Genomic DNA, 111,358 nt, shown 5'->3' on the forward strand with positions numbered 1-111,358 from the left:
GTGTGGGGCCTGCAGCACCCCTGCCCTGTCTGAAGGGGGCAGTGGGCCCTCAGTTCTAGCCGATCGTAGCCTCAATAACCAGGACCCTGGGTGACTAGAACTCTGATGCCAGAAACCTGTATTTTAAAGTGAAATTTTCTGATTTTCAAGTGATAGCTCATATTTATAAAACATTAGGTGGGCCAAATGAGATATGCTGTAGACCATGCATTCACCTAGTGGTTGCTAGTTTATAACTTTAGTTATGATGTTGTCAGGAGGCAGAACTTTGGGCAAATAAAAGAGAAAAAGAGGCAGGCTGAGAATGTCATTTTACAAACCCAGCGAGTTCAGGGGCTGGGCGCCTGTGCCTCTTCAGCCTCCTTCTCACACAGAAGCAGAACTGTCTGCAAAGTGAATGAGAAAGTCACAATGAACCTTTGGTGTGATCTGGATCTGCAGAGCCACTGAGGCTCTGGAGAAAGTGCCTTGATCATTGTCCAAAAGAGATTGCTAAAAGTAGTACAAGTCAATTCATTCCCAAAATTTCCTCCAGATGTTCCCCTGGAAAGTTAGGATCTAAATCAGTTGTTCTCATTCCTGGCAGCACCTGAAATTCACTGGGGAACTTTTGAAAGGTAATGTTTAGACTACACCCCAGATCAATTCAGCCATCATCTCTGGGGCTGGGCCCGAGTACCAGCATCTGTAAAAGCTCTCCAGACAAGTCTGTTGTGCAGCCAGGTTGTAAACCATGGCTCTAAGTAATACAAATGCTGGGTCAGGCTACCCAGATTTCTTTTCAGAATGTGCTATGCATGATGCCCCTCCCCCTCAACTGTGTCAGGATTTCAAGATGCTACTGTAGTTGGGAACTGGCCTGGATGTCTTTTTTCACCTTTTCTTTCTCTTTGAGACTTTAAACAAGCTCTATAACCTCCATAAGCCTCAATGACTAATTAAGTAGAGATAATGATATTTGCCCTTCACCTTACTAGCCTGTTATCAGGAGAAATGAGAAACTGCTCTGTAAACTGTCAACATTATACAAGAAGTGTTGCTGTTAAAAGTGTGCTCCCAGGTGCTGGGAGACAATCTGATCCACTGGAGAGAATTTCTGGAGTAACTTGCTTAGTGCCATGGGTCAGAAGTGAATCGCTACACAGAGCTGCACAGTGATGTAGCTGCAGCTTAGTTTCCTACTGGCAGGTGTGTTTTGCGGCATGGCAGGCTGGCATTGTCTGCCCCTTCGACTCCGATTTGTACCAGAGGAAGCACAGTAAATGAATAAAGAAACCTAGGGGATTTCAGGGAAAGGGGGCGGCCATCTGGAGGGTAAGGGAAGGAGATGTATGGCTGTGAACTGCCTGTGGTTGAGGTCTCTGCTGTTCTTCCTGCGGCCCAGAGAGTAATTAATCAGCAAGGGTGCTTTGTTGGGTCTAAGAGCTATGTGACAGCAAAAGAGGCAGAATAATAGAGAAACGCATGAGGTGATAACTGGTGTGATAAAGGGGACACAGGCCAGCTCTGAGCCAAGTGTGGTAACAGCATGTGGCTTGGGCTTTGGCCTCAGGAAGATGTCTGATTGGGACAGATAAGGCTGGCCTCCAAGAAGACAGTCAATGATATCAGGCAGTTTGTCATGACTCAGTGCTACTTATCCAAGGGCCAGGCTGCCGTGAGGTGGTGGGAAGGATGGACAGAACACCAGCTGGGCATCAGAACTGGGTTTGAGTCCCAGCTCCAAGTTCTGCCACAACCTGACACTGGGCAAGATGGCCCACTGGCTGTGTCTCAGCTTCCTCATCTGTAACGAAGAGGCTTGGTCTAGATCTATATGGACTCTGAGTACAGTCCGAGTTTGCCCTGTGGAGGTGCTGAGGCCTGGGAGTCTGGGGTGAGTAGTCAGGGAAGACTTTATGGGGAGAGTGGGTAAGCTGGGCCTTATGTGAGACAGATGCTTGGTCAGGTGGTGAGTGGAGAAGGCAGGGCAAGCAGGGAAGTATGAGCAGCGGCTCAAATGGAACGGACGTGGTGGAGGCTGGGGTCAGTGGGAAGTGGCCTTGCTGTGACCAAGGGTGAAGAAAGAGATAAGACAGAAGCGTGGAGTCAGATTACAGAAGGCCTCAGACACCAGGCAGAGATGTTTAAATTTGTTTCATCAGGAAGGAGGGGGCCCTTGAGGGATTTGGGGCAGGGTTATGATGTGATTATGTTGCTTTTTTAGTATGAAAAATGTAGCTGGACCTCAGAATGACTGGGATGGCGGGTAACCAGGAACCAGGAAGGGCCATGTAATATTTCTGGCAGAGGGTGATGAGGACTAGGGATTGGAAAGAGGCAGTAGGTCAGTCCTAGAGATATTTCTTAGGAAATACTGATAGACTTTGGGGCCTGGCTGCACTTGAGGGGTGGGGAGGAGTGAGTCACCTTGAGTAGTTTCTCAAAGGATAGGGAAGAGAAAGCATAGGAAGCCTCTCTGCCTGCAAACAGAACATGTCATTGGGAGGGCCAGTTTCATCCTGATTCAACTCAGAGTCTCAGTTGTAATGGGGGCCCCATGGTGGTGCTAGCAGGGGGCTGGGTTAAGGGGTGGATGTGCTCCAGAGTGCTGACTGGGCTCATTCCATCTTGAGTGCCAGGCGCCCTGCACTAACTACGTCTGAGAACACAGTGTCTACATAAGAACGTCCAAACCTGTAGAAAATTCTTTTTTAAAAAAATATTAAGTGAGAGGCAGGGAGGCAGTAGACTCCTGCATGCTCCCCCACTGGGATAGACCCGGCAGGCCCCTACTGTCAATGCTATGCCCATCTGTGGCCATTGCTCCATTGCTCAGCAATAGAGCTATTTTAGTGCCTGAGGCGAGGCCATGGAGCCATCCTCAGTGCCCAGGGTTAATTGTTGGAACCAGTCTAGCTTTGGCTGTGGGAGAGGAAGAAAGAAAGAGAGAGAGAGAGAGAGAGAGAGAGAGAGAGAGAGAGAGAAGGGGAAAGGGAGGGATGGAGAAGCAGATGGTTGCTTCTCCTGTGTGTCCTGCCTGGGAATTGAACCCAGGACATCCACACACCGGGCCGGCACTCTACCACTGAGCCAACTGGCCAGGTTGAAACGGGCCGGTACTCTACCACTGAGCCAACTGGCCAGGTTGAAAATTCTTATGTGTTTATTTTTTTTATGTTTATTTTTTTTGTATTTTTCTGAAGTTAGAAACGGGGAGGCAGTCAGACAGACTCCCGCATGCGTTTGACCGGGATCCACCTGGCACACCCACCAGGGGGCGATGCTCTGCCCATCTGGGGTGTTGCTCTGTTGTAACCAGAGCCATTCTAGCGCCTGAGGCAGAGGCCACAGAGCCAGCCTCAGCAGCTGGGCCAACTTTGCTCCAATGGAGCCTTGGCTGCAGGAGGGGAAGAGAGAGACAGAGAGGAAGGAGAGGGGAAGGGGTGGAGAAGCAGATGGGTGCTTCTCCTGTGTGCCCTGGCTGGGAATCGAATCCGGGACTCCTGCACACCAGGCTGATGCTCTACCACTGAGCCAACCGGCCAGGGCCTTATGTGTTTATTTGAGCCAAACGGACCTCATATGCTGGGAGCAAGATCTAAAATGCTCCCTGAGAAAGCAGTTTGGAGCTATTATGCATTTAAAATTAAGGAGGGGACTGGAGAAAGCAAGGTGGTGGTTGAGCAGTGGGTTACTTTCCATTGAGCCCCTTGTTTTCATCCATAAGAGCAATTAGCAAAGCACAGATCTCGAGCCTCAGGGAGCTTTCAGTTTTGTGAGTCTGGCAGAATCACATTTGCAGGACTCAGATGGCACCAAATTGTTCTCCTTCACCTAATTTTGCTTTCTGGACATGTAGGTAGTGTAAGTTTGATGGATGCCAGAGAACCACTCTGTTTCTGGCTTACAATGATACTAATAATGGGGTAAATCTAGGTTTTGTGGAGCTTAAAGCTTAAATAGTTTCAGGGAGCCTCTTTAAAAATAACTCAAAATTATAAAACTGCTAGGCCGTCTCAGGGCATAAAATGGGGGTGAGGAATGCAAGTGAGAAGCTCTTAAATTTAAACCTCATCAGTTCCCCAATCTTGTGATAACATCTACCATTTAATAAGTGTTTTTTTTATAAAGAGGTTATTTAATTTGTGGTATTCTACAAATATGAAGGGGGGTGAGCATTATTAGTATCTCTATCTTATGGATGAGCATGCAGGCTCAAAGAAGTGACACAGGATGTCACAGTCATAAAGCCAGGGGGCCCTGGACTGAGGGATCTGGCCTCAAGGGCCTCATCTGAGGTCCCTTTCAGTTTGTGATGGCAGCAGTCAGGCCCCTGAGGTTCCCGAGCAGGGCTGTCCTGGACCGAAGCCATCTCCCCTGATTGCCACATTACTTTCCTAGGCTTGGCCAGGGGTCCTCAGGATCCAAGACTCAGGTACAGGTAGGGGGTGTCATCTAGCCACCTCTAGCCATCTCAGGGCACTACCACAGGATGCAGCCTTGGTGCCAGGATCTTGGCCTATTTAGGCAGAGAGCTACATACAACTGGGAGGACTGCAAACCCAAGGGTGAGCACTGCTCTGAAAACAGACCCAAGGTCTAATCCTGGATCTACAACTTCCGGTTTGTATAGTCACATGAGATTCATGGCCTTCCTAAGCCTCACATTTCGAATCTGTTGAATTGAGCTCAGTATGTGTCATCTCCTAAGTCAGCAAAGCTCCTGGTGGTGTCCCTCACACAGAAACAATTCAAGAATCTGAAGAGTGCTATCAGTCCTAGTATTAGAACAAACCCTTGATTCCGAATCTCCCCTCCCTCACTTGAAGCTGACTGGATTTCCAGGGTTGCCTCCCAGCTTGGCTAAATTCCTCTGGGGAAGCTAGAAAGGTGGCAGCTAAACTGTTTCCCTGACTCCAGGGGTTCTGGGTGCCCAAGAGGAAGAGGAGGCCTGAAGGATGGGCAGAGGCCGGGACTTGCGGCCCATGTCCCGCCCAGCAGGCGTGTACCCCCGGGGTAGAACCGGTGACTCGGCGAGGGCGTGTGGGAGTCGCTCTAGGTTCAGCAGTACAAATCCACCAGCCAGAGATTAGGCCGGGCCGCCTGAAGCGCCGCAGCCGGGGCGGGCGGGATGGGACCGCGTGGCAGCCGGGGCGGGCGGGATGGGACCGCGTGACACACTGCGCGAGGAGACCCCAGGCAGGGCTCCGCGCTCGGCTCCTTGGGCCCGTGAGAGGCGGCGGGCGCCGGGACGGAGCGCGAGGACGGCGCAGCCTCCGGCTCTCGCTTCCGCGGCCACAGGCCCTGCTCACTTTCCACGGCTATGTTTGCCAGCCCAGCCCCCTCCCGGCGTCTCCCCGAACACGGAACTCGCGGAGGCGAGCCCTAATTTCGAGGAAGGGGACCGCCCCCTGGGCTGCGCCGTCTCGCAGCAGGCCCTTTTCGCCCGCTCATCCCGGCAGAGCCGGGCAGAGCCTTCCTCACGTCCCGCGCTTCGCGGCGCCCCACCCGGCCACAGTGCCGCCACGCGCGACGGTGCGTGCCCGAGAGAGCCCCCGCCCCTGCGCCGGCTCCCTACGTGGGGGACGTGCGAGGGAGATGCTGGGCCCGAGGGGATTTCTCAGCGTCGCCCGCCCCTTTTCCGGTGCGGGAGGGAGTGGCCGCTGCGCCCCCGGCCCGGCCCGGACGCCGCCGCCTGGCTCTGCAGAGGCGCGCAGCAGCCAATGGGCACCGAGGAGGTGGGACGGCTGGCGGCTGTCAACCTCTCGGGGACGGGAGCGCGGAGACTGGGAGCGCGCAGGCCACCGCCGCGCCCCGGGCCGTGGGGGCGGAGCCGCGGGAGTTGGAGGAGGAGCCGCCGAGCAGCAGCCCGAGTACCACTGCTCGCCTAGGCTGCGGAGGATCGACGCTGGCCCCACGCCTGCCGCCTCGCGCCCCCAACCGCCAGCATGATCGCCGCTCAGCTCCTGGCCTATTACTTCACCGAGCTGAAAGATGACCAAGTCAAAAAGGTGAGCCCCGCCCGCGCCGCCGCCCAGCGCTCGGGCCTCTGCGTTGCATTCTGGCATCCGCTTTCCGCCGCAGCCTCCATCCTCCCGCCCCCGGCCTTTCCCAGGCCAGCATTGGTTGGACGGTGGGGAAAGGCTTCACCCTTTGATTCTCTCAAGGATTGTCACCGTGTGTGTGCGTGTGTGGGCGCGCCCGTGTGTTCGTTGGGGGGGGGGGGGGAAGACCCCTGAGACTGGGCTGCTTGCTGCAGTGTCCTTGAAACGGATTGTGCATGTCCGACGGGGCCCCGGGCTGTGCGGGGAGGTGGCCTGTTTGGAAGGGTCTGAGAACTGTGGGCGGAGGAGTGATTACACATGCTGGGGAGGTGAGCGCGCAGCAGGCTAGGTGCTGGCTGGAGGCCAGGCACCCCATATTTGGGGTTCCCGGCGAAGGGCCTCGGGTGCCCCGGAGAAACTCACCCCGGCTTTCCCAGCTTTTGCGGGTGCTCCTTAATCTGAGAACTTAGTGACTTGCTAGGCTTCCCGGAACGCGGAGGGACTCGGAAGCCACCGGAAACTTTGCTCATAGGCCTCAGGACTGGAAAGGCATGTCTGAATGGAATTTTTTATTCCTCTACGTGACCGCTCTCTTAAAGTTATAATTTCCAGCCAGTTCAGGGAGCTCACATAAGAGACTAGTCTTTTGAGTTGGATGGAGGCTTTGACACATGCTGTGACTTGTGGGCACTTACTCGTGGATGCATCACCCAGGTGTTGTTGCTCTCTTTGACATCTAACATAAAATACTGTCTGCTGGCAGGTCTTAAAGATGTATCTCTTCCTTATACCAGCTTTGCCACCATGTTTTTAAGAAACAGCCTAGGCTGTAGGGAAAGGCCCATTTTATCAGGCTTAGCACAGCCTCGGGACCCACCCACACCCTGAATGGGTGACATTATTGTTGGGGAAAGCTGGGATGGACGAGCAAGTCAGCCTCACTTTAGATTTCAAACAAGGAAGTGCTACCCTACAGGTGAGAGGCAGGAGCAACAGGTCTGGATTATTTGTTCTACAAACCACAGATGTTCAATCTCTTCCTATCCTCCTAATAAAACCTCTTCCTCTAGCACAATAGGAAACAGGCCTGATGAGGGTGACCTCATCAAGGTCACACAGTGAGTTAGAGGCAGAGCCAGGGTGTGACCCAGGTCTCCTCCTCTCCACTGGAAACTTGACCAGCCTCCCCTTGGAAATCAGCTAAAGGGGAAATGCTGAGACAAAGGTCTTGGGGATGCTGCTTGGATCTTGGGCCCAGTGCTGAGTGGGGTAGTTAGGAGACAGGATTGGGAATCTGCCACAGCCCCTCATGGCTATAAGTGCCAATGACTCTGGAGAAGTCAAACCATGGCACTCATGCTTACCTTGTGGAGCACCCTGGGGCTTTCTTCTGGCCCCTGATCCCAGGGAGCTGTGCATGCCAATATGTGTATTTCATGAGTTTTCTTCAGTGGTGTTGTGTCAGTGATGTTCTTCCTTTTTCACAGTGGGAATTTAAGGCCTGGATGAGTTCACTGCTCTCTCCCTGCACATGGTATCCTATGTAGATCAAGACAGCAGACCCGGGGTGGGTTCTCAGGTGATATTGTAGGCCAGCAGCATCCACAGCCACCACCACCTGTGTAGTCCCCAGGGCTGAATTGGGTTGAGGTTTGGACTGCACTCAGTGGGACATACAGCGTCTAGTGTTGTCCCAGAACCCTCCATTCCCCACAGTGTCTTGACTTACATTCTATCCTGAGGTTCCCCCTCTGAGACTGGGATTGTGACATTCCCTCCCTGCTCTCCTCTGGCCTCAGAACTTTGCCGGAAGAGGATCTTGAGGCCAAAGCTCCACCAGATAATATTATTGGTCAAGGAGATTTTTTTTTGTTTTTTAAGAGAGTGAGAATAGGCAGGAAGGGAGAGAGAAGAGAAACATCATCTCATAGTTGTGGCACTTTAGTTATTCATTGATTGCTTCCTCATATGTGCCTTGACTAGGGGACTCCAGCTGAACCAGTGACCCCTTGCTCAATCTGGCAACCTTTGGCTCAAGCCAGCAATCCTGGGCTTCAAACCAGCGATCATGGGGTCATGTCTATGATCCCAAGCTCAAAGCCGACAACCTCGGGGTTTTGAACCTGGGTCCTCAGCGTCCCAGGTCGACGCTCTATCCACTATACCACTGCCTGGTCAGGCAGTCAAAGAGAGTCTTAAAAACAACATGACCTTCTTGCACTAATGACTTCTTATGCTGCTTCCTACAGCGGGAGTGTGGATTCCTGCCCGGGGATCAAACACTGACCTGCATTCTGGGGCCGTGTGGCACTGCCATCCATGGAGTGGTTCCCAGGAAGCTGCCTGAGCCTCCTAAGCACATAGCAGGCGCTTGTTCCGATGGCCCAGCTCACCCCACTCCCATTTGTGCACATGCTGGGGGACTGCATCTGCTTTCTTGGGACTCAGGACTTACTGGAGACCAACCCTTCCTACCCACCAGTGACTGTGGGAAAAGCTGGGTGGGGGTGCAAGACTCCACACCCTGTTCTTCCTGTGGGAGCTGGGCCCTACCTATGACCTGACAGGGACCTAGTGAGAACAGTCCCCCCAAAACCTGCCAGTGTAGGCAGCCATGATGATTCAGCCTTCAGCCTAGGCAGCCTCCGGGGCTCCAGAGGCAGCTCTGGCATTCCCTGCTAACCCTTATCCATCTTCTTTCCCTCTGGCCTAGGGCTGGGAGGAGGGAAGATGGGAATGATGCCAGGGAAGGTTTTATGGGATTGCTCAGGACACAAAAGCGATGATGAAAAGGTGATTTTGTCTGTCCCCATTGCCTGTAAGGCATGTTAGTAATTCCACTTCATAAATACATTCTGGGTTGAAACAGGCCAAGTGCCTGGCTTGTCGGCGTGGAGCTCCATTTTCCAGACTGTGTCTGCTTAATATTGATTAATGAAATCCTGTGAAATGGGGGTGCTGGCATTAGACTGAACTAAGCACACATAACTATTTCCCCTTCACTCTTCTAGTGCTTTTAGGAGGAAAAAGAGGCATATGTGTGCGTGTGAAAGATTGCATTCATCAGAATCCCAGACAGCTACTAATTCTGCCCCTAGAGCCTGTGCCATTTGACTTCCTAGTAACTTTTAACTTGCCTCTCATCTCACCAGCTTCTTCCACACAGTTTAGCCTGCAAGGAGGGTGGAGTATGCATAGTCCTCTGTTTGTGTAGGAAAGGAAGATGAGTCCAGCAAGGTCAGAAACTTGGCGTCTAAAGAAAGACTAGACTTTATTTTCTCCAGGGTTGTCAGAATGGTGAGTAAATGCCAATGGGTTTTCTCTGGGTGGGATGCCCCCGACCCTAAGTAACCCCATTTTCAGATGTGATTAGTCCCAAAGGCCAGAACCCAGGAGTCTTCAGAGTGCTTGGGAATATGCTTAGTAGTTAAAGGGCTAACCAGGGTCTGTTTCCTCAGACCCATGTGTCCCAGCTGCAAAAGCAAGCATTAAAAAATGCCCCTTATTGCTCACGGGTGAGAGAGGTGAGTGTTAGAAAATTATGAACGATGTCTCATGTACCTTTGGTGTGGCATTATACAGATATTCAGGAAGAGCCTCTCACTCCTCAGTGAATATTCATTTCATAATCCCTATCCTCTCTACCTTGGATGTTCCTAGTTCTCCCCCAAGAGAAGCCCCAGCACTTCATTTGGTTTGATAATTTGGGACTGTCGTGAAGGAATAAAGTGGGAAAGTGGGTCGGTACGAGGGACTTTCACATCTGGTCATGCTGTGCTGTCCTCCCACGCTCCTGCTGTTTGCTGGGGAAGGCATGGGCAGCTTTCTCCCAAAAGGACTGATTTGGCACTAGTACCGTCTCCATGTGTGACTGCAGTCAGGGATTCCTTCCTGATAGATTTATCCCCTGGAGTTAGCTCTGAGCATGCCTGAGGAGGCCCTGGGAGATGCTGGGGGAGAGGCAGCCCTATACTTCCGCGCCCAGGAAGTAGTTTTGGCTGGACTGCTGGCACCTGCTTATTGATTTGAAACGTTTACAATTGAATCAGATCATGAGAATTCAATTGTTTCTTCAGAAAGTGCTTACGTCCTTTATTATGTGCAGAGAGTACTGTGCTAGGCTGGGGGGACAGCTATGAACCTGGTAGAAATGGTCACTGTTCTCATGAAGTATCAATAGTTATTTGCTGTCTTATGATAAATACAAAGCATTCAATGCCAGAGAGGGACAGTGGTCAGATATTGGTTAGGAAGTTACTAGCTTGAATTGCTTAAAACTGGGCTCTAGATGTACAAAAGAAAATAAACTTTGTAAGGGAGAGTCAAATGGATATGTACTAAAATGTAGTTTTTCTTTCTCTCTTTTTAATGGTTTGAGACACTTCATGGGTGTCTTATCAGACACCAATTATGTGTGTGTGTGTGTGTGTGTGTGTGTGTGTGTGTATGTGAGGACCTGAAGCATTGCCCGTGTGCATCCCAGGGCGGCCCCCTCCCCTTCGTGGCGCCTGCCCTGGTCATCCTGCTATCTCCCTTGTGTGATGCAGACAGAAGGCAGAGATTGTAGTCCCCATTTAGAAACAGGGACTGAAGTTCCAGAGGAAATAAGTGACTTTCTCAAAGTCTTAAGAAAACCTGGAATAGGATCCAGAGGGCTATTCTTGCTCCCTCTGGTTTTTCCTCTGGAAAAACCCACCTTTGTTGTTTTTAATGATTTGTCTTAGAATATGTATTAATATGTATACACCTGAGTTAATTTTTTATCATGAAATAATTGAGGTGCGTAAAAATATTGAAGTTAACAAACACAATTAATTACATTACAGGCACAACTGAAGCCCCTTCTTCTTCTTTCTTCTTTTCTTTCTTCTCCTTCTCCATCTTTTTAAATTTTTTGTTTATTGATTTTAGTGAGAGAGGGAGAGAGAAACATTGATCTTTTCCTGTATGTGCCCTGACCAGGGATTGAACCCCCATTTGCATATTGGGATGATGCTCTAACCAACCTAGAGATCAGGCCAAGGCTGAAGGCCCTCTATGCCCATCTTCAGTCTCATTTCCTTTCTCTGTCCAGAGGTGACCTCTGTCCTGAATTTGGTGTTTATCATTTCCATGCATGATTTTATACTTTCATTATATATCATGTATCTATAAGCAGTGTATAGTGTTACTTTATATGATTTCTTCTGTAAAAGATGCTATATTGTATGTATCCTTCGGCATCTTGCTTTTGTTAGCTCAATAGTCTATATTTGGAATTTTTCCATGTTTTTTCATATAGCTCTATTCCATTGATTTAAGCTGCTCTATGCTCTTATGTTGTGTGAATATACCACAGTTAGTATATCTGTTCTTCTAATGGGCTTTTGGGTTTTTAATTTTTCAAGTTACAGTCTCATGCACATCTTCAGTACACATGCAAGTTTCTCTGGGTTTTGTATCCAGGGTTGGAATTACTAGGTGGAAGAGTGTGTGAATCTTCTCATTTTCAAGATTTTATCAACTTGCTGTTCACTGTGGTCACGCTCCCATTAATACTTTGTGCAGGCTCCTATTGTTCTACACCAACCCTTGGTACAGTAACACTTTTAAAGAAGTTTGATAATTTTTTAAAGACTCTGCTTCTTTTTAGTTATTTCCTTTCCCATCATAGCATTCAAGCTTAGCTTAAAATGAGCCATTTCTTATCAAGCAGAGCCCTCCTTGCAAAGTATTCCTGAATGAAGTTGACAGCACTCATTGTGAGCAGCGCCAGCCCATTGACTGCTGCTGCTGCGGAAATGTTTGCACTGTCCCGAGGAGGGAGGGGATACAGAAAGGCTTATGAGGACTCTCTGTGGCCCTGTGTGACCTGGCATGAATCTGTTAAACTTTTCTGGGAATTAAAACACACAGGTATGCTTTTGCCCACACACCCTCTCTCTTCCTGGGTGGATCCAACCCGGGCAGGGCTGGATGGCTTATCAGTCCCTTACGCGTGCTCAGGGCTGTTAGACAAAACTCAGGCCCACAGCCCAGCCTCTGCCATCCAGAGAGGAGAGGGTGGTTGTGCCCCTGCAGCAGGGGAGGCTGAAATGTAAAGTTGGCAAATCAGTCCTTTGTAAACAGAAGCCAAGGGGAGAGGTCCACTTCTACATGAGGCAGAAAATGTCAGATCACGTTCATCTGATTCCAGGCTGGATTCCAGGCCCGTAGTCCCTGGGACCTGGAAGGTACCTCAGGGGGAAGGGCTCACGGAATGCTGCCTAGGGGGTCTGTTTCTTTCCTCTCGTAGGCCTTATTTAATCACTAGTAGTAATAACACTCAACGAAACTAACATGTAATGCCTGTCACGTTTACTGCCAGGTTCATGCTAAAGGCATCACATCCCCACAACGCCCCTGTGAGGTGGGTGCTGTTACGACCTCCACTTTTGGATGAGGACTCAGTACACAGAAAAGCCAGCCAGCTTTCAGACCCAAGTTCGATAGCAGAGTCTCCGCTTTTATTTTTTAATTGAGATATAATTTGCGTGCCATAAGATTGACCATTTTTTTTTAAATGTACAATTCAGTGGCTTCTAGTACATTCACAAGAGTATGCAACCATCACCATCATCTAATTCCAGAACAATTTCATCACTCTCAAAATAAACCCCCACCCCTCTCTCCATCCAGCCCTCGACATCTACTAATCTACTTTTTTTTTTAAATGGATTTGCCTTGTCTGGACATTTCTTATAAATGCAATCATACAATACGTGGCTCCTTCCACTAAGTATAATGTTTTCAAGGTTCATCCTTGCTTCATATATCATTACATCATTCTCTTTTATTGCTGAATAATATTTGGCTCTATTAATATACCACATTTTCTTGTGCATTTGTCAGTTAATGGATATTTGTGTTGTTTCCACTTTGGAGCTGTTGTGAATAATGATGCTGTGAACATTTGTGTATACATTTTTTTGGTGTGGACCTGTGCTTTCTTTTTCTTTTTAGATTTATTCATTTTAGAGAGGGGAGAGAGATGGGGGGAGGAGCAGGAAGCATCAACTCCCCTATGTGCCTTGACCGGGCAAGCCTGGGGTTTCGAACCAGCAACCTCAGTGTTCCAGGTTGACATTTTATCCACTGCGCCACCACAGGTCAGGCTGGACCTGTGCTTTCACTTTTCTTGGGTATATGCATAGGAGTGGAATTCTGGGAGAGCCCTGCTTTTATCTACCTTGAGGAAGGCATTGTCTCCATTTAGAAGTGAGGAAACTGAGGCCCCCACGTGGTGAAGTGACTTGTCAATTTGACCACATAGCTTATAAATGATAGTGACAAGAACACTACCAGGTCCCCTGACTGAGAATCCTGTTCTCTCATTTTGCTGTTAGGGAAACAGCTCTAAGAAGAAGAGCTGGGGGGGGGGGCAGAGCTGGGTACAGGACCCTCCAGAGGCCTTGACTCCATGTCTTCTTCCTCCCCAGCCTCCCAACACTAGCACACTGGTTGTGGCTGCCAGTCCCCACCTGCCTAGCACTCCACCACTCAGCTGTGCGGTGTTGACCAGCTCCTTCTACTGGGGAAGGTGGCCCAATAAAGTAATTTACAGTGAAATGTTAGGGATTTTTTTCTAGTTTTCACATTTCTTCTTGTACCCTTTCCATTTGTCTACCTCTGCCATCCTTGTTTGCATTTAAACATTGCATTAAACATTGCCTTCCAGGGAGGGCAGTGCTTAACCTGCAAGTAGACCTCCTAATGCTCTCAGTGGTCCTCACTCCTAGCATCCTCTCCCAGCCTTTGCCTGGACATGCGGTAAGCAGCTGATTTTCTCGTTTGACACATGGGGTTTGCTTTCAGCCTTTATTCAGTCTGATTCATTTCTCTGATGTACCTTGGTGCCTTCTGAGACTCTTCCTGTGGGTGGGGTGAGTGGAATAGGAGAATCAGGCCACTCTTGTAATAATGACACCACCTCATCTTTGCAGAGTTCTGCTCTGTTTACAAAATATTTACTTTATTTAGTTGAGTCTTTGCAGCAAGCTTGGATGTAGGTATTTCTTCCTGCATCCTACATGTTGGGCAGGTGAGCTTCAGGAAGTGTAATTGACATGATCTTGATGGCCAGAAAGCAGTAGGGCTGGGATGGGGACACAGGTCACTCTGACCCTAGTGTGTAGCTCTCACCCTGCATGCAGAACCAGGGCTTCCGACTTCCAAAGCAGTGCATTGTAGTGGTCGCCCAGTAGAGTTCATTCATTACCCACTTCCATAATGATGACATGACTGGACAGAGAGCTGTATTGTCCAGAACAGTAGCCACTGGCCACATGTGGCTATTGAACACTTGAAATGCTGTGACTCTGATTTGAGGTGTGCTATTAAGTATAAAATAGCGCATTAATAATTTTTAAGTCGGGCGCATGTGGGAGTCTGTCTGTCTCTCCCCGTTTCCAGCTTCAGAAAAATACAAAAGAAAAAATAAATAAATAAAAAAAATAATAATTTTAAAAATATTGATTACATGTGGGAATAATATCTTGGATATGTTGGGTTAAATAAATGTTACTAAAATTAATTTCACTTGTTTTTTAAAAAGTGTGGTTACTAGAAAATTAAAAATTGCACATATGGCTTGATTTATATCCCCATTAGACAGTGCTCTGCTAGGCAGTGTATTTTATGGCTCAGAAATTTGGACAGAAGAACTCTGCATTTAAAGCGGTGAGTTCCTGGGTTCCTTGGGCCTCGGTTTGCCCCTCTGAACGACCAGGAGGCTGGAATCCATTACTTCTAAAGGATCCCTCTACCTTGGCAGTGTTGTTCGGTGGGCATCAAGCTCTTGCCTCAGCTCACCTACCTGTCAGATGGGATAAGTGAGTCCTGCCTCACTATCTGCCCACTTATCCAGCTAGAGAATGGATGCAGAAACACTTGCCGAGTGTACGGAACTGGGCATGTGCCGGCTGTTCCGATGGTGGCTCCCCCAGAACACACCTGTGGGAACTTTGAGAGGCAGAGCTGGGGAGTGCAGCTTCTGGAATAACAGAGGGTGGGTGGCGGGGCTCTGAGCGGGGGCAGTGATGCTGGGTACGCTTCTGCCTTGGCCACCATGGGTTTCTGGAAAGCCTGTGTTCTGAGGAATCCAGTATCATGGAGCTCCTGTGCCGTAGGTGTGGGCAAGGGGGCAGTTGTCATTATTGCTGCTTCCTAATGGAAGAACAGAGGTGAAAGTGACTTGCTTAAGGTAAGAGAAGGAGACAGTGTACTAGAGGAGGCCCGAGGTCTTTGGGGTTTTAGACAGTGTGCTCCCATCCTGTAGTATTTGCAACTCATGGCATTAGGGTCTGTTGTCTCATAGTGAAAGCAAAACTGTCTACACTTCCATCTCCCTCCCCTCTCATCTAGAGGTACCTGGGACGTTGGGAACAGTGAGTCTGGAGGCTGGCCTTGGGCCTGCACCGTCAATGCCCAGAATGAAGCCTGTTGTTCTTGCCCTGCCGCATTCCAGGGCTGTTCCGTTCCTCTTGAGGGACCGGTGCCTCCTTTATTTTTAGCTAGTTCAGTGTGACAGTTTAGGTGTTGTTCTGGGCAACAGCTTGATCTCTCTCACCAATCTGGAAACACCTATTAGTGGGTGCCAAGGTCACTAAGAGGACCTTGGGCATGACCTCAAAGCCCCCATGGTCCTCCTGGCCAGGGGAGTTTGGAGTCTTAAGCTGGAGCCGCCCTGGTTGCTGGGTGCTTGGGCCCTCCGCTTGGTTGTGCAGTCACAGGCTCCTCCTGTGAAGTGCAGTCAGTAGTGCCCACCGTGCCACGTGTGCGGATTGGATCAGGGCAGTCGCAGTGCCCAGCATGGGCCTGCTCAGGCTTACTGGTCCATCTGGGTTCCTGGGCCTCCGTTTCGGTGTCACGGGTGGGGATCCTCTTGGTTTGTTGGGAGTAAAAAGAAGTGTTATACAAGCAATCCCTGGTACTTAATGACGAAACAACTAACAGCTCAGAAGCATAAATGAAATGACAGAGAAGGCACCAAGAACTGTGTCTGGACTTGAAAAGGAGACTGGGGTGAGAGGCCCCCTCGCAGTGCTCTAACATGCTGGAGGGGCCCTTTCTGCTTCAGGGATGTTCACCCCCACATCTGTCACTTGGGAGCCTCTACTGTGGAGTTTGTTTTCCCAGACACACTTCCTGTGGTGACTGTCAGGTGTTTGGCGGGCTCTGGGAGGCCCAAGTAGCGGATTGAGAATCCGGGTAGGGCGCTGGGTCCCTGATAGGGCTCTGCCCTCTAGGCCTCGAGATGCAGATGTTGTGAGAGGAAGGGGTGGTTACAGACTGCCTGGAACATTCTGTCCCTTAGGGAGAGGCCGTTGGCCCCACACAGGTCACCACGAGGCCAAAGTGAGGGGCTGGTGCTGGAGAAGGGCTGGGCCATTCAGGGAACAGGAGCCTCCGGCCTTATCTGAGCCCACAAACCCTCTGAGACTCCCAGGCTAGGCGTCATCAGAGGCCTTCCCGCCCAGCCGAGCAGCCGCCCAGCCTAGCCGAGAAGCCACGCTGCAGGCTTTGGTGGGACACAACGGTTCTGGAAGGCATGGCCCCTGCACCCCTGGCACTCAGGGTCTAGCTGGAGGCACAGACCATGCCTTTTCTGCTGCAGTGCCCGGGAAAGATTCTCACTCTGCGACATGTCCACCAGGGCGAATTAATTCCTACGTAGTGACACCAGTGGCTGAGGGGATGCTGAGGAGGGGAGCAGCCGGAGTTGGGTGGGGCAGAGCATGGCATGCCCTTTGGAGGAGGTGAGTTTGGAGACAGGCTTTGGGCGAAAGCTGGCGCGGGGTGTGGAGAGACCAAGCCAGCAGAGTGGACACTGATCTATGGGGAAAGACCCGGGGGGGTAAAGAACCACTGTCAGGGCCGGGGCTGCCTGAGGGAGGGCAGCAGTGAGCTGGGAGAAGCAGGTTCCTGTAGCCACAAAGGCTAAGTGTCTCCCCTGTGGCCACCTCCCTCCCTGTGGCCAGGTGCAGGGTCAGGTCAGAGTAGGACAGGAACTTGGGTTCCTCTGGTTCCCACCTGCCGCTGTGAGGTGGAGCTGGGCAGCCCAAGTAGCCAATGACAGGCAGGAAACGGGTTGGGACCCTGCCGAGGGGCAGGAGGAGGGTTGAGCAGCACACATCACCGCAGAGGGTCTCATTGGACTAGAACCTTTGGACTCTATGGCTTTTGAACTTCCTTCCCAGGCTTGTGTGAAAGGGGAAAGTGAATAGGTCAGACAGCTTGTAGGTGCAGGATGAATGAGGCCCCAGGAACTCAGATTGCAGTGGCGTGCTTTCTGCAGGGAGGCTGTGCTGTTCTGGAGTTAACGGAGCAGTGACATTAGTGCTACCTCTGTCCCCATATCTCCTTGCTCCAGGAGGCCCTCGGCTTCGGTTCTCCCTGAAGCTGAGCGAGAAGAGGGAGGAGCACAGGACCAGGAGTCAGGGAACTTGTGACTGCTCTGGTCCTCTTGCTGTCCAGCGAGTTACCCTGGCAGCCAGAGCCTCTCTGGCCCCTGATTTTTCCTTGAGGTGTTGCAAGTGATGACACCTGCCCCACTTCTCGGGACAGGATAGTTTAAGGACCAGCATGTGAAAGTGCTGTGTGAAGTAGAGAAGCTTTTATTTATCACAGCCATGAACACACTCACCCTGTGGATGAAAGGCCGAGGTGCCTGCTGGATGACCAAGCCAGGTCAAACGCAGGTGTCTCCATTGCCTCTCCGTGCCCCACCGTTGGAGCAGGCAGGGTCCTGAGGAAATCTTAAGTATGGCTGTTACAGGCAGTTCCCAGAGGAAATAGGAAGGTGGAGTTAAGGGTTCAGAAAAGCAAGTGTTTATGATAGGATTCCATTTTTGTAAAATGAGATAAACCAAGCTCTGTGTGTATGAGTGTTTAGGTAGGAAAACCAACCAAGAACATAAAGCTATTAGCAGGGGGAAGAACTCATACTTTTTACTTTCATACATTTATGTGTTGTTTGAATATCTTTTAATAATGTGTTATTACTCTTTTACTATAACTTACTGTTAGTTTTAAAAAATAAAACATTGCAAATATTTCAGAAGAATTTTACCAGAATTTTCATCTGCCCTGGTTGCAGTCAGGCAAATGCTAGTACCTACTGTTAGTGTTCCCTTCTACATAATGGGTCAGTAACATTTGGTAACCAATGCACTTTTCTAGGTTATTTAGGTAGGAGTTAGGTACTCATGCTTATGTTGGTTAGACAGGAGGGAGTGCCTTCCATTTGATCATTTACATGGTAGGTGGGAAATGATATTTTGTTGTTGGTATTCAGAATTTCATGAAGAGGAGCCACAAAGGAATGAGGCAGCAACAGTATTGCAAGTGGAGGACCCCAATCTCTCCAGGATTGAGGTGCCTTAGAGAGATCAGCTATCCAATTTATTAAGCAGAAATATGACATCATGTGTGAGAAACTAACAAGCAGAATACAGTGTACAATTTTATTATTTAGTTTTCCAAAACTGATTAGATTTCTCTTGCCTTTTCTGAGACATAACACTACACCATCTGCTGTCTGATTCCTGACCTGCAGAAAGCTCCAGCAGGGCCAAGCACTGCGACCTTGAGCCTTCTCTGGGTGCCACTGCCTTCAGTCATGTGTGCTTGGTCTCAGCCTTCACTTTCTCAGGATGGGAACAGAGTCACGTGGTGCTTTGGCTTTCCTCCAACATTATTTGATGCTTACTTTGTTTTTGGCACATTATTAAAATTCTCCCAGAAGCTGTCTGAGGTGAACGTATTATTATCCTCATCTTAAAAGTGAAGAAAGCAAAACTCAGAGAGGTTATGTAACTTATCCAAAGTCACACAGCTAATAATTGGCCAGTCTTGGATTTGAACCCAGTTGTCTTTGTCTGTGGCTCCATGTTCTTCTTACCACATGAGGAAGAATAAAAGTGTGTAAGGAGAAGCCCAAAATGAAGGGTTAGAAGACCGTAGAAGTAGAAGACCAGCTACCACTTACTGTATTCCCCATGTATAAAATGCTCCCATGTATTATATATAAGACGCACCTTAATTTTGGGGCCCGAAATTTGAAAAAAATGTATTACATAAAGTTATTGAACTCGTTTTATTCATCATAAAATTCATACAACTCCTCATCACTGTCAGAACTCCCATCCATTAGCTGATCTTCATCTGTGTCTGATGACGAATCACTGTCTTCATATATTGCCTCATCCTCAGTTCCATCTATGGCATTTGAAATGCCACAACCACTGAATGAGACACGCCCAGTTTTTAGACCCCAAATTTTTTGGAAAAGGGTGCATTTTATATATGGGGGAATACGGTATAAACCCTGTGACTTTTCGTGAGTCATGGGTCTCAATCTCCTCTACTATAAAATGTACATAATATCTTTCTTGCCTACTTCACAGGGTTGTTGTGCTGGGAGAACTAAAGGGAACTAACATATTAAGCACCTGTTTCATCCCTAGCACCTGGGATCTGTGGGCTCATCTCATCTCTTTCTAAGACATCCGAATAGGCTGATGTGTGTAAAAGTCCTGTGTATAAACAACAACAAAGAACCCTCTGCACATGGGAAGTATTATAAAAGTAATGTTAATGCCCCAGGACCCGTACTCTCCTGAGTCAGTCTAGGAAAGAGAAGTGAATCTGATGTTGAAATCTCTGCCTGTAAGCAAGAGTCCTTCTTAACCTCTCACTTTCAACACCCTGGCTTCCTTTTTGGAAAGTTCGTTTTCAAGGTGCACTGAGCACCTCAGTCACTCCTGTTGCTTTGCCTCATTCTTGACCCTCACGGGAGAGGACAAGAGAGGGAGTGAAAATTTTCCACGCTGCACCCCCTTCTACACAGGTCAAAATGCCTGGGTCACCTCCTGCTTGTTCACTTGGGCATGTCTGGTCTTGAATTGATTTTCTGTTTGCTGTTGGGAGCAGGAGGGGTACTTGGGTCAAGCACAGAAATGTTTGAGTTTAGCTCAGTGCGGAGCCACTGGGTTTGTTCATTAGCCAAAGGCTGTGGGCCAGGGGACTTGGAGTTCTCCCTTCTGACATCTCCTGAGCTGCTTCTGCCATGGGCCAGCCTCTGGAGCTGCTGAGAGTTTCCAGGGCCTCTTGGTCCGCAAGGACAGACCAGGACAAGTACCTGCATAGTATTTGGGCAAGAGTGCCCACCCTGTGCGGCCGACTTGGCTCCTGCCCTCATGAGAAGGGCTCTTCCCTTCAGGTGGAAGATGCTTTGGAGGCTGGACCGGTCCTTTGTCAGTCTGGACTCTGCTTGGCTTGTGGTGTCTGGGGGCCTGGCACCTTCCCAGTTCCTTCCCAGCCCAACTAGTGTCCTGCACGCTTGTGTGCGAGAGTGAGCACCTGGTGGCTGCAGACTCCGGGGCACCTCTGTCCTATGACACACATTTATAACATTCTGAAGGGTGGGGCTTGCAGCTCGAAGCAGCTAGAAGAGGTGCTGCGCTGTTCCCTCTGGTCACCAGAGTGTAGAGCTGGGGGTTGAAGGCACAGGAGGAACTGTCTGGGCACCGATGTTTGGCCAGAGCAGTGAAGCAGCAGCGGAATGGAGGGAGCATCCCTAGGCCTAGAGAAGAGGAAGGACTGTGAAAGAGGAAATGTGAGAGAGGAGAGGAGGAGAGCTGGAGATGCGGTAGGAAAGGGGCGGAAATAGTAGAAAGGGCCACAGACTGTGCCAAACTGCCGAAGACCAGAGGTTGTCTTTTTCCAGGTCTGCATCCTCTGTCATCTCACCCCTCCTGGGCGTCTGGCCCCGCCTTCTGTGAGGAGCAGCTGCTCTGTTACTGGGGTTCTTAGAAGCGCAGCCACACCGAGTTCCGAAGCAGAGGGACAGGAGTGGTTTTGCGGACACCCTTCTTTTCCACCTTTTTCTACCACCACTTATTCTCAGCCTACTTCCCAGGTGGACAACAGCCGGGAAGAGTCTGAAGGAGGGGAAAGAGGCCCCTTGAGATGTGCAGGGTGGTGGGTTCCTGGCCAGCCCCAGCCCCACGGTCTCCGCTGGTTCAGGGTTCCCTCCTGAACTCCCGTGGACCAGTGGGAAGGGCTCCCCTTGGCTTATCCTCATGCACATGAGATCCAGGAGGCCACAAGTTCAGTGCCGGCTCTGCCCTAACTTATACCTTCTTTTTGGTCCCTTTTCCCCAGTTCTTTGGAGAGGGCTGATACCATATGATGGTTCATATGGTGATTTATATGCTGCCCTCTGAACTAGAGGAGGTGCACCCTGCCTCCATAGACACCTGGGAGGCAGGTTTTTCTCTGTTCCCAGCCTGCTTTCTCATTTGAGCTTCTAGGCTGTATTTGGGTTTGGCTTGGTTGTCCTAAAATGTTGGGGTTCTCAGCTCAGTGTTCCTGTGCTGAGCTACGTACACCTTGAGTTAAGAGGCAGGATGGGTGTGCAGTAATGGAGAGCCCTGCCTTTTCTAGAAGCTTCTCCCTGTCCCACTGGAAAACCCAAATGGGTCTGCCCCCTATAGAGCAGGGGCCTGGCCTTTCCTCAGGGCTGGGTATGATTGTAAGGATAGAATTAGACTTGCAGATGTCAGACCTGACTCTTGGCTGTGTGCTTCTAACTAGTCAGTTAGCTTCTTGGAGTCTCAGTTTCTGCATCTGAAAAATGGGGATTAAGAATGTCTCCTTGCCTGACCAGGCGGTGGCGCTGTGGATAGAGCGTCAGACTGGGATGCAGAGGACCCAGGTTCAAGACCCCGAGGTCAGCCCTGCCCGGTTGGCTCAGCAGTAGAGCGTCGGCCTAGCGTGTGGAGGACCCGGGTTCGATTCCCAGCCAGGGCACACAGGAGAAGCGCCCATTTGCTTCTCCACCCCTCCGCCGCGCTTTCCCTCTCTGTCTCTCTCTTCCCCTCCCGCAGCCAAGGCTCCATTGGAGCAAAGATGGCCCGGGCGCTGGGGATGGCTCTGTGGCCTCTGCCCCAGGCGCTAGAGTGGCTCTGGTCGCAACATGGCGACGCCCAGGATGGGCAGAGCATCGCCCCCTGGTGGGCAGAGCGTCGCCCCCTGGTGGGCGTGCCAGGTGGATCCCGGTCGGGCGCATGCGGGAGTCTATCTGACTGTCTCTCCCTGTTTCCAGCTTCAGAAAAATGAAAGAAAAAAAAAAAAAAAAAAAAAAAAGACCCCAAGGTCGCCAGCTTGAGCGCGGGCTCATCTGGTTTGAGCAAATGCTCATCAACTTCAACCCAAGGTCGTTGGCTTGAGCAAGGGGTTACTCAGTCGGCTGAAGACCCGCGGTCAAGGCACATACGAGAAAGCAATCAATGAACAACTAAGGTGTTGCAATGTGCAACGAAAAACTAATGATTGATGCTTCTCATCTCTCCGTTCATGTCTGTCTGTCCCTGTCTATCCCTCTCTCTGACTCTCTCTCTGTCTCTGTAAAAAAAATAAATAAATAAAAAATAAATAAAAGCATAAAAAAAAAGAATGTCTCCTTGACAAGGTCATTTTGATGGTTAATGACATACTGGATGTGAAATCATTTGTAAACCACAATATAATGACAAAGTATTATTCCAGCATCCAATATTAATTGAATTCTTATTTTGTACCAGGGAACTGGGTGAATTCCAGAGGTCTATTTGACCTATCTCCTTCGCCTGGGGAACTCACACATCATCAGAGAACATGGAAATGTCAATAAACAGATAATCGTAATGTAGGGCGAGGAGTCAAAACAAGTCAGTTGCCGGAGTGGCAGTGTGACTGTTATTGCACGGACTTGACCCAGTACCCAGCCTGAGCTTTTCTAAACCCAGATCTCACCGGTGACTACTCATTAGTGTCATCCCAAGGCTCGCCATGCTCTGGGGTCGGTCTAAGTTCACGTGGCTTATAAAGCCCTGCACGGTTTAGCTCTGGAAGTCTTTGTAGTTGCTTCACTTACACGTGTGCTTAACCCATATGGAGTTTATTTCTTTTTTTTTTTTTTTTTTTTTTTTCATTTTTCTGAAGCTGGAAACAGGGAGAGACAGTCAGACAGACTCCCGCATGCGCCCGACCAGGATCCACCCGGCACGCCCACCAGGGGGCGATGCTCTGCCCATCCTGGGTGTCGCCATGTTGCGACCAGAGCCACTCTAGCGCCTGAGGCAGAGGCCACAGAGCCATCCCCAGCGCCCGGGCCATCTTTGCTCCAATGGAGCCTTGGCTGCAGGAGGGGAAGAGAGAGACAGAGAGGAAAGTGTGGCGGAGGGGTGGAGAAGCAAATGGGCGCTTCTCCTGTGTGCCCTGGCCGGAAATCGAACCCGGGTCCTCCACACGCTAGGCCGACGCTCTACCGCTGAGCCAACCGGCCAGGGCCGGAGTTTATTTCTGTCTATTGCACAAACCACCCTCCTTTGCCTCTGGCCTTCACTCATGCTCTTGCTTGTGCCTGGGTTTACTCTGACAGCCCCTTTCCAGAAGCCTTCTCTGGCTTGCGCTCAGTAGACCTCCATGTGCTCCTGTGGCCACTCACTTGTATCTGAGCTCCTCCCCCTCACCAGAATGTGGGTGCCGTGGTGGCAGGGACTGCTGGTCCACTGCTGCCAACCTGGGGGGTAGAACAGAGCATGTATCACCATGGGGCAGTGATTCTGGTAATTTCTGTCTCAGCTCTCAGCTCTCGGTGGTTTCTGATGCCCTTCTTTGAATTGCTTTGCCGCGAAGGGGAAAGGCAGAGGTGTTGCAGTAGAAGAGATGGTGGTGGGGGCAGGATTGTCTTCGGCCACAGAGGGTGCTGGGGGACTTCAGCCAATGCCTTGGTCATCAGGAGCAGGCAGGGGCTGGCCTGGGGGAGCACTAGGTAAGGAGACAAAACAGAAAGGCTGACCAGGAGCAAAATATGCTGAAATGACCTAGGACCGGGGAGTCTGTGTCCTTGAGTCAGGACACTTCCAGCCACCCTGAAAGTGAGCACGAGAGGCCATTCTCAGGAGCAAATCAGTGTCAGGGTTTTTTCAGCCTCACGGGGTCATAAATCTCTGTTCCTCAGGAACCTGCTGTGTGCGAGGCAGTGGGAAGTCAAGGTGAATGGAGCACTGTCGAGGTGACAGGTGCAGAAAGCTGATCCAGGCTAGATTTGGGGAGACATCAGTGTTGAGGGAGGGGTTCTCTCTAGCCTGAGGGACTCGGACGTCTGCAGGAGGAGGTGAAGTTTGACCTGAACATGGAAGAGTAGGTGAGATCTGGATACCTGGGGAGAGAAAGAAGGACATTTTGGAGGAAAGCCCAGCACCTAGCCAGGAGTGGTAGCAGTGGTGTGGCTGGGTTTCAGCAGGCACGGGGCCACACCTGGAGAGCACCGGTGCCTCGGACGTGGGGAGGCACGGCCAGGCTTTGGGCAGGGGAACGAACTACCAGGACTGCAGTGTAAGAAGGCAAGTGTGGCAGTGGTGTAAGGCTTAGTTGGAAGATTGAGGGATTGAAGATGGAAAACTGTTACAGTGAACTAATGAGTAATCAGAAATCAGTAATCCATGCATGTGATAATCAGGACTTCCTAAGTCGAGGAGTGGCAAAAAAAATGAATGGTAACTCAGATGACTTCTGGTGAACTCCACAAGGACAGGTGCCAGGAAGATAGGTATCTAGCCCAAAGCCAGGCAGATAGTATATGCCCAATAAATACTTTTTGAGAGAATAAATGGGAAGAGACTGTAAAGGAAGAACAACCAGTGACAACCCAGGGGCTTAAGGGTTTCGAACCAGCAACCTCTCAGTATTCGAGGTTGACGCTCTATCCACTGCGCCACCAGAGGCCAGGCTAGGTTCTATTTATCATCCCAGTTTTTCAGTTTTTCACCTGTTAAGTGATGGGGCTGGGATTTAGACCCCAGGTTGCTGGCCCTTGAGCTCTCATTCTTAAGCTCTCTAGCACTGCCATTCATGTGAGGATAGGCTAGGCCAGGCATGGCCAACAGTTTTTGCCCCTGGGCCAGATTAGAAAGAAAACTTTTTTCATGGGCCGAACGAAATATTAAAATTTAAAAATGTTAAATACAAAAATGATTTATTTAAGTAAACAAAATTTTATTATGTAATTTGTTTATGAATAAATGTGAGTAGAAAAATTTTAATATGCAATATTATTATTATTATTTTTTTTGCTTTTTCCTTTTTTTTTTTTTTAAATAATTTTATTTTTTTAATGGGGTGACATCAATAAATCAGGATACATATATTCAAAGATAACAAGTCCAGGGTATCTTGTCGTTCAATTATGATACATACCCGTCACCCAAAGTCAGATTGTCCTCTGTCACCTTCTATCTTGTTTTCTTTGTGCCCCTCCCCCTCCCCCTTTCCCTCTCCCATTCCCCCCTCCCATTCCCCCCTCCCCCCCGTAACCACCACACTCTTATCAATGTCTCTTAGTTTCACTTTTATGTCCCACCTACGTATGGAATAATGCAGTTCCTGGTTTTTTCTGATTTACTTATTTCGCTTCGTATCATGTTATCAGGATCCCACCATTTTGCTGTAAATGTTCCGATGTCATCATTTCTTATGGCTGAGTAGTATTCCATAGTGTATATGTGCCACATCTTCTTTATCCAGTCATCTATTGACGGGCTTTTTGGTTGTTTCCATGTAAAATTTGCTGGTATAGCCGTCAGGGCCTGGACTTTTATTTTTGGGGAGGTTTTTAATGGTTTTTTCTATTTCTTCTCTACTGATAGGTCTGTTTAGGCTTTCTGCTTCTTCTTGACTCAGTCTAGGAAGGTTGTATTTTTCTTCTAGGTTGTTGAATTTAGTGGCATAAAGTTTTTCATAGTATTCTACAATAATTCTTTGTATATCTACGGTGTCCATGGTGATTTCTCCTCTTTCATTTTGGATTTTGTTTATATGAGTTCTTTCTCTTTTTTCCTTGGTAAGTCTTGCCAAGGGTTTGTCAATTTTATTGATCTTTTCAAAGAACCAGCTCCTTGTTCTATTAATTTTTTCTATAGTTTTTCTGTTCTCTAATTCATTTATTTCTGCTCTGATTTTTATTATCTCCTTTCTTCGGCTGCTTTTGGGTTGTCTTTGTTCTTCTTTTTCTAGTTCCTTAAGGTGTGAAGTTAAGTGGTTCACTTGGGCTCTCTCTTGTTTGTTCATATATGCCTGAAGCGATATGAACTTCCCTCTTATCACTGCTTTTGCTGCATCCCATAGATTCTGATATATCGTATTGTCATTTTCATTAGTCTGTATAAATCTTTTGATCTCTGCACTTATTTCTTCTTTGACCCATTCATTTTTTAAAAGTATGTTGTTTAGTTTCCACATTTTTGTGGGATTTTTTCCTCTTTTTTGCAGTTGAATTCTAGTTTCAAGGCTTTATGATCAGAAAATATGCTTGGTACAACTTCAATTTTTCTGAATTTGCTGATGTTGTTTTTGTGGCCCAACATATGGTCAATTCTTGAGAATGATCCATGTACACTGGAGAAAAATGTATACTCAGTCACTTTGGGATGAAATGTCCTGTAGATGTCTATCATATCCAGGTGCTCTAGTGTTTTGTTTAAGGCCACTCTGTCTTTGTTGATTCTCTGTTTGGATGACCGATCTAGAGCCGTCAGCGGTGTATTGAGGTCTCCAAGTATGATTATATTTTTGTCAGTTTTTGTTTTAAGGTCAATAAGTAGCTGTCTTATATATTTTGGTGCTCCTTGGTTTGGTGCATATATATTAAGAATTGTTATGTCTTCTTGATTCAGTGTCCCCTTAGCCATTATGAAATGGCCATTTTTATCTCTGAGTACTTTTCCTGTCTTGTAGTCAGCATTATCAGATATGAGTATTGCTACACCTGCTTTTTTTTGGATGTTATTTGCTTGGAGTATTGTTTTCCAGCCTTTCACTTTGAATTTGTTTTTATCCTTGTTACTTAGATGAGTTTCCTGTAGGCAGCATATAGTTGGATTTTCTTTTTTAATCCATTCTGCTACTCTGTGCCTTTTTATTGGTGAGTTTAATCCGTTTACATTTAGTGTAATTATTGATACTTGTGAGTTCCCTATTGCCATTTTATATCTTGCTTTCTGTTAGTTTTGTGTCTTGTTTGATCCTTCTCTTTCGTTTTTCTATCTTTTGTTTTTATTTGGTTGTATTCCATACATCTTTCCTCTGTTGCTATCTTTTTTATCTCATGTGCTTCTGTGGCGGTTTTTTCAATGGTGGTTACCTTTGAGTAATGAAAAGGGTCCCTACCCTGTTCATTGTAGCAAACTATTTTGTGAGTACTTTTGCACTCCATCGTCCTTTGCTACTCTTAATCTCCATCTTCTCCCCCTCTTTCTTTTTGTTGTTGTCACAGTTTAAATTTGGTTTTATTGTGTTCTTCTTGGAGCTTTTACTTGTGGCTCTGTTATATATTTAGCCAATTTTTCACTCGACCATACCTTCGGGTGTATTGTGAAGCATCTGGAGGCTCCAAGTATAGGTTTTTCTGTTTCTGGTTGAAGATCTTGTTGAGTTTTGGGGGAGATTTTATCAGTATCGCTTCCTACTCCGCCATTACTCTGATGTCATCTCCCGCAATATTATTTTAATAAAAATATAATTACATACCATATAAATATCCAAACTGTATCGCAATCAAAACAATATTTAATTAATAGAATGAGCTTGAAGGGAAATAAAACAATTATTTTGTTTTACAAACAGCCTGGACACGTTTTCAGTTATCAACTGCAGCTATTGTCTATGCTACAATGCCACTTGATTCAGCACACTTGACCACAAAAATAATGAATTGTTTGATCTTGGGTGCCCACTGGCAAACTCCGCCTAAAAGAATGTGGGTTTCACATCGCTGCTAATCGTCAAACAGTTCATATCGAGTACAGACGAGTACAAAAGTTGTAAATCTTTATATTGGATTTTTTTTTAAAAAAAATAAAGAAGTATTGCAAATCCATTCGACCAATTATTGGAAGTTAACCCTAGATTAGTCACACGCGGAATTCTTTTCCATGTATCACTATCTTCTTAAATATCTCGATTTCCAATCATTAAAGATGCTTCCGCTTCTGAGTAGCTGAGATTTTGAAATAGCGGAGAATATTAAAAATTTAATTGCAGGCCGCATAAACTCATTACGCGGGCTGTATCTGGCCCGTGGGCTGTATGTTGGCCATGCCGGGGCTAGCCACTTGTCATAGAGAGGAGGAGTTGTGTGGAGGCTTAAGGTGCCTCTGGCAAGTTCTTGGGGGTCAAAGGGCAGCTTCCACGTAATATTCAAGATTTGAAAGGGACCTTGGAGATAATTGGTTAATTTTACAGGGAAGGAATTAGGGTTCAGAACATTGCCAACCTGCTCTGAGTGACATGGTTGGTGGCGTTTGCATGATTTCCCATCTCGTGATGTGCCAGCAGGGGTGATGTGGGAGCTGGCTTGTTTGAGGCAGGTGAGCACCTAGCCTGCCGTGTTCTCTCCCAGCCAGACTTGAACTGAAATAACCTTCCTCAACCTTGGTCTCACTTTCCTTCCTTCTCCTCCTTTCTCCAGATTGACAAGTATCTCTATGCCATGCGACTCTCCGATGAAACTCTGCTAGATATCATGACTCGTTTCAAGAGCGAGATGAGGAACGGTCTTTCCGGGGATTTTAACCCAACAGCCACAATCAAGATGTTGCCAACGTTTGTAAGGTCCATCCCTGATGGTTCAGGTGAGCATCCAGAGATTGGCTGCAAGGGCTGAATGCTCTGGGAAAACATTCTTCCAGCTTTCATTTATTTGTTCACTCACTCATCCACTTATTCATTTACCACTTCATCCATCTGTTCTCCTGTCCATCTGTCTACCCGTTCGTCTGTCCATCCATCCATCCATCCATCCACCCACCCACCCACCCACCCACCCATCCTTCCATCCTTCCATCCTTCCATTCTTCATCCATCCATCCATCCACCCACCCACCCACCCACCCATCCATCCACCCATCCATCCACCCACCCACCCACCCATCCACCCCCACCCACCCACCCACCCATCCACCCACTCACCCACCCATCCACCCACCCATCCTTCCATCCTTCCATTCTTCCATCCATCCATCCACCCACCCACCCATCCACCCACCCATCCATCCACCCATCCATCCACCCACCCACCCATCCACCCATCCACCCACCCATCCACCCACCTACCCACCCATCCACCCACCCATCCACCCACCCACCCACCCATCCACCCACCCACCCATCCACCCACCCATCCACCCACCCACCCATCCACCCACCCACCCATCCACCCACCCATCCACCCACTCACCCACCCATCCACCCACCCATCCACCCATCCACCCACCCACCCACCCATCCACCCACCACCCACCCATCCACCCTTCCATCCACCCATCATCCATTCATCTACCAGCATAGGTTTACTGAACACCTACCGTGAATCAGGCACTAGGAATTCCAGGATTGGACAAGGCTGTCCTGTTCTCATTGTCCTGACTAGTGGCTTGTGATAAGAAAGAGTAGTGTTTATGGATCTTACAGATGCTGTTAAGATCTTAGAAATGCTTCTCCAGCACATGAAAGGTTCCAGGAAAAAATGAAGAGTTCATTTTAGGAGACTCTCTCCATGAGGTCATCAGGTAGCAATCCTAGTGACCAGGTGGGTTTCAGACTCAGGGGAGATTCAGGTTCCCATCTGAACAGCATTCATAGGTGATAAATTAAGGTAGCCCCAAAGCTGAGAAATGGCGAGGGGAGATAGAGTTGAGGAAAAAATTATCCTATCTGTGTGGCCCATGCCCACAGTGGGGAGTTGGGCTCAGCTCCTGCACTTGGCAGAGTAGAGGCTGAGAGGGCAGCTTGGCCACTCAGTGGAGGCTGTTCTGTCCATCCAGCCTGCAGTTAGTAGTTTGCAGGGGTAAGTGCTCTGCCTGCCCTGGCTTGGGTGGGAATCCTGCTCTGAGTTGTGTTCTGGGCTGTAGGCTGGGGTTCACCTGCATACGAGAGAGGGGGAGCAGGAAGTCAGGTTTTTCTTGGGGTTGTACACACCCTGAGACTACAGCCCTCACTCCCTGCTCTGGAGGCTCGTGGAAGGCTGAGATTTGGGGCTTCTAGTATGCAGCCTGCAAAATAGATGTCAGAAAAACTGCAGCTGGCCTTTAGAAGTCTGGAAAGATTCAGATGCTAAGGAGGGGCGTGTGCTCCATTTGCTCTATGCCTCCAGTGGGCTGTGCTTCGTGCACACTTGTTTTCATTTGTACCTCTGGTGGTTCTTGACTATTTAACATCTCTACTTCCACCCTTTGGTTTCCCTTGAGGTCTTGGTTACCTGCAGTGTCTTTTTTTTTTTTTGCAAGAGAGAGAGAGACAGAGAGACAGACAGACAGGAAGGGAGAGAGATGAGAAGCATGAGTTCTTTGTTGCGGCACCTTAGTTGTTCATTGATTGCTTTCTCATATGTGCCTTGACTAGAGGGCTACAGCCGATCCAGCAACACTTGCTTAAGCCAGTGACCTTGGGCTCAAGCCAGTGACCTTGGGGTCATGTCACATTTAAGCCAGCAACCCTGTGCTCATGCTGGCAACATCGGTGTTTTGAACCTGGGTCCTCTGCATCCCAGTTCGATGCTCTGTCCACTGCACCACTGCCTGGTCAGGCTGCAGTGTCATGTTTTAATGATACCAGAGAGATTCAGGCCATGAGAGTGACTGCACTGTCGTGTGCCCTGTGTTGTGTTCGTATGTCTCTGGCTTCGTAGTTCACTATTGCTTGTTCCAGCCCTGGATGGCGGTCACATCTGGGAGCAGTTTAGCCTTTCCAGGATTAGCTAACAGAGTTCTGGAGTTGCACAGGAGAAGCCTGGCTGTGCCTGCTGCCAGCCCAGAGAAGGGGAGGTGAGGTGGGTGAGCATGGCTCCCCCTTTATTTGGAAGAGCTCAGAAGAATACCAGATGTCTTCAGGGCACCCGATTCTGTGTGACTGGCCCAGGGCCAACACACTCGAGGAGGAGCCGCCTTCCCTTTCCTCCGACCCCGCCCTCCGCCAGCTTCCCATCCTAAGACCAGTGTCAGCAGGGGATGCTCTTCCTCACTCTTTCCCAAACCATTTCCAGGTTGCGGGTCTCAGAGTGTGACCCAGGTACTCGAGTAATCTACCATTTATCTCCATTAACCACTCTTCAGAAAAAGGCTTAGAACTGGACTCATTTGGGAAAACCAACATTATGACAGACACCAGTGATACAAGCTGCAGCAGTTCTGCAGGAAAGAGATCTGCTTAACCTGGCTTGCTGGCCTTTTCCCAAAACCATTTTGGTTTTTTTATCCCATATTTCATCTATTTTGATATAATTTTTATTGGACTGTGTTTGAAATTGGCATTGTATATTGTATAATAATCACATCTTATAATTATTATTATTTTTAATTTTTTATTTATTCATTTTAGAGAGGAGAGGGAGAGACAGAGAGAGAGAGAGAGAGAGAGAAGAGACAGAGAGAGAGAAGGGAGGGAGGAGCTGGAAGCATCAACTCCCATATGTGCCTTGACCAGGCAAGCCCAGGGTTTCGAACCGGCGACCTCAGCATTTCCAGGTCGACGCTTTGTCCACTGCGCCACCACAGGTCAGGCTATTATTATTTTTTAAAATTAATTTTAATGGGGTGACATTGATAAATCAGAGTACATATGTTCAGAGAAAACATCTCTAGGTTATTTTGACATTTGATTATGCTGCATTCCTATCTTATAATTATTATTGGCAGCATTTTTTCTTCCTTCGTGTAATGTGATGCTGTGTCTCCTAATCAGTGTTGTGTTAAGTGTGGTGACAGAAGTGGCACTGCACCGTGCTGGGGTCACCATTCCAGGGTTTGTGGAGTGGGAGTCAGGAGCCTGGGCTGCATGGCTCCTTTCGAGCCTCTCTCTTCTCCAGTGTGGATGGGCCAGCTGCTTAGCGCCTCTTAGGAGCGCAGAGCAGCGCTAATAACAGAAGGAGGAGATGAAACCATTGCCCTCCAGTACAGGACGCACCCTCCTGTGCCCCGGGCCTGGGTCTCTCACCTGCACTCAGTGCTCTTCCATGACTACCCCCCTCCCCCACCAAGCACTCCTCTCAGCCCACTGACTCTCTCCTGCCCTGTAGTAGTTTCCAAGGCTGCCACAGAAAGAGCCCCAAACTAGTGGCTTTAAATAACAAGAATGCACTGTCTCACAGTTCTGGAAGCTGGAAGTCCAAAATAAGGTTGTCAGCAGGGCCAGGCTCCTTCTGAGACTCTAGGGGGAGCTCTTGCTGGCCTTCTCTGGCCCCTGGCAGTGCTCCTGGTGCTTCTTGATTTGCACTGTGTCCCCCAGGTCTGCCTCTGCCATCACATGGTGTTCTCCCAGCGTGTTTCTGTCTTCCCATCACATTTTCCTCTTATAAGGATACCAGTCAGATCAACACGCACACTGATGACCTCATCTTAACTTGATTACATCTGCAGAGACTCTGTTTCTCCATAAGGTCACATTTATAGGTGCCAGGGGTTAGGACTTTAACGTATCTTGTTGGGGGACACAGTGAAACCTCAACACACCCTATAGCCTTTCTCCCTATGGCTCTTCCTAATATTCATGGGTGGGTTCAGTTCAGGTGCCCCGGGCCCATATGCCTCTTGGAATGGCCCCTGCGGCTCCACACAGACACCAACACAGATGCCAAGGCGTCAGATACCTGACCCGAGCCAGTCCTGTGACAGAAGACCTCCACCTTTACCTTCCCTGCATTACTTCCCGACCAAGAACCAGAAGGTCCCTCAGAGTAGTAAGAAGGTAGATCTCCTTTATAGTACACCGTGGTGCTGTTCCCTTTTTGAAATGTTAATTACTGCTTCAACTTTATAATTAGTCAGCAACAGAATTAGTGGTAATCCCAAACCTCTGAAGGATAAATTGGACTTACCGCATGGAGAGATAGATGTTCCTGCCCCTTAAGTGGTGATGTGACTTCCAAATCAAAGGAGAAAACAGACCTTTCTTTTCCTGCTGCCCTTGACCCTGGTGGACTGGACTCAGAGTTTTGAAAATCTACAGATTTTTTTGTAAATGTATCAGCCCACTTTTACTAATTTTTTTTAACCTTTGGACATTTTTTTTATGGCTAGTGGTTTTTAATTGCTCTTCAATAATGTATGCATTAACTTTTTAAAACCCTAAAGTGGCTTTTAGCTACTGCATAAATATTTTGGAATAGGAAATGTATGGATACTAACTAAATAAAAGAAGAAATATATTGAAGTCTTTTTACTCCGGTCACTTAGCTGAACAGAAGTCTCTTTTCAAAGCTGCCCAGTCTCGCTCCAAAGACCCTGGTCACTCTTGTTTCCTTTGTAAAACCTCTCTTTTTTCCCCCTCTCTTCTCATTTATCCTTAAGAATATTGTAAATACCAAAGATATTATAAGCTTTTGAGGGCAAAAATGCTTATAATATCCAAAAGGGTAAGTTTAAAACACATTTGATTTGTGGTATGTGGTCACTGTTAAGTTTTTGAGCCCCAGATATACTTAGTACTACTTTCTAGCCAAAGAGAGGAAAATACTTCTTTTCCCACAACATGTGGACTGCTTCCTTTCTCTGTCTCATTTTCCTTATCTGGGAAGATGGTTGGTTACCTTGAAGTTCTTTCCATGTGTGAAATCTCCTGAGTGTCTACTGTTCTAGTTGGATTTTTTTACTTATAAAGTATCTGGATTGCAGACAGGAGGGAAAGCCTTCATGTCTCATGTGCAGAATTAATTCATTGAGCAGGTTAAAGGTAGGCATTTCATGAAAGCAGAGTTTTTGTTTGCCCTGTATTCCAGCGCAGGCCTGGACTCAAGAGGGACATCTGTCCCGTGTTTGTTTTCTGTTATTTGCTGGTAATAATGGCTGTCATTAGAAAGTGGAGAGTGGCCAGGGGCCCTTCAGATGCTTTGTTTAATGACCCTTCTCTAGGAGAACTGTTCTGCTAGCTTCTGTGGAAATGGGAAATGTGGGAAGAAGTTGCAAGTAGGAGGCACCAGCAGCAGGAAGGAAGGTTGAGGCCAGAGATTTGAAGAGGAACTTGGAGGGAAGCCCCCTGCTGCAAAATGAGTCTGAAATAAAAAGAAAAAAACATAAAAGAAAAGCTCAGAACACCGGATTAATCTTGAAATAAAATTAAAGAGCCTAAAATGCCAAATTAATCTGGTTCTGCTGCTCATTATCTGTGTGACCTTGGAGAAGTCATCTAACTTTTCTAGGCTGTTGTTTCCTCATCTGTAAAATGGGCATAATTGCCTGACCAGGTGGTGGCGCAGTGGATAGAACATCGGACTGGGATGCAGAGGACCCAGATTCGAGACCCCAAGGTTGCCAGCTTGAGCACGGGCTCATCTGGTTTGAGCAAAAGCCCACCAGCTTGAACCCAAGGTTGCTGGCTCCAGCAAGGGGTTACTCGGTCTGCTGAAGGCCTGCAGTCAAGGCACATATGAGAAAGCAATCAATGAACAACTAAGGTGTTGCAACAAAAAACTAATGATTGATGCTTCTCATCTCTCCCCATTCCTGTCTGTCTATCTGTCCCTGTCTATCCCTCTCTCTGACTCACTCTCCATCTCTGTAAAAAATAAATAAATAAAATGGGCATAATCTTTGCCCTACCTGCCTCAGGCTGTCAAGAGGATTAAGTGAATGTGTTTTGGAAACTGCAAACTACCATAAGGGTTAGAGTGGACCATTGTCTTCCTCTTCATTGTTGTAATTTAATAACTGACTTTCTAAGAATTCTTTGGGAAGGCCCTTTCTAGCCTGTGGTGCCAGAGGACCCCACCCAACAGGCCTAAGTATGTAGATCTAATCCTGGAAGAAAGATCCAGAGTGCTTCAGAGCCTGCTGACATCCTGTGATGCTGTGGGCAATGGGAGGCAGATAAAGGAGAGGGAAGCAAAGGCAGACTCTCTCACTCCCACCCCGAGACCCCACAAAATGTGGGTGGTCCCACAGATGGCAGCTCTGGTGCCTCTGGCGTGGGCTGACTGGACACCACAGTTCTGAACTGGGGAACCAACCTGAGGTGAAAGGGATTGATTGACCCCCTTTGTTATGAGGGCAGTTATTTGGGGGACTCATTCCCTTATAAAGAATATTGGCCTTGGGCGCTTTCCGGTTGTAGCTGAAAGAAATTTAATTTGTATAAGTAAAAGAGGTCATAATTCTAGGCTCATATAACTGGGAAATCTAGTTGTAGGCTGGCTTCCGTGTCCAGGGAGCTGCCGGTCTCTCACTCTTTCACAGTATTGCACAGTATTTGCAAGAATACGAGTGACTAAGAAAAGGGAGGGGCCCTGGCCTTGCCACAGGTGTGACCGCGAGCAAGTCATTTAGCTGGTTTGGTTGGAGCTTCCTAAATGTAAACTGAGAAAGTGAGTTAATGTTTGTCCCATGTTTCATGAGCTTTAAGTGTACTTTATAGAAGAGGTGCCAACTGCCATTTTGTTTAGCACAAACACACCCAGGAATGAAGGGAAGGGTCAGGAGCTGCCCTGGGCTTGACATTGACCCTTTGTAAACTGCCTTCGGGGAAAGACCCCCCTCCCACCCTCCGTCCCCACTGCCAGGTGTGTGGAGTGTCCAGTATTTAGCATTATCCTGACATCTCAAGGCCGCCCTTTCTGGTTGCCTTGTCTGACCCTAGCTCCCTGGAACCCCATCGACCTGTGCTTGTTAAAAATGAGTAGCAGAGAGATAGGGTGGACAGTCCCTAGCAGGAGGCGGGAACAGGGCCGGAGTCTTAGCCGAGCTGCAGAAGTGTGAATCAGTCCTGGGTACTCTAAGGCCAGCTTTGTCCTGGATCATAGGCAGCTAAAGTCATTCTCACTTATTCTGCGTGAAAACTTCAGGCCTGGGTTTCATAAAGGTACCCCTCCTGCATGAAGTGCTGGAAGATCTTACCTGTTGTGGCAACACGACACCATTAAGCAGGCTTCTGCCTTTATCACTTGTTTCCTTTTAAAAAAAAATTTTTTTTTTTGCATTTTTCTGAAGCTGGAAACAGGGAGAGACAGACAGACTCCCGCATGTGCCCGACCGGGATCCACCCGGCACGCCCACCATGGGGCAACGCTCTGCCCACCAGGGGGCGATGCTCTGCCCATCCTGGGCGTCACCATGTTGCAACCAGAGCCACTCTAGCGCCTGAGGCAGAGGCCACAGAGCCATCCCCAGCGCCCGGGCCATCTTTGCTCCAATGGAGCCTTGGCTGCGGGAGGGGAAGAGAGAGACAGAGAGGAAGGCGCAGTGGAGGGGTGGAGAAGCAAATGGGCGCTTCTCCTGTGTGCCCTGGCCGGGAATCGAACCCGGGTCCTCCGCACGCTAGGCCGACGCTCTACCGCTGAGCCAACCGGCCAGGGCTAAAAATTTTTTTTTAATTTTTATTGATTTGAGAGAGAGAGAGAGAGAGTGGCAGGAAGCGAGAGAGAGGGAGGAGAGCGAGTGAGAAGCATCAATTCGTGGTTGTTTCACTTTTTTATTTATTTATTTATTTATTTATTTTTACAGAGGCACAGAGAGAGTCAGAGAGAGAGATAGACACAGACAGAAACGGAGAGATGAGAAGCATCAATTGTTAGTTTTTCGTTGGGCATTGCAACACCTTAATTGTTCATTGATTGCCTTCTCATACGTGCCTTGACCGCGGGCCTTCAACAGACTGAGTAACCCCTTCCTCAAGCCAGCAACCTTGGGCTCAAGCTGGTGAGCTTTTTGTTCAAACCAGATGAGCCCTCGCTCAAGCTGGCGACCTCGAGGTCTCGAATCTGGGTCTTCCGCATCCCAGTTTGACGCTCTCTCCGCTGCGCCACCGCCCAGTCAGGCAGGAATCCGCCGTTGAAGACGTAGGGCGAGAAGCGCAGCTGCGCGGGGCCGGCGCGGTGCGGCTTCATCGCCAGGTCTCAGCCGGGCCCCAGGACACGACTGCGGAGGACAGCATCCCGGCACCGCTGCTGCTGCTGCTGCTGTCTCACGGCGAGATCTGTTTCACTTTTAGTTGTTCATTGATTACTCCTCTTACGTGCATTGACTGGGGCTGGAGAAGGGGTATCAAGCTGAGCCAGTGAGCCCTTGCTCAAGCCAGTGACCTTGGGATCATGTCTCTGATCCCAAACTCAAGCCAGTGACCCCCTGCTCAAGCTCATGACCCTGTGGTCAAACTGGCGAACCCACACTCAAGCCAGCAGCCTCAGGGTTTAGAACTGGAGACCTAAGCATTCCTGGTTGATGCTCTCTGTTCACCACGTCACCACAGATCAGGCAAATTCAGTTTTAACCCGATAGTAGTGTTTCCCATAAAGCCGTGAATTTCCCACGTATCTGTGGCACCTGCTTCCCAGCATTCTCCCTTAGTCTCTTTCCTTTGGACCACAGAAGCCACTGAAACAAGCGGTGTTGTGTTAGATCCAGACGGTGGAATATAATCCAATCACAACAACGAATGAGATACTGATCCATGCTATAACACAGATGAACCTTGAAAACATCATAGGCAAAAGATGCCAGACACAACAGACCAAACACTGTATGAGTCTATTGATATGAAATGTCTAGAATAGGGAAATCTATAGGCATAGTAGACTAGTGGTTGTTGTTGGATAACGGGATGGGAGAGAAAGAGAGTGATTGTGAATGGGTGTGGGGTTTCTTTCTGGATAGATGAAAAATTTCTAAAATTAGATGGCGGTGATGGTTGCACAACACAAAATATACTAAAACCTACTAAACTACACACTTTAAAATGGGTAAATTGTACAATGTGGGAATTAGTTCTTAATACAGTGATTATTTAAAAAACAATCAACTAACCAGTGGCATAACTGCTTCATGCTTAAGGAACAACAGGCAGGGGTGCCAGAATTGAATGAATGTATGGATGAGTCACCAATTCCTGCGATCAAGTGGCTACCAAGCACTTAGTAAGCTGTCCAGGTTGTGAGGGGCAAGTTCAAAGAATTCTAAGTTGTCCTTCCCTTGAAGAACTTGAGAAAGAGAATAAGAACAGTGATTTTCAGTGTAAGAGTTCTTTGGTTTGTTTACTCATTCATTCCCATCCTTGTTAGTGCAATACTTGTTGAGCTCTTACCGTATGCCCAACACCATTCTAACTAAGTTCCAGAAATAGAGCAGCGTGCCTGGCCAGGTGGTGGTGCAGTGGATGGAGCACTGGACTGGGACACAGAGGACCCAGGTTCGAAACCCTGAGGTTGCCGGCTTGAGCGCGGGGTCGCTGGCTTGAGAATGGGATCATAGATATGACCCCATGGTCACTGGTTTGAGCCCAAAGGTCACTGCTTGAAGCCCAAGGTTGCTGGCTTGAGCCCAAGGTCACTGGCTTGAGCAAGGGGTAACTCACTCTGCCGAAGCCCCCAGTCAAGGCACATATGAGAAAGCAATCAATGAACAAGCAATCAGCGAACAACTAAGATGCTACAATGAAGAATTGATGCTTCTCATCTCTCTCCCTTCCTGTCTGTCCCTGTCTCTCTCTTTGTCTGTAAAAAAATTAAAAAAAAATAGAGCAGTATGTCAGAACTTACAGCTTGGAATCAATACAAAAATGTACCAGATTTATAAAAGAGAATGCTTTGTCTTTTTAAAAACTAGCCATTATTTATAATAATAATAATAATAATAATAATAATAAAGCTTAACAGATCCAGAAGAGCCAAAACAATCTTGAAAAAGAAAAGTTATAAAACTTCTACTTCCCAGTTTCAAAATTTACTACAAAGCAACAGTAGTCAAGACAGTGTAGTGCTGGCATAAGGATAGACATATAGATCAATGGATCAGAACTGAGAGCGCAGGATGTCAGTTATATCTTAACAATACTGGGGGAAAGAATGGAGAGTTCAGAAGTAAATCTATACTCTTATGATCACTTGACTTTTGACAAGGTTGCAAGGCTATTCAATAAAGAAAAGAATAGCCTCCAGCAAATGATTCTGAGATAACTATACACATGTAAAAGAATGAAGTTAGACTTCTACCTCATAGTATATACAAAAATTAACTTAAAATGAATCAAATACCTAAATGTAGGAGCTAAAACTAAAAAACCCTTAAAAGGGAACAGAGGTGTGATCTTGGATTTGGTAATGGAGTTTTAGATGACATTAAAAGCACAAACAACAATAGAAAAAATAAATTGTACTTCATCAAAATTAGAAACATTTTTAAAATTAAAAACTTTTATGCTTTAAAAGTCACCATGAAGCTTGACTAGGTGGTGGGATGGTGGATCAAGGGTCAGACTGGGACACAGAGGACCCAGGTTTGAAACCCCAAAGTAGCCGGCTTGATCATGGGCTCACCAGCTTGAGCGAGGGGTCACTGGCTTGAGTGTGGGATCATAGCATGACCCCATAGTCATTGGCTTGAGTCCAAAGGTCACTGACTTGAAGCCCAAGTTTGCTGGCTTGAGTAAGGGGTTACTTGCTCTGCTGAAGCCCCCAAGTCAAGGCACATACGAGAAAGCAATCAATAACCAACTAAGGTGCTGCAACAAAGAATTGATGCTCTCTCCTTGCCTGCCTATCTGTCCCTCTTTCTGTCTCTTTCTATCTCTTTCAGAAAAAAAAAAAAAAGTCACCATCAAGAAAGTGAAAAAGAACTCATGGAATGAGAGAAAATATTTTTGTCATATATCTGATAGAGACTTGTATCTAGAACATAAAGAACTCTTACAACTCAACACTAAAAAGACAATCCAGTTTTTAAAATGAACAAGGAATCTCAATAGACATTTCTGCAAAGGGCTTATTGTACAAGCAGCCAGTAAGCACACAAAAAGGTGCTTGTTGTCATTAGTTGCCAGAGAAATACAAATCAAAATAAGAAAGATGGATAATATCAAGTGTTGAGGATACAAAACAGTGGAATCTTCATATATTACTGGTTGGTTTGTAAGATGGGGCAGCTGCTTTGGAAAACAGTGACAGTTCCTCAAAAAGTTAAATGTGAGTTACCATTTAATACAGCAATTCTACTTCTAGTTATATACCAAAGGGAAATAAAAATAAATGTGCACAAATATTTATAGCAGCATTAATTATAATAGTCCAAAGTTGTAAACAACCCCACATGTCCATCAAAAGATGAATGGGTAAATAAAATGAGATACTCATACAGTGGAATATTATTTGGCCAGAACTGAAGTATTGATACATGCTACAATATGATGAACCTTAAAAATATTTTGCTAGCCTGAGCAGGCGGTGGTGCAGTGGATAGAGCGTTGGCCCGGGATACTAAGGACCCAGGTTCGAAACCCCGAGGTCACTGGCTTAAGCGTGGGCTTGCCAGTTTGAGCATGGGGTCGCCAGCTTGAGCTTGGGATCATAGATATGACCTCATAGTCACTGGCTTGAGCCCAAAGGTCGCTGGCTTAAAGACCAAGGTTGCTGACTTGAGCCCAAGGTCACTGGCTTGAGCAAGGGGTCGCTGACTCTGCCATAGCCCCCCCAATCAAGGCATATATGAGAAGGCAATCAATGAACTACTAAGAATTGATGTTTCTCATCTCTCTCCCTTCCAGCCTGTCTGTCTCTTTCTGTCCCCCCCTCACTAAAATAAAAAATAATTTTGCTAAAAATTTTTTTTAAAAATATGTTTTTGCTATATGTAAGAAGTTTGTCACAAAAGGCTGTGTATTAGCTGTGTATTGTATGATTCTATTTATGTGCAATGTCCAGAAAAGGCAAATCTATAGAGACAGAGTAGATTAATGGTTACTGAGAGCTGTGTGGGATAAGGGACTTGAGAGGTAACAGAAGGGTACAGGATTTCTTTTTGAGGTGATGAAAATGTTCTAAAACTGATTGTGGCAATGGTTGCCTAACTGAATATACTAAAAACCATTGATTTGTGTACTTTAAATGGATGAATTGTATGATGTGGGAATTTTATCTCAATAATGCTGTCCCAAACAGACCTGTGTTTCTGTTACAGGATTGAGGGCTTAGTGGTCCACTGGGCCCAGGATGGGAGAAGTAGCTGTCACCACTGGGGTGATTGATGTGCATTGGGACAGTTAGGAATGTTACCTTAGCATCAGAAGTAAAATGAACAGATTTTGACGGATTTTTTGGGAGCATATGAGGGGGTAACTATTGAGAAATAGGGTAGGTTTGATGGTGGCTTAATGGTTGGGACCCTGCCCGTGGCCACCACCCTCGGTGCTGTGTGGTGTACAGTCCCATCCCCTCTCTCTGTCCCGCAGAGGCCCTCTCCAATCAGCACAGACACTGGTGCTGAGGGTGTAACTGCATCAGGCCAGTTCACTCTTACGTGATCAAGAGGGACTTCTGTTAAAAACATCTTTTGGTGGAAACAACCCAAGCATCCTAAGAGAATAGAATGGATAAACAAAAATGTGATATGTATGCACAAAATAATATCATTCAGCCTCAAAACAGAGTGAAGAACTGACACATGCTACAACATGGACGAACCTTCGAGATGATATTTTACTTCATTTTTGCTTAATCCCTTCCCCCTTTCCACCCAAACCTTTGAGATACAAAATGAAATAGACTAGCTTGGCCTGTGGTGGCACAGTGGATAGAGTGTTGACCTGGAACACTGAGGTTGCTGGTTCAAAACCTCAGGCTTGCCCAGTCAAGGCACATACAGGAAGCAAGCAATGAACAACTAAAGTAAAGCAACTATGAGTTGATACTTCTCTCTCCACCACCCCTCTCTCTCCTCTCTGTAATATCAATAAGAAAAATCAATTTAAAAAAAATGAAATAAGCTAGACACCAAAGCAATATTATATGATTTCACTTACATGAATTATCTAGACTAGGCAAATTCATAGAGACAGAAAGTAGAATAGAGGTTACCAGGGACTGGAGGGAGGGGAAATAGGGAGTTATTGCTTGATGGTTATAGACTTTCTGTTTGGGGAGATAAGTTTTGGAAATAGTGGTGATGACTGTAGAACACTGGGGGTGTATTTAATGCCACTGAGTTATATACTTTAAAAATGGTGACAATGGTGAATTTTATGTATATCTATCACAATTGTAAAAAAATCCCATGGGGAATAAATGGAGGTCTAGCCTAGCCATAATCTGAGCTGACATAGCAGGAACCGAAGTTACAGGATGACTTCAGAGGTAGGGTTTCTCTGAGTTGAAATGCTATTTTTATTTTTAATGTATGGATAGCAGTGCTGTTTTTGACAAAGGGTGAGGAATTGGAGAAAGATGGGGTGGTACTTTGTACTTAAGTCGGTATTTTCTGTTCTCTGTTGTCAGGAGGACTACTGAAAAGTGTCTGCCCATTGATAAGAGTGTGGTGGTTACGGGGAGAGGGGGGAGAAGGAGAGGGAAAGGGGGAGGGGGAGGGGCACAAAGAAAACTAGATAGAAGGTGACAGAGGACAATCTGACTTTGAGTGATGGGTATGCAACATAATTGAACGACAAGATAACCTGGACTTGTTATCTTTGAATATATGTATCCTGATTTATTGATGTCGCCCCATTAAAAAAATAAAATTATTTAAAAAATAAAATAAAATAAAATAAAAGTGTCTGCCTAAGGGCATCGGTCTGGGAGGGCGTGTGTCATTTGCATGGCTCCTGCTTTCCGGGCCTGAAGTGCTGTGTGGTGGGGAAGGCAGATGATCGAACCCTGGGAGAAGTGGCAGAATGTGAGGCCTTCTTGTAAAACTTAAATCTGATGCAATACCTGTTGTCTCCCTAAACAGAAAAGGGAGATTTCATTGCCCTGGATCTTGGTGGGTCTTCCTTTCGAATTCTGCGGGTGCAAGTGAATCATGAGAAAAACCAGAATGTTCACATGGAGTCTGAGATGTATGACACCCCGGAGAACATCATGCATGGCAGTGGAAGCCAGGTGGGTCCTGCTCCCTCCGGGAACCTGACCCCCAAGCACTGGTGTCCTGAGCCCTGGGAAGGATGCATGTGGAGAAGGACTCCTGGGGGGAAGGGTGTGACCTCCTGAAGAGACCCCCCTGCCTGGGTCAGCTGGTGGATGGGAGGGGGCTGCAGGGACTTTGACGGGTGGGAGGAGGGAGGCCCAGCAGCTCTGTTGGATAAAGGCATTCATTTCCCAGGGGGTTTGTTCCCCAGGACAGATTTAACACAGCCTTTGGGTCAAAATGCCTCTTCTAAGTTATTAGCCTCTTCACCCACCTCACCCAGGGCCCAGGCCTCCTAGGGTGTGGCTGTCTCCTGTGGGGCAGCAGGAATTTTAGCTTTCAGCCCTAGGGCTAATCATGGGATCCTGGCCACCTAATTTAATAGCCTCCTATGAGTCCTTGGCACAGAGAGCAAACAGCAGGGCCTTGGTTGGGAAATCACTGTCCCTTCCTCTCTCACTTCCTTCCTGAGCCCCACCCACTTTAGGGCGCCCTCCTTAGAAGGTCTACCTTCTTGTGCTGGGCAAGGGGCCGTGGCCATGCTCATGCTCAGAAGGACCCGTCCACCCTATCCAGCCTGTCTGGTTTCAGTCAGCCAGGGTGCCTGCAATCAGGGTGCAGGCAGTGCCTGGTCAGGTTTTCAGTCACCTTTGTCCTGGAAGCTCGGCGATGTTCTGGCTCTTCTAGTTTGTAGCTGCCTCCTGGCTTGTGGCTTCATGGCTCCCATCCAGGATATGTATCAGAGATCGCCAAATATTTGCTTTAGGGGAGGGTGTGTTCCCAGTAAGGTTCATGACTACCTTCTCCAGAGAACCCATTTATTTTGGGCAAGACGCTGAGATGAGGCCCAGCATATGTCTCTTCTTGGCTCCCTTTGCTCCTGAATTAACCTGTGTGGGACCTGGGGCAAGCAAGCATTCTACCTTTTTGAGTAGGGCTGATCCTGGCTTTAACCTGTTTCTGGGGTTTTTGGTTAAGAGCTTTTCAAATCGTGACATTGTCATTAGAACAGATGAACCACTGTTCAGTCAGCCACTGAAATGGGTTGTGTCACTCATCGATGGCCCTGCCTGAAGCTTTCCTCGCTTATCCCTCCATTACTACCTGCAGAAACTGGCTCATTCATCGTGTGTGTGTGCACACACGTGCTTGCGGGTGTGTGAGGGCTGCCAGTGGGAGGGCTCCCCAGTCCTGCCCAGTGGTTGCCGCCCCGCTCCTCTGGCAGGTGGCAGCAACCTCGGGGTAGCATCCTGCTCTTTCCATTTGGCAACTAGAACTAACCTGTCATACTCCATTCCCATGGTCCTTGGGTTGAGCCATCTCTGCCTTCACCATTGGGACAGTCCCCTTGAGCTACAGACACTCCTGTGCGCTTTGACAGGGTTTGTAAATTAAGGGGGTGTCTCCCCAGCAGGTACATACTTGCTATGTTCACTTCCACAGGGACTTCCTTCTCACTTCTGCCTCTGGGACTTCGTCTTTCCTAGTCCTGTCTCCAGGATCACTTGTTTCCTGCTCATTGCTTTTTCCCTTGCCTTTTTTCAACCAGTCTACAAGGAAAAAAAGATGGTGGTGGTGATGATGATGTAGTATTATAGTAAATACATAGTATTTGTTTTATATAAGTCACTGATGTACGCACTTTGTATGGATTAACTCATCACAACAGCCCTCTTGAGCAGGTATTATTATTCCTATTTCACAGATGAAAAAATTGAGGCTCAGATATTAAGTAACCAGCCCTTTGGGGCTCATAGCTCATAAGTGATAGACCAGGGTTTGAACCCAGGCAGTCGGCTCCAGATGTTACAGTGTTACCAGCATGGAACAGTCTGGTCTGGGTTTTGTCTTTGTTTCGGTCGTTTTTACTTATTTAAAATTCTTTTGGTGGTGAGGAAATGTGAGGGCCGTGGGCAGGGAGAGAGGTCCGGCGAGGAGGGAGAGGATTGGCAGTTGAAAAATAGGGATGAAACAGGCACCTCTGTTCCAGAAGTTTGGTGTGAAGTTAGAAGTGAGTACTGGGTGGCCCGTTTTTTGAGATATTTTATTGACCTGTAGAGTGTTCTGGAAAACCAAGGGCCCCATTTTTGCCCACGAAGCAGCTCAGATTCAGACTAAACAGTGCTGAATTCTTGAGATTGTGATCTCTTCTTTTGAAATATGTAAGAATTCTAAATTGATTTTTAAACCTTTTGTTTGAAATAAAATTGAACTTACAGAAAAGTTTTAAAACACACACAAAGAACTCCTGTATAACCCTAGATCCAGACTCCTCAATTGTTAATCATTCACTTTCCCTTTCCTCTTTCTCCTAGAACACACACACACACACACACACACACACACACACACACACACACACCTCTACACACATGCTCACACACATGGTATCTTAAGTTTCAATGCAATTTTAAGCTTTAATAATTTTGGAAGCATAAATACAATCTTAAAACATCAGTTATTTTTAACTTGGGAATTTTGAATAAGAAGCTGGGTTTGCTATCTTTGTCAGAGGAAACTAGTCTCTGTGTGGGGACTTTTTTTTTTTTTTTTTTTAATTTTTTCTTTTTTTATTTTTATTTATTTATTCATTTTAGACAAGAGAGGGAGAGACAGAGAGAGAGAAGGGGGGAGGAGCTGGAAGCATCAACTCCCATATGTGCCTTGACCAGGCAAGCCCAGGGTTTCGAACCGGCAACCTCAACATTTCCAGGTCGACGCTTTATCCACTGCGCCACCACAGGTCAGGCTCTGTGTGGGGACTTTTAAATTAACTAGCATGTTGTTAGAACAGAAAAAAAAGTCATTGTTTTTTGGACTCTAAAATTTTGAGCCCAGAGAGGCTGGGCAGCATCCTTTTCTGGTTGGTCAGACAGAGTTGGCCTGAGGGTAGCTTCCTCGAGTGCCTGGATTGTGGGCATCCCGCAAATACTGCGTTTCCTCATTGACATAGCACTCTGAGGTGGCTGTGTTTGGCTTGGCTGGGGGGGGCTGGTTAGTGCACCCCATTCATGTGAACCCACTTGTGCAGCCTGCGTTTTCCCCGTCACTTCCTGCCATTAGCCTTCCTGCCCTCTGGCCTCTCCTGAGGGCCAGGGAGCCTGACGCTTCTGCCTGTGGACTGTGTGGGGCGTGCTGGCAGACTTAGTAGTGGGCTTATATCTCTTGGAAATGTAGGTCGCGGGGAGCTTAGCTGGGCTCCTCCGGGGAAGATGGCCATGTGTCTCCGCAGTCGGGGTTGCCGGCTGCAGGCATAGCCTGCGTCATAGTGACTCAGGGACAGAGGCCCCCACGTCAGAATTGACAGGTTTTCCTTTATGCTGGCAGAAAAGTCAGACTTTAGAGCTAGGTTAGGGACATGTGAGGAAAGACTGAGATGGGAATAATGACTTCTCGGCCCCTCTTAAAGATACCTCAGCAAAGAAAGACATCAGGCAGATGGCTTGTCCGGAGCAGGGTTGTGTCTGCTTCCTGAGACTGTGTCTTGACCTTGCCAGCCCTGCCTTCTAGGCCTCAGGAAGCTCCATAGTTGTGTCAGTTCCTTGTATAAGGGAAGCTTGGTGCTATGACAGCCATGTGAAAAAGCTGGGGGTGGAGGTAGTGCCTAACTAGACTGTAGAGGTACAGAGCTAAGGAAAAGGGAAGTTTGTAGTTCAACTTAAATGTCCTCTGATCGGAACACATTTGAAACAGTATACTCAGTTCAGAACATTTTAGAGATGAGGGGAGGTATTAGCCCAAAAATATTGCCTTGAAGGTGGTGAGCCTCCCATCACTGACAGTATTCAGAGGCTTGGGAAACAGTTTTTTGGGTTCTTTGTAGTGGATCCTAAGATGTGTATTGCCTATCCCAGGCAATATGTTGTGGAGCAGGCAAGCTTAAACTGCAATCCATTAAATAAATTATGGTATAGTTACCCCATAGAATGCTACGCAGCAGTGGGAATGAGCAGTCTACAAAGCCAGCAAGGTGGATGACTCATACACATAATATAGAGTGAAAGAAGACATTCTTCTAAGAGTGCACAACGTTAGTCATTTATACATAGTAGACAGGAAAAACCAGTCGAGTGTTAGAAGTCAGGGTGGCTGGCGATTGCCCTAGTGGGGTTGGGGGGCAGTGGTTGTGACTGTATGGTACTGGAGGGGGTGTCTGTGTGCTGATAGCGTTGTGTTTCTTGATCTGGGTGCAGGTGACACAGGTGAGTACTGCTTATGAGACACCAGTAAACTCTGCCCTTTAGGGTGTGTGCACTCTTTTTGGTAGCTAAATTAACTTTAGGAAAAAGTAAAAATAGAGTAGTCTGAAGATTGCTAAGTCACTGCAGTGGGCTAGCAACCATGGAGCTGCTTGCGGAGCTTTTGGAGCTTGCGGGTGGAAGTGCACAGAGACAGACGTCTGGGGAGGGGAGATGTGCACATGACTTCTGAGGAGGGCCAGGCGGCCGCTGCTCCTGCTGGCTAATGGTGACTGGGATATGGAGGCATGAGCTAGCTTCCTATTTTTAATTATTTAAAAAATTTTAGTTATTAAATTTAATATTATTTTATTGACTGATTCTAGAGAGACAGAGAGAGGAAAGGAAAGAGAGAAATATTTGTTAGTTGTTTCACTTAGTTGTGCATTTGTTGGTTACTTCCCATTTGTGCCCTGACTCGGAATTGAACCTGCATCCTTGGTGTTTCGGACGATGCTCTAACTGATTGAGCTAATTGGCCGGGGCCTACTTTTGATATTTTAAAAAGTCCTCAGTACTGGTTTCTGCTCAGAGGCCAGTTCTATTTGAAGGGTTTGAAATGATTACGAAGCCGTGCTGGCCCACAGGGCAGACTGCGTTGAGGGATTTTCTCTTCTGGTCAACACACTCTGTGCCTCTTTGGACAGGGCCACAGGGTGCCACGTCATTGACATTTCCCCTGAAATACTTTTCTTCTTCCTGACTGTTCTCTTATGCTTCCTCCAGCTTTTTGATCATGTTGCCGAATGCTTGGGAGACTTCATGGAGAAAAAAAAAATCAAGGACAAGAAATTACCTGTGGGATTCACATTTTCTTTCCCTTGTCGACAATCCAAAATAGATGAGGTAAGCACATGTGGATTACCGGGCTCTGCACAAGCCCCGGGGGGGGAGGGGAGGGTGCTCATGAGCCCTTTTCTTGACTACTTTTCCCTTTTGTTTATGGGATAGCCTGCATGTCTAATATTTTTAGAGAAACTTTGTAGACATTAATGTGAGGTGATGATATTATATTTACTTTTTTAATTACTTTAGTTATTTATGGGTTTTGTTTTTTTTTTTGTATTTTTCTGAAGCTGGAAACGGGGAGAGACAGTCAGACAGACTCTCGCATGCGCCCGACTGGTATCCACCCGGCACGCCCACCAGGGGGCGACGCTCTGCCCACCAGGGGGCGACGCTCTGCCCACCAGGGGGCGATGCTCTGCCCCTCCGGGGCATCGCTCTGTTGAGACCAGAGCCACTCTAGCGCCTGGGGCAGAGGCCAAGGAGCCATCCCCAGCGCCCGGGCCATCTTTGCTCCAATGCAGCCTCGCTGCGGGAGGGGAAAAGAGAGACAGAGAGGAAGGAGGGGGGCGGGGTGGAGAAGCAGATGGGCGCTTCTCCTGTGTGCCCTGGCCGGGAATCGAACCCGGGACTTCTGCATGCCAGGCCGATGCTCTACCACTGAGCCAACCGGCCAGGGCCTGTTTATGTATTTTTTGAAATGAATTGTGGTTTTGTAGCCAGCAGGTGGAAAGAATCATGTATTAAACCCAAGCAAGTGAAGGAAAAAAAAGTAGGGTTAGTGATGGAGAGAGTTAGAAAGCCCTTGGCAGAGTTGCAAGATGTGGTGTTTGTTTATCTGGAAGCCCTCCTAGTTAGAGCATATCTGGTTAGGGCTCCACCTCAGGTGCCAGGGCCACTTCTCCATAACATCTGTGGTCAGTGTCTCCAGCCCCAGAGAGGCCCTGGGTTCTCTTTTGGACCTCTAGTGCCTTGTTGTACCCATCTTTTTGTTTGTCATTTGTTTATTCAAAACATACCAGGTGACAGCATTGTATCATAGAGCTGCTTTCAAATGGGGGTTAAATTCCCTAGTTGGGAAAGAGATATAAATCACATACACACAGTTCATGTTTTCCTTAACTCCCCAAGACCTCTGGTATCTGATATTGCTACACCTCCAAGGTATTCAGATCATTTGGGCTGAAAGGGTGTCTTCCCAAACCTTTCACAAAGCCTGATGTTGGTACTACATTTCACTTAGCTTTTTTTTTTTTTTTTAAAGATGCTCATCTTTTTTTTTTTTAATTTTATTTATTCATTTTAGAGAGGAGAGAGAGAGGGGGAGAGAGAGAGAGAGAGAGAGAGAGATGGGGGGAGGAGCAGGAAGCATCAACTCCCATATGTGCCTTGACCAGGCAAACCCAGGGTTTTGAACCGGCGACCTCAGCATTTCCAGGTCGACGCTTTATCCACTGCGCCATCACAGGTCAGGCCTCACTTAGCTTTTGAGAACAGAGAATGACATATATACTCCCTAGGCAGAGACAGTGTGGGAAGCCCCCTTTCCCACTGGGAGAGGTGGGTGTGAAGCTCCTGTGTTCGATGTTGCTCATTCATCAGCAGCTGTTGACCAAGTGCCATCCCTGTGCAGGCTGGCAGGCTGGCTGGGCGTAGGAGAGACCGTGAGCAGACTGTCTGGCCTTCCCCCCAGAGGGCACAGTCTTCTAGGGATGAAGGCTTTGCAGGACTGTGGAGGGAACACCCTCAGGGCCACGAGATTCTTGCAGGCTGGAGCAGATGTTCCTGGCAGAGAGGCATTGCGGGCAGAGAAGGAGCCAAAGGTGGGGGTCCCACTGGCAGGTTGACCCCCATCTGGGAGGGTGTCCTAGGTTGACCCCCATCTGGGAGGGTGTCCTAGGTTGGGCTGTGCTACCTGCTAGGAAATCAGTGGATCAAAGACTTTAATTACCCACCTAGGGGCCCTGAGCCCACTGCTCAAGGCTGCCTGGGACCTTCAAGATTGTTCAGATCTACATGAGTTGTCTTACTCCACAGATGAACAAAGTGACCCTCAGAGGAGTTAGGGAACTGCCCACAGGCAGTGAGTAGAACTGTGGGAATAGGACTGTCTCTTGATTTTCAACACCATTTCTTTCTACAATACCATGTTCTCTGAGGCTGTTTCTTTTGTGGGGGCAGGGGAGTGTTGAGGGGATAAAAATAGTGTCCAGGGGCTTTTGTAATGCTTGTGTAGCTGCAGGCAGCTGCTGAGCAAAGAACCACAGATTATCCCAAGCACTCACCTTCCTGTCTGTCCTCCAGGAGGTGTGGCCTTCACAGGGACTGGGAAGCTCCCTGTCCCCATGTCACACACAGCCACTGCCCCACCCCCACCCCCGCTGTTGGGGCCTGAACAGCAGCTATTCCCAACCTGGCCTCGTTGCTTATAGTGACAGTCAAATATAACAATTATTTTTCTTCTCTAGTATCTTCGATATTAAAAAATATTTACCAAAGCAATATGTAAAGCTGTTGAAATAATATAAAGAGGTAAAGCAAAAAGTAAAATCCCTACCCTGCCACATTCCCAAGTGAATGACCTATTGAATGTCCTTGCGGTTTCTCCATTAATGTACCAGCAGAAATGTGTCATGTTGTAGAAATAGTGGACTTGCTGCTTTTGGATGGGGGTTAAGTTCCATAGTTGGGAAAGAGACAGAAATCACCTACAGTTCATGTTTCCCTTAACTCCCCAGGACCTGCCTCCTCGAAGCTCATTAACTCTTAGCATTTTCTCTTCTCAATTTGGCTCTTGACTTTCTTTCCTTGGGGCTGTGGAAGTGAGGTTTGTTTTCAAAGTGGCTAAGGGTGATCAGGTAATAACTGGGTTTCCCTTGTTCACATTTTAAGTGCAGCGTGGCTGTGCAGTTGACATCCAGTTAGATTTGCACGCCGTGTGACACTGCTATAGTAGCCAGCCACTTGCTGTATTCTGGTGTGAGCTGCAGGGGGTTTCCCAAGGCAGCCACCAGAGGAAACCATCATATAGGTGGATGAACAGGAAATGGGCGTCTGGTCCTGTTACCCACTGTTACCTGGAGCCAGCCACTTGGTCCCTCTGAGCCTCTGCTTTGTCACTGTCCTTGAGCAGCCTTGCCGAGGGCCTGGGGGTTCTGAAGGCCTCCCAGCCTTCCTCGTCCAACCCCATCTGCTCTCCTTTGCAGGCCGTTCTGATTACCTGGACGAAGCGATTTAAAGTGAGCGGAGTGGAGGGTGCAGACGTGGTGAAGCTGCTTGACAAAGCCATCAAGAAGCGTGGGGTAACTTCTCTCTAGGCGTCCATCTTGGCTGCACGGAGGTCGGGTGTGGGGAGGAAGCTGTGCTCTAAAACAGACCACGTCCCTCTGGGGGTCGGGAGGGGGCAGTAGGCATCACACGTGTGGCCTGAGGCATCGCATGGTCTTGAGGGCCAGACCGTGCAGGGAGTGGACGTGGCCAGGTGTGGCTGCTGTGGAGGGCGCCAGGGCGGCTCCCACGTGGATGTAGTGGGGTGATTTTCCGAGAGCTGTGGGTCTGTTTATAGAATCTACTCTGAGAAGAATCTTCAGCCAGATAATTAAGGGGACTGTGCACTTTCCTTAATTTAATCACTGCACTCCATCTACGTAACCTGAGTGCCAGCAGTGATGGAAGCAGCATCACCTCCAGGACAGCGGGGGTTGAGAACACCGGTCTCTCTCTAAAGTGTGATCTCTGCTCCCACATGTGAGTGGATGGTGATGCTCTGTTATTTGTCCCCAGGACTATGATGCCAGCATTGTGGCTGTGGTGAATGACACGGTAGGGACCATGATGACCTGTGGCTATGATGACCAGCAGTGTGAAGTTGGGCTCATCATTGGTAATTTCTGCCCTTTTCCTAATCCCTTCTGTTAGCCATTGTTTCTAGAAGGCGCTATATCCTCTCTGACTCCATGTGGTCATAGCTCTGTCCTTGTCTCTCCAAGGCACTGGCACTAATTGCTGCTACATGGAAGAGCTGAGGCACATTGACCTGGTGGAAGGCGACGAGGGGAGGATGTGCATCAACACCGAGTGGGGGGCCTTTGGGGACGATGGGGCCCTGGAGGACATCCGCACCGAGTTTGACCGCGAGATAGACCGGGGGTCTCTCAACCCTGGAAAACAGCTGTGAGTCTCACCCACCTTTCCTTACTAGTCATTTTTATGACTTAGGAGGCACTTAATACAAGATTTGGGGTGGGAGATGAAGGGGGCAGAAAGCTGGCTGTCACAAAGGAAATGGGACTGCACTTCTTTCTGTTTCTCCTTTGGAGAAATGCACACCTGTGGAGTCTGCGGTCTGGTTCCTGCAAGCTGAGAGATTCCGGCTCAGGGTTGCAGATAGGCTCAGGGTTGTAGGTTCTTGGGCTGGCTATTGGGCAGGTAGAACTAACTCAGAAAGGCTCTCTCCTGTCAGGGCTCCTCAGCACGGCCGTGGCTGGGACGGGCCTGTCTGGTCCTGTCGGGAGCAGGAACAATGAGATCTGTGTTTCTCTGTGCCTGTGTGGACAGAGGAGGGAGGGGCCGGGTGCTCAGGTTCTAGTAGCATCCCTCCTCCCGGGCCGCGTCTGAATGGAACAGATTGTTTTGCTGTGTCATAGCAGGTCTGGGTGTGCCAGCTGGGCTCCCTCGGAGGACAGGCTGGCCACTCGGATGTGGCCCAGCTCTTGATCTGTTCTTCCCAGGGCTTTCTCCAGGTCCCTGGTCAGCCAGGACTCGGGCCTGAGTCTGGCTCAGGTACAGCATGGAGCCCCAGTTTGTGGCAGCTGCTCCCCTGCAGCACTGGGCTCGTCATGGCTGCTGCAGCTACAAGAGCCCACACCTCACACCCCTCCCCCCAGGTGCAGCGAGAGGGTCAGTTCACTCTGTCATTGGCCTGTGGCTGAATGTGGCTGGAGCAGTGCGATGAGCTGATTGGCTCTACGCTGCTCAGCGCCCTCCCCTGGAGTTGAGGGTGAAGTCAGTGGGGGAGAAGTGGGTTCCCCAAAGCAAATTCTTCTTGGTCCTTTTGTCTGGAGAGGGAGAGCATGAGTACCAGGGAGGTGGCCAGTGACAGGGTCTCAGCAGTGGCTGCATTTCACCCTGTCAGCATTTCCCCTAAGAAGACATTTACCCTTCTGAACTGGGAAATGGAGAGAATGCCCCCTGGCACCTCCTTCCCGCAGGACTTGGCAATCTCCCTGAGAGAGCGATGGGGGGGAAAGCCTTTAAAAAGTACAGCACGAAGTTTTGTGAGCAGCTATTATATTCTGCTCATTGCTAAATCCTAATGTCTCCCCGACTGCAGGCAGCCTTCCCTGCCTGCCTGTGGGGTGCTGCACTCCTGCTGCCCACCCTGGAGATGGAGGCGTGGGGGTCTGGATGACCCCCCGCCATCCCTTTGCTGTTTATTCACACAAGCATGTGGTCTTGCCTGTTAGCGAGGCTGTGAGCTTCTGAGGGAGGGGGCCTCATCTGCTGTGTCTGCCCCACTCCTCACGAGCTGCCCTGAAGTGGGTACATAGGAAGGACCTAACAAGTGCCCGGGGCTTTTCTCCTGCAGGTTTGAGAAGATGGTCAGTGGCATGTACCTGGGGGAGCTGGTTCGGCTGATCCTGGTCAAGATGGCCAAGGAGTGCCTTTTATTTGAAGGGCGGATAACCCCAGAGCTGCTCACCAGAGGAACATTTAACACCAGTGATGTGGCAGCCATTGAAAAGTAGGTGCCACCTCTTGAGGCTTTCTGGGGGCGGATGGGGGTAGAAGAGTGACAGGTCCCTTGTTACAGCGTGAGTCCTGGGTTCGCCCTCAAGATTGCCAGGGCTTTCTGGGTCCATCTGTCCTTTCTTAGCTGTTCAGTCCTGGGCTGGTTTCACTGCAGATACCTGGTGTCAGCTCATTAAAGAATGTTCCAGTTAGCAGTGGGTGACTTAGTTGCAGAAGCGCCTTTTGTCCTTACTCTGCACCTTCTTCTCCCCTCCCCTGCAACAGGATGAGATTAGACATAATTCTGGTGGTGAACAAGGAGCTGACCCAGCCCAGGGCCTAGATCTGGAATTCCTTCTTAGGGTGTCAGGACCTTTTCCAGACTGTTCCAGGGAACTTTAGTGACTTGGGCTAATTAGGTGTCCCTGAGAAAGGTTTCTGTGGCCAATAGGATCTTCCCTTTAGAGATTTATAGTATCATTAGCCTATTAAAAAGACCCAGTTTACTTTGGTTAACTGCCAGAAGAAGTGTTCCCTGGCACAAATTTGAGAAACACTGGTTAACAGATGAGACAGGACAGATAAACACAGAAGGGTGGAGTCCAGCCAGCAACCTGACTGCCACTTTTTGGCCTCAACATAAGAAATGCAGACTTCTCTGCTGAAAGTGCTATTTCAGGCGTTCACCCTGAGAGGGAAGCAGATGAACTTGATCCTGTGGCGGTTTGATGTCGTCTGAAGGATGCCTGTCTTGTGGCTGGCTTCTTTGTGCTGCCAGGTTCGATTCCTGGTTTAGGAGGCTCCATGGAGCCACGGGGGGCCACCTGCCTAAGAGTTAGGGCCAGCTAAAAATGCCCTTTTATCTCTGCACAAAGTGTTCATTCCTAATGCCCGTGCTGGTCCTGGAAATTCAGAGCGAGCCAGTGGCTTCACAGCTCCAGCTCCTGGGAGAAGATGTGCATCAGCTGTCTGTATGGTTAGAGGAGCAGGTGGAAGAGGAAAGGAGTTTATCCCTACCTGCTCTTCTGTCACATGATGTGCTGGCATTTGTCCTAGGATCACTCTCCTTCAGGAGTGATGGGTGCAGAGGAACAGTAAGCAGGCAACATGTGACTGAGTTTAACCAGCTGTCTTCTCAGATCTCTTGGTCAGCTGCTGGGAGGGGGTGGGAGCAGGAGGCTGATGGCTTGTCTGCAGAGCCGTTGACAGAGTCAGGAAACGTGTGCCTTCCTCTTGGCCTGTGTCTGGTGTTTGCTTTTTGATGACCAAGAAACAGAAGCCCACTTGACCTCTACCTCAGGAAAGGCTATCTCAAAAATGCCTTATTAAAACCATTCTGCCAGGGCAGGTGTTAGAAGAATTCTCTTTAAAAACAGGAACAAGACAGTATCACCCATTTTATTTTTTGTTCAGATTGCCCTGGAGTCTTAGCTAGTGTTTTAAAAAAAAAAAAAACAAGAAGAAAGAGAAGGTCCTGGCTGGGTTCAGTGGGTAGAGTGTCGTCCGGGGCACTGAGGTTGTGGATTCGATCCCTGGTCAGGGTACATACAAGAAGCAACCAATGAGTACACAACTAAATGGACAACAGCTTGATGCTTCTCTCTCTCTCCCTTACTCTCTTTTAAATTAATGGAAAAATTAAAAAAGAGAAAGAGAAAAATAGAAATTATAGGTATAAAAATTAAAAAAAAAAGGTAAAACTGTCCATTATTTGCAGACAGCAATTGTCTGCATGGAACACCAGAACATATCTAGATAAGTGACTAGGATAACAGGAGAGGTTAGAAAGATGTCTGGGGAGAAGATATAAAAGTCAATTATATTTATATATATTGGCAATAATGAAAATATGTATATATATATTTAAAATCTTTTAATTTAGAACATTTTTATTTTTAATACATATATATATATATATATATTTTTTTTTTTTGTATTTTTCTGAAGCTGGAAATGGGGAGGCAGTCAGACTCCCGCATGCGCCCGACCGGGATCCACCTGGCACGCCCACCAGGGGGCAATGCTCTGCCCATCCAGGGCGTCGCTCTGTCGCTACCGGAGCCACTCTAGCGCCTGGGGCAGAGGCCAAGGATCCATCCCCAGCGCCCGGGCCATCTTTTGCTCCAATGGAGCCTCGGCTGCGGGAGGGGAAGAGAGAGACAGAGAGGAAGGAGAGGGGGAGGGGTGGAGAAGCAGATGGGCGCTTCTCCTGTGTGCCTTGGCCGGGAATTGAACTCGGGACTTCCGCATGCCAGGCCGATGCTCTACCACTGAGCCAACTGGCCAGGGCCAATACACATATTTTTTATTGATTTTAGAGAGACAGAGAGGAAGAGAGAGAGAGAGAAGCATTCATTTATTTTTCCATTTAGTTTTGCACTCATTGGTTACTTCCTGTATGTGCCTTGCCCTTATTGGGGATCGCACCTGCAATCTTGACATTTTGGGATGATACTTTTACTGACAGAGGTAACCAGCTGGGGCCTAGAATATTTTTAGATTTATAGAAAAACTGAAAGGATTCCCCATTGTTAACATCTTACTTTACTATGGTACATTAAAGAAAAAAAAGAGAGGATATATATTTTTTTCTTTTTTAAAGACACCATCTATAATAGTAACAAAACTATAAAGTACCTTGGAATAAATTCAACAACAGATATAGAAAGCATGTATGCAAATAATGAAAAATTGGAAAACCCCGAGGAAGAATGTGTAAGCATCCAGGGGCAACTCACAGACTTGAAGGGACTCCCAAGGCTTCCTGGGCCCTGAGCTCTGAGCCCTGGGCCCTGAGCCCTGAGCCCTGAGCCCTGAGCCCTGAGCCCTGGGCCCTGGTGGAGCAGCTGTTCCCTCACCTGTTCAGAGGCCGTGTGGTCTCACCTCTCCACTTCTTTTCATGTGCCTGTCATAACCCAGCATCATACAGTTTTTCAATTTTTCCTTCTATAATACTACCTGGTATTTTTTTTGGAGGAAAACCCTTCCCGTTTGACTCTCTTAATGCCACAGCATACACTCAAGGTGAATGGAGTTCACCTTTCCAGGACCTTGAACCTCATTGTCTTGCAAGCCTGATAAAGTTCTTAACTCACATGCATTGGCCTCTAACTTCACAGGAATAAGGAAGGCCTCCAAAATGCCAAAGAAATTCTGACCAACCTGGGAGTGGAGCCATCTGATGACGACTGTGTTGCAGTCCAGCATGTGTGCACCGTTGTCTCATTCCGCTCCGCCAACCTGGTGGCTGCAACGCTGGGCGCCATCTTGAATCGCCTTCGAGATAACAAAGGCATCCCCAGACTGCGGACCACGGTTGGTGTCGACGGGTCTCTTTACAAGATGCACCCACAGTGAGTCTGCCCTTTGCTATAATTGGCACTCAGTACCCTTCTGGGCTAGGAACCATCTCCAGAGGTCAGGATTTTGGTACCCAGTGAAGGTGTTTTAGGCAGACAAGACAAGACCTAGTTCTAGGCAGAAAGGTCAGAGTTGCCCACTTGGGAAATATCCAGCCCTCAGCCATTTCTTGCTGGTGTTGCTTCTGCAGCTCCTCATTTTGTAGGTCTTGTTAGAGGTTTCTATAACTGCCTGGAACACCAGGTAGCATGTGTCTGTCTTTAGTTCTCTTGGTCATCCTCATTGCATCCTCATTGCATAGGTGGAGCACCCACATTCTGGATTTAGAAGCTCCGGTGAAAGTCCCCTCAGACATTATTTTCTTTAAATGGGTAACTTGTTGACATTCTGCATCTGAGAGCCAGCAAGAGGTATAAGTTGTAAGTAGTCCCCATTGATGGTGAGAAGGGCCTTATACTGTGCCGCCTTCTTGTCTGTTAGGTGCCTTAGCTTCAGAAGTCTTCTGTGGCCACTCAGAACATGGCTGCCCCTTTAAAAGACCGAAGATGAATTCTAAGACTTTACATACTAATAGCTTTTAATGTTAACTGCTTACGATATGATTTTTGTACAGGATCTCAGATATTTTTCCCACTGGATATATAATGTGTATGTGAAGTAGCTTTGCAGATAGCTACTCTACCTTCAAACCCAGTTCTAGTGACAGTTAAATGGACATTCACTTAAAGTGAAATAGTTGTGTATTGCTGAGGGGATAGGCTTTGAGCTAGTTAGATATTATCTGTCAGGGTCATAATTTTGTTTATTTGTATTTTTTAAGTATTTGTTCATTCTTTTTTTTTTCTTTTCTTTTCTTTTTTTTTTTTTTGTATTTTTCTGAAGTTGGAAATGGGGAGGCAGTCAGACAGACTCCCACATACGCCCAACCGGGATCTACCCGGCATGCCCACCAGGGGGCGATGCTTTGCTGCAACCAGAGCCATTCTAGCGCCTGAGGCAGAGGCCACAGAGCCATCCTCAGCGCCCAGGCCAACTTTGCTCCATTGGAGCCCTGGCTGTGGGAGGGGAGGAGAGAGACAGAGAGGAAGAAGAGGGGGAGGGGTGGAGAAGCAGATGGGCACTTCTCCTGTGTGTCCTAGCCGGGAATCGAACCCGGGACTCCCACACGCCAGGCCGATGCTCTACCACTGAGCCAACCAGCCAGGGCAGTATTTGTTAATTCTTAACAATGAAACTAGCCATCTTTGGGGGGGGGAGTTCTTGGCAAATTTTTCAACAAAGAAGCTTAGAGATTTGCAACATAACATTAAAAATTTTTTTTTAATTGTGGTAAAAACATAATATAAAATTTACTATATTTATTATTTTGAGTGTACAGTTCAGGAGTATTAAGTATATTCACGCTCTTGAGCAGCTGTCGCCACCAGCCACGCCTAGAACTCTTCATCTGCAGCATCACATTTAAAAGATAACTTCAGCTAAATGCTTCTTATTTATGAAGTAACATATATTCAGTATTGAAACTCAAGATAATTTTAAAAAATCCCTAGAGAATAGAAATCAATTTTGGTCCCACCCTGTGGCGATGACCACTGTAATGCCTTGGGGCTCTGGTTTCCCTGTGTGCTTTGGTAGGCGGCCTTCCATACTCACAGCAGACCACAGACACTGGGAGCGTTCGGTTTCAGCGAGTCCTGTCCCAAAGTCCTAAAATGTTCTAGCCACTAAAATGTTCAGACTTTTGAGGGTGGGGGAAAGGGCCAAGAGAAAATAAAAAGCAAGAGTGGTTATTTATTGAACGCTTTTTCCTCAGAGCTAATTACTAATCCAAGCATTTAACAAACTCATTTTTTTCCCACCACATCTCTGTCAGCCAGATACTGTCAATCCTCATTGACCCAGGGTTCAGTAGTGGGCCCACAGTCCCCTGATGTGGACATGGTGGAGCGCACTCAGCATTTCTCCTGATGTGACTTGCATGCCCTGTGCGGTTTTATCTCCTTGTCATAGTGTGGGGCACAGTCTGTTTTGGACCCTGAATTTCTTTACTCGGTATTCATGTAATACTGAGAATCTTCTCTATGAATGTGTGTCTGTGGACAGTTTTGTTTTTCTTTTTTACTTGTCTGCATTTGTTAACTTTCCTACAGTGGATGTGTGTGACTTATATAATGAGAAAAGCAAGTGTAGAAAATGGAATTAAAGTGTGGGAAAGGAAAGGAAAGGGCCCCAGAGGCTCCTGGCAGTTGGCTCAGTCCAGCTGTTGTGGCCCCTGACCCCCACCCCCAGGTATTCCCGGCGTTTCCACAAGACTCTGAGGCGCTTGGTCCCCGACTGCGATGTGCGCTTCCTCCTCTCAGAGAGTGGCAGTGGCAAGGGGGCCGCCATGGTGACCGCGGTGGCCTACCGCCTGGCGGAGCAGCACCGGCAGATAGAGGAGACGCTCGCCCACTTCCGCCTCACCAAGGAGATGCTGCTGGAGGTGAAGAAGAGGATGCGGGCTGAGATGGACATGGGGCTGAGGAAGCAGACCAATGATAAGGCTGTGGTCAAGATGCTGCCCTCCTTTGTCCGGAGCACTCCAGACGGGACTGGTGAGGGCCTCTGCTGGGGGCTGACACGCCCTCCCTGCTTCTCATACCAATGCCCAAGTCAGGGAGGTTGGCTTCTCTAGTGGAGGCATTTACACTGTGGTTGCGTGATTTTGGCAAGAGCTAGGAACTCAAACTCTCTTTTACCATTGACTTGCCCCATGTGTGACTCAGGGCCATTGACTTCCCCTGGTTGAGCCTCCTGGGCAAACTCCTTGCATCTCTAAAACCACAGCCTGCTAGGAATTAAACTGTTCTTAAAAGAACGAAGCTGGGCAAACCCCAGCACTGAGATGTTACAGTGTCACTCACAATCGTGGTAAACCAGCAGTAAAATAAACACCCATGCGCCCCTCCTAAGTCCTGATGGCGTGTGCACGAGGCAGGCGGGCCTAGGGATTGTTGCGCTCAGGCAGATTGGAGAACAGAGTTCAGCCCTTAGTGCTGCTCTTGCTGCTCATCATTGGAACTGACCACTATGGGGACTCGAATAGGCTTCTAGGTGGGTCCTTGAAGTGATGAATGTTTGTGATATGAATATGAACTGCGTGGGAGTTACTTTATGTTATTGCATTAGAAATCACCTCCAACTTAGTAGGTGCAGACAGCAACCATTTACTATTGCTGATGAGTGTGTGTGGGTCAGCAGTGTATTATTGGTCATCTGGGCCAGGCTCAGCTGACCTTTACTGGACTCATTCATGTGTCTGCAGTCACTGGTGGGTCAGCAGAGGGGCCTCCCTGACATGTCCAGTAGTCGGTTAGTGTTAGCTGGGGTGTGGGGGTGCCTGGCCATATGTGTCTCACCCTCCAGTGGGGCACTGGGCTTGTTCACATAGCAGCAGGGTCCACAGGAAGAGGGAAGACCCCAAAGCTTCTTGGGGGCCTAGGCTGGGATTGGCTCAGCTTGGCTTCTGCTATACTTTGTTGGCCAAAGCATGTCACAGGCTAGGCCAGATCCAAGGGAAAGAGAAATAGACTCCACCTTTTTGATGGGAAGATCCGCAAAGTCAGTTTGCAAAGAACATGTGGACAGGGAGCAGATGATTGCGACCATGTTTGCAAACTGACATACACTGACATGTATTATTATATGAGGTTCCCCATAATCCTTTTACACGAGGCTCCTTCTAGTCAGGTTGTTGTTGCCAAGCTTTTTAGTGACCCTGGTGAAGTTTGTTTATTGTAACAAGTGGCTCATCCATGGGGTCTTTTGTCCTTTAGTGTGGCTCAGAGGTTGAGGTGGTCAATGAGTTAGTCCTCATCCCTCTCTGTACCTGAGCTGTGTGCTGGAGGAGAAACTTAGAGCTTCTCCCCTTTATTTAACATGGGGTTTCCCCCAGATAGTCTGTTGTCTTAGGGTCACTGGCTGACAAGAGGCACTTAGCTGTTTTGACATTCTTTATGTTCTTGACTACAACAGAGCACGGTGACTTCTTGGCCCTGGATCTTGGAGGAACGAATTTCCGTGTCTTGCTGGTGAAAATCCGTAGTGGGAAAAAGAGAACGGTGGAAATGCACAACAAAATCTACGCCATTCCCATTGAGATCATGCAGGGCACTGGGGAAGAGGTGAGACGCTCTTTCTTACACTCTGTGGCACACACACAGCCATTGGCGTTGGTGATCCCCAAAACCTGTTGGGGGCATCCCAAGCCCAGCATGGCTGAAAGCACCTCAGGCTTCAGACCACCAGGACACAGCTGCATGGTTGTGGGTATCACATGGCAGGTTTGGGGACCACCAGTGCCGCTGGAGAGGGGAACTTGCTCTGCATCTGTGTCGGCATGTGTGTGCACGTGTGCATTTGCACATGTGCACTGGAAGTATGAAACCAAAGAGTGTGCACGTAATCCCTTCTCTTCTCCTAAAGCTGTTTGACCACATTGTCTCCTGCATCTCCGACTTCCTGGACTACATGGGGATCAAAGGCCCCAGAATGCCTCTGGGCTTCACCTTCTCGTTTCCCTGCAAGCAGACGAGCTTGGATGCGGTGAGTCAGACATTGGGCAGCACTGACTGGCCCGTGGCCCGTGGCAGGGTGGGCTGGCACTGGAGGCCTCCTCCATCCTCATTGTTGTCCTTTGATGTTGGGCATGGCTCAGATGTCACAGTGGGTGGACCCAGGCTTTATGCCTAGCCTTTCAGTACATCTTAAGACTTTGATCACTTAAAGCATCCACCTTTGCTGGGAAGCCTTTTGTCCTCCAGACAAAAAGAATCTCACCCTCCTTTGTGTTCCGTTTCTTCTAGTGTTACCTGTTTATAGTACTTTTTACAGTTATTAGTGATTGTGTCTTTCTTTTCTGCTATGTTGTATGCTTCTTGAGTGAGGACCTTTGTTTCCCACATGCCCTACTGCAGAGTTCTATCAGAAGAAATACTTAATAAATGTTTGTTCAGTAAGTAGGATGACACAGGGTCCAAGGTCGGCTTGAGCACCTGCTGAGTACTAGGAGCTAGGCAGAGCTGAAGGTACCAGTGTCTGTCCTCAGGGGCCCCAGTCTCGGGGATCCTAATCCCACACCAGCAGTCCGGGGCTGTCTGTGGGCGGGGCATACTCGGTGCGGGGGGGAACCTATTTTGCAGAGTCACGGAGGCCGGACCAAGCCTGTCCTGCTGGAAGAGCCACAGTGCTTCTGTAGGTCACAGGTGGATGTGTGGCCAGGGAGGAGGCCCTGAAGGTGGCATTGCATCACATTTGGCCTTGGGCCAGGGTTTGAGGCATTTGATTGAGAAAACTAGGGAAGCAAGGTAGGGCCACCTGCGCTGGAAGCCAGTTGAAGCAGTCAGTGCTGACTTGGGACGTTTTCCTCTCAAGACCTTTTAGGTCTCGGCAGTTGGGTCCATATAAACTGGTTGCTCGCAGTTCACTTTGACACCCGCCTCTTGTATAACTGCAGTCCAGTCAAACTTCACTTTCACTTTAGGTAGTGATCGCCTTAGGAAAAATTTGCATTTCTCTACTTATGTTGTTGGCAGACTATTCTTCAGGGGAGCTAGTTGGTTAATCAGAGGCAGCACCTTTAACCACCTCTGCCTCAGTTTCTCCATCTGTGAAATGGGGATTATAAACCAGACTGCTGTGAAGCCAGTGAGGAGGAGAAGACTGTTAGTATTTTATTGGTTTGTGTCTCAGTTGCTCCAGCATAGTCTCTGTAAATTCTCATCAGATCTTTACTCAGGAAGGAATGGAATTTTGTGTTCTGTCCCTGAAGGTTAATTACACGGATTCTCCTGGTGCCTTTCCTGTTTCAGGGAATCTTGATCACCTGGACGAAGGGGTTTAAGGCCACCGACTGCGTGGGGCACGACGTGGCCACCTTGCTGCGGGATGCGGTGAAAAGGAGAGAGGTAACTATTAAAAAGAGGTTTTTAAAACTTTTTACTGTGCTTTCGGGTTATAAAAATCCTATTTGCTGATGATAAAGAATTCAAATAATCTAGAAGCATATAACCTGGGTGAAAAATTCCTCCACAGTCAGTAATAAAACAGAAGTGAACAGTTTTGAGTTGTTAAAGGGTAATTTGTTTAAAAAGATGAAATAGTAACTCTCCTACGGATTGAAAAGACAAAAGCAGTCCCTGACAACCAGGCAGAGCCTGGCCCCATCAGTGAGATCTTAGTGTTCTCGGTCGGACACAGTCTCGCAGAACAAACATCATTTCAGCCGCTCCGTGGCCGTGATGGAACTGGACAAGAATGGGAGTCCTCCATGGTCACGGCAGAACTCGGCACAAGCTCAGAGCACTGCCCTGCTCCCTACAGCATGCAACCCAGACCAAAGCCCTACTTCTTCGAGCCCTCCCCCAAACCATCAACCCAGGCTCAAATCCGTGCTTTCTAACACTTTCTGAACTGCCCCATGGGATGTGTTCTCCCAGTTGCCCCAGTCAGTGGTCCAGCTTTGTTCCACTGCAGCCGTGTTTCTGCTGGTCTTCGGCCGAAGAACATAGACAAAATCTAACATGAAAAATTTCAGAGATTTCACCTAGCTCATTAATTAATTAGGGAATCAGTAAGAAGTTAAACAAAAAATAGGCTCAAACATTTCCAGTTTAAAAGAGCAAACTACATAGTCAGGAGACTGGAATGACTGGGTTTAACCCTCTGAGCAGTACGAACATTCACGCCCGTCCTCGTGCCTCCGACTGTCCCGAGTATGATCGTACATGTGTGAGGCAACATGAAAAAAAAGGCAAATGTATGTTCTTCTTGTTTCCATAAATTGGTTATCAACCAAACATGATTTTAAGTTAATAAAACTATAACTGGACCTAATTTCATCTTTTGAAAAAAGAACTGACTCCCGGGGGTCAGTGAGCATGAGAAAAACTCACTATTAAAGGGTTAAAGAGCCTGACCTGTGGTGGCGCAGTGGATAAAGCATCGACCTGGAAACACTGAGGTCGCTGGTTCGAAACCCTGAGCTTGCCTGGTCAAGGCACATATGGGAGTTGATGCTTCCTGCTCCTCTCTCTCTCTCTCTCCTCTCTAAAATGAATAAATAAAAATAATAATTCTAAAACATTAAAAAAAAAAAGAACCAACTTTAAAAAAAAAAAGGGGTTAAAGAGGGGTTTATTGCACCTAGACAACAGCTAATATATGTCACTGAAAAGAAATCTGATGATCTGTTTTTGCCCACTTCACAACTCTTTTTTTTTTTTTTTTTTGTATTTTTCTGAAGCTGGAAACGGGGAGAGACAGTCAGACAGACTCCCGCATGCGCCCGACCGGGATCCACCCGGCACGCCCACCAGGGGCGACACTCTGCCCCTCCAGGGCGTCGCTCTGCTGCGACCAGAGCCACTCTAGCGCCTGGGGCAGAGGCCAAGGAGCCATCCCCAGCGCCCGGGCCATCTTTGCTCCAATGGAGCCTTGGCTGCGGGAGAGGAAGAGAGAGACAGAGAGGAAGGGGGGGGGGAGTGGAGAAGCAAATGGGCGCTTCTCCTATGTGCCCTGGCTGGGAATCGAACCCGGGTCCCCCGCACGCCAGGCCGACACTCTACCGCTGAGCCAACCGGCCAGGGCCCACTTCACAACTCTTAATATTCATGTTCTCCAGCTTTCCACACAAATACCGACACATTAAAAAAAGAAAGGGCGTCATACCGTGTATATTATATTACAACTTGCTCTTTTCATTTAATATGAAACAGGCATCTTTTCATGTCACTACATATAGACCAACCTCATGCTTTTCCTTGGCTGTGCAGAATGCTGGATTCTCACGATCGCCTGAACCATGGTGTACAAAGCTCCTTTTGAGCTGTTTCTGGGTTGTTTCTCTTTCTGGCTCACTTAAGATATGCAGTAAATATCCCTTGTACATGTACCTCTGTATACCTGGTATTTTATTTTGCCCTCTGAACAGCTCTAATTTAAATTCTCAAGAGAAAGAGCTTTCTGGCTAAATCCCTTGTCTCTTATCCACTCAGCAGTTCCCTCGAGGCTGCCTCTCTGATGCTCAGTGCCATCTGTGGAAATGGCAGAATACTTCCTTTCCGTAGATCTCAGACTTCAGATACATCGTTAGTAGTGGGTGTTTATCAGGGAAGAAGCACTTGATGACCTTTTATAGGCCAGTGAGGACACTACTTCAAATGAGGCACAGCGGCTTTCTGGCTATAGTGCAGCCCGGGAACCTGCAGAATTCACGCCAAACAGTGCTGTCATTCCCCTAAAGCTAAAGCTGCGACCCTTTCTTTCCGAAGGAGTTTGATCTGGACGTGGTGGCTGTAGTCAATGACACGGTGGGCACCATGATGACTTGTGCTTATGAGGAGCCCACCTGTGAGGTTGGACTCATCGTAGGTGAGTGTCCTGGGGTCTCTCTCCTCGGAGCAAGGAAGGCGGGGTGTGGGGACGCTGGTCTTAGAATTGGCAAACAACCTGCACGAAATGGAGTCAGTGTGGACAGGTCCCCTCTGTCAGATCCAGCCATGCATGACTAAGGAAACAGGCCAGGGCAGTACACATGTGCACCTGCCTTATATAACTAATAATATTGCCCCACTTTTTGTAATCATGGCTTCGTGCCACTTTTGTATAATTTATTATTAAAACTCCTGCGCACTGTGTCAGGCTGTGGCCGCCGTACTGCATCTGGCTCCCACTGCTGCCCAAAGGAGCGTGTACATCTGCCCAGAGCTCCACGCGTCCTTTCCCAGCTGCCAGCCCCTCATTCCCCCCATCCCTTGCCTCCGAACTCGGGCCCAACACTGGGTGTTCCTCTTGTGGGGCCTTGAACCAGCGGCTCTGCCCTCCGTGTGAGACAGTATATCTATCCGTACTGTCTCCGTAACCACTTCCAGAGTTTTATCCTGGAAAAGGCTCCTTTCCAGGGGGCTCTCCTTGATTGTGACCAGACTGTCAAGGTTGGAGCTTTCCAGGAATGAGGTCTCAAGTGGCTCACAGGCCTGCTGGTTGGGAGCTCCAGGCAGGTGTGGCCAGGCCTGCGGCTGGGAGGGAAGAGGAGCTCTCCTCCTGCTGGACGGTGGGGAGGAGCTGGAGAGCAGTCTCGGTGCCATGTTGCCGTCAGCAGCCACTGTTGGTGAGCAGTCCCAGCCACTTGCAGCGGGTTGAGAAGGGTTATCTGTCGCCTTTGCAGGTTGTTCCCTTATAGTCCAAGCACGTTAGGGGCTTGGGCCTTAAGAGCACATAATTCCTGAAGCATATTGATTTGGGTTGTGAAAGCCATTTGTCTAAGTGAACCTGCTCCTGGTGTCGGGATGCCGGGAAAAGGCCCCCGTCTCTTCGCCAAGGCTGCAGACCAGATGTGGCCAGGGAGGGGTGCACCCTGCTGCCCCTTCCACTGGGTGTCTGGGAGATGGATAAAGCCCCAGCAGTCTGCCCTGCTGGTGCCAGGGAGACCTTTTCATTTGTCAAACCACTTTTGGCTCCTGTGGAAATTTAAAAAGCTAGGGAGCAGTTCCAGGTGAAAGGTTTTTGGGGCCTGGTTTTGAGGCTCTTGTTATTTCTTTGTACAAAGCTTCCTTTCTCCACCCTACCCCGCCCTCTCTTCTTATGAATGGGCTGGGGTGTGAAATGCGAAGCCAGAGTGACACAGCACATTCTGCACTTCCAGGCCAGGCCTCCCCTTCCTGCCTGGGAGGGCAGGGCAGCCCAGTTAGCTGTTCCTGATCCAGGCTGGTGGGTGGGAAGTGGGCTGGGGAAGGTGGGGTGGGGGTAGGGGTTCTCCACAGCTCCAGCTGCATGCAAAGCACATTTTCCTGCCCTGTCAATTGATCTCTGCTCAGAACTCCCACGGGCAAAAAGCATGGTCTCCATGTTTTGGCTTTCCTTGCACTCACTTCCGTTTCTCAGTTTTACACTCTAGGTGAAAGGGAGTAGAGAAAACCAAAACCAAAAATAATCCAGTTACACAGCCAAAAGCATTTGTGAATTCTGCTTAAGTTTCTTTAAAGGGTATGAAAACGGCCAGAGCCCTTTTGGTCTAGCCAGTAGGGATGTCATGTTGAAAATCCATCTGCATCTACATTCTGCATGGTTGATGATGCTCTAGGGCAGGGGTCTCAAACTCGCGGCCCGCCAAACAATTTTGTGCGGACCGCAGACTAATCCACGAAATTCAAAATATTTTGGATAAAATTAAGTAAGCCTAGGGGCCTACTTGTATTTTTCATTTCTCTAGCATCCTAGCTAGATATTAGCTTAGTTAACAGCAGTTGTGATGCAAACTACAGTTTCTGGTTGTTTTGTGACACTGAGTAAACTGCATGTATGATTGTGCTTGTTGTACTGATTTTTTTTTGTTTTCAACTGCAGTGAGAAAAGTGTTGCGGCCCTGGCCGGTTGGCCCAGCGGTAGAGCATCGGCCTAGCGTGCGGAGGACCCAGGTTCAATTCCCGGCCAGGGCACACAGGAGAAGCGCCCATTTTCTTCTCCACCCCTCCGCCGCGCCTTCCTCTCTGTCTCTCTCTTCCCCTCCCACAGCGAGGCTCCATTGGAGCAAAGATGGCCCGGGCGCTGGGGATGGCTCTGTGGCCTCTGCCTCAGGCGCTAGAGTGGCTCTGGTCGCAACATGGCGACGCCCAGGATGGGCAGAGCATCGCCCCCTGGTGGGCAGAGCGTTGCCCCATGGTGGGCGTGCCGGGTGGATCCCGGTCGGGCGCATGTGGGAGTCTGTCTGACTGTCTCTCCCTGTTTCCAGCTTCAGAAAAAAATGAAAAAAAAAAAAAAAGAAAAGTGTTGCGTAACAGTTGCCTTTTGTAGACCTAGTGCGGCCCGCCTAACGGCTGTGATCTTGCTCTGCGGCCCACATGCTGAGTTGAGTTTGAGACCCCTGATCTAGGGCCTGCTACTGAAAGTGTGGTCCATGTTCCAGCAGCGTCAGCACCACCTGCAGGCTTGGCAGAACTGCGGAGTCCCAGCACCCCAGACCTGAATCAGTCTGCCTCTAGCGGGCTTCCTTGCATCTAACTGGCTAATCCTCAGATTCGGGAGCATATATAAAATATCTGTGTGAGGGACTCCTTGGTCAGTTGGTTGGCTTTTAAATTTCTGGTCCAGGCCTGACCTGTGGTGGCGCAGTGGATAAAGCGTCAACCTGGAAATGCTGAGGTCGCCGGTTTGAAACCCTGGGCTTGCCTGGTCAAGGCACATATGGGAGTTGATGCTTCCTGCTCCTCCCCCCTTCTCTCTCTCTGTCTCTCCTTTCTTTCTCTCCCTCTGTCTCTCCCTCTCCTCTCTAAAAAAAAAGAATAAATAAAAAAAATTAAAATTAAAAATATTTTTTAAAAAAAGAATTCTGTTTAAAAAAAAAAAATTCTGGTCCATTCACTGAGAAAGGCCAATGACCACAAGCTTGGATATCATGGCAATAAAAATTTCTGTGAGCCCTGGGCCGGGTAGCTCATTTGGTGAGGGCATTGTCCTAAAGTGCAGAGGTTATGTGTTAGATCCCTAGTCAGGGCACATACAGGAACAGATCATGTTCCTGTCTCTCTCTGTCTCCCCTTCTCTCCCCCCTTCCTTCCTCTTTCTAAAATTAATTTAAAAAAATAAACCAAAACAAAAAAAACTAATATGAGCTCTTTAGCCTTAAAAAAACAAAAAGTAAATCAAAAACTGCTGTGAAAGTTTTAGACCATTTCCTCTCAATCTCTGTACTTACCTCTTCATGGGTGAGAACAGCAGGTGGTGGCCCTGGGGCGGGCACAGTCTGAGTAGCCCCGTGCTGGGGGTGCTGGGGCGTTCAAGGGTGGGAACCAAGCTCTTGAGCCTTGGAATCCATTGGTTGCATTGTGTGTGTGCACCGAGGGGAATGGTACTTTTCTCAGGAGAACCATCAGCTTTTCAGAGGTCTCTCATACCAAATGGTGAGGAATCATCACTTTAGAAAGGCACCCTTGAAATGCTCAGGACAGTGTCATTTAGTGTCTAACTGTGGGCCTCATTCCGGAACACTTAGGAGAGTTTATTGAGCAGGCGTAGTTTGTGACCACCTTTTTTTTTTTTAAAGGAATCTTTTTTTTTTTAATTTTTATTTTATTTATTCATTTTTAAAGAGGAGAGAGAGAGAGAGACAGAGAGACAGAGAGAGAGAAGGGGGGAGGAGCAGGAAGCATCAACTCCCATATGTGCCTTGACCAGGCAAGCCCAGGGTTTCGAACCGGCGACCTCAGCATTTCCAGGTCGATGCTTTATCCATTGCGCCACCACAGGTCAGGCCTGTGACCACCTTTTTTTAAAATTATTAAGTAAGAGGTGGGAGGCAGGAAGGCAGAGACAGACTCCCACATGTACCCCAACCTGGATCCACCCAGCAAGCCCCGTACAGGGTGATGCTCTGCCCATCTGAGGCAGCTGCTCCATTGCTTGGCAACTGAGCTATTTCAGCACCTGAGGTGAAGCCACAGAGCCATTCTCAGTGCCTGGGACCAAATTGCTCAAACCATTTGAGCCATGGCTGTGGGAGGGGAGGGGAGAGAGAAAGAGAGAAAGAGAGAGAAGAGGGAGGGAAAGGTGTGTAGAAGCTGATGGTCGCTTCTCCTGTGTGCCCTGACTGGGAATCGAACCTGGGACTTCTACACACCAGGCCGACATTCTACCACTGAGCCAATCAGGTAGGGCCCATGACCATCTTTGATAAGAAGAGATAAGTAGACATCCATGGTATGATGTATATCAGTGGTCCCCAACCCCCGGGCTGCGGACCGGTACCTGTCCTTGGGCCATTTGGTACTGGTCCGCAGAGAAAGAATAAATAACTTACATTATTTCCATTTTATTTATATTTAAGTCTGAATGATGTTTTATATATTTTTAAAAAAATGACCAGATTCCCTCTGTTACATCCGTCTAAGACTCACTCTTGAAGCTTGTCTCGGTCACGTGATACATTTATCTGTCCCACCCTAAAGGCTGGTCCGTGAAAATATTTTCTGACATTAAACCAGTCCGTGGCCCAAAAAAGGTTGGGGACCACTGAGGTATACAACCCCCCAATATAATGTGTGTGTGTGTGTATAGAGAGAGGGAGAGAGGGCACGGGACTGGGAGAGAAAGAGAAATATCTTCTTTCCTATCTGAATATTGCTTAAACGTCCATCACTGAAGATACATCCCTTTGTTGTAAGACCATATTCTATTAAAATCAATATAGCCCCGCCTGGACAGATACACAGAAGAGGATCTTGGGATTGATCTTAGTATGAAGCAAGTTAATCAAATGCTCTCTGCATAGTTTACCTCTGACTCACCTTTTATATTTTGAGGTTCTTCTTGGAAAAGATTGGGAAAGTGAAGCTGTTACTTTATCTCAAAAACATATTCCTATCTGGACTCCAAGGCCCCTGGCCTTAGTTGCATGGCCAATCATTTCCCCCTTGTATATTCCAGGGACCGGCAGCAATGCCTGCTACATGGAAGAAATGAAGAACGTGGAGATGCTGGAGGGGAATGAGGGGCGAATGTGCATCAACATGGAGTGGGGTGCTTTTGGGGACAACGGGTGTCTGGATGATATCAGGACCGTCTATGACAGAATGGTGGATGAATATTCTCTAAATGCTGGGAAACAGAGGTAATGCTGCCATTGGAGGAGACTCATCAGGTGGTCAGGGTGGGGAGGGTGTTCTTGTTACAATCAGAGTTTCTATTATAGTAGGAGTGGGGTCTACAGGGAGGCTTGGATACTGGACCCTCCCTCAGGTTTTCTCCTGCCCTTGCTTTTGGCCCAAGGAGAGCAAGAATGGTGGATGGGCCCCCAACATGGTACAGGAGAGGACAGGGTAAGGGGGGCCACACCACTTCTATCACTGACCATGTTCATCCCGGAGCTTTCTAGCCTTCCCCTTACTCTGTTTCTTTCCCATCAAAATAATAGAAACCTCTTGGTTCACAGGTTTTTTGTATTGGTTAGTGGAAGTAGAGCACACTTGACTTGCAGTTGTCAAAAGGCAAGGGAAATTCAGGTCTACCCAGTGGGGGTGGGAATATGGATGGGGGCCTTCTGGTCTGGGGTGAGGTGGAGGCTCAGCACAATTCATCTTCCCCATAGTGGACCTTCAGCACCACCTAGTGGCTATTTGGAGCTTTACAGCTTGGGTCTCAGGGACCCTCCCTGGATGGCAGAGTTCCCCCCAATCCCAGCATAGAGACAAATGATCTATGTCTCAAGCTCCTAGGATTCAGGCCATCCTCTGCTGTCACCAGGATGAGTGGATCTACGCTGTCCCCCAGGAGCAGAAAGAAGAACTGGGTAGCACCTCCCAAACATAAGATGTTCTCCAGCCACCTTCAAGATTTTTGCCTTTGCCTGATACCACCTATGCTGTTATTAATGTTTTTCTATAAACCAGCTTATATTCTTTACTTAAATTGAATGGAGGAAAATACCAGGATACACAATATTACTATAAGTAGATGGTAATTGTAAAACGAATATAGCAAAAATTGATATTTAATTCTAGCTGCTATTGCCTACCAAAGGCTCTAAACCAAGAGCCCTTTGTTAAAAAGGGGGATCAGCAGGTGTCACAAGGGGGTAAAGCCATATCAGCGCCAAGCTGAGAAGGCCACCTTGCTGGAGTGAGAGGGCTGGATGGGAACTGACAGCAACAGCACAGTTCGTGTTTTCTCTGGAGGCCCCTAAAGTCTGGAGTGCTCCGAGTACAGTGGACTCTTCTCAGCTTGGGACACTGGGATTGGGTGTATGTCATGGGAACATTTAAATCCTTTGTCATTACCTGAGGTCCTTGAGCGTGGAGAAGGCAGGGAAGAAAACCCCCCAAATAGGTTACCCTCCGGAGTGCTGAGGGCACCAGAACCCTCCAGCCTGTGTGGCTCTGTCAGCCCTGCCAGGAGCTTGACCAAGTACTCTGGGGTTTTGCAAAATGTTTCAAAATTCTAGTAGGAAATTTTCTCTTATTGCCATCTTGTCCCTTTAAGACTCAGCCCGGTCATTTGCTTATTCTACGGACATTTATTGAGCACTTGACAGAGAGCCTAGCGCTGTGCTGTGCTAGGCCCTGGACTCGAAGCTGCACAAACGCACATTGTCCCTCTTCTCGAGGCTTTCACTGCAGGGGTGATGAGAAGCAGTGGACCTGTGTGTGTTGTGGAGAAGGGAGGGGTCTGGGGACCCAGGATCTGTAGATAAAAGCTGGTCTGGGGGAGGCAGACAGGCCTCCAGGGAAGTGATGTTGGAGCTGAGAGCTGGAATGGGATTTTTCAGGCAAAGGCAGGAACTTAGGTGAGATGCACCTGGTCCAGCACTTAGACAGCAGTGCTGGTGATTTCATTTCTGATTCCTGGGAGGGTTAAGGATTCCTTAGTCCTTCTTGGCCCCTCTCTCTGCCTCTGCTGGGAGCACAGGGCTGGGGTTCAGATTGGTGATGTCCTTGAGGGGTGGTAAGATACCAGGGGTGACCGTGAGACGGAAGGCTTTGCACAGACGCCCAGTCCCCTCCCCGTTGCAGGTATGAGAAGATGATCAGTGGCATGTACCTGGGTGAAATTGTTCGCAACATCTTGATTGACTTCACCAAGAAGGGATTCCTCTTCCGCGGACAGATCTCTGAGCCACTGAAGACTCGGGGAATCTTTCAGACCAAGTATCTCTCTCAGATTGAGAGGTGAGTGGGGAGGGGCTTCCCTATAGGGGCCTGTTAGATGTCTACCTGCCCAGGGCGTCACTAAGGCACACTCGGGGACATTTTGCCATTTGTGAGATGTTTTTCTCTTATAATTTTTTGATAAATTATTTTTCTTTTAATTGTCCTTTATGTTGGGGCATGATATCAGTTTGTTTGAAATTATGTGTATAAACATAGGTTATACGGACTCCATTTCAGGGTAGTGAAGGTGCATTGCATGCTATAGAGCCAAGAACCACTGGGTCCAGCCCCACCCTCATGTCATTGAATGGCAGCTGGGATCTCAGAGCACATGCCCACAGTCAGCTGCCTCTGTCTTCCATCTTTTTCCTGTGAGCAGTTCATCTGTGCCTTTTCCACAGTGAGTGATATGAGAAGGTGGAAGGTGCTCTTCTAAAGCAAAAGCATTTGTGCAAAGCCACCTGTTTTAACAGTGGTCATAATAGCAGCACTAAGACTGGCTCCTCTGGGTCCTGCTCATTGCTCTCCCTGATGCCTGCGTAGGGAGGAAGAAACCTTCCTCTACCCTACTAGGTTCTTTTAGCTCTTCTAGTAATCAGATCTACATAAGACAGATGATCAAGACAAAATAATCAAATTTAACCACATATGTATGTACAGGAACCCCATGTATGTGAGGTCAGAGACAAAGTTAAAATTAGGTACATAAGAAATCATAAAAAAAATTGCCAAATTTTACTAATAGGTTCTATAAGGTCTTAAAAAACTAGTAATCAAATTTAAAAGGCAATGACAAACATTTGCATTGTGATTGGTGAGATGCAGAGCGGGGCACGGTGGCAGGAGCTTGGCTGAGGCCTGCTCTGCCCCAGCGCTGTGTGCTTTGAGGGAGGTACTCAGCTTCTCCCCGGCTTAGTTTCTTCATATTTAAAATGGGAATGACCATACAGGTATTGGTTGGTTGGATGAAGAGGAAATGTGATGTATGTAAAGCACCTGTCACATTGTACGTTCTCAAACAAGCTTGCTGCTCTTGATCACGTCATCATCAGTCATCAACACTCTTTCAGTTTAGTAAGAATGAGACAGATATCCCAGGAAAGTAAGTCTTCACATAATACTGAGTTCATATGGCCAATAAACAAGTGGAAAAAATAAAAGGGTCATCCTCCCTAATAAAGAAGAATGCAGATTAAACCACAGTATGATGTCGTTTTTACCAAACTGTCAAATGTTTTAAAAAGTGATCCTTTTCACTGGGGCCAAGTATAGCTAAATACTGTGCTAGAGAGGGAGTAAATTGATAGAATGTTTTGTTTTGTTTTTTAATTGAGAGAGAGGTGGGGGGGCAGAGAGACAGGCTCCCACATGTACCCTGACTGGGATCCACCCAGCAGGCTCCTTAACTGGGCAATGCTCTGCCCATCTGGGGCAGCTGCTCCGTTGCTTGGCAACCGAGCTATTTCAGTGCCTGAGGCAAGGCCATGGAGCCATCTATAGCACCTGGGGCCAACTTGTTTGAACCATTCAAGCCATGCCTGCAGAAGGAGAAGAGAGGGGTAGAGGGGAGGGGTGGAGAAGCAGATGGTCACTTCTCCTGTGTGCCCTGACCAGAAATTGAACCCGGGACTTCCACACGCTGAGTCAATGCTCTGTTACTGAGTCAATCTGCCAGGGCAATATAACTTTCTGAAAGGCACCTGGCAGTATGTATCAATATCCCTTTGACCCAGAAATCTGTCCTAAGGGAAAAATTAGAGTTGCACACAAAGATTAATAAACAGGAAACTTCATCAGAATGTTACTTCATCAGAAAATTACAAACAACTTAAATTTCCCTAAACCAGCTAAATAAGTTAATGGTGCATCTCCAGAATGGAGTACTGTGATAGCTATTTTCACTCCTGATTTTAGGTAAGGAGGTAGGAAATTTTCAGACGTGTGAGGTAGGAAAAAAGCAATAAAGAAAACCACATGTAAAGGACAAGCCCATTTTGGATATCACGAAAACAAAGATGATGTTTAATATTCAGGAAAAAAATGCAGTAGATTGGGAGGAAATATAACAATGTAATCAACAGTTCAAATGCTATAGAAATGTTTATCTGAAACCCATGTACTCTTTTTCTTTCTTTCCTGTATTTTTTTTAGTGAGGGAGAGAAATGAGAAGCATCAGCTCATAGTTGCATCACTTTAATTATTCATTGATTGCTTTCTCATATGTGTCTTGACCAGGTTGGGGGCTCAAGCTGAGCCAGTGACCTTGGGCTTTAAGCCAGTGACCTTTGGGCTCAAGCCAGTGACCATGGGGTCATGTCTATAATCCTGTGCTCAAGTTGGTGACCCCACACTCAAGCCGGGTGAGCCTACACTAAAGTGGCGACTTCGGGTTTTGAACCTGGGACCTCAGCATCCCAGGTCAATGCTCTATCCACTGTGCCAACAGTCAGGCCCTATGTACTCTTATTGATCAGTGTCAGCCCATTAAATCTAATTTTTAAATTAAAGACGGAGAAAAATATAATAAAAGGAATTTTTAAATTATTATTATAAATTCTCCATAATCCTCAGTGTTGGAATTGTAGATAGTTTTAATTTTCCAATATTTATTTTTCTAGTTTTGCCAAATATTTTAAAATTTAACATGTTATATTTTGGGGATCATTAAAAAAAATCAACAAAGAAATGTTAAGGAGAAAAAAAACCCATAATGCTATTCATGAATAAATATAGTGAGTTGGCTCCCAGACTGCTCTCGTGGGTCGTGCCTCATCCAGCCGCCTGGCTTTCATCCCCCACAGTGATCGATTGGCGCTGCTCCAGGTCCGGGCCATCCTCCAGCAGCTGGGCCTGAACAGCACCTGCGATGACAGTATCCTCGTCAAGACCGTGTGCGGGGTGGTGTCCAAGCGGGCTGCACAGCTGTGCGGTGCAGGCATGGCTGCCGTGGTGGATAAGATCCGAGAAAACAGAGGGCTAGACCGTCTCGATGTGACCGTGGGGGTGGATGGAACCCTCTACAAGCTTCATCCACAGTGAGTGGGGCTTCCAGTTGGGATGGGCTGAGCTTCCTGGGCTGGGGAGTACCTCTGATGGTTATGGGATGTCAGGATTTTTTGTGTGTGTATTTTTCTGAATTGAGAAGCAGGGAGGCAGAGAGACAGACTCCCGCATGTGCCCAACCAGGATCCACCCGGCCTGACCACCAGGGGGCGATGCTCTGCCCCTCTGGGGTGTTGCACTGTTGCGGCCGGAGACACTACTCTAGCACCCGAGGTGGAGGCCATGGAGCCATCCTCAGCGCCCGGGCCAACTTTGCTCCAATGGAGTCTTGGCTGTGGTAGGACAAGAGAGAGATAGAAAGGAGAGGGGAAAGGGAGGAGAAGCAGATGGTCTCTTTTCCTGTGTGCCCTGGCTGGGAATCGAACCCAGGACTTCCACACGCTGATGCTCTACTGCTGAGCTAGCCAGCCAGGGTCAGGATGTGATTCTGATCAGGAAAATTCCTCGCCAGGACACAGCCCATCTGAAGGCTGTGCGCTCAGGGACTGGGGGCTTATCTGGCATGAGCTAATGAGTCACTCTGAAGTTTAGCTGAGAAGCAGAGAGTTGGCTTTGCTGGTCAGCTCACACCAGTGTCCTGACATTGTCTCTCCTGGGCCCCACCTAGCTTGGGTTATAATCTGTACAGTCCAGGTGGGGAGCAGGAAAGGAGGTGGTGAGAGATGCAGTTTACCCATCAGCCTAGTCAGCTGTAGTCAGCTAGAGGCTGTGTTGGGAAACTGGGGAGAGGGAGTGAAGGAAAGGGGAGAGGGCTCCTTGTCTGGCTCACCTGCTGAGTCAGAGCTTATCCAGAGACAAGGAAGACAGGAACAGTTTTGGCCCTGGGCTTGTAGCAGGGAGGGGGTAGAGAACAACCTCTTCCGGGCAAGAGTCCCACTCCCTATACTGGAGGAGGATGTGGCCCCATCTGCTCTTTGATCCACTGCATGTTCCAAAGCTCGCCTCATGTGAGTAGAGTGACCATATTATTTATTGTCTAACTCTGGAATACTTTTGCCAGTGAAGAGTGCTACTAATAATTACACTGGGACCATCCCAGGTAAACCAGGCCATAATGTCACCCTACTTAAAAGCAGTATTATTCTATTCATCGTAGGCATTTCCTGCTTACCTCACAGCCATGGCCAGGCATGGACCCATTTATCGTGGTCCATCTCCACTTCCATCTCTCCACCTTAGTAGCTATCCTCTTCCTTCCCCAGGGCAGCACACAGGTGTGCTGTAGAACTAGGCTTTGGAGCCACATACACCTGGATTTAACCCTAGCACCATCATTTGGAAGCTGTGCTCAATCTCTGCCAAGTCTCCTTTTCCTCATGGGATAATAGCCACTGGCAGGACTGGAAATGACGTCTATAAGATGTAGGGTACCCGGGAGGTGTTCAAGAATGGGCAATCTGCCCTGGCCGGTTGGCTCAGCGGTAGAGCATCGGCCTGGCGTGCGGGGGACCCGGGTTCGATTCCCGGCCAGGGCACACAGGAGAAGCGCCCATCTGCTTCTCCACCCCTCCCCCTCTCCTTCCTCTCTCTCTCTCTCTTTTCCCCTCCCGCAGCCAAGGCCCGGGCGCTGGGGATGGCTCCTTGGCCTCTGCCCCAGGCGCTAGAGTGGCTCTGGTCACAGCATCGCCCCCTGGTGGGCAGAGCATCGCCCCTGGTGGGCGTGCCAGGTGGATCCCGGTCAGGCGCATGTGGGAGTCTGTCTGACTGTCTCTCCCCGTTTCCAGCTTCAGAAAAAAAAAAAAAGAAAAAAGAAAGAATGGGCAATCTGTGTTACCTCTCAGAGCCCATTGTCCTGAGTATCCTCAGGCCGTTCGCATTTTCAACACAAAATGCAAGAACCTGAGTCACTTCTCATCTAGAGATGACTCTTCACGGGGGTGGGGGTGCTCCCCGTTGGCTTCAGTGCTGGGCTACAGATGGTGATGGGCAGGGGTCTCAGGGCCGCAGCTGTGGGAAGATGTTCGTGCCCAGGTCGTCTGCTGACCTGAGCCAGCGCTGGACCCATGCAGGTGCACCCAGTGGCCCGCGCCACCCCCGCACCCTCGCACCCTTGAGTTCTGGTCCCCTGAGCTTCAAGGTGTGTCTCTGAGGCTGGGTGTGTCTGCGTGTGTTAGTCATGCTGTGGCCCTTATAATCTGTACAGAGCAGTGCAGTTTTGGGAATTTCAGCTGAAGATTGTGATAATAAAACGGACTCCGTCATTCCCAATAAGCCACAGCTGCTTCCAAGCGGCCCCTTCTTGTGTGCCCTCATTAGCAGGGTCCTTTAGCATCTTCAGGGAGGTCCAGCGTCTCTCCTCGTCTTCTCCTACCTACCCTTTTCTTCTCTTCTCTTTTTTAGCTTCGCCAGAATTATGCACCAGACCGTGAAGGAACTGTCACCAAAGTGTAATGTGTCCTTCCTCCTGTCCGAAGACGGTAGTGGCAAGGGGGCCGCCCTCATCACAGCAGTGGGGGTACGGCTCCGGGAAGAAGGGAGCAGCTAAGAGCCCTGGCCCCCAGCCTGCTTTCCTTCCAGCACTTACTTCTCTCTCCAAGCGGCGACCCCCATCTTTCCAGCGAGCTGTGCTGGGAGATGCCAGCACCAGAGCCCGCCACTGCCACAGCGGGAGGGAAACAAAAGCCACCTAATGGCACGTAACATAGGGTACAGAATAGAGCGTGTGCTGTTGATAATATCTCTCACCTCCGGGTCCCTCCTCACCACCCTGCCACTCTGCATGATTTGGTTTCAACCTGGCCATAAGTTCCCCAGGTGTGATGTTTTGTGGCATCCATTTCTAATTTATGCACTCGTCCAACAGTTATTTATTGGCCTGAGATGAAAAGTCACACCATCTGACCGGCCTTATGGGTGTCCGCAGCCCGTCCCTGGGGACGGATCCCCTGTGTGAAGTGTATTATCACCAGCAGACACTGCCGGGCTCCTCCCGTGGGCGCTCGCCACTCCCTCCCGCCCCGGGGTTCCCGTCCGGGCATGTCCGTGCCACTGGATTGTGTGTCTGTGCACCTGGTCATAGCCACAGGATGACTGTCTTGCATTCTGTTGGGTTGGGGGGAGATGGGCAGTCCTGTGGCGAAGTGTCTTGTCTCTATTTGTGTAAAAGGAACCAACCAACAAAACAGTGCCCTCATCGGAATGTCCCATTGCTTCTGTGAGCCATGTCGTATGACCTAGTAAACTTTGTACCAATTCAAAGACCTGAGTGATGCTTACTGGCTGGGGAGTGGAGAGGACATCTGGGGATGTGGCGGAAATCAAACCCGGGGATTTTGGCGGCCTCCTGGGTGAAGGGGAGAAGTGGGACGAAGATTGCGTTCCTTAGCCCCAGCCTTCCTTCGGCCGTCCTGAGGACTGCTCTGTTCTCCCTGCAGTGTCGGGGAACTAGCCTCCCCACTTGTCTTCCAGCACCTGCCCTGCTCTAGCCCCAGGGTCCTGTCATGGGGGGAGGCTCCTGCAGCCCCCACCCCAGCACCTTCAAGGTAAAGAGATGCCCTTTGTCCTCCAACACTTGCAGTGTAACAACAAAAAGGTCATTCCGGCTGCCAGGGGTTATTGGGGTTAATGAGAGGCTGACGCACCACTGGCCACCCGCCAGCCCCAAGCAGATCCTGCTCTTCGTCACCTTCTCTGCCAACTCCAAGACAACGGATGACAGACTCCCTGCCCTAGCACAGATGAAGTCCTGCAGCAGCCCGGGGTTACAGGATTGCTGCTCTCTCACCTTCCTTCATCTTAGATTAACCCCTTCGGTAGGAAGCTGGCCCTGTCTGACCCTTGCATCCCTATCCCACCTCAGCCTTGAGGTTGCTGCTCCACCATTTCGGTCCAGCCCCTTGCTGGACCCCACGTCAGTCCACATTCCGCTGCCTTGGGACTGAGGTGCCACATGAGTCTCTCAGGCCATGCTACAGCTCTAGGTGGCTTCCCCCAAGACTGACCGCATGCTCACTTCCTTTGGTGAGACCAGAGTTCCTTTATTTGGCACGGCCAGTGCCCATGGCACAGTGATCTTTGTGGAGAACACATAATAGTAAACTCTTGACATTTGCAGTGTTCCATGTTCTGGAGGGACCCTGGGGTGCGGAGGGTGCATTGGCAAGTAGGGAGGGTGTGCCCTTGGGCCAATCTTGGAACTTTCTGGAGTCCCTACAGTTGTTCCTGCTTGCCGCCTTGCTGTGAAAGTGAGGGTGAGAATTGTGGGGCTGATTTTCAGGAGCCAATCATGTAAACCGCTGACACAGTATTGTAGTAACAAAAGTCATGGCTGCGGTTCATTAAACACTTAATCCTTATTTGGCCTGGTAGTTAATAGGCATCGCCTCTGTCATCCTCACAGCATACCTTGCCATTGGGAGAGGAAGAGCTCACTCAAGTGTGAGGTTCCCTTTGGCTTTATTTTTTCTTCCCCATTTTTCAATCTCTTTGACTCTTAACCACCATCTAGATGGGGCTGGATCTGAGGTCTTAGATCCAAGGCAGAGCAGCTCTGGATCGACTCATAGGTGATGCTTTGCAAAATAAGTTTCTTCCCCATGTCTTTAACCTGATAATGAATCAGTGTCTTATTGGGTGCTGTACACAGGTGTGTTTTTATTTATACAACATTTATAAAATATGAGCCAAAAAGTAACAAGCCTGGAAGTGTCACAAATTTGGATTTCTGGCTTCTCTGGAAAGATCTAGCTCTGGCAACAGTGAGCTCTTATTGCAATATTTTCCCAGAGCTGGTCAGCTACTGTCCCCTTCAGATGCCTATGTCCTCTAGTTTGCCACAGTCCCCACCATTCCCTACTACCACAACATTGGAAGCCAGTTGCCTTTTATCATCACATTTGCAGTTCTTCTTTTATGCTGGATCCAATGTACTCATTATGTGGTGTGCCCCAGGAGGGCGTCTGAGTCTGCAACTCCTGGACTAGATCAGTGTTAGCTCACACTGTCTTCTTTGACTCATATTGGGTCCCTGAAGCACTGAGAGGGAAGGCTGGGTCCTCCTAAAGTGAGCATCCATTGTAGAGTTCCCGCCCCATCTTGCTTTTCCATAGATGTACTGAAGGGTGAGGCATGGGCCGGATTTTCATATCTGGTCTTTTGACCTACTCCTCAAAGGGTGCTAAGCCTCATGCTGCCGCGAGGCGCAAGGCTTCAGGGTTCAGCAGGCACCCCATTTAAAGGGGCCCCAGCCTGCCCGTTGGCAGCCTCGGACGGGGCCACATCCCCGTTCATGAACAAAGTCTCTTTGGTGTGACACCTGTTGACCCTCCTGGAAAGGGACGGGGTGTGAGTCAGCTCCAGCTTATCCTCCTCGGTTGGCGTGACCCACGGGCAGCAACGGAAAGCAATCCGGAATCCAGAGCGAAACCTGGGGGACGGAGGGTCAGCTTGAGCCGGGCTCAGGGGACCGTGACAGGAGCTGTCATGTGGCTGCCCCCACCTCCAGGAGCCCATCTCCTCACTCCCAGGAGACTAGCATTGCTCAGTGTTCGTCTAGACATAGTCTAGGAAATTTGATTTTTGAAAACAGGTAGAAGTCACCTGGAGCTAAGTCTAGAGATTGAAGCGGGTGATTGAGCTGAATTACACCATTTGTTATCACCAACAGACAAAAAGAAACCAAGTACAACTTACTTAGAAACAACAGATTTCCTCGTTTGACTTGTTAATTTGCTTTTAAAGGAATATTCATAGGAGTCTTAAGAAATTGTGATTTTGGCTCTGGCCAGGGAACCCAGTTGGTTAGAGCGTCATCCTGACACGCCAAAGTTGCAGGTTCAATCCCCAGTCAGGACACATACAAAAATCAGCCTATGAATGCATAAATAAATGGAACAACAAATTGATGTCTCTCTCTCTTTCCCCACTTCCTCTCTCTCTAAAATCAACACATTAGCCCGACCTGTTGTAGCGCAGTGGATAGAGCGTTGACTTGGAATGCTGACGTCACCGGTTTAAAACCCTGGACTTGCCTGGTCAAGGCACATATGGGAGTTGATGCTTCCTGTTTCCCCCCTTCTCTCTCTCTCTCTCTTTTTTCTAAAATGAATAAAGTCTAAGAAAATAACATTAAAAAATGATAAAATCAATACATTTTTAAAAAACTGGGCCTTTGGCAATGTTGGGTGGAATAAGAAAGCTCTCCCAAGGGGATTCCTTTGAATTAAAATATACACTTGGAACTCCTCTAAGTTGGTACATTCACTTAAAAAATAAACAGCTCTCCCTGTGGCACCATAGATGTAATTAGATGTGCATGCAAATTAGAGAGAAGAGGAAGCAGGGAGTAGAAGAAACAGGCTGGCAGAAAGTGAACACTGGCCTGGCAGGGAGGAACAGAGTAAACGAGACCCTTGGGACAGCCGAGGGCTGCATTGTCTGTTCCCAGAGGCCACAGGTTCCGTGTTCTGGAAGAGCAGGCCTGACTTTGGTCCTTGCCTTGTAGCTCTATAGGATTCCTCAGTGTGGCCAACAAATGCTGTTGTTATAGGGGCTTAACGGCTTCTGCTACTCATACCCACACTCGGCCTGTCCCAGCCCAAGCTAACCATCTATCGTCGTCCTCCCCACCCCCTCTCCACCACACACACACACACACACACACACACACACACACAGTCGTCCACATCTCAGAGCCTGACAACTGACTCTGTCCTTGTCCTTCCAGATGTTCAGGCCAAGAACCTGGAGGCGTCTTTGATTTCCTCTTGCACGCCACCTCCCCTCTATCACATTCTGTTGGCTTTACCTTAGCAGTATCCAGACTCTGACCACTTCTCACCCTAGTCTAAACTTGCTATGTCTCATCTGGATTACTGCAGTAGCCTGATCCTGTCTCTGCTTCTCCCCCTGCCTCACTGTGGTCCAGTTCCAACACAGCTGCTGGACTGATTCTTTCAAAGGGAAGTCAGAGCCGGTGTCTCCCGGGCTTAGAGCCCCACAGGGCTCCCCAGGTCAGAGTACCAGCCCAAGTCCTTCCCTTGACTCCAAGGCCTTTGCCTCAGCTGTTCCCTCTGCCTGGAACTCTTCCTTAGACAGGTCCCACTCAATCCTCAAATCATTGCTCAAAAGACTCCTCAATAAAGGCCAACCTGATTCCGTAAAACTGTATCCCCAGCCCGCAGCCTCTCTCAGCCCTTCCTGTCCTCCCTCACCCAGCTCCCATTTTTTCTTTGTTCTGTAGGATTTACCACCCAAGACACTATGTGATTCATGTGCTCACTATGTTGGCTTATTGCCTGTCCCTCTCACTAGAATGTCAGCTCCCTGAGGAAAGGGGCATTGTTTCTGCTCACTGGTGCCTCCCAAGTGCCTGGAACAGCATGGGCACACAACCACTTGTTGAACATGTTCTTAACAAAGATTCCTGCCAGGAGCACTAGGTCCCACTTTAGAGCTATTGTTATCAAATAATGAATGATTCGAAGCTTATTTTAGGGTCCTGGCTGGGTAGCTCAGTTGGTTAGAGCAGTGTTTTTCAACCAGTGTGCCGTGAGACATGGTCAGGTGTGAGTATAAATACATTTAGAAACTATATTATTAACTATATGTATAATATGTACTGTTTTAGAGTGTCATTTTGTGTCATTTTGGTAGGTGGTGTGCCCCAGGATTTTGTAAATGTAAAAAATGTGCCGCGGCTCAAAAAAGGTTGAAAATCACTGGGTTAGAGCATTGTCCCGATATGCCAAGAGTGTGGGTTTGATCCCTGGTCAGAGCACATATAACAATCAACCTCAATGCCCTGGCCAGTGGCACAGTGAATAGAGCGATGTCCTGGAGTTCTGGGGTTGCCAAGCCCGAGGGTGCCGGCTCTATCCCTGAGGTCACTAGTTCGAGCCCAGGTCAGGGCACATATGAGAAGCAATCAATGGCACAACTAAATGAAACAAGTTGATGCTTCCCTCTCTCTCTCTCTCCTTTACCAGCTTCTTTCTCCCTTCTTCTCTCTCTCTCTCAAAAAAAAAAAAAAGAATCAACCAATGAATGCATAAATGGGTGGAACAATAAATTGATGTCTCTCTCTTTCCTTTCCTTTCTCTCTAAAATCAATCAATAAATATAACTTATTTCAGGAATTTCAAGAGTCCCTTAGAGAAATAGAGCCCTGAGGATTGTGTCTTTGGGGATCAGGAGAATGACCAACACAGACACTGGGAGCTGGGGTCCCCTCCCTCATATGACAGTCCCTGTCTCCAAGCTCTCTCTCCTACAAACTGCACACAAGAGAAATGAGCGATGTGGGGATAAGGCCTTGACATGGTGTGCTGGTTCCATTGCTTGTATGAGCTAAGGAAAGTCTTTTCTGAGGTTCAGTTTCCTCATCTGTAAAACGGCAATAACACCTCTATCCCTCTATTATTTACTTTCCAAGCAGGAGACAATAGAGGATTCTGGCATTCATTAAACATTCAAAAAAATTAGTTTTCTCACTTCCATCTGGCCTTCCCAGCTGTGTAGGATATCTGAACAACAAAGACCCTAATGGCATGCGTGGCCTGGACATGTGTGCAGAGAGGAGAGGAGAGGCATGAACAAGAGGCTCAGGGCCAACCTTGTCCACATCCCTCTCTTGTTAAGGCCAGGAGTCAGTGTTCTCTCATCTCCTCTGACTGGGCCCCACCTCCAGGACCCTCTGAAGCTGCATGGCCAGCTCCCCAGCAGGACTCCTGGGCGCTGGCGTTTCTGCCTGGCCCAGCACCTTCCGCCTCCCCACATGCCCCAGAACAAAGGCCAGAGCCCTCTCTGGACTCTGCTTCCCCAGAAGTACAAAGGTGGGGTGAACCAGGTGGTGTCTGAGGGAGGAGTGAGATATTGGCTCCTTCCTCCTTGGTTGTCTGCCAAAGTCCCTTCCCAGCAGCCCTGAAAGCCCCTGAGGGCAGGAAATTGGATCTTCCCAAGCAGCGGGCTTGCTCCTCCTCCAGGCTTGGCTTTGGGTCCTGACTGAGTGCTTCGCACTGCTGGGGCTGGTGCTGTTCTCACCCAAGGGAAGTCCTTGGTTCTTCCTCTTTGCAGAAAGCTCTTAAAATGTCAGGATACATGAATACCTTTCCCCTGGCTCCGTCCATCCTCCCTCTTTGTCCTTATACCTCTCTCTGACTCTCCCTCCATCTTTTTGTCCCCCCCTTCTCTCTTCTTGTCCCAGATGTAGCCCCCAGAAGAGAACAGGTGCAGACAACGTGAGAGCTATGACCTGGGCAATGGGGCAAGGCTTTGGGGAGGAGGTGGGACTCAGGTCAGAGGGAGAATTGTGCTTTGGGCTCACTGTGAGGATGGCAATCCCATGAGAGGGTAAGGACACAAGGGCACCAGCTCAAGTTCACATGGGAGCCCAGATGAAGCCAAGCCTTGGGGCCCTGAGGGCTGAGGAGAAGGGGGGATGAATGCCCACCTGCGGTTGAGGCAGCAGTAGATGATGGGATTGTACATGGTGGAGCTCATGGCCAGCCAGAAGAGTGCCAGGTAGACCTGTTGAATGAACTTGTGGCAGTAGATGTCCTCCTGGAAGCTGCCCAGGATGAAGTAGAGGTGATAGGGAAGCCAGCAGATGGCAAATGTCACCACCACCAGCACCATGGTCTTCACAAACTGGTCCAGGAGAGGCTCAGGTCACTCCTCAGCTTGGAAGCCCCAAGCCCCAGTCCACCCAGGGGAAGGGGAAGGGGCAGGGTGCTCCTCTTGCCAGTCTGGGGAACTCAACAAGCAGGTGCTGTCTACGTCTATGGCCTCAGTCCCCTCTGGCCTCTGCCGTGCAGACACTCCTAGGCCCTTCATCTGAGGCTTCTGTTCAGCCGAGTCCCTCTGCCCACACTGCTGTCTTTCCTTTGAAGCCTTCACTCCTCAATGCCCAACTTAGTGGCCACTTCCTCTAAAAGGCATCCTGGATCCCTTGTGAATAAACACTTGCTCCGCACCCCATCCTTTGGGGAGACCCTGTGCCAGCTGTGAGTTTCCAGACCTGTGCCAGCTGTGAATTTCCAGACCCTGTGCCAGCTGTGAGTTTCCACACTGCCCCCTGGGATCTGTGTCGGCCTCAGCCCTTCTAACATAGGTAGTGAGACTCCAACTTGGTTCCCCAGCCTCTACCCAGGACCCCCTCGTGGGTTGTTTCAGCAGGTGCTCTTGAACATGGCACCGTACCCCATGAGGGATGGAAGACAAGCCAGGGCTGGCAAATGGAGACCAGCTCTCCATGAGGAAGGACACCCAAATGGTGTCCTATATCCAACTACCTCGCTGAATTGCCCTGAAAAATGCTGAATAGTGGTGAGAAGTCAAGACTTTGACCTGATACATGATATGATTAACATTACCTCCCCTGCTTGCCTATCGGGAAGCGGGCAAGGCAAAGATAGGCTCTGCATGCTGCATCAGGGTTCTTAGGGGCCCTGAATGGCAGGGAGGAGGATACTCGCACATCCTTTGGAAATCAAAGACAGATGATGCAGCCGAACTACAATGCAGTTTCCAGGATCTCAGGTCTGTAGTTCCAGCATTTGAGAATTCTCCTGTGATTTCTATTAAGGAGCTCCCTGCAGTTCTGTGAGACTTCTTAAATTCAACATTCTGATTACTCAAAAAGTGTAAGATTTTAAGATTCTGTTATTCTAAGGTTTTTGGAGGTATCTGAAATTCTGTGGGACATTAGGATTCCCCGATTTTCTTAACATTCTGGAAAATTCCTTTAACTTTGTATTCGGCCAAAGACCAAAGGCAAGTCGGCCTGCCCAGGAAGCACAAACTCGGGTTCTGACTAGGGACATGGGACCCAGGCCTGTCATGTGTTGGGCTCTGGGTTTGGTTCCCCGGCGCCCCCTTGAGGGCGGGCCCTAAGCTGGGAAGCGAGGCTCCGAAGGCGGGGCCGGCCTCCGACCCGCCCCTCCCGGCCCGCCCCTCCCCGCCCCGAGCTCCCACCTTCTTTTTGGCCTGTAGGTAATGCATGTTGGCGCCGTGAGCATGGTACCCCGGGACCGCGCGTCTCCAGAGCGTGAAGCCGATGACGCTGTAGGCGACGAACATCACCACGAGAGGCAGGAAGTAGATGAGGACGATCACTGAGAGGTGGTACCTGGAGGGAGAGCCAGGGGCCTGGGCACCGGAGGTCCGGGGGCGACTCCGGCATCTGCCAGCGCTCAGTCCCCTGGACCCCGCGGGCCCCCGGAGCTGCCCTTGAGTCGCCGCCGGCGACCCACCCTGGGCGGCCTCCGGAGGCCTAAGGGTGATTTAAGAAAAATAAATAAATAAAGGCAACATTAGCTAGCACATGTACCCAAAGAGGACCTTTCCTGCTGCGAAGGGGACACCAATTTTAGCCCTGCGTCGTCGGTCCAGGTGGTAAACAAGTACTAAAAAAGGAAATAACTAAGGACGAAAAAGTTAACCAAGTAATATATTTGTTTCAAATTTAAAATGCTATTAAGGAGGACGTAAAATTACTTATCTACCCCCATCATTATTAACAATTTTGAATATTTTCTTCCAGAATCGTGCGCGCGCGTGTGTGAATGTGTGTATGTGTTGCCTGCATCAGGGTTGGAACTCATCGTCCCCAGGGAGTTGGTGCTTGGTACCCCAAGTTCTTACTGGCTCCCTCTCAGGGAGGTCTGTATTAAGGTGGAGAAACATCGCCTCCCAGTGGCCAGTTACGGAATATTCTGCTTTCCACCCCTCCCCGACCCAGAAACCGGAGCGCTTCCCTACACGTCATCGCTCTGGAAAAGTGAGTCCTTCTGAGAAGGTGGGGTACAGGGTAGGGGCGAGACCCCGGGCAGTGTCGGCCCTCGGAACTCATCAATCCTAGGAACAGGCTTATCGGAGGAATGGCGCCTTCCGCAGTACCGAAGGCCACAGCGTCGCCCTCTTCTGGCGGATGCTCGGGACAGATGGCGACCAGGTAGGGGAGGTGTTGCGGGGAGGGGTTATAAAGGAGGCCGGGATTAAGACTGTTGCCATGGTGACCTGGCAGCTCTCGCGATTGGGGTAGCTGGGGCCTCGTTGGATTAAATTTGCCCCTCCAGGTTTTCATTCGTCTCCTGTTTAAACGACCACATACTGGGGCACCAGGTCTGTGGCAGGATAGTGCTAAGGGCTTTATGTACATTTTTCCATTTGTGCTCACAGCAACCCTTGAGCAAGGTTCTTTTACTAATAATCCCCATTTGAGAGAGAAGGAGCCAGAGGTTCGGAGAGGTTCAGTGCCTACGAAGGGTCTTCCAGTCAGCTGGGGACAGAGCAGGGTTCCACCCCAACTTCTGACTCCAAAACCTCAACCAATTTATTCTCCTCTACTAACCAACCATGCCATGCTTGGGGATCAGGAAGCCAAACATGAGAACTAGGCAAATGGAGGCCCAACAAAGAGAAAGGACTTACCCAGGGCCACACAGTGGCCTTTTGTCCCACCCACCGCAGAGCCCTGGTGCCACCTCAGCACAATCCAGGCACCAGGCAGCCTCCTGAAAACACCCCAGGCTCCATCCCCTGCTTTTTCTTTTTGCCTCAATACCCTGACCCTTGTGGTCCTAGCATTTACAGTGTTCTTCCCCAAACACACACCTACACACATTCCTGAACACGCACCTGTGTGCACATGCATGTCTGCAAGCACACCCACATACTTATACACACATGGGCACTCACAGACACGACGAGGTACAGTGTGTCTGCACATGTAGTGTCACACGTACATGCACCCATGTCCTCATTTAAGGATGTACACATCCTGATTTAAGTGGCAGAGTGGGGAGGAGATTTGGGTCTGAAGCAGGACTACTTGTATTTAACTCCTCACTTCACCACTTACTAGTTGTTGGTCTTGGGCACATTACTTAGCTTTGTAGTGTTTCAGTTTCCTCATCTAAAGAATGGGAAGAAAATAATTCATACCCCATAATGTTGGGAGAATGAAATGAGTCCATATATGTGCTTAGAACAAGCCTGACACTTAGTGAGTGATGTTACTTTTAGTGTATACGTGTGCTCCACATGATCCCCAATACACTCCCAGGCACGTGTATACCCACATGCACACACAAGCATGTACACTGTCAGGCATATGCACGTATCATGCTTTACCCCCTGCCCCCCTTCCAGGCCTTACAAAAGGAGTGTCTTGCCACTGTTGTCTTCAGGCCAGGCCACGATGCACTTAGTGGCCCCATGGTCCAGGATCACAGTGGAATAGAAGCACTGGGGGAAGGCGAGGGCCAGGGCCACCAGCCAGATGCCAGCAATAACCGCTTTGGTGCCAGGGGCTGAGAGCCGTGGCTGGAAGGGGTGGACAATGGCCATATACCTGTGAGCAAAGGGTGGCATGAGCAGTGGGTACCCTCTCCTTAGACCAGTCCCCGTCCTCTCCCCCACTACAGGCCCGCACCCGCTGGCCCCATTCTCCACACTTCTGCTGGTGACTTGAAGAGAGCCAGCTGGGCCAGTGACCTTCCCTCAGCTATATGGCACACTAGTGGCTTAAACCCCAGCTCAGGCCCCCGCTGCACCACCTCCCTCTGAGTACGGACCTGCTCTCAGATGGCCACAAGAGAACTGTGGCCACACTGGAAGTCCATCTCTGGACATTTGTCCGACGCTCAGCCCTGCCGAGCCCCTCAGTCTTAGGCCAGTCCCTCTTCTGTTCAGAAACCTCAGCAGAGCCCAGCAGTCTCCTGGACAAAGTGGGAGCAGTGTTGCCCACCGGCTCTCTGGAGTGGTGGAAACGCTCTATATGTGCACTGTCCTGTTCGGTGGCCACTAACGACATGTGGCCAATATGACTGAGGAACTGAGATTTACATTTTTATTAATTAAAATTAAATAGGCATATATGGCTATGGCTATATTATCACATAAGTGCAGCCCAAACCTTTAAATGCAGTGCTCAACGCCCTTTGCACATGGCCAGTGCACTTTCCAGTCTCCTGAGTCACTGCTTCCTGCACCTTCCCTGGCTCACTCTGGTCATTGAACAGCCCTGTGTGTGTGCCCTCTGTGGGGATAGTACATGGGATTATAAAGACAGACAGTTATACTGAAATACTACCATTAAAATATAAAATAAATTTGGGACATAGTAATAGGTTCACATCTTTCTCAACTAACTAAATAAGATCTAGCAGCAGTTCTGGAAACTATGGTAATTTTGAAGTAGTAATGAGTGTAGAGAATACTTTGAGATTTCTGCACCACAGATGTATCTGCGATATCTATTGGCGACAGTCCCAGGTACTGCTGGTGTCCCAGCAAACCATGGTGTGCTGCCTACATTTGTAATTGTGATCCCTCCAAATTGACGATGCTTCATATTTCTGCTCACAGTCCATGGTCACAGGTTGTGCCCGGCTGGACTACGTGATTGTTGACCCCCCTCCCCCTCCCCCCCGTGACACTGATCTTCTTCCTTGACTGTGGCCTGGCCCCAGGCCAGCTCCTCCCCTCAACAGCCTGGACGTGGGCTGAGTACCTTAGCAGAACAAGAGAAGTAGGCTGCCCTGGCCGGTTGGCTCAGCGGTAAAGCGTCGGCCTGGCGTGCAGGGGACCCGGGTTCGATTCCCGGCCAGGGCACATAGGAGAAGCGCCCATTTGCTTCTCCACCCCCTCTCCTTCCTCTCTGTCTCTCTCTTCCCCTCCCGCAGCGAGGCTCCATTGGAGCAAAGATGGCCTGGGCGCTGGGGATGGCTCCTTGGCCTCTGCCCCAGGCGCTAGAGTGGCTCTGGTCGCGGCAGAGCGACCCCCCGGAGGGGCAGAGCATCGCCCCCTGGTGGGCAGAGCGTCACCCCTGGTGGGCGTGCCGGATGGATCCCGGTTGGGCACATGCGGGAGTCTGTCTGACTGTCTCTCCCCGTTTCCAGCTTCAGAAAAATACAAAAAAAAAAAAAAAAGGAGAAGTAGGCCATGTTTCTCAAGGTTCTTGAGCACCCTGCCCCCCATGGATGATACAGGTGACCAAAGGATCAATTTGTGTGCTTGTGTGTCCTTCCTGTTCTAGGAGGTGGGAGAGGAAAGGAGAGTTTTCTCCTTATTCTGTTAGTAGAGGAGCAGGCCTGGGGCTTTGGGTGCAGGCTGATCTGGGTTTGAATTCTGACTCTATGCTTCCCAGCCTTAGGTCTTGAACAAATAACCTTAGCTCTGCAGGTTCTGTTTCCATTTCCTCCTCTGGGAAGTGGGATGATGGTAATTTGTGCCATCTGGGTTGCTGCAGAGAGCAAATGAGATGGTTGAGAAGTGCCTGCAGGCAGCGGGGCTCAGGACTTGAGAGTGTGATTATTCCCGGGAATTTATTTCCTTTAACTTTGCTGGAAATGGCTCTGGTTCTAGATGATCCCTGGGCCTTCTTCCTGGATTAATCGGAATCTTGGAACAAAGCCAGGACAGTAGGACACGGCCTCAAGTTTCACTTAGCCCTTGCCCTGAGCAGGGATGTTCGTGTCTTGAGATTAAGGGCATTAAGCGAGCAACTGACTCTGCCTGGAAGCATGTCTACCCTGTCCTGGTGAGCGCCCCCAGGTGCTACCCTCACACACACAGGCATGCTCGTGCCACAGGCCTTTGCTGCGGCTGCACCTTTTGCAGAAAGTCTTTCCCCAGAGCCTGGGGGCTCACTCTCCCACCTCCTTCCTGTCTGCTCAAATCCCACCTGCACAGTAAGGCCAATTCCGACACCCTAGTTAACAGGACAACCTGCCCCCGCTCCCACACACAGCACCTCGGGGCCCCTTTTCCCTTCCTAATATCATTCCCTATCATGACCTCAAAATACAATATGTAATTTATTTATGCATGTGTTTATTATTTAAATCCTCACCAGGGCAGGCATCTTTATCTGCTCTTTCCCGCAATGCCCAGAACAATATCTGTACATAGTAGGCGTGGAACATACGAATGAATAAAGAAATGAATGGACAAGTCTCCACTATTACCACCCTGACCTGAGCCACCAGCCTCTCTCACCTGTATTACTATTCAGCCGAGCCTCCTGGCTCCCATCTGCCCTCTGCAGTCCATGCCCACATCCCCCAACCCCTTTAAAATGGAAGTTTTTATGAGGTCATGATTTCAGGACTATTTTCTCCTATTGGTGTATATTCTCCAGTGCTTGAAACAGAGGACACGCTCAAATATTTGTTGAGTAAATAAAAAAGAAAATCTTAGTGGGACTTTCACATATATCCAGAGGGTATAAACGTGCTTTCTTGTGATGTGTGTGGGTTCTGGGCACCTGGCCCTGCCCCTGACTTGCTGGCTGACCTCGGGGAATCCTGCCCATCACTGTAGCCTCAGTTTCCCTGGGTGCAGAATTAGAAGGTTGGCCTAGATGAATAATTTTAAAACTTTTTTATTGTTTTTAATTAGTAGAATGAATTTCTCAAACGAAATCTTTAGAGAAACTCTATAATAAAACCACTGAGAGCAGAGAAGTGAGCCGATGTGAGTCTCAGGTTGCTGGGGTAGTCGGCTTGGGATGGGGGCCGAGGCCTCATCAGACTGTCCTGATGAAGAGCCTGTGTCTCCAAGGGTCCCAGCTCCTGCCCTCCCTCCCACACATGCCTAGTGACTTTCCTCTGTTTCTTTTTCTTCTTCCTTTTTTTTTTTTTTAAAAAAAAAATTTTTTATTGATTGATTTTAGAGAGAAAGGAAGGGAAATAGAGAGACAGGAACACTGGTTTGTTCCTATATGTGTCCTGACTGGGGATTGAACCACAGCCTCTGCACTTTGGGACTATGCTCTTAACCAACTGAGCTACCTTGCCAGGGCTGACTCTCTGTTTCTTTTTGTTTGCTGTCTGCCTCAACCATACTCCCCCGGACACACAGTCCCTTCCACATTCACACTGGGCCCTGCCTGCTCCAACCAGCTTTGAAAGTATTCCCTCTCTGTCCGTGGATCACACCTCCATCCCTTCCTGACTCCCTCAGGGGCAGTCACAGTCTGCAGCCCCTGAGAGCAGCCTTGGGAAAATAATTGGTCCCACGTGATCATAGAGTAACTGCATGCAATATTAAAATTACCCCTCATATAATCTCTCTACGAATAGAAAAATCATATAAGCAATATTTTTTTAGTAAAAGAAAGACACCATAGCAAAGATCAACTTCAGAAAAAAACACTGCAGAAAGTTCCTAAAACACTGCCCCTTGTCCTATAACCTTGAATAAGCTTCTGGTGTAAAGTTCTTCCTGTGTCTAACCTGACCCATACCTGCTTCAGTTCCACAGTCCCCTGCCTTCCAGATGTGTAGCTTTGGATCATGATCAGGTTGGGAGGCAATTCCCTGGGTTCTACACTTAATTTGCTGTGTGACTGTGCAAGTCACCAGCCCAGTCTGGGCCCCAGTAAAGTGACAGCTCTTCTCCCAGCTTCTGCCAACCCCTACCCCCTCTTGCCTGTCTGCAGCAATGGCGGTCATGGAGTAGATGCTGACGAACATGGCCGTGACAGGGAAGAGGTTCTGGAAATAACAGAAGGCGCGGCCAAAGTACCAGATGTTGTGGCTGGCGTAGATGAAGTTGAAGACAGCGTTGAAGGTGGCCATGCAGAGGTCAGCCAGGGCCAGGTTGACAATAAAGTAGTTGGTGACTGTGCGCATCCTCTGATGGGCCAGGATGATCCAGATGACTGTGGCATTGCCCATCACGGCCACCAGCACGAGGGTCAGGTAGGCTGCAGCCCAGAGTGCCAGCTGCCAGCCAGGCATGGAGAAGGCCGTGAAGCCCGTAGTGTTGCTCTCAAGGTCAGATGAGATGTTGGTATCATTCACAACAGCACAGGTTCCCATGGCTGCCTCTGAGTCTGGGACAAAGGATCTGGCTCCTCAGCTCCTTCTGGGTCTTGGTGCCCAGCCCGGATATGCGATGGAAGAGAATTCCTCTGGGGCGTGGGTATGTGGGGGACAGAGGAGTAGATGCAAAGCCAGGCACCTCAGGGAAGCCAGGGTCACTCCCAAGTCTCAAGTAGAGATGAGTCAGGCTGAGCAGAGAGCCGGTTCCAGAGCCATTGGCATTTCAGATTCCCATGTCCTGACCAGACTTCTCCAATGTCACATGAAAATCTAGAATCCAAGATAGTTTCAGAGCAGGAGCTATCCTTGTAAATTATCAGTCAACTCGGAAATGAAAAGACAGATTCCAAGAGGGGATGTGACCAGCCCAGGTCACTCAGTAAATTGGGGACAAGCTGGGACTGAAACCCCGGTCCCTGCTAATTCTCTTCAGGAGCCATTCTGGATCAGATGAGCACACAACAGCAGTCTCTGGACTCCACAGGTCAGCTGTGCAGCTGGCTGTCCCTCCAGGCTTTGGGGTGCAGGCTGGGCTGCCAGCCCTCAGAGCCGCTGCCTTCCCCACTGCTCTCCGCACAGGGCGGGCGAGGGCCTTGGCAGAGATGCCGCCTGCTCATGAGATGGGGCTTTGGCTCCCGCCCCACGTCCCACCCCTGCTTGGATGGCCCAGCATTGTATCTTGAGGAAAGATTTAGAATAGGATGCCAGGCAGGGAGAGACCCGGGGGAATAGGGGCAGCAGGGGTGGGGGCTGGCATGGAGGGCACAGTCTTTGGTGAGGTGTTTATATTCAGCCTGGGCCAGGAGCTACATCTAGAAAGTGACTAGGAGCACGTACTCGGGAGCCAGACTGGGTGTGAGTCGGCTTCAGTAACTCCAGGCAAGTCTCTTAACCTTTTTGAACTTTGGCTTTCCTAGCTGACAAACAATACGAAAAAAAGGTGTACATCATGTGGTATACAGAAGGTCCTTGAATAATGCTGTTCAATGTCGTTTCATTATAATGTTGATGTGATGCCTTAGGAGCGTAACTCTTGTTCCTATCAGTTAGCTTACGGTAAAGTTGGTTTCATTATACATTGTTTCGCTTAAAGTTCCAGGTCCTATCAATGATTTTAAATGAAGACTTAGCTGTATTTGTGAGTTCTACCTGAGATAATGTGTGTGAAGTCTAGTACAGGGGCTGGCCCACAGGAGCTCCCCAGATAGCTCAAGGCTCTGAAGGAAGGAGGAGACAGAACTCAAAACATTTCTAACTAGTTCTCAGGTGACACAGGCCCAGGGACCTCACTTTGAGAACCACTCTCACAGAACGAGAACAGGGCTTGCTGCCTCTTCAGCAAGCCCCAGAAAGGCTGGAGGGCCCTGCTCTGGGTTGCCCACGGAATCAGCTCTTGGTCACTAACTGTGCACACGCGTGTCAGGCACAGAGTGAAGCTGCAATGCTGTTTCTGAGAGGGCCCTGCTCTGGGTTGCCCACGGAATCTGCTCTTGGTCACTAACTGTGCACACGCGTGTCAGGCACGGAGTGAAGCTGCAATGCTGTTTCTGAGAGGGCCCTGCTCTGGGTTGCCCACGGAATCTGCTCTTGGTCACTAACTGTGCACACGCGTGTCGGGCACGGAGTGAGCTGCAATGCTGTTTCTGAGAGGGCCCTGCTCTGGGTTGCCCACGGGAATCTGCTCTTGGTCACTAACTGTGCACATGTGTGTCAGGCACGGCGTGAAGCTTCAGTGCTGTTTCTGAGAGGGCCCTGCTCTGGGTTGCCCACGGGAATCTGCTCTTGGTCACTAACTGTGCACACGCGTGTCGGGCACGGAGTGAGCTGCAATGCTGTTTCTGAGAGGGCCCTGCTCTGGGTTGCCCACGGAATCTGCTCTTGGTCACTAACTGTGCACACGCGTGTCGGGCACGGAGTGAGCTGCAATGCTGTTTCTGAGAGGGCCCTGCTCTGGGTTGCCCACGGGAATCTGCTCTTGGTCACTAACTGCACACTCGTGTCAGGCACGGAGTGAAGCTGCAATGCCGTTTCTGAGAGGGCCCTGCTCTGGGTTGCCCACGGGAATCTGCTCTTGGTCACTAACTGCACACTCGTGTCAGGCACGGAGTGAAGCTGCAATGCCGTTTCTGAGAGGGCCCTGCTCTGGGTTGCCCACGGGAATCTGCTCTTGGTCACTAACTGTACACTCGTGTCAGGCACGGCGTGAAGCTGCAATGCTGTTTCTGAGAGGGCCCTGCTCTGGGTTGCCCACGGGAATCTGCTCTTGGTCACTAACTGTACACACGCGTGTCGGGCACGGCGTGAAGCTGCTATGCTGTTGTTTCTGAGTGACTGTACATGTGTGGCAGTGCACACCTGTAGCTGTGTGGAACCTGAAGGCAGGCAGAGTGTGTCCCTCTTTAGAGCAGAGGAGGGGTCTCATTCACCGGCGCTGGTGGCCTTGCTGTGCTAAGCATGTGGTTGGTGTCCTGGGACTCCAGTCCTGTGCCTTGGGGAGGGTCTGCTTCCTAGGCCCCTACTTCTCCTATGGGTGTGTGTGCTGTGGGGATTTCGGGACTCCTGCCCCCCCCCAGAGTCAGCTCTGGACACAGCTGGCCCCAGTCCTGGCCAGGCTGTGGGGCAGATGCTTGTTCCCTCTGTGGGGCAAGCCACCAGCTTCTGTTTGGACATCTGTCCTTTGCTGAAGGGCCCCTGCCTTTGGTCTGCTTTGGCGGCAGCAGTGGCATCCACTCAACTCTGGGCTTGTTTCTGTCTCCTGCCCCGCTGGCTGGGGTTCAGAGACAGGATGTGCAGAAGTGGGATATAAGCACAGGCAGCCTCCTCTCTCTGCTGCTCTGCCTCCTGCTCCGAGGGATTTGTTGAGCTTCAGGTGAAAGCACAGTGCAGGACTGGGACACTTGAGAGCATGTCACCAGCCAGAGAAGCCCATAGCAGCACCAAGGGCCCATGCCTCCATCATCCTGCCATGGCCCTTTTATATGTAAGAGGGCTTCTGTTTTGGAGCTGTTAAACCTGGGAATTATATCCCCCTGTAAACCAGGCATTCTTGCAGCTTTCTGACTATGTGTCCACACCTTCGTGGACAGAGAAGGTGGGGCTGCCCCAGATTAAAGGGTACTGATCAGCCTTGCTGCTCAGGGTTGACTTGCTGGGTCCATCTTGGTACAATGGTCTTGAAGGCTAGTGTTTGTTAAAAGAAGAAACGAAAACCATCTGAATTCCTTCAGCTCCTATGGACACATGAAAACTGGTTTGCTCATCTAGGTTTGTGTATGGGAAGTCCCCTCCACCAGGAAGCAGAGTGGGATTGGCTGAGCTGATGGCACATAGGACGGGACCCTCTAGGAAGTGACTGATTCAGAGTTTAGAGTGCAGGACATTTATTAGGGGCCCACACCTGGGGAAGGAGGAAGCAAGAGGGGATAGAGGAGGAAGTTGGGCTGCCATGTGATAGCAGCCTTGCACAACGCCGTGGGTCACTATGGACTGGAACGGCCCTTTAAAGTTGCTCTGTATTGGGCAAAGGTGACCAGGCCTTTACGCTTCCACATCGACCACTGGGTGTAGACTGCCCCAAGAAGGGGCGTGATCTTACACAGGACAGCTCTCTGCAGCTGAGACAATGGCTGGAGGAGGTGCGAGCTGAACCCTGTCTGCCTGCAGTGCTCCCAGCATCTTGTGGGGAGTCAGTGTCCACCATGGCTGCACAACGGCTTCCCTGATCTATGGGGTGTGAACTCGCCAGTGCTCCTCATGGTTTGTGCTTTCATGGCTCCTAGGCTGGAGGCCTGAAGGCTAGAGTTGAGAGAGGGATTGTTTTTTCAGGGAGTTTGGAGGAGAAGGTGGGAGCAGCTGCAGGGTTCAGGGAGTGGATGGAGAGGAGAGGGGGCTCCAGGAAGCACTGTGGACTGGGAGCTCCTTCAGCAGTGTCTGAGAGAGCGCGCTGGGCTCGGGCCGCTTGGTCATGACTTCCTGAGTCACATGTAGCAGTGTGGGGCATTAGTGCTGGAAAGTTCTATGGGTCATCTAGTCCCCACATGGTTGACTCAGACTGGGCAAAGTGAGGACAGTGACAACTCAGTGAGCTTTTTATTCAACTAAATGAATCTGGTTGGAAAGATCGATCAGTCTTCATTCTGAGACTATGCCCTGTCTGCTTCTTTTGGGTTAAAATGTCCTTTCTTTCATGCAATAATGATGATGATAGATGACAATCTGGTTTTCTTTTCTCTCTAAACTTGCTTACTCAATGGAACAAAGAGTGACCCATGTGGTTCCCTCTGTTAGGTTTTTAATATTTTATTGGTCCATGAAATTCAAGAATCCAGGAGTCACAATCTAGTTCCTCACTTGAAGAGGAGGGGGCTGCCGCGAGCGGAAGGCTTGCCAGGTCCCATCGCCGTGAGCAGAAGGCTTGCCCAGGTCCCATCGCCAGTGAGGGGGGGCCGTGTCCCTGATGGCCGTGTTCCCTCTGTCTCCCACAGTCTTTGCTGGTCTGTCTGGCCCCTCTCTCTGGAGACCCAGGAAAGCCACCTCCCTGTAACGGGGACAGGCATCTCCTTAAGGCCTGGGCTGTGCTGGTTTCTAACCAGTGTCTGTGAGAGTTGCCAGCACATCACGAGTGCCCTATAAATGTTGACTGATTGAAAGTGAATAAAATTTAAAGCATGACTCAGGGGTGAAGAATATGGAATCTTATAAATGAATATATATTGTATATCTATACAGGAGGTCCTCGGGTTACAATAGTTTTGACATACAATGTTTTGCATTTATGACAGTCACACTCATAAAAACTCAAAAAAAAATTGAGACGTGAGTGTTTTGCCTTACACTGTTAGCGTCATACTTAGGGACTACGTGGGCAAACTACTACAGTTTGGTTGCACGCGGCAGAAGAATACGCAGTGATGCGGATACGAGTGAGGGAGTTGTACCCCAGTTCGCTTATCTACGCCATGTTGGACTGTTAAAAGCACAAGTATTCCTTTTGTGTTGCTTTGTTTAGCGACTTTTTGGCCCTTATCATGGTTCCTATGTTGATGTCCTTTTCCATTTTCTGTGGCTTCATTGTGTTTTTTGTTCTAGATTATGATTTTACAACTGTGTTAGGATAGGTAAGTGACTTAGGCTAGGGTGTGTTTCAACTTACACTAAAATTCGAATTACGTTACTGTTATAGGAACAGAACTGTGTTGTAACCCGAGGACCTCCTGTATATCTACTTATATCTCTAGCTAACACATATGGCTGTGAAAACCTTAAACCAATGGGACTAGCACTAATGATGGGATTTTAGGCAACTTTGAGTGGGCAGGGCAGTATAATGCCTGACACATTGGCACATAGTAGTTGCTCAGTAAATGTCAGGTGAATAAATGAATAGAAAATAATGAATAAAGTTTAAAAGAACACGTTGTCAGGATGAAGGAAGTAGCATTCCTATTTTCACAGGAGCTAGCTAAAGCTTACACAGAAAGCACTGTCTGTGTAGGGAGGGTGGGGCTTTTGGAGGACACTGGGGTCTCTGTAGCATTCCAGAATTTATTCTTCACAGATAGCCCCCTCTGTCTGTAAGAGATTCCAGGCTGGCTCCTTTAGGAGATGAGCTCTGTGCCCCCTGCCCCCTGGCGTGAGCATTAGTGGCCCAGATTCTGGGACTTCAGCTGGGGGAGAACTGGCCTCTGCCCAGAACAAGGGCTGCAGCTGACACCTTTTTTAAACACTGTGCGTGTGCTGGGACAGTGCCTCGCCCTGAAAGCCTAAAGTTTATTTAGCTGGGAGAGAGGGACGGCGGGTGTTTACATCTGCTATGGTCCTGGTGTACACAGAGCTCAGAAGTGCTTAATGAGTTCATTTCTCAACATCAGGCTCCAGCAAAAGCTGCCCATTTATGGCAGGTGTGGAAGGAAGTAGGCGAGGCTGGTCCTAGGCGGGGGTACCCCAACACTCGCTTGCTGGTTGGTGTCTGCCCAGGGTGTTGGCAAATGTGGCAGCGAGCTCTGTGGTGTGGATGAGGTGAGGAAAGGGGGTTGACAAAGGGTCAACCAAGACCTTGGTCCTGCAACCGATCTGTCAGCTGGGTAGGTGCTCCAATGACTGGCCCAGAGTTAGAAGACAAAGTCACATCTCTAGCTTCATGAAGCTCCTGGAAAAGTTGAGGGGGGAAAGTTGAGCAAGTCCCAGCATAGCAGAGAGAATTCACCATACCCATGTGCATAGGGGTGATCCCGTGAGCTTCAAGCTTCAAGATCCTGTGAGGGAGACAGAGGCTTTTGGGGTTGTGTGGAGCAAGCCAGGTGGCTACTTAAGTGGCTCCTGGAAGTAATGGAGGAGAGGCCAAGGGAATAAGTCTGATCCTGACAGAAAGGTGGGACTAGCCTGGTGGGTACCCGGGGCTCCTTCAGAGAAGGAATGGGAGATGTAGCAAGTATCATCTCAGTTACAAACCAGGAGTGCAAGAAAGCTCCCATTTCCTTATTCTCTATAAAAATCAGCTTAGTCTGAACTGCTGGTCTCCATCTTGTTGAGCTGTCAGGGAACTCCAACCTGGGGCCCTGCTGTCCACCCCCTGAGTGTGTCCATAGTGGCAAGGCATCTGGAGTGGGGTCTTTACTGGTCATTAATCTACACAGGTCGCTGTGGTGGTGCCTCCTCTTCCTGCTTTTGCAGCATCCTTGAAGTCAGGGGACTTTTGTTTGAGAGACATGCCTGGGACCTAGAAATTGTAGGCTTACTTGGGGATTGGGTCCAGAGACCCATCTTTCCAGAGCACGCCTCCCCCATCCCAGTCATTCCTCTCGGGCCCTGCCAGGGAGATGGACTGAATACTTACTCTGGCTCCACAGTCGTCTCTCCTCCCAGCCTCTCAGGGAAGTCCTGCTTCTGTAAAAACTCAGGCTGCCCCTCCGAACCCCGCCATCCTCCATGCTCTCTCACAGCACCTTTCCCCTCCGAACCCGCCGTCCTCCATGCTCTCTCACAGCACCTTTCCCCTCCAAACCCGCCGTCCTCCATCTGAACCCGCCGTCCTCCATGCTCTCTCACAGCACCTTTCCCCTCCGAACCCGCCGTCCTCCATGCTCTCTCACAGCACCTTTCCCCTCCGAACCCGCCGTCCTCCATGCTCTCTCACAGCACCTTCCCCCCCCCCCTTTTTTTTTACAGAGACAGAGAGAGAGAGTCAGAGAGAGGGACAGACAGATAGTAACGAAGAGAGATGAGAAGCATCAATCATCAGTTTTTCGTTGCGACACCTTAGTTGTTCATTGATTGCTTTCTCATATGTGCCTTGATCGCGGGCGTTCAGCAGACTGAGTAACCCCTTGCTCGAGCCAGCGACCTTGGGTCCAAGCTGGTGAGCTTTGCTCAAACCAGATGAGCCTGCGCTCAAGCCGGCGACCTTGGGGTCTTGAACCTGGGTCCTCTGCATCCCAGTCCGCCGCCCTATCCACTGTGCCACCGCCTGGTCAGGCTCCTTCACAGTACTTTTGATGAGGCCACAAACTACCAACCAAAAAAACCATCTGCTTTCCTTGAGGGCACAGATACCTTTCATCATCAGATCTTCCTAGGAAGCAAAAAAAAATAAATTGGCATTCCATCTTTCAAGCGTGGTATATCCTCCTCCAGAGATGAAGCTGGACAAGGAGAGTGCAAGGTAATGGGAGAGCCTAGAATTTCCTTTCTGGAACTCCTGTCTGACGTCACTTACTGGTCCTTCAAGGACGCCTCCAGTGCCAGCTCCTTGAGAACACACCAGCATGTGCTCTTTGGGCCACATGGCTTTCTTGACAATTGCTCTTGACCCTGGGGTGGTCCACCAGAAATCACTTGCTAAATATGGTTTTTCCTCCCCACTTCAGAGTAGGGGAGCAGAGCATGACCCTGTTATAGGCTTGGCTTTACTGGAAATTACAGCTGACTGGCCCTCACAATATCAATTCGAGTTACTCAAGTTTAGTTTCATTAAAATGACATCCTGAAGCTGGAGGATTCTGAAGACGCCCCTGACCAACGGAAAAATGGGTTTGAATAAAGGCATTATGTGCTTTCAACTCATGTTGGAATCCTGTCTAGTCCTTGTTATATAAAATTTTTCATTCAGCCAAAAATGTGCCTAATCCCTTTTGTCCATTTCCACCAAGTTCAGGTCACCATAATCATTAGATTTCCTGACACAGTCTCTGGCACTACCCCTGTATTAGGTGGGTCCCTCACTCCACCCTCCATGTAGGGAAGACAGTAGGTTTGCTTGCTTGCACTTTGCATGGTCACCGTGAGAGCACATGGCAGAGCCGTGTGTGTATCGCCTGTATGAGGCCATGGTGCTTGCCCTCAGGGCGGATCGCAGACGGCTTGCCCACCACTGTGAGGGGCTGTTTTGTTGTTTGTTTACCTGCTGCCCTGAGAATTGGTTTCCCTGCCTATTTGCTTGTCCACCATTGTGAGAACCTATTAAATGGGAATGACCCAAAGCTTTCTGGCTCCACAGTTCCTCCACTATCCACCCGAATCCAGTGTGAACCTATCTGGCCTCAGCCACCAGCACTCCATCTGGTGTGGTGAGCAGGATTCGGATCAGATCAGTATGGAGCCACCAACGCCCTTAAAGGGTGGGATAGAGGAATTGCAGTTGTTCTCCAACATATTCCCTGTGGCTATCCTGTTGGGGGCTGTGGGCTCAGTGTTTTTTACAGCCCTGAGAGAAGAAACCAAAAGCTCTGTGCAAAAGGCTGCCTGAGATCAAAAGCTCCAGAATGAGCCTCAGACTGAGTGCCAACAATGGCATGAGCTGTAAGGGTCACTGGAGAAAAAGTTGTAAATTCGAGAACTGCAGTTCAGGCTACAGGCTGAGAACTAACAATATCTTGAATTGGAACGAGTGCTAGAGGAGGAGGCCGACCACTTTCGAGAGCTTCAGTGTGAAATGCAGGCTGAACACCACATCGCCTGGAATTGGAATGGTCACTTGAGAAGGAATTACGGGTCTGAGAGATCCAATTTGCCCTAGAAGCCAAACTCTGGCAATGGCAGTTGTTAGAGAAACAACTGTGGGTTCAAAAGCTCCAGTTTCAGCTTCAGGCTGAGAGCCAGCAGCCACAAGAACTAAAAGTGGTCACTGAAGATGTTGCATTCCTGACAGCGGAGTGGCTCTGAGTTGGTGGTAGCAGGTGTTTCCAACTCCTTCTCTTTTGAGGAGGAGGAGAAGGTTTGGGCTGAAACTGCCATTGGCAGACTCAGAGCCTGGCCAGTGGTCACCCAGAAAGTAGAAACCCAGCAGCCAAAAGTGCCTCAGGAGCAAGCACAACCCCCTCTACAAGTAGTTTAGCACTCTGTGATCCAGCCCTACACCCAGACAGATTGGATGGAATTATGGGCGAAATTCAGGCATAAACCCACTGAGCCCCTGGTACCCTGGTTGCTGTGGTTGTGGGATGTAGGGAGTGGATGGCATCATGTTCTGTGGAAGAGATGGAGAAATTAGCAGCCATTACCACAGACTCCTCCTTGAGGCAGCATCTTCAGAACTGTGTGACAACCTAAGATACCATACCCTATTAGAATGGGTAATAGCTGCCATTTGTATGGTCTGGAAGAATGCTGGAGCCTTGCTGGGGGCAGTGAGTAGGTGGCAGCATATACTGAGCTGCAGCAGGTCCTCCAGGAACTGGGTATGAAGAATGATTTACACGTGAGGTCCCGTGGACCAAATGAGGAAGGATTTATAGAGGGATGAGGGACCTTATTCTCTGTAGTGCCCTGTCATCCCTTTTTGGGTTACTAGTGGCTATCTTGAGCCTTTATATGGGACAGCCCGTTAACACTGTTACATAGATGGTGGCAGATTTGGGGGAAGTGGAGGCAGCACAGAACCATAAGCCTGCTGCCCACTCCCCCCACCCCCCACTGACTAACAAGAGAAACAGGCCTGTAAAGGTTACCTGAGCACAGATGTGGGTAAATTTGATTGCAGCCAGGGCAGATAAAGAGAAATTGGGTGGTAGGTCTAATAGAATCCTGTTAGAGCTTTGGCGGCAGCTTAAACCAGAACAGAGGTTCCAGCTGCTGAAAAAGTGGGGGAAGTGGGCAGCCCTGGCAGCTGCCAATAAAATGGCTGGCATTTGTGCTACATGGCCACAAGATTACTTGTTGGAGACAGCTGAGGGAGAGGAGGATCTCCAAGACCAGTTGTCCCAGTTTGAATAGGGGGAAGGCCAAGGGACACATCTAATAGGGACAGGTGGGGGTTGGAGGCTCCATGTGAAATTGGTGATCCGCTGGTCCCCTACTAATTAATGTGCAGCAGATGTTGGCCTTAGAAGATAATAGGTGCTTTTTTTTCAGCAGCAGCTAAGAGAACTGTGAAGGCATCACAGGCCTTAAATATGTTTGACCCTGCCAGGCCATGTAAGCTTGCTGAGGGGTTTGGATGGAGCTTGTAGCAACCGACAAAGCACTTATGGAAAAGTGCTGAGGTCCATTATCAAAGAGCTATACAGCTAGTTCACCTTGGGTGATTTGCATAGACAACAGTACTGTCCATTGTGGACTGATCATTGAGTAGTATAATGGACTCTTGAAGCAGGGCCTAAAACAAGAGGGGGCACTGGCTTCCTTTCTGGATGGACATGCTGCTTGTGGACAGTATGAGAGACCCTGATAGGGGGGGGATACGGCACCTGTGGAGGCAGATGGGCGCTTCTCCTGTGTGCCCTGGCCAGAAATTGAAACTGGGACTCCTGCACGCCAGGCTGACGCTCTACCACTGAGCCAACTGGCCAGGGCTAATCTCTGTTTTTTGATAGGAGTGTAAACCCATTCACGTTTGATGTTGTAACTGAAATACTTTATTCCTCATATTGTATTTTATACTTACACTTTATTTGTGCAGTGTGGTTTTTCTTCTTTATTGTTATTTTTTCTTTTTGCTTATTGGTCAAATTCTAGAATACCTGCTATGGCATTTCTAATAGCCATACTTAAATCTTTAATTCTCTATTAATACAGAAAGATTAATAACTACATCCCCCACCTGACCAGTGTTGGCACAGTGGGTAGAATGTCAAGCTGGTATGCTGAGGTCCCCGGTAGGAAACCCTGAGGTCTCTGGCTTGAGTGTGGGGTCACTGACTTAAGCATGAGATCATTGACATGAGGAGTCCCCCAGTCAAGGCACATATGAGAAACAATCAATGAACAACTAAAGTGTCACAACTATGGGTTGATGCCTCTCATCTCTCTCTCTCTCTGGTCAAATGAACAAATAAACAAACCAACCAACAAACAAAATAACTGTATCCCTCTAATAAGGTTTTTTATCCATCCTCTCTTTTATAGGATAGATGGCTTTCTTTTTCCCATTCTCTTCTCTCCACCCAAACTCTTAGGTTTTGCTGAGATCATTTAACTTTTTTAGTCCTGAGCTATTTTATAGTACAGATCTTCTATCCCAAACCTTCTCACTTAAAACTTTACTTAAAAAACAAACAAACCCATTTATTTAAAAATACTACTCAGCCATAAGAAATGATGACATTTTGCCATTTATGACAACATGAATGGACCTTGAGAACCTTATACTAAGTAGAATAAGTAAATCAGAAAAAGCTAAGAACTAGATGATTTCACACATAGGTGGGATATAAAACGGAGACTCGTGGACATAGACAAAAGTGAAGTGGTCACAGGGGGAGGGGAGTAAAGAGAGATAAATATATGGTGATGAAAAATGATTTGACTTTGGATGATGGGCATATACTACAGTCAACAGTTCAAATGCTATAGAGATGTTTACTTGAAACCTATGTACTCTTATTCATCATTTTTTGTCACCCCATTAAATTTAATTTCTAAATAAAAAGAAAACATACCCAGTCATGTTATCATCCATTTAGATTTAACTATATTCATTACGCACCATTGATTCTATCTTTCCTCCATCCTGAGATCTCTGTTCTGACTTAAATTGTTAAAGTACTTCCAGAAGAATTCTATTCACATCTGATAGGTACGTGGCTCGCTACATGTATTTTCTCTGAGAATTTGCATGTCCATAAATATATTTTTTTGTCTTGAAAGTGAATGATAATCTTGGCAGGATATAGATTCCTAGATTACGGGATTTCTTCTCAATAATCTATTGATGTTGTTTCCCTGTCATCCAGATTCAGGAGCTTAAGGAATCTGCTCTTTCTACTGGAAGATGGTAGCTTTTTCTCTTTTCTCATTGAAATTTAGGAATTCACCAATTTATGCCATACGTATAAAAGAATATGAGTTTTAAATATGGTACTTGGTGAGTCTTTTCAGTTTGGAAACAAATTTTTCTTCATGGGGAACTTTTCTTTCATAATATTTTAAATTATTTCTTCTCATATTACTTAGGAATGTTTTCAGGTGCAAGTAGCAGAATCTTTGATAAGTCATAAAGAATTACTTGAATAAGTAGCTGCTTATTTTCCTCACCTAACAAGAAGGTAGGCAAAGTTGCTCAATAACCCTAAGGTCTGAGTTGACATCTCTTCAGTTGTCTTGGCCTCTCCCTTGTGGTCACAGGATGGCTGCTGCAACTCCAGGCACCATGTTTGCATTCAAGGTAGGGAGAATGGAGAAGAAAGCACTGTACTAATTGCATATGTGTTCCATAGTAAAAAAATAATATTTCTGGATACATGTCATAGGCCAGAATCATGTCATATAGCCAGGGAACCTGGTGATAAGTGTCTAGCCTCCAGAGTGGAGTCTGGGAAGGAAGGAAGAGGTTGGGAACGAGGTTGAGTTAGTCAGCCAAAGGTGTTTGCCACATTTGTTCATCTTGGACCTGGCATCCACATCTCGGATCTTTCTATTCTGGTTTCCACCTCTTTGTGTTTCTGCTCTGTATTGTGAGATATTTCTCTCACTTTCTCTTTCAGGCCACTGGAGTAATCCTCAACATTAACCTCTATTGAATTGTTATATTTAAAAGTCATACTTTTTAGTGTGCAAGAATCTTTTGCATTTCTGCAATTACCTCTTCTTCAGAGTTCCCATAACCTTTTTTTTTCTTTATTTAAGATCCCCTTCTACCCAGGTTGGATAGCTCAGTTGGTTAGAACCATCATTCCAAAGCACAGAGGTTGTCGGTTCGATTCCTGGTCAGGGCACATACAGGGAAAGACCAATGTTCCTTTCTTTCTCTCTCTCTATAATAAGTAAATAAATACACATTTTAAAAATTCCCTTCTGTGTTTCCTGCTAGTTCTACATTTGTGTTCAACTGGGCTGCCTCCCTCATGATACTGAGTCCTTTTAAACAGGCGTGATTATTCCTCACTTGCTCATGTTTTTTCCCCCGTGGTCCTCAGGCTGCCGATCTTTCTAGAGCAAGGCCATACTAGTAAGTGGTGGAAGGAACAGCAGTTTCTGCTCTCCTGAGCCTTTGGCAAGGGAAGGGTCTGGCAAACAGCTACTCCTTCACCTTTCTCCACCCTAGGTGTCCCCAGATGCTCACTGACCAGTGGGGAACCATCAGTTGGCCAGTGCAGGTCCACGGTGGTCATCTAGGTGGGGCAGGCTCCTCAAGGACCACACAGTCTGCAGGCAGAAGCAGCCCATCCTTAAGAAGAATTAGGGTTCCACTGGTGGGGTCACTTCTGGGCACAAGCAATTGCCTTCCGCCTGATCCTAGAAGAAAGAAGTCCCTTCTCTCCCACACTGGTACTGCCACTCTAGCTCAGAAGAGTGAACCCCATCCTGCCCTTGCCCTGGGAGACATAGAGGCTCTCTGTGGCCTCTGGTGCTGCCTCCAGGCTTCCTGGTTATATTACACAGAGGGTGGTTAGCTGGCAGGGGTTGGGGGTAAGGGATATGCAACGCTTAGTCAAGGAAATTTTAGGATTCACTTGAGTCAAGTTTATAGTTTCTGCTTTAGTTTGATATCTGGCTAGTGTACAAATAAATGATGGAAATCCAGGTGTGACTTACCTGTTTGATAGAGCAGGTACAGTAGGGCTTCTCTGGAGGTATTCTATCAGTAATCTGAACTATATTATTGATTTCAAACAGTGGGTTATGATTAGTGTTAAAACAAAACGAATAGTGTAGAAAATATAAGAATGTGTCACATGGTAAGGGTGAGTTTATTTTATGCAATTTTTGCTCAGCTGTGTGTTTTGTGTATATATCAGGCTATAATGTAAATTAGATTTCTGGGTAATGTATAAGCAATGCTGAATTAGAGGATGTTCTGGGGCACTGACTTGGCTTCAGAAGAAAGTAAAATTAGAGGAGGATTAGATTTCTTTACTAAAAGAATACCTACCATGATTCCCTCCACCCCAGCTGCCTTCAATTACCAGGTACCCCTAGAATTAACTGCCAACAAGTAGCCTAAACCCACAGTGGTCTTTCCCCAGCCCCCTTACTTGGCCCTTGGAGGTCCAGGGTAGCCTGTTTCTCTGCAGCCTTTGTGGAATACTCAGGGCTGTTTCCTGGGACAATGAGAAAACATTGCTCTGGGGCTTGGAGAGGGAAGCTTGAGGAGGCAGAGTAGGAGGTGGCCCCTAGACCTGTGTTCTAGTCCCTGCACAGATCCTGACGGGCTGTGTGATTCAGGGCATGTACTCTGAGACGGTCTCATCATGAGTCAGCAGGAAGAAGCCTCCCTGTCTTGTTTTCCACACTAAACTGTTCTGATGACCCATGGGAGAGAAAAGACAGTTCAGTCAATGCACATTAACAGAAAATGACGTTGTGCTAATGGAAGGCCTTCTGTTTTTTCTGAACAGGGCAGAGGGGGAATTGGGTATGTCAGCCAGAAAGTCAGTGCGAAGCTGAGCTCGGTTGCTCGCAAACAGGAAAGAGGAAGTTGAAGTGCCTGAGGGAATAGACAGGAAGTAGGAGAAAGGAGTCCGAAAGTCTGAGAGAAGAGAACTGACCCTCTTGGTGACCCTATGAGGTTTTCTTCAAATGCCTGGGTCCCTGGAAGGAAAGAGATCTGCAGTCCAAAATGGGGCCACAAGCAGAGTCAGCCCTCATGGCCAAAGAGACAGCTGATTTGTGACTTCCGTATTTAGTGAGCAGCTACATGGGCCCAACATCCCACCAGGCACCCTGATTCCATGGTGGTAAGATGGTCTTTGCCTCACGGTGCTGACAAGTTAGTGGAGAAGGGGGCCCATATCCAAGTAAATCTAAGAGTGGTAAGTGCTCTAACATGTAGGTGAGAGTGGTTTATAAACTGTGAAGTCCACCCTTAAGGGCTGCTGGGGGTCCCACAGCCACCAGCAAATGGCAGGACTCCTGACATAGACCAGCAGATAGATGGGTGATCTCTGAGTGTTGAAAGCCTTTCATCCTTTCCTCAATACTGATAGGATCAAGTCCAGACCTGATGCCAGGGTTCCCCAGTCTCCACTCTTGGTACCCTTGGATTGCGCTGGGAGCCTCCCCATCTCCCGGAGCACCCAACCTTCTGGAATCAGGTGTTCTGCCCTGCTGAAGGTAGAGCTGCAGCTACAGGCGATGCCTGGGTACTCTGTCACTGCCAATGAGTCAACAGGACTGGCCCGACACCCTGTCAGCCAGTGTCCCCAGGCTGCTTTCCCAGAATGCCAGGCTGAGCTCCCCAGTGGCCAACCCCTGCCAGTGGCCGGCTCTGTGACCCTTCCTCTGTCAAAGCTCTGTGAGACCAGCCTGGCATCTCCTCAACTAGAAGGACCCCTCCCCTGAGGGGAGAAGAGGTGGAGACGGCATTTTCTCAGCCTGTCAGCCTTGGCATTGCCCACTTAATCTGACTTACTGGAAAATGTACGAAGGATGGACTCAGGAAGTTTGTAGAACTACAAATGGCTGATCAAAATGTAAGAATACACTTAACCTCACCAATCATCAGGGAAATGCAGATTAAAATGAGGACATTTTTCCTTTATTCAAATTTTTATTGTGTAATGTAGTGTCCATGTAGAAAAGGGCATGAACTGTAAATGCTCACCGCGAGCAATGAGCCCGTTCTCGAGGCGTGGACGCCCTGATGTCTGAGGGTCCACCCAGCCCTGCGCTCCTGAACCACTGCTGTTGGTCTTGGTTTACACTAATCCTTCAGTGGCCTGGGGAAGATATCCCACCCTCTCTCTTTTCTCAGTCACAGTGGGGCCCACAGACACCTCAAGCAGCAGGGATAGGCGGCTGTAAACGTTTTGCTGGAGAAAGTCAGCTGTCTTAGCAGGGTGAGTGGCAGGCACAGGGCCCGGGGCCGGATGTGAGGAGAGAAAAGTGGTTCTGGTGGTCTCCGAGGTGTTGCCTACGCCATGTGGCGGCTCCGGTGCCTCCGCTGTTGGACTGGACAGAAGTGTGGCAGCTGCTGGCAGATTTGACTCGCAGTTATTTAGTACCTGCTTCGTTCTAGGGACAGTGCTTGGTAATTTCATTTGGTTACCTCGAAGGGTCCCGCTTCACCGACAGGCGGGTATGCTGAGAGGGTAACTAATGTTCCCAGTTCCTCATTCAGAGTTGGCTAGCATGTGACCCCCCCCATCCTGACCAGATCCAGTGTTTGCCACAACTAGCCTTCAGGTAGCTGAAGACACTGGTCCTATCGCTGGGTCTTCCCCTCCCGCAGCTCTGACTTTTCCTCTGAGGGCACTGGCCTGGGGCTCTCTCATCACTGCACGTGCCCCTATGAGCATCTGTGAGATGGTGGGAAGGCTGGAAAGAAGCAAGGTGACCAGCTCATCCTGGTTTTGTACAGGACTTTCCTGGTCTCAGCATTAAATGTCCTGCATCCCAGGAAACCTCTCAGTTCCAGGCAAACTGTTACGTTGTCTAGGAACTGTTCTAGTTTTAAAACTAGACGTACTATGTGCCACAAACCACCCTCAGCTACGGACAAACCAGGATGGCTGATCATCTTAGAAAGAAAGGGCAAGAGAAAAAGAAACATCTTGCTAGGGAATCTGTTTTCCCCCAAAGGGATGCAGAGGGTGAGAGATTGTGAAGAAAGAGGCCCATGTGCCATCAGCGTCCCAGGGCAGGACCAAGGTGAGGATTCTGTCCCAGCAGCCCTGGGAGCCACGGGTGAGGCGAGGACATGGCTGGCGTCCACGTGTCTGGAGCCGAGATCCACATTTGCAGTCAGTCAGGGTTTCTGAGAGAGCTGCAGGTGCTGTGCTGAATGGGCCAAGTCTCACAGCATCTTCAGGAACATGCAGCCGCAGGACCCTGTCCCTTGATAAGGAGTAAAGAGGTCCTTAAGACTGTGGAGACACCAAGGCTGGGAAACCTAGTTGCACAGGAAAGGGCTGGGCATCTACTGGTGTCTTGTTTCAGAGCACCCCTCCCACCTGCTTCTCAGAGCCCCTCTTTCGTGTAGCTGAGACCTCACACTGACAGAGGGGCAGTGCGCGCTGGGGCGCTTTTCCCAGGACTCAGCAGCTGTCTCCTTCTGAAGGCCAACAAGAGGTTCTCCACAGGTTTTATTCTGTTGTGATAGCACTCCTCTGTTCCTCAACATATCACTGGGAATGGAGGCTCAGAAAGACTTGCTGAAGTCTCAGAACTAGAAGAACCTGATTGAGGACCCACTACCATCCCCAAACAGACAGAGCCTCAGTGGATGGAGATGAGTTCCCACAATGCTCAATGCCTTCCCACGTCACTTCCAGCGGCTGCACAGGCTCCATGGCACGGCGGTGCCATTATTTAGTGATAGTCCCTGTGATCGGTCAGTTAGGTTAGGATACCTCTTTCTCAAGCCCCTATCATCCCCGCCCCCCACAGCTGCTCCTTAGGACAGC

General features: G+C 48.7%; 2 protein-coding genes across 6 annotated transcripts; one reads left to right on the forward strand and one right to left on the reverse strand.

The window, feature by feature from the left end:
- Positions 1-5,784: 5,784 nt before the first annotated feature.
- HK1 (hexokinase 1) lies at positions 5,785-79,011 on the forward strand. Of its 2 annotated transcripts, none has more exons than XM_066242040.1 (18): positions 5,785-5,993; positions 28,558-28,720; positions 42,785-42,933; positions 47,923-48,042; positions 51,189-51,284; positions 51,766-51,865; positions 51,972-52,155; positions 53,570-53,725; positions 56,832-57,065; positions 59,362-59,666; positions 61,087-61,235; positions 61,537-61,656; positions 62,922-63,017; positions 65,382-65,481; positions 70,531-70,714; positions 72,612-72,767; positions 75,552-75,785; positions 78,154-79,011. In XM_066242040.1, the coding sequence occupies exons 1-18, from the start codon at positions 5,931-5,933 to the stop codon at positions 78,296-78,298; spliced, it is 2,754 nt and encodes a 917-aa protein (XP_066098137.1). In that variant the 5' UTR covers positions 5,785-5,930; the 3' UTR covers positions 78,299-79,011. The 2 variants fall into 2 exon arrangements, with proteins under 2 accessions (XP_066098137.1, XP_066098138.1); XM_066242041.1 differs by lacking the exon at positions 5,785-5,993 and adding an exon at positions 16,567-16,801.
- A 1,382-nt stretch (positions 79,012-80,393) lies between these two features.
- Positions 80,394-94,136, reverse strand: TACR2 (tachykinin receptor 2). Of its 4 annotated transcripts, none has more exons than XM_066242796.1 (5): positions 93,283-94,136; positions 88,910-89,104; positions 86,725-87,022; positions 85,202-85,398; positions 80,394-81,178 (listed from the first exon to the last, which is right to left on the reverse strand). In XM_066242796.1, the coding sequence occupies exons 1-5, from the start codon at positions 93,576-93,578 to the stop codon at positions 80,962-80,964; spliced, it is 1,203 nt and encodes a 400-aa protein (XP_066098893.1). In that variant the 5' UTR covers positions 93,579-94,136; the 3' UTR covers positions 80,394-80,961. The 4 variants fall into 4 exon arrangements, with proteins under 4 accessions (XP_066098893.1, XP_066098895.1, XP_066098894.1 ...); XM_066242798.1 differs by having other exon boundaries at positions 86,725-86,878; positions 93,187-94,136; XM_066242797.1 differs by having other exon boundaries at positions 85,202-85,278; positions 93,187-94,136.
- Between the last annotated feature and the right edge of the window lie 17,222 nt (positions 94,137-111,358).

The sequence above is a fragment of the Saccopteryx bilineata genome, chromosome 9, assembly GCF_036850765.1.
Source record: "Saccopteryx bilineata isolate mSacBil1 chromosome 9, mSacBil1_pri_phased_curated, whole genome shotgun sequence".
Taxonomy (NCBI): domain Eukaryota; kingdom Metazoa; phylum Chordata; class Mammalia; order Chiroptera; family Emballonuridae; genus Saccopteryx; species Saccopteryx bilineata.

What these genes read in the sequence shown, in the direction of transcription:
- HK1 (XM_066242040.1), top strand. Translation starts at nt 5,931, where the DNA reads ATGATCGCCGCTCAGCTCCTGGCCTATTACTTCACCGAGCTGAAAGAT. An exon ending in AAGCCATCAAGAAGCGTGGG is followed by an intron (nt 51,285 to 51,765) that starts GTAACTTCTCTC and finishes ATTTGTCCCCAG; the next exon opens with GACTATGATGCCAGCATTGT. An exon ending in GATGTGGCAGCCATTGAAAA is followed by an intron (nt 53,726 to 56,831) that starts GTAGGTGCCACC and finishes CTAACTTCACAG; the next exon opens with GAATAAGGAAGGCCTCCAAA.
- TACR2 (XM_066242795.1), bottom strand. Translation starts at nt 93,578, where the DNA reads ATGGGAACCTGTGCTGTTGTGAATGATACCAACATCTCATCTGACCTT. An exon ending in ACCGCCATTGCTGCAGACAG is followed by an intron (nt 89,105 to 93,186) that starts GCAAGAGGGGGT and finishes CTTTGCTCACAG; the next exon opens with GTATATGGCCATTGTCCACC. An exon ending in AGTGGCAAGACACTCCTTTT is followed by an intron (nt 87,023 to 88,909) that starts GTAAGGCCTGGA and finishes AATCACCCTTAG; the next exon opens with GCCTCCGGAGGCCGCCCAGG.